The 140,465-nt window shown below is 50.2% G+C and overlaps 5 protein-coding genes across 17 annotated transcripts in view; 1 reads left to right on the plus strand and 4 right to left on the minus strand.

Annotated features, from left to right (window-relative positions):
• Positions 1-7,435: 7,435 nt before the first annotated feature.
• On the minus strand, positions 7,436-10,360 carry Acta1 (actin alpha 1, skeletal muscle). 2 transcript variants are annotated; one of them, XM_005320387.4, is made up of 7 exons: positions 10,217-10,360; positions 9,210-9,350; positions 8,784-9,108; positions 8,501-8,662; positions 8,209-8,400; positions 7,893-8,074; positions 7,436-7,817 (listed from the first exon to the last, which is right to left on the minus strand). In XM_005320387.4, the coding sequence occupies exons 2-7, from the start codon at positions 9,336-9,338 to the stop codon at positions 7,674-7,676; spliced, it is 1,134 nt and encodes a 377-aa protein (XP_005320444.1). In that variant the 5' UTR covers positions 9,339-9,350; positions 10,217-10,360; the 3' UTR covers positions 7,436-7,673. The 2 variants fall into 2 exon arrangements, with proteins under 2 accessions (XP_005320444.1, XP_005320443.1); XM_005320386.4 differs by having other exon boundaries at positions 10,199-10,322.
• A 5,198-nt stretch (positions 10,361-15,558) lies between these two features.
• On the minus strand, positions 15,559-61,247 carry Nup133 (nucleoporin 133). Of its 3 annotated transcripts, XM_005320389.5 has the most exons (26): positions 60,964-61,247; positions 56,280-56,398; positions 53,963-54,066; positions 52,175-52,282; positions 50,797-50,931; positions 49,777-49,947; positions 48,295-48,450; positions 47,961-48,031; positions 45,218-45,365; positions 43,353-43,500; positions 42,431-42,588; positions 40,830-40,921; positions 36,753-36,916; positions 35,880-35,974; positions 33,494-33,718; positions 30,324-30,446; positions 29,343-29,442; positions 28,484-28,735; positions 27,592-27,725; positions 26,202-26,360; positions 24,617-24,752; positions 21,794-21,912; positions 21,148-21,228; positions 20,129-20,193; positions 19,383-19,471; positions 15,559-16,344 (listed from the first exon to the last, which is right to left on the minus strand). In XM_005320389.5, the coding sequence occupies exons 1-26, from the start codon at positions 61,143-61,145 to the stop codon at positions 16,208-16,210; spliced, it is 3,471 nt and encodes a 1,156-aa protein (XP_005320446.1). In that variant the 5' UTR covers positions 61,146-61,247; the 3' UTR covers positions 15,559-16,207. The 3 variants fall into 3 exon arrangements, 2 of the variants coding, with proteins under 2 accessions (XP_005320446.1, XP_040132657.1); XM_040276723.2 differs by lacking the exons at positions 53,963-54,066; positions 56,280-56,398; positions 60,964-61,247 and adding an exon at positions 52,529-53,951; XR_005730304.2 differs by lacking the exons at positions 15,559-16,344; positions 19,383-19,471; positions 24,617-24,752 and having other exon boundaries at positions 20,134-20,193.
• Positions 61,248-67,217: 5,970 nt separating this feature from the next.
• Positions 67,218-91,412, minus strand: Abcb10 (ATP binding cassette subfamily B member 10). The gene is made up of 13 exons (XM_005320422.5): positions 90,831-91,412; positions 83,658-83,858; positions 82,499-82,701; positions 79,879-80,013; positions 79,077-79,223; positions 78,144-78,279; positions 76,260-76,355; positions 75,175-75,384; positions 73,069-73,148; positions 71,485-71,665; positions 70,005-70,048; positions 69,124-69,158; positions 67,218-68,755 (listed from the first exon to the last, which is right to left on the minus strand). The coding sequence occupies exons 1-13, from the start codon at positions 91,264-91,266 to the stop codon at positions 68,524-68,526; spliced, it is 2,136 nt and encodes a 711-aa protein (XP_005320479.2). The 5' UTR covers positions 91,267-91,412; the 3' UTR covers positions 67,218-68,523.
• A 13,043-nt stretch (positions 91,413-104,455) lies between these two features.
• Taf5l (TATA-box binding protein associated factor 5 like) lies at positions 104,456-125,842 on the minus strand. 6 transcript variants are annotated; one of them, XM_078023022.1, is made up of 5 exons: positions 125,732-125,842; positions 118,441-118,585; positions 116,829-116,933; positions 111,052-111,773; positions 104,456-106,383 (listed from the first exon to the last, which is right to left on the minus strand). In XM_078023022.1, the coding sequence occupies exons 2-5, from the start codon at positions 118,580-118,582 to the stop codon at positions 105,586-105,588; spliced, it is 1,767 nt and encodes a 588-aa protein (XP_077879148.1). In that variant the 5' UTR covers positions 118,583-118,585; positions 125,732-125,842; the 3' UTR covers positions 104,456-105,585. The 6 variants fall into 6 exon arrangements, with proteins under 6 accessions (XP_077879148.1, XP_077879149.1, XP_040132987.1 ...); XM_078023023.1 differs by lacking the exon at positions 125,732-125,842 and adding an exon at positions 125,522-125,643; XM_040277053.2 differs by lacking the exon at positions 125,732-125,842 and adding an exon at positions 125,182-125,513.
• A 17-nt stretch (positions 125,843-125,859) lies between these two features.
• Positions 125,860-140,465, plus strand: part of Urb2 (URB2 ribosome biogenesis homolog) — a 22,221-nt gene continuing 7,615 nt past the window's right edge. Inside the window, exons 1-6 of one of the 5 annotated variants that reach the window (XM_078023019.1) lie at positions 125,860-126,052; positions 127,527-127,665; positions 129,084-129,260; positions 131,197-134,506; positions 137,706-137,870; positions 139,341-139,451. In XM_078023019.1, the coding sequence (XP_077879145.1) occupies positions 127,540-127,665; positions 129,084-129,260; positions 131,197-134,506; positions 137,706-137,870; positions 139,341-139,451 (3,889 nt within the window). In that variant the 5' untranslated portion in view covers positions 125,860-126,052; positions 127,527-127,539. The remainder of the gene's footprint in view (positions 126,053-127,526; positions 127,666-129,083; positions 129,261-131,196; positions 134,507-137,705; positions 137,871-139,340; positions 139,452-140,465) is intronic. The other 4 variants (XR_013426605.1, XM_078023021.1, XM_078023018.1 and 1 more) reach the window with 4 other exon arrangements.

Below are 140,465 nucleotides of genomic sequence, written 5' to 3' on the forward strand. Positions count from 1 at the left end.
GGAGGTTTTCCAGGGTTCTGGACCTGTGGGCCATGGGGCTCTTCCTGCTCAGGACAGGGAGTGGGCACTGGCAAACCCACCAGGCACCAGTGGATTCAGAGCAAGGACATTGCACCAAGGCTTGGGAGGTGCTGGTGTGAGCCCTGCTGGGGGAGAAAGGGGAGGTGGCACCCAGAGACCAGAGAGGGCTCCCAGTGCCACAGGGTGCACAAACCTTCCTCTGGTGGCTCTGACTCTGGGGCTATGGGTGGTGCCTCCCCCCTGCTGGATGCTGTGTGTGAAGGGGGTTGGGTCCCCTTGCCTAGAGATGTGGTCACTTTTCATCACCCCCCCTGGTGTGGGGCAGGAGGTATTGACCCCCATAGCCCCACTACTCCAGGGCAGCCCCTCCCAGTCTCCAGAACGAACATTCCTTGTTGAGCTATGACGTGGCCCAGCTGTGACATGCCAGGTACAGGGGAGGTAAGTGGGCTCCGCCAGCCAGAGCTAGGCAAGTTCACAGGAAGAAGGAGCCCCGGGGTGCAGGTCCCTGTGAGTCAGTGACAGCAGGACATTGCCCAGCTCGCGAGGCATCTCCACATTTGGCCTGGAGGAAGCTGGGGCTGCAGGACCCCGACCAAGCCCAGGTCCAGGGACAGGGTCCCCTCATAGACAGTCGCCCCACCCTCCCTGAACTAATAATACACACGAATCAGAAGGCAGGCTGCAGGCCCTGGCCATGCAAGGAGAGAAGAGCGGAGCCTGCCCTGGCCTGTCCCCGCTGGCCTTGCCCGAGAGCAGCAGGGCTGCTGGGCGCCAGCAGGGCCTATATTGAGAGGATGAGCGGGCTGGGGGGAATGGCAGGCATGTGCCCAGCTGTCCCCACCCGCCCTGCCCTGGCTGCCTGCAGAGAGGGCTCTGCCGCAGCCTCTTCCTGCCCAGGCTCCCAGTCAGCCAAGGGCTGCAGAGAGACCCAGCCCTGTGCTCTGGCCCAGCCAGGACCACGTGGGGACTGCCCTCGAGGAAGGACAGGGATGCTCACAGGGACCAACAGCATGAAGGGGAACCCATGCAGGTCATGGAAGACAGAAGAGTCAGAAGCCTGCTCAAGGAAGGGGCAGCCCCCTCATCAGGGGACTGGCTGAGGTATCTAGAGGTGATACCTGCCTCTGTCCCTCCATCCCAGGAAGGAGCCTCCCAGGACACACCACTGGACAGCAGCAGGAGATGTCTGCTTGACAAGACACTTCCTAGTCCCACCAGCCTCGGTTTCCAGATCTAATAAATGGGAATACTTCGGGCTCCCAGAGGGAATTTTCCCCACCTGTCAGCTAGCAACCCTGGTGTAAGGAACTGTGTAGGTTCTGGGGCCACAGTACAAGAGAAGCGTGAGCCCTGCCCTCAGGGAGCACCGCAGACCAACAAGGCCCAGGTGAGAGACCTGGGCCTGATAGGGTGTGCAGCAGCTCAGGGCCCAGCCACCTTGCCCCCTGGGCAGGTGCACCATCACCTTCTGCACAGGGACCAGTCAGGAGCACACAGCTCTGTGCAGAAGTCCAGAAACCTGAGAGGGGTGGAGAGCTGTGAGCCTAGCCTTCTGCAACAGGTGTGGAGGCACAGGCGCAAGGGCTGAGCCTCCTGCCAAGCCCCCAGAGGAGGGACAAAAGAAGGACAGCCCGAGCCTGTACCATGGCCCCTGGACCACCCAGGTGGGGTTTGCAGGTTCCTTCTCCCCCAGCAGGAGACCCCGGAGGTGCCTCCAGGGCCTCCCTGGGCTCCAACATTTGTGTTTAAAACTGTGCTTTCTTACCCCAGGAGGTGAGCAAAAAGAGAATAGGACATTTGTCAGTGTCCCTCTGCTTCCTTCTAGAATCAGGCAGAGCATGTGAAAGAGGTCAACTGGGCCAGGAGTCTCAGAACAGAAGCCTGTGCCTGCATGGGCCTGATGCTGTCAGCTGGCCCTCAGGGTTCAGGGAGCTGTGCAGGGGCCCCAGGCTCTACCACCCTGTGCAGGCAGGTCCAGGCCAGGCCCCAGCTCCTTGTTTTGAAGGCAGGACTCTTCTGGAGGACAGACCAGACCCAGCAGGCCTCTTCCCCATAAGGCACATGGGCCAGGAGACAGCAGAGGGCCAGCGTCCAACCTGGGGACCCAAGCGCACACTTCAGCTCTGGCCTTCCGTCCCCCCAGGGTGTAGCAAGAAGATGACTCCTGGGCCCCTCCCAGAAGGAAGGAGACCAGGATCCTCCATCATTCAACACCCACAGGAGGACTCGGCATGGTCTCAGAGCCCAGGACTCCACATAGCTGGTTTAGATGCACCAAAGACCCACTGAATTACAGAGCCCTGGGGAGGAAGAACCTGATATTTCCAGTTTCCCTTTCCTGGAAGGGAGACTGGGCCCCTGTGGGGCTTGAGGTTTTGACCCCCTGGCCCTCTTCAATGACTTTGGAAAGGCTTCTGTACCTATCTTAGGCCAAAAAAGGGTACCACCTCACTCCCCAGGAGCCAGGGGCAAGCTGTGCTGGACACACTGAGGTAAAGCGCTGTCCGTGGGTCCCTCTCATCACAAACAGCAAGACCAGAGCTACTGGTCTGTTGCTGTGATCCCCAGCCAGCAAAGCTGGCACAGCACCCTCTTTACAGATGAGGATACTGAGGCTCAGATACACAGACAGATGGCGTGAGGGAGTGCCACCTGCAAGCTGGCAGTGCCAGCGTCCAGCTGCGTGTGTGCTAGCCCGTGCTCCCTTGGACTCCCTTCCTGCCACCGTGTGCTCAGGAGCCTGCTACCTGGGTGGGGCAGCTGTGGGGTCACCCCCAGGTGCCTGAGTACAGCTCCTCAGCCCTCCTGCAGCTGCCCATGCACCAGGCCAGTGGGTCCTAGTGGGTTCTCTGCTCCCTTCCCAGCTGGCCCTCTGTGAGGCTGGCAGCTCCCCAGCCCTGAAAGGCTGCAGCCTAAAGTGCCTGGTTATTAAAAAGGCAGAAGAGCTCCTGATAAGAGAGGGATGGCTTTACCATTCCTATTTAGACATCCGAAACACTCCCTCGTCCTCACCCTCTGCCACCAGATTCCCCTCCACCCGCGGGAAGGCTCATTTCACCACTCAGATGGAGCAGGCGCTGATGTAAAAATAGAGGCTGGCGGAGGGAGCTGGCACTGTGACTCACTGGGGTGGCAGGCTCCGCGACAGCTGTGCCTCCCCTCCCCCTCCTCTTCCACCTCCCAGTCCCCTGGCCCCTCCTCCCCTCCACCCTCCTCCCCTTCCTTTCCTCTCCCCTTCCCATCCTGCTCCTCCTCTCTTTTCTCTGTCCCTCCCTCTCCCCTTCCACTTCATTTTCTGCCCCCTCTCTCTTCCCTCTCCTATCCCTCTTTTCTATCCCTCCCTCTCCTCTCCCCCCTCTTCTCTTCTCTGCCCCATCCCTCTCTCCACTTTGTTCTAACCCTCCCCTCCCCTTCCCCTCCCTCTCTCCCTCTCCCTCCCTTTTCCCACACAAAGCAGGGACTCCAGGGCAGACAGGTGAAGCCAGCTGCCCAAGCAGGTCTCTTTCTTTTTCTTTCTTTCTTTTCTTTTTTTTTTTTTTTTTTTTTAATATTTTTAGTTGTAGTGGACACAGTACCTTTATTTATTTATTTATTTTTATGTGGTGCTGAGGATCAAACCCAGGGCCTCACACAGGCAAGACCTCCACCACTGAGCCATAACCCCAGCCCTCCTCAAGCAGGTTTCTTCAGACATTTACTAGTTAATGTTTCCCCAAGTTAGTGCATGATGAGGAAGAAGACCAAAATAGCACAGGCTTTCATCCTCCTGTGGTCTTTTAGGGTTTTCTATAGAGAATGTTCTGGCTCTAAGGACACTCCTGCCAGCCCCAGGGCATCAGTGGATTTAGAGGAAGTGAAAGGGCTGAGACCCAGGCTGCCCCCTCCCCACATTACTCCAGGGCCCCATTTCTCCCTGGCCAGCACCCAATGACTGAAATAGAGGCCCCAGAGTTTCATGCATCAACCAGCGCTCACCCATCCCCAGGTCAACAGCTCTCCATTGCTCTTCCCATAAAGGAGTATGCACTCAGCAAGGGGGCATACAAGCTGCCCCCATCCTGGGCACCATCCCACACCCCAGCCACAACCTCCCTCCAAAGCTTGAAAGGCCCACCTGAGCCTGCAGGAGGTGCCTGTGCTCCACCTGCCACCTCATTGGCACTCCTGAGAGGCTCAGTGGGACTCTCCTTTGTAGCAGGGGTCCAGTTTGCAGAGAGGATGATTTGAGTTGTTGTTTGATAAGTGTCTGTCTCCCATGTGGGACGGAAGCTCCCGAGGGCTGAAACCCCATTCTTCTGGCTAATCTTTGAACCTCGTAGGTGCTTAGTGACTGTTTGTTAAATAAATGCATGAATATCTGAGGCCTGGAGGGTGCCAATAAGCACGTCAATAGTGGGGTGACACAGTTCTGGAGCTGGCTGGAAATGAGCTGAATTCTGGATGCCTTGATGCCCCACCTCAGGCTGGTGAGAACCCCTGCCTGAGCACTCAGAGAACCAGAAAGCTGGGTGCAGGACACAGACATTCCCTGGCTGAGAAAAAATCCACCATCCCTTGGAAACAGGACCCCCCACCCCCATTCAGGACTGAGACTGATGCAGTGGGCCTCCCTCCTCAGCCCAGGTGCTGCAGGCCCCAGCTCTTTCCTGGCCTGCACAGACAGGTGCAGTCAGGGAAGAAACACAATCTCCCCCACCCACAGGGAGGGCCAGGTCTGGTAGGCTGGACCTGGCACCCCTGGAGTCTCAGCACAAGTGTCCTAGACCTCACTGGATCTAGTGTCCTGCTTTCCACCTGGCTGCCTGCATGGAGCACTAGAGGTTGAAAAAGGGGTGACCCAGAGGCAGAGGTGACATGCCCCAGCCACCTTAATGCATCACTGGAGAAGTTCAGGTACAGCCAACCTATGCTATGGAGTGATAGTGTGTCTCACACCACAGTCCCAGAGACAGCAGTGTGTGTTCAGGGAGGAGTGCTGGACTCCGGGCCCTGGAAGAGGCAGCTGTGACTTGAAGCATACCAGAGCTTCTCAGGGAAGACCTCAAGTTCCCCCCTTTGTGAAATCCTGTAGAGCAGCCTCCTGGCTCTCTCCTGTCATGAACTCTGCCCTCCAGACATGGAACTCAGCCTCCTAGGCAGCTTGGACTGAAGGCCTGAACTCGGCCTCTAATCTGAGTTCTCAGTGCACTATTGTCAGTCAAGTGTGCAGGGCTCTGTGGAGCCCAGGAAGAGAATGAGAGCCACAGGTGCCACCCTGCACACTGCCCAGCCTAAGCGCCTGCCACAGTTGACCAGCAGGTGTGATGAATCTGCCCACACTCCAAACACCGTCCACTAGAAATGGAATTTAGGGCTGCCGGGCTAGCCTGACCTTTTCTCTTCTGTTTATTAATTTTTGTTTTCCACTTTAATGCTTTTAATATTAATGGTACATGTTTGTTGGAAATGAAGTTAAAGAGACACAGAAGTATAAAAATGGCATAGTAATCACCTTGTCACCCCCACAGTGACTGATCACTTTGGCCTATTTCCTTTGTCTCTTTTGCCCTTCATTCCTGTTTTCCACAGTTCAGTGGATCCCTATGGGCCCTCAGCATGTTACCCTGAGGATCCAGGCCCCTGGACATCCAGCTGGTATCCTGGACACTTATCAAACTCAGTGCATGTTTGGGCCCAGGGAAACGATAGTCTTGTTAAGTTTTGAGATGGGGTCTTGCTAAATTGCCCAAGCTGGCAATCCTTATAATTGCTGAATTATAGGCATGGCCTCCACACCTGGTTAATTTTTTTCTTTCTTTCTTTCTTTTTTTTTTTTTTTTGTGGTGCTGGGGATTGAACCCAGGGCCTTGTGCATGTAAGACAAGCACTCTACCAACTGAGCTATATCCCCAGCCTTGGTTAATTTTCTTCTTTAAAGACCTATTCCTTTCTGTCCAACATTACCTCATAAATCCTTTCAGGCCTAGTTTGGGTAGCACAGTTGGCCCAGTGCCTGGGAGCATGAACTACTACCAAAAAAACACAAGATAAACAGCACTGATAAGATGCATCCTAGTTTAGATTTTTTTCTTTTTCTCTTAGAAATATCACGAGAGGTAATTCTTACATTTTCAAAGAGCCACACAATCCCCACTTTTGCTATCCTTTTCAATAGATGAGTGATGTCGAGCACTAGCCTCAAGCCTGCTGCCAGCCCTGAGACACCAGAGCCACCCTAGCAACACAGCGGGTCACAGAAGTGGGTCATTAACCCCACTCCACACAGGCTTGCAGCTTATTTAAGTGACTCAGGTCCTGGTTTGTGTCAGATGTGCCAATGTGTACTTCATACTATCAATGAAAGCTGGGTTCCTCAGAAACTCTAGAATTTAGCCCATCTTAAACTTTTATCCAAACTGGGTAGGGAAAAATATGTTTTTTAGTAAACATGTTATCATGCATGTGTTTTATTAAAATCTTTTTTTTTTATTTACCAACTGAGCTATTCCCCAACCCTTGTTTTACTAACATCTTAAACTTTACCAAGTAACTGGTTCTCCTGATATCTGGATTTGGCAGCATTAGTCTTGGAGGCCTCCAAGATTTCTGAAACCAGGCAGCAGGCCTGAAAGGACACGATACTGTTCAGCACGAAATACCACTACCATCTCACTCTGTCACAATTACACCTACAGAACTATTTCCTTATGGGTTTATTATCTTCATTGTGTCAGAATCTGTTTAATTTAGGGACCTCTGCTCTTAGGATTATTGACTAGTTACTTAAAAAAAATAGGTATTGCATTCTCCTATAGAAATTAAAACCTTTGTTGTGCCTTTAAAGCATGGGTGAGGGGTCCTCCTCCCTTACCCACCTCCCTTCTCCAGATGGGGCTCAGCCCAGCCCCAGGCTTCCTCACCCTCCTCCCACCTCGGGGGTGCTCCTCTTGGGTGCAAAGCAAAGTACTTCCCAGTTTGGAAGAGATGGTGACTATCTTAAAACTAGCTTTAGGCTGACTCTGAACTTCTGATCCTCCTGCCTCAGCCTCCTGAGACTCTGTCTCCGAATTTAAAGACAAATTAAAAAAAAAAAAAAAAAGACTGGGGATGTGGCTCAGTGATTGAAAGCCCCTGGGTTCAATCCTCGGTGCCAGGTGTGTGTGGGGGTGCTCACTAGACGCAGAGCACAGTTCCTTTAATTAGACCTGCAGATTCAACGGGGAGCCCCGTGAGTGCGGTGGAGATGCGCTCTGGGGACGCGGCCCTGGGCAGCACCATGGCCAGCGCCCGCCGCTTGTCCCGGCTCTGGGCGGAGGGAGGGAGGCAGCTCACCACCCCTGGGGGCCTGAGGCCACCCGGCACAGTGCCGGAAGGGGCGGGAGACGATTTCGTCTCCTTGGCTGCCCACCCGGGTAAACAGACGACAGACACGTTGTGCAGCAAAACAGGTTTTAATGCTTCGAGCTCCCACTTCCTTCCACAGGGCTTTGTTTTAAATATAACAAAATGAGGTAAATCACGTTGGGTATGTACACGTTATGGACAGGCGCCAGGCTGTGGGGGCGACGAGAGGGCTGTTGAAGGGGTCGCCGCCGCGGGCGGCCGAGGCCAGCCCCGCAACGCGAGCGCGTCCATCGACCTGAGGAGAGTGCGCACGCGGGCGCGGGCGCTTAGAAGCATTTGCGGTGCACGATGGAGGGGCCCGCCTCGTCGTACTCCTGTTTGGTGATCCACATCTGCTGGAAGGTGGACAGCGAGGCCAGGATGGAGCCGCCGATCCACACCGAGTACTTGCGCTCAGGAGGTGCGATGATCTGCAAGAGAGCGCGTCAGGAGGGCCGTCTACCTGCCCGCGCGCCCACCCACCCACCCGGCCGGCCGCTGCTCACCTTGATCTTCATGGTGCTGGGAGCCAGGGCCGTGATCTCCTTCTGCATGCGGTCAGCGATCCCGGGGTACATGGTGGTGCCCCCCGACATGACGTTGTTGGCGTACAGGTCCTTCCTGATGTCGATGTCGCACTTCATGATGCTGTTGTAGGTGGTCTCATGGATTCCCGCCGACTCCATGCCTGGGGTCGTGGGGGACAGCGTGAGCGGCAGGGCAGGGGGCGGCGGGACCTGGGAGTTGGGGGAGGGGAAGCGGCGGGACGGTTGGGGGGCGGTGAGAGGCGGGGGGACCTCGGGCGGCGAGGTCGGGGCTCACCGATGAAGGAGGGCTGGAAGAGCGTCTCCGGGCAGCGGAAGCGCTCATTGCCGATGGTGATGACCTGCCCGTCGGGCAGCTCGTAGCTCTTCTCCAGGGAGGAGGAGGAGGCGGCAGTGGCCATCTCGTTCTCGAAGTCCAGGGCCACGTAGCACAGCTTCTCCTTGATGTCACGCACAATCTCGCGCTCAGCTGCGGGAGACAGGGGCAGCGGCGGCGGCCTCAGCACCGAGCCCCGAGGCGCGCGCGCGCGCCCGCCCACCCTCCCGTCCGGGCCGCCCAGGCTGCGCACCTGTGGTCACGAAGGAGTAGCCACGTTCCGTGAGAATCTTCATCAGGTAGTCGGTGAGGTCGCGGCCGGCCAGGTCCAGGCGCATGATCGCGTGCGGCAGGGCGTAGCCCTCATAGATGGGCACGTTATGGGTGACGCCGTCGCCGGAGTCCAGCACGATGCCTACGCCGGGATCAGGCAGCGCCTGAGCCGCAGGTCCGCGAATGCGGGCTCCGGGCGCGGCAGGACCGGGGGGCGGGGGCAGGGGCGGGGGGCGCGGGGTTGGGCACTCGAAGGGACTCACCCGTGGTCCTGCCGGAGGCGTAGAGAGAAAGCACCGCCTGGATGGCCACGTACATGGCGGGCACGTTGAAGGTCTCAAACATGATCTGGGTCATCTTCTCGCGATTGGCCTTGGGGTTCAGGGGGGCCTCTGTGAGCAGCGTGGGATGCTCCTCGGGGGCCACGCGCAGCTCGTTGTAGAAGGTGTGGTGCCAGATCTTCTCCATGTCGTCCCAGTTGGTGATGATCCCGTGTTCGATGGGGTACTTCAGAGTCAGGATGCCTCTCTTGCTCTGGGCCTCGTCGCCCACGTAGGAGTCCTTCTGACCCATGCCCACCATGACGCCCTGCCAGAGGAGAAGACACCATGCACTGGTTACCGCGGCTGGCGTCTTTAGGACCCATAGCACGCGGACCATCCCAGCTCCCTCTGGAAGAGAAGCCTGACCTGGTGGCGAGGCCGGCCCACAATGGATGGGAACACAGCCCTAGGGGCGTCATCACCGGCGAAGCCAGCTTTCACCAGGCCAGAGCCATTGTCACACACGAGGGCGGTGGTCTCATCTTCGTCGCACATGGTGTCTGGTTTCTGCAAGGTGGTGACCAACAGCAGTCACTAAGAAGCTTCTGGGGAGAAAAGGCCCTCATGCCCCAGGACCTTCCACCCCAAGGACTCAGAGACACCCCAGTGCTGAGCCTCAGTGCAGCCAGAGGAGCCCGGGGCACATGGCAGGGGCTCAGGAACTGTCCCAGAGGAAGGGCACACTGAAAAATTCTCCATGGTGGGTCCAGAGGACACTGCCCACCAGGCGCCACTGCATTCCACCTGCTCCAGGAGCTGGGCTCTAGCTCAGAGGGGTTAAAGCTGGGCTGTCTGCTCCTGGCCAGCTAGAGGGTGTAAGGATTGGCCCACAGACCAGCTTTGGTGCCCCATCTAGGGAGAGGTGGTCTGTTCTGGACACCCTGAACATTTCTGACTTAGGAGGGACACTTGCATCTGTCTGCCATCCTGAGAAAAGTGGTCCTAGCTGCCACTGGTGCTAGGTTGGGGGAGCTGGCTTCAGAAAATAAAGCAGTGCTATGAATCTCCCTAAGCACATCCTAAAATTGATCTCCTCAGGTATGTCCTGAACACCAGGGAGAGCAGTCTGATTGGAGAAGTTTCCAGCTGATTGTCTTCTCCTTAAGGCCCTTGAAATGTGGAGTGCCATGGCACACGCCTGTAATCTCAACTCCCCTGGAGGCTGAGGCAGGATGGCAAGTTTGGGGCAAACTTGGGCAACATGGTAAGGCCCCATCTCAAAACATAGAGCACTTGGGACTTGAAGGAGGCACAGGGTGGCCCAGGCCTGGGGCTTGACAGCTGGCTCTGCCCTTGTCCTAGGAGTTCCCCCCAAGTTCCCACCTTGTCCTGTCCCCTTTCCCACTCCACCCTACCTGGGCGCGTGACTACACCTGCTGTTCTTCGGCTGAGGCCCTGGTTGCTCCAGGAGGGAAGCGGGCTTCACTGGGAGCTGTCCGCTGCAGTGACTGCTTGTCCCCTTGCTCAGGTTTTATATAGCCCGTGGGCGCTCCGTCCACGCCGCCCCGCAGGAATGTCGCTGCCCTTCTCAAGCCATATTTGGGTGTTGGACACTAGAGTCCCTTCCTTCAGCTGGTTCTCCGAATGGGCCCCGCCCGGATCCTCTGCACTGACCAAAGAAGGAGCAGGCTGGCCCTGGCCCAGGTAACTCGGACCAGGCCGTATATGGAGTGTCTCCCCAGCGGGCTGCCCCTCCCGACCCGCCCAGTTGCCTGCCAGAGTTGGGTGGGGCAAGGGCCCCTGCACACCCTCGGGGCTGGTTAGCACCCCTGCTCTGAAGCTGCACCTGTTTCAAGGCCTCCCTGCAGTCTACCTCACATCCACTGGGCACTCCAAAGGTGCTGACAGCTGACCTCCTGCTCCCCTCCCCTCTCAGCTCTCTCCCAGGCCCCACGCTGCTGCAGGCAGCTTCCTGAGGAGCTGGCAGCCAGGTGGGCTCAGAGGGGAGCCCTCCAGGCAGGGAAGGAAGGGAGCCCTCCAGGAAGGGAAGGAAAGGAGCCCTCCAGGCAGGGAAGGAAGGGAGCCCTGCCAGATAACCCCCTCCCTCCCCAATCCAGAGGCTCAACCGGGACAGCCCCTCCCCACCCTGGAGGCCACCGAGGGGAGGGAGTGGGGAGGGCATGCAGCTGTTGCAATTGGCGTGCTGGGCGGAGCAGTGGAAGGAGGTGGGGCTTGGCAACAGGCCTTGAGGGAGCCGGTGGGGTGCCACAGCCCCCAGGAGCTCCTGAGGGGTGAAGGGTGGGGTGTGCACCCCCTCCTCCAGGACCCCCAACCCTGTGTGGCTGGGCTGAGCTGGCATCCACCTCCTCAGTGGCGGCTGAGTGTGTGTCCCTTTCCTGGGGCTGAAAGAAGGGTCCTAACCTGCAACTAGCTAGGCCTGGAGGTGGAAGAAGGGTCTGTGTGGGGGGAGTGTCTTCACTGAGAGGACCCATGCTGGACTCCCCCTCTCCTACAAGGGCTGAACAAACCCTTTATATTTAGAGGATGATGTCCACTGGCCAGGCTGCTCCCAGTCCACCTTGGAGTCACCACCTGCCAGAGCTGTGCTGGGGCTATTTATACCACTGATATATAGGGATCTGCCTTTGCGTTTCTAGGACTTGGATCTGCTGTGACAAGGTGAAGCAGGGTCAGCAGAGGTCATCAGTGGGAGCTTGGCTTCATTTGGTGGGGGACAAGGACAGCCCAAAAGGAAGTGTTCTGTGAAGAGCTCAGTGATGGGTGCAAGCCAGAAGGGAGGCCTTGGCTTCTGTGCAACGCAGTTCAGGCTTGGTGTGGAAGGAACAGCGAGAGTAGGAGAGTGCCCTGGTTGGGGGAGCAACCTTCCCGGAGTTGGCACAGCCATTCAGCAGTGGGAAGGCGCCGTGGAAAGCTTTCCCAATTACTCTGGAGAATGGGTGACCACATTTCACTTTTAACGCCGCGTCTGCTGGCAAGAGTAGATGGTGGCCAGAGTGCACTGTATGTACCTCTTAGGAGGATGTGCTGTTTGGGCCCTCAGCAGGGCAAGGAGTCTGAAGGGGGAGTCCCTGAAAGGCAGACACTGACAGCCGTAAAGAGAGGCCCACCTGGGGCTCCACCCATGTGACTGCTGGTTTGACAGGCTCCTGACAGTCACCCAGGCACCCAGCCCACTCTGGTCTCTCAGTGGCCAACAGACCAGAGACTGGTGGAGGAGCACTCAGGCTCAGCCACACAGCGCAGCTCCCCTCTGCTGAGCAAGTTACTCCCACACAGGCCCCAGCTGTGGGGGAACCCAGGCCTTGCGTGTAAGGGAAGGGCTCCAACAATACCTATACTCTTGGCACTTTGAACACTTATACTTTGACAGGGGCTCACCAAGGTGCCCTGGTGGGGCTCTGGATCTTCTCCAAGGAGGAGGCAAAGGCTTCTTGAAATGAAAACCAAGGACTTCAGGAGCAGCTGTCCCCTAGAGAAGATACCTTCCCTCACAGGCTACCCATCCACAAGTGTGGGGGACCGAGGCTTCAGAAGAAAAGGCCTGGTCCTTCTGGCCTCTTCCTCTTCTATGATGGCTACCTCCAGACTGAGGATTCAAATGCAGTGGGGCCCCTCTGTGCCCCTTCCCCACACCCAGTGCACTCTGGGATCAAGCAGATCCTGATCTGCCTCCCCTGACTGCTAAGTGACCTTGGGTAAGTCATTTCTGGAAGATTCCAGCATCTGCAGCTGGATCAAAGTGTTCCTTGGGACTGAGCCAAGTTGTACTAGTGAGTGCCTGGGCCCTGGGTGTCCTTCCTCCTGTGACTGGGAGGGCTTGCGGGGGGGGGGGGGGGGGGAAGGGGCTGGAGAGGTCAGGGACAGCGGTAGTCACCCATGGTGGGAGGGCCAGTGCAACATTCACCGTATTTGGAGTTTGCGCAGATAATTCTAGCATTATTAAAAGTGACAAAACCCACAACCAATAAACGACCCATGTTTCAACTTTGGGAGTGCAAACTATGGCACATGCCTATGATGCCAGTGGCTCAGAAGGCTGAGGCAGGAGGATCACAAGTTCAAAGTCAGTCTCAACAATGGCAAGGTGCTAAGCAACTCAGTGAGACCCTGTCTTTATTAACTAAATAAAATACAAAATAAGGCTGGGGATGTGGCTCAGTGGTTGAGTGCTCCTGAGTTCAATACCCAGTACCACCCTCCCCCACCCCCCAAAAAAACACCCCTCTTGAGGACTAAGACATGCATTCCCAAGGGCCAAGTACACAGGAGAAAGTGGACCTGCAGGACTGAGTTCTCCCTGGGGTGGAGATAGCTGGAAGAACATCGAAACTGGCTCTGCAAGAGAGGTGGTATCAGGAGCAGCAGTAATGGGGACCAGGGCCACGAAGCAATGGCCAAGAGCAGAGGAGAGTTCACACCTGCTCCCACCAGAGGCCACAAAGCAGAGGGTACAGACAGTACCCAGTACCCGGCCTCCTTCCCCATGGAACCACATCCCCTTGAGGGGAGGTCTCCCAAGTGGCCCAGGTCAGCCTCAAGTCTGTGATCCTCACAACCTCCTGAGTCTCTGGGCTTCCTAGTGCTCCTGGCTCCATACACTCTAAGAAGTATTTCAGTTTCTTCTGGCTGGAGTATTACAGGGGTTTATGGGTTGGATGTGAGGTGTCCCCCAAAAGCTCCTGTTAATGCCAAAATGTTCAGAGGTGAAGTGATTAGATCCTGAGCTGTCACCTATCTGCCCTTGCCAGTCTGAATGGATGGACTAGGTGGTGACCACAGGCAAGCGGTCATGGCTGGAGATGGGCACTGGGGTTGCCATGAAGGATGCATCTTCCCTGGGCCCACCCCTGCCCACCTCTTCCCTCAGCCACACCACTCCTCTCCTCCCAGCGACCAAGGAATAAATCTCTGAAACCTTGAGCCAAAATACTCTTCTTCCCTTTGTTGTTCTTGGGTATTTGGTCACAGTGATGGAAAGGTGACGGACACAGAATCTGTCTCCTCCTTACTTTTAACTTTTTATTTGTGTGTGTGAGGAGGTACTGGGAATCAAACTTAGGAGTGTTCTACCTCTGAGCCACATCTCCAGTCCCTTTTTTCCCAAATGTGTTTTCTTTCTTTCTTCACATACCTTTCCTAAATATAGGCTTTCCCCTCCTCAAGTACTTACTGGGCACCTGGCATCTGGTGAGCGCGCTGTTCACACGCGGCAGGCACTCAGGGTCTCAATAGCATAGGAAGAGAGCTCCTCAGAAGGCCCCAGTGTGCTCAGAAGGTGCAGGAGGCCTGGGATCCAGACCCAGCTCCAGGCTTCAGGCAGCTCCTCCACTTAGGGCCCAGCTTGTCTGCCTGTCCTGGACCCCCTCACAGACCCCCAAGGCTAGCTGCTGGGGTCACTGCTGCCACCCGAGGCCCCCAGTAGGCCTTGATAGCGTGTATAAGGCGGGCTAACACCCTCTACAGGATATGGGTCGCACTCAAGAGTCATCGTCTGTTACTTGATTTACCCAAAATCATTAATGATAAAGAGTAATATGGAGCAATTCTAAAAGCAAGGCAGAAAAATGTATTTAAAACCATGTCTCAATTCCAACTTTACTGTTCTGGAGCTGTGAAGCCCAGACAGCCAGGAAGCAGCCTCCCTCCCTGCCAGGAAGGCCACACCTCACTACAGAACCCTGGGGCCTGGGCATCGGCCTGGCTTCAGGTGAAACCCTTGCCTCACACAGGGGATGACTGTGGTGGCAGATGGAGGTGGAAGGAGCCCATGTCCCCGGAGCACTGTGTCATCACAGTTAATGTCGTGTGAACTGAAGTTTGGTCTTCTAGCCACTGACCTGTGACGGTACCTCCAACAAGCTCCTGACCTGGCTCTGACACAGGGTCGCCAAGTTCCTTCCCAACAAGCAATGGGCGAGAGAGGGACCGCCAACTGGGCTCTGCACCACATTTGACTTCTGACCTTCTCAGCTGTCGGGCAAGCAGCTAGTGAGACTCGCCTGGCCAAGAGTGGTTGGCCAGCAATGCCTGCTATTCTGCTTTTATCTAAAGCCAGACAATGCCCAGTGACAACTGGTTATGTCAGAGAGCTTGGAGAAACAAACCCCAGGGGTCTCCAGCATGGTGAATGGTGGTGATGAGGGCAACCACGGTGAGGACTGAAGAAATGCCACTAGCACCAGACTACCACCCACAGCGACAGCGGGGGTGGGGTGTCAGAAGACAACACCAACTGAAACTCATTCATTTATGTGCAAGTTAAAAATGCTCCCAGTGACTTAATCAGTTATCAAACTTGTGGGAAGCCATTCTCGCACGTGATTGGGCACCTCCCAGATTGGGTGTGAGGTGTTCTGGCCAAACTGTGTCGGAGCTATCCCCACCCTCTCCAGGTGCAAAGCCTGTCCGTGTGGGGGGTGTGACTGACCACTGATCCTGAGGCCAATCACCGACCCTGACCTTGGAATGCTGCCCCCCTCGACCTTCATTGGATGGAATTTTCCCCTGAACTTCTTGTTCCCCAATAAAAGGCCACTCCCTGGCGTGCTCTCTCTCTCCTGCTAGTCCTGAGTAAGCCTTGCTGCCCCACCAGGTGGTTCGAGGGGAGAGCTGTCTCAGACCTGGTCATAGAAAAAGGTAATTGAGTCTGTGTGTGTTTATTTTGATCTCACTAGTTAATTTCTATGCCATGAACCTCTTTAATGAAACCAGCATGCTGGTTGCCTGATGGACAAACTCACATGACTTAGACCCATTGTTTTTTTGCTTTTAATTCTGTTAAGTCAGTAAAATATGACATTTATCTTGCTAGACAGGTATTTCCCACTAGTCCCAAACAAAATAGAAGTCAAACACCCCAGATCCTCTCCAGTGTCATAAACATCAGAGATACTCTAGGGCCCTCCTCACTTTTAAGGGTCATGGACCCCGAGGCCTAGAAGTGATGTGTGCACGTGCAGCCAGAACAAGGATGAGAGCCACAAAACTCACTGGACCACGTTACAGAGAACAGAGAGGGTCAGCTGGGCATGGTGGCCTATGATCCCAGCACCTCAGGGACTGAGGCAGGATGACAACAAACCCAGGCAACTTAGGGAAACCCCATCTCAAAATTTTAAATAATTAAGAAAATAAAAAAGGCTGGAGATGTAGCTTGGTGGTATAGCATCCCTGCATTCAACCTCCAGTACCACAAAATAATGAAGAGAAAGGGCAGTAAGTGCACAGACAACTGATAAAGCCAAAATCACAGTACAGCAAATTATATCAGCTTCCAAATACAGCACAGAGAAAGTTCTGCTGCACGTGCTACCATAGTGCACAAGCTCCCCAGTGTTTAAGGCCTCAAATTTTATAAGGACACATTTGTACAGATCTTAGAAAGTGACCAGTTGTAGAACACTTTACATTTGTCCCTGGACGTAATATTCATAATTTGCTTTCAAAACAAACTCAAAGTACGGGTTGGACTTGAGGCTTCCCAGCTGGTCTGCCTGCAGCAGGCCTTGCACCTCTGGCAGGTACTCACTGAGCCGGACGCCTGTGGACAAGCACAAAAGCACTTTTACTGTACAGAACTCTCCAGCACATTGGACCCATGCCTGTGCGAGCTGCCTCCCGCCCCCCACCTCCCAGCAAGTAGGCTGGCAGAGCTGCCCCCCTGAGGTCTCTTCTGCAGGTGGACAGCGCCTCCTTGCAAGCTTCAGCAGATGTGGAGTCCTACACTTTCCCACAGTGTAGGTCACACTTAACAATCACTTGAAAACAACATTGAGTAGTTTCTTCCCCAGCTGGGAAACCCTTTGGCAGAGAGGCTGTCAACAGCACTGGCATGGTGCCTCAGGGGTAACGACTGAGGTCTGACCAGCAGGCAGCACAGCCTGTCGGCCCACAGAGGCCACTCCAAGGAGCACCAGCCAGATAGGCCAGGCAAGGTGAGGTCTCCATGGGTACAAGAAAGCATGAGAAATTTCTTCATTTGACAAGTGAAGAAAATGAACCAAAATTTTAAATTAATAAGACTAAGATATAATTTGTTACATCACCATAAGTTCTGAAAACCAAGTTTTGGTTTTAAAAACAAAGTACTCCCAGTGTCTAGCACCATTTTTTTGTATTTCTCACAGAATGAAAATCTGGATTAATAAATGTTAGAGGCTAAATCTGAAATGTGTATATTACTTACTGCCATTAACACACTTTTAGCAAAAACCTTTTCCTCTGTAAAGTACTATTACTCTTGAGAAGATACCACCTGGGTGTCAGAAGGTCAGCCTCCAGAAAAGCCCACCTTGCATCTGGCTTTAGGGCACGAGGCCCATCCTCCTCCAGGGAAGGGTTCAGGAGGCTGCACACCTCCCTCCCCATGATTGTGACCAAGCCAACCCTTGGCCTGCGGAATACAGCCTTCAATCTTCAAGAGAAGTCAGGAAACAACACTGATAAGTACCCCCAATGAGCAGGTGTTGGCAGCTGCCTAAAAAAAAAAAACCCCAGTGCTCCCAGGGGACATGGCATCTCACTCCACAAGGCAAGGTGCTTTGTCACAGGGTCACTTTCTTGTCTGTAGAATGAACTCAGCCATAGGTTGCAGCCACCCTGGACCCCCAGAGCCCACATTACAGTGTCAGTTCACATTGGAACCTGTTCTTATATGACAGCCCTGTGTGGAAAGGGCCCCAAAGGTAGGATGGCTACATGCCCCTCTAAGTTATAGGAGCTTCTCCTGGTGTCCGTCTGTGTACAAAACTCAACAATTCTGTGTAGAATCAGGACTTTCTGTTCTTGCTCTCTCTCTGTTCCATCATTTACTGAGGGTGGGTGCTGAGCACCAAAAACTAAGCTCTACATATGTCCGTGAGCACCTGCTCACAAGGCTGGGCCCTCCCAACACTTATCTGCTCAGCTAGAGCCTCTGCAAGTGCAGATAGCCGTCATGTCCAGTGTCTTCCTAACTCCAAACACAGAGAGAAAAAAGGCTTACAGACACAGATTAGCTCTTATGAACTTCCAGCAAAAGGCTCTGCAGCTCAGAACACTGGATGTGGGGCCTGGTGCTTCTCTGGGGTCCCTTCTTTATGTGGCTAAGCCAGAGACCCTGGCCTGTGGAAATGCCACACAGGACAGAGGCATAGCAGGAGGACCTGGTCTAGAGGAGCTGGGCACACTGATGTGCTTGTGATTCTACATTTAACAACCAACATTCTCTGAGCGACTCCCACATGCCAGACAGCAGGCCAGGGGTGTTGTGTGAGAATGCACCATGTATTTTGCAGGTTTGTGCTCTTAAGTGTCCAGTGCATGGATGTGTTGACCTGACGAACAGTTCTTTCATTCAGGAGGGCCCTGGGCTTGCTATCATACACCCCTCCCAATGATGATGAAGGAGTGTCTCTGCCTGGAGCTCAGTCTGTTCTGCACACTGCCTGGATTCTGGCACCCCACACCCTGACTTCATGACTCCACAATAAACATGAGTCATATTTGTTGTCATGTATAAAATGTGCAGTCTCTCATCTTTTGTCCAATATTCTGAATATTTTCTGCTCCTGGAACATGAAAGGCAGTTTATAAAAGCTTGTTTTCTCAAATTCACCTTTCCCTCAAGAATGAACACTGTATCTGAAACAGCCTATTCACCTATTTATCACCAAATGAAATTTTGCTTACTGCCTTCGGCACAAAACACACACATAAAACACATTACTCTCTTGTTTGTAAGTGAATCCTAGTCTTAAATGGATTTGTACAAATATCTTCTAGTTTGTTCTTAAGTACAGTATGGTCAGTGACCCCTCATAGCTCATTTCACCCTATAGCTCATAATACACCCCAGAGCTCATAGCTAATTAGAAACCTTCAGCCTTCACAAAAGTTAAATGAAAAATCAAGGGAACTCTTACTGCCATCAGTTACAGGTTTGGGGAGTCACAACAGTGGTGGCCATGGTGTCCCTCCTACATCACTACTTTGCTTTTCTTGCTACACTCTCAGCCCCTTTCACTTTTTACTTGAGATAGGATCTCACTAAGTTGCCCAGGTTGGCCTCAAATTTGTGATCCTTCTGTCTGAGCCTACTGAGTTGCTGGGATTACAGTGCATGCCACTGCACTCGGCTGAAATTGCTTTATCTTAAATCCACTGTCATTTGACATCTTGACAAATACCCACTATCCAAAGACTTGTAAACTGAGAAGTGACTCTGTGATTTTTTTTTTTTGATACCAGGGATTGAACCCAGGGGTGCTTCACCTCTGAGCCACATTCCCAGCCCTTTTTATTTTGAGACAGGGTTGCTAAGTTACCTAGGGCCATGCTAAATTGCTGAGGCTGGCTTTTAATTTGTGGTTCTCCTGCCTCAGCCTCATGAGCCACTAGGATAACAGGCATGCGCTACCATGCCTGGCTGATACTATAATTTCTTTTCTCTTTAACACAATACCGTTGTTTTATGTATTTATTTTTACGTGGTGCTGAGGATTGAACCCAGTGCCTTACATGTGCCAGGCAAGTACTCCACCACTGAGCGAAAAACCCAGCTCCTGATACTGTGATTTCTAATAGTAACAAAATGCTTACCATCTTTTAAAAGTTTCTGCAGGATTTTCACAAAGACACTGTCTTTAGACACTTCGATTGGATCATCTTTACCATCTGAACTGGACCAGCTAGAAAACAAAAACACAGGAAGGAAATAGCACCATCACTCTTGTGGTCCCATCTGGATGCAATGGGGATGGATAGCGCTCTCTGTGATGGTGGTCAAAGCTGAACGACAGGCCTGCAGTGTGGACATGCTCCCAGCCACCACCGACCTGACTTCCAGACGCAGGAGGAACCTCAGACAGCATATACCAGTGCATGGGTACGGTTATGAATTCAAGCCTGTCTCACACTGCCTGGGTGGCAGAAGGGAGCTCCTCTTCTAGGGGCTCACATGGCCCTGCTCTGAAGTGCTCAACACGCAAGCCACCAAACACCAGCACCAACTAGAAGCAGGACAAGGCTCCTTTTGGTTGCCTGGGATAGGACAATAAACTGAGGGCCATACAGTGGGTGCTTGAGCATCCCAACAAAGCTCCTCAGGGACCCGGCTGCCACCTCCCAGGTCCACACCTGGGCCCAGCTCCCCTGGGGCTCATGTCTGACCAGGAATGCCAGGGGTGGAAATCCCCCTCTGCACAGACAAGAGGGCTGTGGCCTCCCAGACTGTCTCAAGCAAGCAGGTTACATTCTGTGACAGCAATGCAAGCAGCAAACTGCGTGAGCACTTCCTGCTGTTGAGCACCGGCACTCGGCGAGGAACAGCTGGACCGGGCACGTACTCGTCCCTCTGCAGGGCTCTGCAGAGGATTTCCAGCTTCAGGTCGTCAATGTTCACATCTTCATCCTTCACAGCAAAACAAAGCATCCTGGTTAAATTCTGGCTGTCACAAAGAAAAAGTCTTCAATTTTATTTATGTCAACTCCTAATCCTGCATAAATAGTGTCTTTGCTTTTAATATTGACACTATAGTTTATCATTTTTAAAAACTCCTTTTAAGACATTAGTACTGTTTAGAAAGGGAAGCCAACTGCCCTATGAAAGTTAGCTTTGGATCACTACACTCCAGGTCATCAAGAACTGCAAGAGATAGATTCTTTTTTTTTTTTTTCCTTTCTTTTCTTTTTTTTTTTTTTTTTTTTACAGTGCTAGGGATTGAACCCAGGGCTTTGTGCATGTGAGGAAAGCAATCCACCAACTGAGCTAAATCCCCAGCCTCAGGTTAAGGTTATTAAATGAGGTTGTACAAAAGCTAACCTTGGGGGATTGGGGCTATAGCTCAGTTGGTAGAGTGCTTGCCCAGCATATGTGAGACACTGAGTTTGATCCTCAGTACCATATAAAAATAAAATAAAGATATTGTGTCCATTTACTATAAAAAATATTTTTAAAAAGCTAACCTTGGGGGCTGGGGCTGTAGCTCAGTGGTAGAGCACTTGCCTAGCACCTGTGAGGCACTGGGTTTGATCCTCAGTACCACATATGAATGAGCAAAATAAAGGTGCACTGACAACTAAAAAAGTGTTTGGAGAAAAAAAAAAAAGCTAACCTTGGGTTTTTAAAATCCACCAAACAACTCCCATTCACCCTGCCCTAACAGAAGGCCTTCCTACAGAGCAGCACAATCTTTTGAAAGTGAGAACACTCCCCTTAAGGTGAGCGCTGTGAGGAAAATACCTCAGAATGCTGAAAAGCTGCCGTTATCTATCTGTGCACTAGAACATGAGAGTTACCAGGAACCAGAGTCCCATGGCAGCTCTGCTACAGGCTGCGGCCTGAGAGCCTGGGCAACTGCCTCACCTCTTCGATATACTCGAGCAAGTCCAGAGCCTTCTTGAAATCATACTCGTTGGCTCTTCTGTTTTCTTCACAGATGTACAGCTGCAACGAATTACACGAGGCAGGTCATTCTCAGCTATCAGCATAATGCCAGAGAACTTGGGAGAAGCCACTCTGTCCTAGAGTGAGCTAGAGGCTTTTAAGGCCAAGAACCATGACCCAGGTGGAGGCCAGGGAGCTACACCACAGCAGGCTGGCCTGGTGGGAGGTGTGTGTGGGGTGCTGGTCTTCTCAGGAGGAAAGAGCACTGGCCAGCTTGCCCATACAACCCCCTCCCAGCCATACCCTCGGGAACACTTGGTTCCCAGGAAAGAGGCATGGGCGGCACCCATGGACCATACAAATCCTTTTCTGAACCATTTTGCTACGGAAGACTGAAGAGTGACATTCTAGAGGAAATATCTGAAGACTGAAGAGTGACATTGTGGAGGAAATATCAGTTGCACAGTGCACTCTTCCTGTACCAGGAAAGTGAACTACAGGTGATTCCTCCTGGTCACGAGAGGTGGATCTGGAGGGCCAGGGGAGCAGCCCGGGGAGGTGGAGACTGGCCAGCCAGCACACACTGGGGTGTTGTGAGCACGGGAGCAGGAGGTGCAACACCTACACTGATGAGCTGTGGAGCTGTCAGCACGGGCATGGCACCGAGGCGCAGCTGTCTCTCTGCCAGAAGCTGCTCAGGCAGGGTCTCCTGGTGCAGCAGGAAGCGCTCCTGCTCAGCCATTGCTGGTGTTCAAGGACAGAGAGGGAGAAAGATGAGACTTTCAAATCTGCAGTCACAAAGCAAAACCGAGTTATGATGACAGAGAGCTCTAGTGCCACGGCATTGCTACATCACAGAACTGCTGCATAATGACCTCAGGATGCCACCAGCACTGCTTCCTCCTGGCTGCTTCAAGAGGGGCAGGGCCCAGACTCTAGCCCCAGTGTGGTCCAGCCTCATCCACACAGAGGAATGGGGCAAAGCCACCAGGGCACAAGAGAAGAGCAGTGCCTGCACAGACATGCGGCCAGTCTACTGGCCAGCACACAAAGCCTCTGCGTGCGCAGACTCTCTGGGCTGCTGGGCAGGTACTGCTGTGCAGTCAAAGTACCTGCAGCACCACACACACTCAGTTTTTTAAAAAGTCAGCATGTTTGTGCACTTCCATACCTAGAAAAGCAGATCCAGAGGGTAGCTCAGGGAACTTGGACCTATTTCAACACAACTTATTTGGTGTGTTTTTTCCTAAAATTTACAGATTTCTCATATGGTTATTTATTTTCCCATATAGTTATTCATATAACTTTAAAGTCATGACAACAGTCTGCAGGGAATCCATCCGAGAGACCTGAAAATAACCACTTGTGCAGACCTCAGTCTGTCCACACAGCAGAGCTCCTCCTCCAGGCCTATTTATTTCACTACTTGCATGTGTGTGACAGTGGTGCTGGGAACTTAGATTGGAACCTTGCACGTGCCAGGCAGGTCCTCTACTACTGAGCTACACACATTCCCAGCCCCCTTCAATTTTTATTTTGAGAAAATTACAAATCTGTAGCTTCTGCGGGACCTGGCATGTCTCTGGGCATTCTGCCTGGCCTGCTGCTGGACAGTCTGACTACACATGTCCCCCTCTCATGGAGGGTGCAGTTGTCATGGCACGCCACGTCCACAACTTCAGCAGGTACCACCCGATCACCATGGTTCAGAGTCAAGCTCACAGAGTGGACACAGCATGCTACAGTCACCTAGTATTAAACACATCCAGGCTCTCTCAGTGGTTCCCAAATCAGAGGTGTGACCTAAGAGCCAATTACAATTCTGGGTGATGGCTTTTGGGTTCCTATAATCTAGGGCTGCCTGTCTTTTGCATTGCTGAAATGTTAAATGTCCAGCTGAGTACGCTGTAAAATGTTCTGCCCTTGAGGCATACTTGCTGCCCCCTTGTGACCAGATTCAGGATGAACACTTCAGGCAGGTGACAGCAGGCACCACCTGTCACACCACCCCAGGAAGCGTGGGATGTGGGCTGTGTCTGATCTGTGTACCAACACTCTGACATGGGATGTGGGCTGTGTCTGATCTGTGTACCAACACTCTGAAAACCTGGGAACACCTTTTACCAGACCCTGAACTGAATGGGCCTGCCACCTTTTTGAGATGGGGGCCTTGCTAAGTTGCCCAGGATGGTCTTGAATTTGCTCCTGCCTTCGCCTCCAGAGCTGGTGGGACTGTAGACATGTGCAACAGCACCCGACTAATTCTAGTATCTTTTGGTGACCCGTCATTCACTATAATTGCAAAGTGGTGACATCAACCACCCTGTCCATATTAGCTGTCAATCATTTCTAAAGAAGCATTTTACTGACCCTCCCCTTTTCGGGAATACTGTGTATTCATGGACTTTTACCTTCTTTTTACACACACACACTCTTTTAATTAGAGACAGTGCCCTAAGTTGCTAAAGCTGGCCTCAAACTTGTGGTCCTCCTGCCTCATCCTCCTAAATTTCTGGGATTATGGGCATGTGCCACCATGTCCAGCCCTGGCTTTTCTTTCATAAACTGTGACATGCAATCCTTCACCATCACTCTTGACACTCAGAAGGACCTACTCAAGGCTCTTGTACTTTCTGACTCAGCAGAACCCTCCTAGGTCACCTGGTCAACAGCCCCGTTTCTTCTCACTGGAAACTGGAAGAGACACCAGACTGCACAGGGCTCATGGCATGGGATGGTGTGGGGCCCTCAGATAAGACCCCACCTGAGATCTGCAATTTGAATATGTAACAGTTCTCTTTCATTTCACACTTGTGACTCCCTTCTTGGTTCTCAAAAACAAAACAGTATTTCCTCACTTCATCTACAAAACAGCTTCAGAACTGCACCAACAGCATGGCCTACGAGAAGCCCCATGTGAAGCCTGGGCTCTCTCTGCAGTCCTATCTTAGAGTACTTTTGCCAAGCGTGCATAACTAGCCCTCCAGTCATGCTCACTTGAACTTACATGCATGCGTGTGTGTGTGTGTGTGTGTGTGTGTGTATACTTTTTTTGTATCAGGAATTGAATCCAGGAATTAAAGGGTGCTTAACCACTAAGCCTTATCCCCATCCTTTTTTTAATATTTTTATTTAGAGACAGGGTTTCACTGAACCATCTAGGGCCTTGCTAAATTACTGAGGCTGGCTTTGAACTTGGGATCATCCTGCTTCAACCTCCCAAACTGCTGGGATTACAGGCGTGTGCCATTCTTCCCGACTTTTTATTCTTTAGGAATTCTGGCTTAAAATATAAATTCTTTCCAAAGAATAAGGATTTCAAGCACATAACCAAGTAACTGCAGGAATGTGGAGTACACAGAGCCTTGTATGAGAGAGGGCTACGCGAACTCCAGGCTCTAAGCAACAGTGTGACCTTTACATGGCTCTCCTCCTGTTTCTTTTTTACCTTCAATTTTTTCTTGCAGTACATCCTCTGAAAGGTCTGAAGCTAATGCAGCCAATTTACTCAAGCCAAGAAGTGTTTTTTTCTTGGCAAAATAACGAGTCTCCATATTTGCCAAACCCAGAAGCGTTGCATGAGCCTACAATAAACCATAAGAAGCACGGTAAGGTCCTGGTGCCGACCCAACTGGGAAGCAGGGCTCAGCACATCCCGAATGCAGCCTCCCCTGAGCGAGCCCACGATGGCACACCAGCAACCGGCACAGCCAGCCTGCTTGGAGCCGCAGTCTCAACTAGGCAGGCCGCCAGGTACCTGCTGGGGGAGTGCTTTACTCAACCAACTGGAATGAGCTAGCTCTGAGAACATGCTCATTACAATAAAGGGCAACGACCGCTCCAGACATTACTCTATTGTACCAGTAGCCAAAGCACAACAGCTCACTTTTTTTTTGAGGTATTAGAAGTAATGACAGAGTCATCGTAAATCGAGAATGCCAGATTTATCAAATTATTCCAGAGTGAGAGGATTTAATAACCTGTAAGTACTACCTTCTAAATTTGTAAACATTGTTTATTATAAGTTGACAAAAACAAGCACATACATTTATGGAGTGCAAAATGAGGTTATAACACACCCATAAAATGTGGAACTCTTAAATCAGGCCAATGAATAGCTCTCTTACTCAAGGACTTATTTTCCATGGTAAGAATACTTGAAGTCTACTCCCTGAGTGCATGCACCGCCATCAACTGGCAGCATGCAAGCAGCACCTTTCCTTCCTGGGCTGCAGCTGGCATGGTGGCAGCGGCCCTCTGTCCCTCACCTCAGCCTCTGATGCTGTCTGCTCTCTGCTTGAGTGGCTCCGTGCCAGACCCTTTGGATGGGAGACTACGGTACTCATCACTCTAGTCCCAGCTTATTCCACTGAGCAACAGGTCCTCTAGGGTCACCCATGCTGTAGCCAATGGTAGATTTCTTTCTAAAGCTGAGTGCCGCGCCACCATGCAGGTGCCTGTCATTCACCCACGTGGATGCAGCTGATCCTTCAACTTGGCCGCTCTACAGTCAGTGTTGCTATAACCACACAGTGCACAGGTGTGGGTGGCACACTGATGTCACACTGTCTGGGGACACCCAGAAGTCAGCAGCAGGATGTGTGGCCGCTGCTGATCTCTGAGCAGCCCTAGCACGACCCCCACTGGCTGCACTGGGGGACGCTCCCATTGAGACCAGGCAGAGGTTCCCTCTGTTGCCTCTTTCCCAGCACCGCTCTCCTGTTGTGCTGAGGATGCTGCTCTGTAAGGCATGCACTGGCCTGCGGGACTGTCCTGTACTTGCTGTGGTGACACCCAGCGTGCCCCTCTGTGGCATCCATACCACTTCTCTCCAGAAATGTCTACTTAGGTCTTCTGCCCATTTTTAAGTTGAGTTCCTTGTTCTCTTGCCTTTGGGTTCCTTGTATATGTCTTAGACACTAACCCCTTCTCAGGCACACGCCATAAATAGTGGTTGAATTACTAAAACCAAATGAATTCAAAACACACCAACAGCTACATGTACCCATTTTACACAACTGGGTCCTTCTTACCTTTTCCAGCTCTTGGCTATTAACCTCGTGTAGCCAGCTGAGATGTTCATGAGCTTGCAAAAAACTTGCCAACTGTCCATGTTGAGAAACAGGCTGAGACAACAACTTGCCCCGCTTTCCTTTCTCCAGATACCAACGGAAGAGAAAGTCTGAAAAATTCTACAAGATCACAGAGGCGAGAACCCATTACTGCTTGTCAGTGCAGCTTTAAGACACTCTATCATGACAACAAAATGCTAAGCAGCTTTCAAAGTCCCAAGTAGGTTCTCCTTTTAAGCAATAATTTCCTATGCTGTTACTACGTTGATACGTATTCCTACGATGACAGTGACTTTCCTGTTTGCCTAATTCAATCATCTCACTGGACAAGCCTGTAGGTTCAGGTTCAGAAGGAACCTCATTTCATGATCACTGGCTTTGCTACTGGCAGAATCTGAATGTGCACAAGTTGGTGAGGGAGCTGCCAGCCATGGGTAGTATTTAAATTTAATTAATGTTAAACTTCAGTTCCTCAGGCATCGGTCAAGAGCCTTAGCAGTCAACAGCCACGTGTGTCCAGCTGCTCTCTCTTGGACAACGGATATAAACATGATCTCCACCATCACAGAGCATTCTCCTGGAAAGCATGGGACTGTGCCATCCACAGCAAGGCCTCGCAGGCAGTACCACATGGACAGCCACGGGGGCTGGCATGGTGAGTGGGAATCCAGGCAGGCCCCCAGGAACCTTGTGCTGGGCTCTCGAATGCAGTGCACACGGACTGGAAGACCAGGGAGAATTGGTGAGAGAGCCCTGGCCATCTCCCTGCCGGTTCTGCCACACTCAGCCTCGAACTGCAATTGTAGAAGGAAAGGGCTGTCCCAGGAGAAGACACTCATCCCACCACACTGCTCTCTCACCAAAGTCCACGCCACAACTAGAAACCACAAGACCAAAGAGGAAGAAGAGCCTGACTAAGCAGCAACACAGAAAGCAGGCAGCTGAGGCTGACCCAAGAGTGAGCAGGCTGTGAAGTCAGCACGGCTTGAAGATAATCACGGAACACATTAAAGGAAATGTATACGCAGAGGGAAAACGCCCATAGATGACTGGAATCCATAATAAGAATTTAAAAGTCACAATGGGTGGAAAGCACACAGTTCAGCACTACTGTGAAATTCTGTACACATCATACCCCACAGCTGGGCCCTGACCACACAAGGAGCCAGTGAGGTCCCACAACACCCCTATAGATGCTGCTATGGGCACAGGACGCACAGCACTTGTTTGGGTTGCACTAGCACAGGTGCTGCTGTGGAAAATGATGGCACCCACCAAGGCCCCAGGGACAGATGGAAGAGAGCAGCCTGACCATAAGGTGGCCCACCACCCACCATGTCCAGCACCTTACCTGATCGGCAAACTGAGTCATGTAGCGCTGGAGCCTGCTCTGGTTGTCAGTCTGCTCACACAACTGTACTAAGATGTCAAAGTCACAGTACTTCTCTGCTAGAGAAGCAGCCCATGAGTACTGGCCCAGCGTGACTGAAAATGAGAACAGAAGAAAGAAATCCTGTTAGTAAACATTAAAGACATAGTGAAAACAGTACTTGAAACTTCTCTGTGTTCATACTGCACACTAAGAATAACCAAGGGGACGAGGACCTTTTTGGCTGCTGACACTGGTTTCCCAATCCACATGCACTGCCAAAGTGAAGACACAGTCCACTGCCTCCCTCCAGCCTCCAGACACGATGCTGTCACCCACATCCGGGCCAGAACGCCTGGCCCTCAGCTCCACAGCATGCCTGCCTGGCCCTCCCCAACCATGCCACACTCTGCTGTGAGGCTGCTCCTGCAATGCTCGAGAACTGGGCTCTTGAGGTCACTGTTTAATCAATTGCCCTCTTGGTCTGTCCCTTGGGTCTTGGGGTGGATGCCATCTTTTTGTGTCCATAGCAGCATCTATATGTACTTGGTGTAGCCCAAGCAGGTGCTGTGCCTGAAGAAGGCTGACTAAACACACAGGGACAGCCGTAGTGTCTGCTACACTCCAAATTCTTGGTTAGGGCGGGGAAGACACCACCACGCTGGCCAGGCTGCACATCCACTGCTGGACACCTATAAAAGCTTAAATTGGGCAGCAAAGAAAAGGAAAGACCCTCGGTACTTTTGGTTTTAGTTGCTCAATTTAGGTTTTCACAGGTGTCCCATATGGAGGCACAGGGACATATGGGTGTCTGACCCCTCCTTTGGTCCTGCACACTCAGACCCAGAGCCTCCACAAAGCACCCTGCACTCACGTAGAGGAGACAAGAGGTCTGAGCGTCTCTGTAGGTACTCCATTTCCAGGCTGTTATATCTCTCCTGGTCACTGGACCTATCCAGAGACTTCAGCTGTGAAACATAGCCATCTAGGAAGCAATCAATCAGTGCAACCAGTTGCTCCATTAGGATGTTGCGGAGGTTGCTGTCCGCCTGCGGGTAGACAATCTTCAGGATGATCCCGTGCTGGCGCACGATAGTGGTTCGAATGCCAGCGGGCCCACTTGTTGCTGTGAAGTCACAAAGAGTTGTTGGCTGTCAGGGTTTCCCAGTGGCTGAGGGAAAATCAGCTGTCTAAAGCCCACGTGACATCACCGCTACAGGGAAGCATGTTTGTGTGCAGGTGACACTGGCCTGTACCCTGCATGAGCCACATTCCCTGTGGAGCTCCCCTCAGCAGTCAGGCAAATTGCACCTTCTTCTTTCTAAACTCTGACAAAGCTTCGGCACCTCCTTTGTGGTGCTAGGTCAACGTAACATACAGCCCATTGCGAGGCCTGCTTTTGGGAGCAGCTACTTGTACTGAGATACCAGTGGTATCTACTACTTGCAGTAGATGCACAATGAGTACCAGTTAAAGCAAATGCTGGGGGAGTCTACAAGTGCATGAGAAGGAATGAGTAGCAGACCAGCACTGCTCATGCTGGAGGTGGCACTGGGGTTTATTCATGCCACTCACAAAACTGTGCTCAGACATAGCTGCCAGCAGGTCGGGCTGTCAGGAGCACACTGAGCAGGCGCACCACCTGCTGTAGGGCACATGTGGCTTCTGCTCCTACAGACCTGCTCTGGGGACAACGGGCTGTAAGGAACACCCTGTGAACAACAGTGTTCTACCTGTCCAAGGGACATATTCCGGTTCTTTTCCTCCTGCGTCTTCTCTCTTGTAAAAGGAGCTTCGATTTTGGCGATAATGACTAGCAGCCTGCAGCATGTCCTGGAAAAACGAGACATATTATCACAGTCAGAAGTGACATATCTGTTTTCCTTTTCTTTTTTTGTGGTGCTGGGGCTTGAACCAGGGCCTCACACATGGCGAGCAAGTGCTCTACCACTAAGACACAGTGCAGTCCAGATTGATGAGCTTCAGAAGGTGATCTGAAACACCAAAGTCTATTCTCAGGCCAGATGCGGTGGCCACAACTGCAATCCCAGTGACTCAGAAAGTAGAGGCAGGAGGATCACAAGTTCAAGGTTAGCTTTGGTAACTCAGCAAGACTCTCAGTCTCGAAAATATATAAATTTAGGGCTGGGTTGTGGCTCAGTGGTACAAGCGCTAGCCTCGCATGTGCGAGGTCCTGGGTTCGAACCTCAGCACCACATAGAAATAAATAAAATAAAGGTATTGTGTCCAGCTACCACTAAAAAATAAATATAAACAAATACATAAATTAATTTTAAAAACCCTGTCTAACATAAAAAAGGGCTGGGGATGTTCAGAGGTAAACCACAGAATTCCATCCCTAGTACTGCAAAAACAATACATACTCAGCACTTATGAGTTCTTTCTGCGTTTTTTTTTTTTTTTTTTTTTTTGTACCAGGGAACCTGAATTTGTGATCCTCTTGCCTCAGCCTCCTGAGCCGCTGGTGTGTGCCACCATGCCCGGCCTCTGCCCTTTTATTGTGGTACAAGAGACTGAACTCAGGGTATCATGCATGCTAGGCAAGTGCTCTACCACTGAGCCACACTCCTAGCCTTTTTTTCTCTTTGAGATGATCTTGCTAAGTCAATTACAACAGAGCAGGGACAAGGAAACCACCTTCTTGTCTTTCCCTCTCAGCTCTGGGCCACTGATGCTGGTGTAGCTGGGCCTACCTTGAGAACAGTGTTGACGTCAATGGCCACCTCTGCCCACTCGAGAGAGTCCAGCGCCATGTCCCTCAGGACCTGTTCCTCGTGCTCCAGCAGACATTCGCAGATGGTATCCACCTGGGACACCTGAGGGTAGAGTCACTGCTTAGTACAAAGTCATGGAGGCATGGGGACAGCTGTGCCATAGCCTCAGTCTCCAAGGCACATCCTCAGATCATTAGACAGGAGAAAACTTACGATCCAATAATATGGGACACAAAGTTGAGAAACAAGGAAATTAGAATCTCCCAAATTTTAAGAGTGTCCAAGCTTGTGCTGTGGCACGTGCCTGTAATCCCGGCGGCTGGGGAGGCTGAGGCCCCAAAGCAACTTGGTGAGACCCTGTCTCAAAGGACTGGGGATGCAGATCAGTGGTAAATGCCCCAGGTTAAATCCTCATTACCAACAAGAAGAGCCATGGAATCACCAAGTCTTATAAACAGTGAAACCTGGATTGCTACCAAGTAGATTTTTAAATTCACACTCCAAGTAGCTGAAGTACTTGCCACCTGCTGCTGTGCCTCAGGGTTGGGATGTGACCTTCACACAGCCCTAGCTACCAATGCTGTTCCTCTGCAATGGCAGTAATGTGCTCTTTCAGGCCCAACTGTGTTGGGCGAAGAGCTGGGAAACCAGCTCCTGGCTCCTTGCCTTCTGGTCCACACAGGTGCTGCAGCAGAGCACTGGACAGTTCAGTCCTGCTGCCCCAGGGAGCCCCCACCCCCACTTGGCCCAAGCAGAGCCACTCTTGCAAACCCAAGCCTCCACCTGACCAGCCACAGGTGCTAGAGTAGAGAGTTATTTTGTGAGTAGAAAGGTAAGAATGTCTATGCTGTTGAGATGGAAATAATGGAGCCATTCACTGTTGGCTGCCCACAGCACAGATTCCACCTTTGTGCACTCAAACCTCAGACTAAAAATGATGGGAGAAAAAAGTTACAATGTTGCTCAAGGTAGTATGCAACAGGCCTACAGGGTTGGGACTGTACCCAATATGTAGACTTTAAAAAAAAATTATTCCTTAGGGGCTAAGGTTATCCTCAGCACCACATAAAAATAAATTTTTAAAAATTATTTCTAAAATAACACACTACTTAATAGTAAGTAACTGCACTGGGTATTATAAGTAACCAGAGAAAATTTAAAGTGAGTGGGGAGGATATATATAGATAGGTTCTATGTAAATTTTACCCTGTATTATACCAGGGACTTGTGGATTTTGGCATTCACAGGGTCCTAGAACTGCTCCCCTGTGACCACTAAGAGATGATCAAGGTAAGAAAGCAAGCACACTCACTGTACACACATAACAAGTATCCACCTTGGTGCTCTCGAGCATACCCTGGCCTCAAACTGCTCCCAGCCCAAGGTGGTGCCACTTCCCCAGCTGAAGAGGGGCCAGGCGGGAAGACAGCCAATAGTGCAGGCTGTCAGTGCACTTTCCATCAGGCTGCCAAAGAGGACACGCTCCTCGCGTGGCCCTCCACCAGAGGCCATCAGGGCTACATGCCTACTCAGTATGTAAACTCATCACCCCACATGGACAGACTACACATGTGAGGTGTTCACATATCCCTCTTCCAGCAATCCCTGGCAGTGTGGCCGTGAACAGGGAAGGCGAAGGGGGCTAGAGAGCAGCATACCAGGGTGATGGGGACGTGCTGAAGACACCTTCATGTGGCACAGTATTGTTTTCAGTTTGGCTGCATGGTGCTCCTAAAGAGCTACTCGTGAATTATGTACCCAGTAAATGACCTCCACTCAGTTGGCGGGAAAGCTATACATGCCCTAAATTCCCTACTGTGCTCTGCCCTCCAAGCCAAATGCAGGAAAGGAGCTAGCCTCTTGCTCAGGTCTTTATGATAGTTTTAAAATCTACCATTAATGACATTTTAAAAATCTTTGCTTACCACATAAAACTGTCTGAATAAAGACCAAAGAAAATACCAAGGTTACAATTTGACTTGTTAATTAGGAAACTTGAAGTGGACTGTCTTTCAATTTTCTGCCAAATTTCTTACATCAAAAATTAAAACAGAGCCAAAAAGTGCTACTGAGGCACAGCTCAGAGGTGGAACGCTTGCCTGGCACACACGAAGCCCTGGGCTCCATGCCCAGTACTGTAAAACAAAGTGCTACTCCTCATACTCCCCAGGAACTAACCAACCCAGGGTTTAAGAAAAGGAAATTCGAGGCTGGGGATGTGGCTCAAGTGGTAGCACGCTCGCTTGGCATGCGTGCAGCTGGGTTCGATCCTCAGCACCATGTACAAACAAAGATGTTGTGTCTGCCGAAAACTAAAAAATAAATATTAAAATTCTCTCTCTCCCTCTTTAAAAAAAAAAAAAGAAAGAAAGAAAGAAAAGAAAAAGAAATTCAAGCTCAACACATTCCCGAGACTGAACAGAAAATCTGAGCTTAGGTGAAAGTGCAGCAAGCACTAGAGAAGAAAAACCCAGCCCAGTCTGATGGACCCTAGGATATGGCCTGGCTGCAGGAGTGGAGAGCCAGAATCAAGGTGTCAGCAGAGCCTGATGTTCCAGATATCACAGGGGTGATATCACAGACAGCGCTACAAAAAGAGGTGGCATGAAGTGGGCATCAGCAGGAACCCAGGAGGGAGCTGACGGGGTTCAGTACAGTGACCACTACACAGTGGAAGACGAGATCCAGGGTGCAGCCTAGGATGGGGCAGTGCTCCCGGTGATCATGGTCCACCTAAGTGGAGGGGGACAGCCACTGGGAGGCAGAGGCTTGTGCAGATGTGGCAGGTGAGAAAGCCGAGAGAACAGCCACTCCACATCTACAGTGGCCCACATTCACAAGGGGCCAAGGCTGGAGTCCCTGGGGAAGGCTAGCTTTCCAAGGAAGCCAGGAGGGGCTGTGAAGGCAGGAACCCTTGGGCACCCAAAGCAAGCAGGAAGCCCATTTAGGTCAGCTGGGTAAGCTCTATTGCAGAGCAGGTAACAATGAGTTGACACCTGAGGGGCAGTGTCCATAAAACTGGGAGTTCAATTTAAAATCTACATGGGGTCTTCTAAGATTCAGTTTATCCTCAGTCTGCCCTGTCTGAGAATGGTCAGCAAATGGTGCCCTCTGCAGAGCCAAGAAAGCCAGACAAGGACGCCTCTGACCTCACGGAAGAAGACATCTGCAGGTGTCAGGCTGGGTGGGATTTCCCGCTCCCTCTTGCTCAGTGCTGCCTGGATGGCAGTGTTCACGAGGTCTGGCCGCCGTGAGTGGTGGTTCTTGAGAGCAATTGCTGCAGACAGCTTTTCCGCGTGTTCACAGAGCAGCTGGCGGGTTGCCATTGGTGTCCCTCTGACTGGAGATGTGCGAAGACGCCCAAATAGGCCAACCTTGCAAGAAGACAAGCACAGTCCCTGAGACAACACTCACTGCAACCTGCAGTCAGGGCAGTTTGTTCCCTGCACCTGCAGCCGCCTGGTCAAGCTTCCCCAGACAAGACTGCCAGGAAGCCTAGACATGCCTGTTAGAGCCAACTGAGTCCACCCCAGATATCCTGAGTTCCTGGTCGTAGTTTTCAAGATGGTCAAACTATTCTTTCCCACCTATACCAATCACCTCTCCTTCACCTTCAGGGCTGGCTCCAGCCCATGACCTGGCAGGCTGCTGCCCTGCACACCTGCTGGCACCGCCTGCCGAGGTGGCTTCTGGTGGGCTCCCGGAATCCAGCTTTCCTGAGCACTAGAGGAACCACCACAGAAGAACCAGCAAGCAACCAGGACACAAGTGTGGCCAGTTTTCCATGTCATCAATTAGCACCTGCTCCTCACTCTCACTTCCTCATCTGCTAGCAGATTCCCTTTTCTAAAACACAAGAGGTTTCACTCCACACTGCTGTTCTAAGAATTTTATTTTTTCATAACATTTAATGACGACAATGATGGTAAAGATTTTTTGGGTACAAGAGGTTAAACCCAGGGTTCCTACTGAACAGAATCCCACTAAGTCAAACCCCAGCCCCTTTTATTTTTTATCTTGAGACAGGGTCTGGCTAAGTTGCTGAGGCTGGCCTTGAACTTGGGATCCTCCTTGCCTCAGTCTCCTGAACAGCTGGGAGTACAGGTGTGCACTGTGCCTAGCTAGATATCTTGTGTGTGTGTGTGTGTGTATCGAGGATGGAACTCAGAGGCACTTGACCATTGAGCCACACCCTCAGCTCTATTTTGCATTTTAGAGACAGGGTCTCACCGAGTTGCTCAGCACCTCGTTTTGCTGAGTCTGGCTTTGAACTCACAATCCTCTTGCCTCAGCCTCCCAAGTTTGCTGGGATTATACACATGCACCACCAGCCCAGCTAGATATCCATTTTGTTTTTAAATATTTATTCTTAAGTTTTAGGTGGACATAATATCTTTATTTTACATTTATGTGGTGCTGAGGATCGAACCCAGTGCCCCCCTGCACGCTAGGCGAGTACTCCACCACTGAGCCCCAGCCCCCTATCCATTGTTTTTAACGAATGGAATGTTTTTGCTGAATCTAACTGTTATATTTCATTCAACCTGTTCACCTGGTTACCTTAAAAGTTATTTTAAGAGTCACTCAGTCATTTATGATTTGAATTCACCCCTCAACACTCTCTCAGGTGTAGTTCTTCCATAAGGCTCCTGATGCCTGCATTTGATGGCCACTGCATATAGCAACGAGTGAAGCAGGTGGGGCTGGGCCCAGTTCTGCTCCTCAAGGCAGACACAGGACCCTCCTCACCAGAGTGGGTAGCAGGTGTCCTGAGTTGCTGACCTCACTCCCACCTTCAAAATAAGGACACAGCCTCACTGGCCATGTACTGTCTCAAGGAAGGCAAAAGCTCTGTGCCAGAAGTGTTTCCTTAAAGGTCCTGGTCCCACATATTTCCTGCCTGTTACCACAGTAGTTCCTCATCAGAGACAAGATGTAAAGATGGAAGATAATGAAAACATAAAGGCAGAGCCAGAGAGGGGCTTCCAGACCCTATCAGGTGCTGCCAGTGACTGAGCCTCCATTTGGGTCTCTGGGCCAGCAAAGCCACAAGGCTCATGGTGGTGGCCTCTGATAAGCAGCCTGTCCAAGTGTGGCGCCCCACCCAGCATTCACACCCTCAACAAGGTGACGCCGCCCTGCAGAAGATGCTCTGACCTCCCATGGGTCTGCCTGTGCCTTGCTGTGACCAATGTCACCTATCAGCACAACATGCACAGACCAAAGTTCTTCCATGAAGGCACGCAGCAAGCCTGCAAGAAACCCTGTTTTGAAAGAAGCTGGTCTGATGAACACAACAGCGTCAAAGCTAAATTGACAAAAAAGCTGATGTGGCATTTCTTTGGAAAAGTGCTCCTTTCTTCTCTTAACCTAATTTTCAAGGCTGGAGTAGCAGCCTTCACACGCCCTGACTTGCTCATTTCTACGTCTGCACAAGGAGTGGGAACTCGAATCAGGCCACTGGGAAGTGCCAGGACAGAGTGGGCACCCTAGGTGTGGGGCACCAGAGCAGCCCAAACATTCAGGGACTCTCACCTGGTGTAAGAAGTCCACCAGGAGGCCATGGGCTTTCATCTTGTCTTCCAGCTGGTGGAGGATGATCAGGGAGGTGTTGCTGAGCCCAGGTGCCTCTGTGAGAACACAGAAATGAGAAAGAACCCAAAAGAGCTTTCAGAATCACCACAGCTAGTCAAGTAGGGTCTGAAAACACCTGAGAGGACAGGGCCAGTCCTTCGAAATAATTATTTACATTATTCCATTGTTTTAAAATTTAGAAAGAAATCTGAAGGGTTTGACAAAATTCATTTGTACTTACTCAAAACAAGAAGCATGCTCTGTTTAGTTTAAACACTGTAGTTATATTTTTGACAGCTCCAAAGAAACAGCTATGGAAAGGAGCTGGGCAGCAGGGCTTTCGTCCCATGTCTGACTAAAGCAGGACCATTAAGGATAGCACCCTGCTTCCCACAAACCACAGAGGGTCTCCCTGCTGCAGAAGAGCCATTTGTTAGAGAGGTCACCCAGGGCAGGCTGGAGGACATGATATGCCCACCTCTGGTACCAGACTCGCTGGCACCTAGGAGAGCCTGCCATTTCTGTTAACCAAATACACAGTCTGCCAAGACCATCTTCTGATCTGGGGGCCTACACGCCATTGAGTTCCTACAGAAATAAAATGCAAGACAGAAAAGCAGCCTGCCTCTGAAGGAGCAGTCAGTGCTTGCTCCCATGTTCCCCCAGATGCTCTTCTGCTGTCTAGATTACTACCTTGAGTCCTGTTCAAGATCTACTAATGAGGACAGTTACAATTTTTAAAATAATATCAGGCAAAAATTCCCAATTGTTTGAGAAACTAAAACATAGTTTCCTCCTCAAATGGGTCATTCCTCAAAGTCAAACTCTTCTTACCTTCAGGAACAGACTCAGCCCACCGAGGGTCAGAGGCTGGGTAGTCATCCACCACATCTACACTGATTTGGGTAACAGCCCTGTCCAGCTCAGAGTCAGAATCCAAGTCGGAGTGGGAGGAAAACAGCTCGTCAACCGTCATTTGAGCATGACCCAAGTCTTTCCTGAAACAAATTGGAAAACAAAAGTATGAAGGGAGGTAAAACATTTCCAAAAACTTACCATGGAAAATTACTCAGGAGATTCAAGTCCCATGTATGGGTTTCAGCCTTTGAAGTACTGTCGATTATGACTAATTACAATGGGAAACCTCAGCTGCAGCCATGAATCCAACAAACACACTGAAGGCTTGCAACACGCAGGCACCAGACACAGGAGTCTGAGCAAGAACCGGGGCCTCAGAACGCACAGTGTCAGGGGAATTGGGCAATAGCCAGCGACAGCCACATGTGCGCAGCACCAGGATAGGGAAGGACACAGGCCACTAAGCCTGCAGAGGGGCAGAAAAGCTGCCACCCAAGGCCTAGCAGGGGCCAGGAGGAATGCAGCAGGGTGTATGCTCCTCACAGCACACATCCCCAGGGCAGTAAGGAGGCAAACCGTGGCACGAAGTGTACACCCAGTACCAGGACCATGGAAGGCAGTGGGTGGAGCTGCCACGGCCCATCCTTGTTTTCCAGGACATTCTGACTCTCACCCTGACAGGTGGATAGCAAATGAGACAGAGGTCACTGCAGGAATCCAGGCTGATCCTGCTTTGCAGCCCAGATCTGCTCATGGTGAAGAGGCTGATTCCCCAGGACTCCTGACTGCCTGAGCGCCCATCCAGGACTACCAGTGGAGTCAGGAGCTAGGGGTCAGACCAGCAGGAGACCCAGGTGCTGCTCCTGAGGCCCTCCCAACTCAGGCTCACATCTAGCCATCATCTTACGCAGTGTCCACTGAGGGGGCTGAATAGTGCCCCCATTCTTATCCAGAAAAAACTCAGAACAAAACCTTGTCTATAAATAAAGCATCTGCAGAAACAACCAGTAGGGTAGGGATTAATGTGGCCCAAATCCTACAGTCAGTGCCCTTACAAGACCCTGAGAGGATGGTCACGCTGGGAGGATGGGCTGACGCACCAACAAGCCCAGCAGCATGACACTGCCAGCAGCAGCCTTGGCAGCCAGAAGCAGGCAAGGAGGGGCTCCTGTAGAGTCTCAGAGGGAGCCTGCCCCACAGTGCCTCAATTCTGGGCCCTGGCCTCCAGAACTGAGACAACACACTTCCGCTGTTCTAAGTCACTGAGTTTAGAATATTTAGTTTAGTTCTAAGCGTCACATGTGGACAGGCTGCTTATCAGAGGCCACCACCAGCAGCCACAGCAACTAAAGCAATCACGACAGTGGCTTGCTGCCTTGTTTATATCTGATGGAACAGTAATAAGTGCAAAAACTGGTAAGATCAGGTACTCTGCAAGCTGGGCTGCAGGGTACTGGTCTGAGATCTGTAGGCAGCAGACGCAGTGAACTCTGGGGACTTCAAAACAGACGAATCAGCTAAACCAAGCCCTGCCAACAATATACCCGCACTCGGCCAACTCCACCCAGGGGTATTCCCAATCTGTCCCAAGGCTCAGCAGCTCACTGGGGGCAAAGCAGGGCTGGACTGTAATCCTCAGGAGTGTCTGTTCAAATGTGAATTCACTGAGCCTTTTAAGGAAGGTACCAGAACACAGAAGTGTACAGGAAAACGCTAAGATGAACTGAGATTTGAGCTCGCCCCATGGGGCTCAGCCTGCCACTCACTGTCCCCACGAAGCACCACCAAACCTTACTGCACAGTGCAGACACAGGCAGGCATGGCAGTGGGCAGCAGGTCCAGTATGTCCTCCCTACTGGCACCTGCAACCCGTAAATGAGGTCATGCAGCCAGAGCTGAATGAGAGAGAGAAAGAAATGGAGCGGAAAGACCAGAAAAGGGCTAAAATGCTCTCCTGGTAGAAAAGCAGATAGAGCTGATGAGGGAAACACAGAAAACCACCTAAAAGCACAACTGGCAGGTGGAACCTGGAGACCCAGGTGCTCATTGGTACAGACTGCAGATTTTGGGGAACACAGAAGCAAGGAGAGCAAGATCCAACTAAAAAGCCACACTGCAATGGGGTGGGGGCAGAGATGCTGTCCTCTGTGTTCCCATGGTGCTTTCAGGCAGCTTGGCAGGCTCGTGGTGCCCAGGAGCCCTAGGATGGTGCATGGCTCACTTTCCCGCCTAGTGTGGTCTGGTCCCTTGCTGAGGCCTATGCTTCCAACAGACCTGCCTGCCCTCATGATTTAGGAGTTCAAGCCTGGGACAATGGTGTGTGTTCCTTGTATCGTCACTCCAATTCTGCTCTCGATCTACAAAAAATTCCTGGAGCCATACATACATCCTGATTTCCCTTTTTGCTAGTTGTATATAGCCTAGAAAACCCGTACAAGAATCCAATGATACAAATGACAGCAGACTATAAGGTTACAGGCAGAAATGGATTACCAACAAAGACTCACAGGAATCTAGATAAAGACAAAGACAGGGCAATTTCCCCAAAGGATCTCAAGTGTTTTAAAAATGGATCTGATACCATGAAGTACTTTTTTTTTTGTGATCGTCTCTCACCTTTTTCTCTGAAACTAGAATTTAAGATAGACAGTTTATTTACTGGATACTTTTAAAACGCACTCAGTTATGTTTAATGACCTTATTCCCTAGTTCCACTTTCATCACACACGTTTCCATTTCTAGTGCTGCTAGGTTAATAATATGTATGAACAGGCTGTACCAATGAGCACTCAGAACTTCAAGTCCTTGGGCCTCTAGCACTCAAATTCTGCTGTCTGCTCTAACTCCAGAGATCCTTTTATTTCACAGCACAGATGATAGCAACGTGGAACAACAGGAAAAAACTACTGCCCAACACAATGAAGCAGTTTATCCATGACAGTCAGTAACTACTGCACATTATTCTGACCAAGATGGAAAAGATGGAAACAGGAAACTTCTTTGAAAAATGAAACATCTTTTACATAATGTCTGATGCATTTTATAAAGCTGTTACATTTCTTCCATTCCTACAAATGCACTGTTTGGTTTTTAAAAAAATTACAGAGCAAATTTCCCCAAACTCTCATAAACAAGAGTTTATTTTTGGGGCTGGAGATGTGGTTCAAGCGGTAGCACGTTGCCTGGCATACGCAGGGCCCTGGGTTCGATCCTCAGCACGACATAAAAATAAAATAAAGATGTTGTGTCCACCGAAAATTAAAAAATAAATATTAAAAAATTCTCTCTCTTTAAAAAAAAAAAAGAGTTTATAACTTCTGAGCTAAATAAAACAAAAATCCAGATAACATGAAAAGCAATTTTAAAGAAAATGTGCACAAAAACAGTAGTGTTACCTTAGCAAAAAAAAGAAACTGCCAAGTGTCGCTACCCTCTGTGCCAGGGCACCTGGCAACATTTGCAGGCAATTTGGGTGGTCTCTCTTGGGGGAAGAGGGATGGGTGCTACTGGACGACTTGTAATTCATAGGCAGCTCCACAGTATGCACTTGCTCCCTTGAGGTGCTGAGGAGCTATGGGAAGCAGAGCTGGCACTGGGTCCTAGTAAGGTGAGTGGGCCAGTAAACAGCCGAGGCCCCACACACAGGCCCAGTGGGGACAGTCAAGCAGCCCACCTACAGGACCCCAGCTATGCTCCAGCAGCCTCAGCGCTGAGGCAAGTTTGTAGGCAGCAAAGCCCAACCAAAGACCAGTCTCATCACCGCCAACAACTCCTCTGCTTGCCTGCTACTCAAGGAGCCCCAGCAAGCTGTCTTAGTACAACTGCTCTCCAGGAGGTTGGGGGCATGTTCCACAGGAAGCCCTGTCCAGTGAGCCCTCTGTGTCCACCAGGTTCAGTAACCCCAAGTTGAGAGCCACTGCTGGCAAAAGCACTAATGCTCAAGAAAACCGACCCTCCTGATGACCCCACCCTCCATGTTGCTCCCATCCCAAACCAAAGGTCAACAGCCAGTGCCGGCAGCAGGATGGCCCTGGTCTTGAAGACACACCGTACCTGCAGTACTGCAGAAAAGCAGCTTTCAGCAGCTTGGTCCTGTCTTCCTGGGCTACTGTCCCATTCTTCATGGTAGTCTCAAAGACCATGCTCTGCAAGGACACAAGCCAGAGTTCAGAGGTGAAGGTCCAGAATATTCATGATGGCTGACGGAAGAACCAGAATACCTGAAGCCCCAACACTGCTGCCTGTGCTCCAAGCTTGAGGCACCCTATACCTGACAAACATACCACACCCCCACCCCATACCTGACATACATGCTCACTCTTCCATGCCTGACATCTCCACACCTGACACACCCTACACCCCTCTAGAGATTGTAGATGTACTCAGCATTCAAACACATGGCCAGTGCTGACCAACCCCCCAGGTCCTGCAGGAAGGTGGACAGCTCAGTGATCACAACCTCAGCAAAACTCCCTGGGGAGCTCAGCAAGACCAACACCATCTACAGGTCTGCTCTCACACAGCTCCACTTAACGCACACCACTGAGCATGTGGGTAGTTAGTTATAAAATTAAATAACCACAGGACCACAAAACAAAGCTTAAGAATGTTGCTTGCTGGGACTGGGCTGCGGCCCAGTGGTACAGCACTTGCCTAGCACATGTGAGGCACTGGGGTCAATCCTCAGTACCACATAAAACAAAATAAAGGTATTGTGTCCACCTACAGCTAAATATTATATATATAACATTTTAAAAAGAGAGCATGTTGCTTTCTCTAAAGACTGTATCAAATCACTTTAAATTACAAAAATAGCTTATGTTTCATATATAATTCAAATGGAAAATATCCAAAACAATACCAAATATTTTTAGTCTCCTATAAAAGATTAAAAAAAAAAAAACTTCACAGAAAAGGATAGGTATCTCAGGTTTCAAGATGACAGGGGAAAAGTGAGTTTTTCACCCCACTCTCTCTCCTAAAACTCATCCCAGCAAAAAAGAAACAAGCACAATCTGAACTCAAACTCTGAGTCTAACTACCCAGGAAGAAGAAACCAGAGGGCATTGGCAGTGCTGGGACAAGCCACACTGTGTGGAGTGGGGACAGGTGTGAACGACTGAGGAATAGTGCAGGGGAGCCCAGGGTGGTGGCTGTGCAGATTCAGCTTCCTGAGATTTGATCATGGAAAGAAGTACCCTGAGAAGCGTTTTTCAGAGCTGCTGGAAGATGTAGGGTGACAAATGCAGACATTTAAGTAAGCAAATATGAGCTGACCCTTTTCCATCCTCCAAGACCAACAGAGAGTCCTATGATGCAGGAGATGCAGTCAGCAAGTTACCAGGCTTAGGAAACCAAAAGCCACGTTCACTGTGTCACTATGATGAGAGGTCCTATGCTGAGACGGCACAGGAGGAAAAACAAGTTACCTGAACCCTCACCCCTAAGGTGGCAAAGCGGGAGACAGCAGACACACATACTGCTTGAAAGTGCAGAGGAAAGTGTCAGAAGGAACAGCGCAGAGACTTAAAAGCAGGTGCTCTGGGAAGGAGGACCAGGGCATGATGCAGATCAAAGAATGAATGTTCTTATCTAGGCTTCTTAACACACATCTGGCTTCCTGATGGACAACATGGGATGGGTAACCACATTACATCACTGCTTGGTCCAGCAACTGAAGACGCCAACGACTCCTCCAGCTCTTCTGCCAGCAGGGACACACTCTCCCTGCAAGTGATGGACACCAGCCCGCTGTTTCTAGAGAACAGGAGGGGAATGCCGCCACAGGAGCCCGCGCCCAGGATGCCATCTCCTGAGGGAAAAGCACACACAGACAGGATGCTTTGTAACGGCCACCTCACACTTCCTCCCTACTGTGCACTTGGCTTCTCAGCTCCAGAATCAAAGGCCAAGAACCAGCCACTGCTCTAAGAAGCAGACCCTGTGCCCTCACTTCAGGATGACAAAGCCAGCCCTGCAAGACAGCAGGGGCTCAAAAGAGCACTTCCTCTGGGAGGCTGAGACAGCAGCCCCTTTCACTGTGGCGTCCTCCAGCCTGATTCTGCCTGGTGTAGCCACTGGACGGGGCTAGGCCTGCTGGCCTCAGCACGTCTGCCTGCTGCTGGTGCCCTGGGACTAAGCCACAGGCTCCATCCTCTACATGGCCCTCTGGATCACCTGGTGGAGTCGCTGTGGCCTGCCTGCACTGTGGGTGCATCCACGCAGGAGTCCAGCATCTGGACTCTTGTCAGGGCTCTAGGCAGACTGGTTTAAAGAACATCAACTCATACAAGCCACCCTCACTGGCACAAGCGTTGGCTTCCCTAAAGAGCCATCTCTTTCCTTCTTGGTCTCTTCCCTTGGGGAAAACACAACTATTTTTCTCCATAAGTTAACAGGCTGGGGATTCTACTGTTCTCGTGGTTTCTCAGGAAGATCATTCCAGCTGCTCCAAATGTGGTATGAAGTCTCAGTGACTCCTGGAGGTACTGTGCCCAAGCAACGTGTGGGGAGAGAGGGAGAACCACAAGGCTGACCAAGAGCTGCCAGCTGCACCTTCTCTAACCTCTACTGTACCTTGTGAATTGAAGCTGATTCTCTCTCGAGGGAGAGAAAACTTCCCAGTCCCAGTGGTGCACACGTGGACAGCATTCTCAGTGTACAGGTAGGCGGTCTGGCTTGAAGAGTCTGGGACCATCAACCCGCATATGACCAAGTCTTCAGACTGAAAGGAGAATTTAGAAACAAAAGTACATGTTTGTATGATTTCATAATCGCATTCCTATGAAAGCAGCCCATGAAATGACAGGCTAGTTCACCAGGCTCCTTGTGAAAGCCCAAACACTGGCTATCAGATGACCTGCAGAGCATAGCAGGACAGTTCTGTTCATCAATGGTCCCAACCCTGGGACCCTTCAAGTTCCTGTTAAAACCTGCCCTCGCAGTGAGGGGTCAGGAGGGGCCTTGGGCTACTCAGAAGTGAGATCAGGGCCCTGGTGAACCCGCCTGCCCTCTTACCACAAGATGATGCAGTAAGGGCAGCCCAGAAACCCTGGGTATGGACCACTTCCAGCACTGTGTGTATAATTCTCTCACGCAACCTTGGGTGCTTGCTACATACAGCAGCCCAAAACTTGGACAAATATCAGTCAGAGCAGTCACTGGCTGAGATGCAAATAATCGGCAAATTCAGAAAATGTTTTTAAGTATTCCAATTACAAGGTGATGCCCACAACAAATATGAGAGATAAAACAAAGCTTATTAACCCACCACACTATTTATTGTAGGATTCGGAAATCCTTACAAATAATCCCTGGTTAACATTTAGGTTCTGACTCTTCTTTCACTGTCAAGACATCACATAGAAGCTCAACCTCATTTGGCATGTGAAGGCTTCAAGGCCAGCATCAAAATAAAATAAAATAAAACAAAAAGCACGTCAAGCACAAGAAAACTGAGCCAATTGTTCATGTACAGAACTAGAGCCAGAAATGGAAATAAAGACCAAATTAAGTGATAAAATTAGAAAATGTTAAAAACAATAAACTGCCATTAAAGAAGTTATGTTACAAATGTTACATTAAAGTGGGATCCTAGGATTTATTTTATTCTAAAATTGTTTTCTTTATATCCCTTTGCACTAGCAGAAATATTTTTTCTAACAATGAATATGCCTTTCTTGTAAAAACAGAAACACTTGGTAACGTTCATTTCCATTTGAAATAATAGAACAAAGGATCCAGGCTTGGTGGTGCACCCTTGTAATCCCAGCAGCTCAGGAGGCTGAGGCAGGAGGATGGTGAATCCAAAGCCAGCCTCATCAATGGCAAGGCACAAAATAAGGCCAGGGATGTGGCTCAGAGACTGCATGCCCCTGAGTTCCATCCCGGGTACCAAAAAGAAAAAAAAAGAGAGAAGATTTTCTTGTGGGATTCGGTTAATGTCATACAGAGAAAAAGACTTAACAGAATTAGAAGAATGCAGCGGGTGAACGCAGGGCATGCAGCTGTGAAGGCTTCTCTGAGAACACGCAGCTGAGGGCAAGGGGAACTCAGCGGCATTTGTGAGCTCTGAGGAGCGCACCTGCTGCTGCCTGAAGTACAAGCCCTCTGTGGACCCCCAGGGCTCCCTGGAGCTCTGAATGGAGCCCCACTACCTTCGGCCTCCTCCTGCCTTGCACTAGTGTTTCCTGCCCACTCAGCAACACAGAAATGATGACATGGGGCTGCAGCAGGGGTCACAGACTACCTGCAGTACCTCCAATCTCAGCCCTCAGCCACAGTTGGGAAAAAGGACGCTGAGACGGAAAAGCCAATGCGATAGTGATATTGGAGAGCATTTCCAAGACCTACAGATATAACTCAGAGAACAAGATCCCAAAAAGTGTTCAATGGTTAGAAAAACACTCAAATGTGTTGAGCCACTTTGTAACTTGACTTACCTGAAAAGGTGGATTGTACTGAGTGACTTCTACTGTAATTGCATCTGACATTTGGCAGCCGTTATCTTCCACTGTCACAAGGGAGTAATAGACCAGGCAGGGGTTGTCTGCAGGATGCCACGCAGCTGCCAAAATCAGGAGCCCATCACTAGCCAGGGAAAAAGAGAGTCTGCAGCCTCTGGGGAAACAGCCTGGAAGGTTCTTACTAACTCAGACATGCTCATCATGCACCCTGGCATCTCTGCTCCCAGATCCTGACCCAAGAGAAAAAGCAAACACGCTCACACCATAAACTGTGTGCAAATGGAACATGACTGAGCAATGCAAGAAATCAATCCCAAATGCATTATGTTAAGTGAAAGCAGCCAAACTCAAAAAGACTGTGTAGCATATGATCCAATCATGTGGAATTCTAAAGAGGCAAAGCTATGGAGAAAACAGATTGATGACCACCAGGGCAGAAGGGAATTTTTGAGGGTGATGGAAGTGTTCCTCTCCCTCTCCCTCTCCCTCCCTCCCTTCCACCCCCCTCTTTTGTAGTGCTGGGGATCAAATTCAGGTCTCCACAAGGCTCAGCAAGCACTCCACCACTGCCCAGAGCCCCAGTCCTGTTTTATATCTTGACTGAGATTGTGGTTGACTGCCACATTTGCCAACTCAGAATCATACTTTAAAAATGATAAAATGAAGAAAATGATAAATATTACCAAATGTAAATGAGGACTCAATAAACTTGCCTCAATAAATCAAGGATCAACACGTCACCTAATTCAGGAATGGCACAGAATAGTCCTCAGGCCCAAATGAGCTCAGGCCCAGAATGTAACAGAAGTTGTTCTGGGAAGCAGATTTAAGCACCACAAGGAGATAGTATGCCACAAACTCAAGGCAGAGATGTTACAGTAAGGACTCAAGGGCCCAAACCCAATCAGCTGCGCTCTAGCCCGTCACAGGACAAGCCTGCCAACTGGAAATCTAATCAGTTCTTCACAACTTAGCCTTTGTCCAGAGGAATAACATTGCTTTTAATTTTAGGCACAAGTTATTGAAACACCAGGCTGCTATAATGTGAAAAATCCTTGTTCTCATTAAAGTTGTGTGCTGTTCTTACTACTCCAAAGCTGTTGCACCAACAGACAACACAATGCTCTCTTATCCCAGCCTTTCCCAAAAACCAAGTGGCAGTGGCAGTGCCAGCAACCTTCCCTGGAGCCTCAGAAATACCAACAGGGAGGCCAGCTCCCTCCACGAACAGTCACACCCAAGAACAGGGGAAAGTACCCAGACGATGTGGCACTTCACATCGTGCAACTGTCCTCAGTTCTCCCTTGCGCTCCACATCCACTGGAACTTTTCAAAGAATTAAAGAATTCTAGTTTAAAATTGTGATATACTGGGGCCCAAAGAACTTTCCACATGAGAGGGGTTGGAGTGAAGTCTCACAGAACAGAGCCTCAGGAGTCTCTCTGGTAGTTAGTCCACTTAGCAGGGGGGGCCAGGACCAATTTTCTTTGACACAGTTGTAAAACAAGCTTCTTATATGCCAGTAAAAAAAACTTCTCATCTGCCAGGCTTGGTGGCTGACGCCTATAATCCCAGTAGCTCGGGAGGCTGAGGCAGGAGGACCCTGAGTTCAAAGCCAGCCTCAGCAAAAGCGAGACACTAAGCAACTCAGTGAGACCCTGTCTCTAAATAAAATACAAATAGGGCTGGGGATGTGGCTCAGTGGTGGAGTGCCCCTGAGTTCGATTTCCCGTACCAAAATAAATACATCAAAATAAAAAGAGAGAAAAAAAGCTTCATATCTGAAAAACCTTGAAGCTACTTCAGGTAGCAAAGACAGGAAGATAATTGCAATTTTGTACATCAGTAAAAATTGACAAGTTATGTGGGAATATGTAAGGTAATAAATTTAAGATTAAAAAAAAATCCAAACTTCATATCTGAAATGAAGATATACAGGCTTTGTTATTGCAATAGCCTCACAAAAGAACTCATAAGCCTGCTCACTGCAAACACAAACCAGGCTACAGCACTAAATCAAAAGTGTCAAGAGCACTGAGGAAGAAAAACACTCTGGAACAGAAGTAGCCCACATGTGGCTGGAATTTCCTGTGCATACTGGTCACCACCCCCAAGGGCCTGAGTGAGATCTGCATTGTGTGGAGCTCAGGAGAGCAGGAAGATCAAGGGGTGAGCCAGTCTCCAAAGCCTCACAAGGATGTGTCAGAGGACCACACTGGGAGCAGGAGCCCCCAGGATGGCAATTCCTGAGCATGCTCCCTTCCTCATTCCCAGCCTCTGCCTCCAAATCTGAGAACAGTGAAACCCATGGTGATCTTGGATATCCAAGTAGCAGTGCTAAATTTCCAAGTCTGATAATGGAAACAGATAAACCATATTTAATTAAAATGCCTGCAGAGATAAAATAAGCAATACCATCTTTACCTCCCAGGTGGCTTTTCCAAGGTTTTCAGAGACTGCAAGGAGGAGCACAGCAAGTCTAAGTGCCCAGCTCACACAGCAGGACAACAACCACAGGACAGGCAGAAGCTGTGGCACCACTCAAAAAAGCAGGAGCAGGATGGATTGCTGGACGTGGACAGGTTGTGCTGGAGGACTACTGTCCTGTGGACCCCCAGAGAAGGAAGGCTCCACAGACTGTAGGAGGCTGGCTTTAGAAGAGCTACCAGCTTATCTCCCAAACTGTTTCTATCTTTCTTAGGACAATTTAATTGCTTACCAGTTTTGCTTCAAGTCCAAATACCGAATGTTGACCCCTTCTTTAATAGCTTCATAGTTACTTTCAGATCCCTAAGGGGAAATATCAAAAACATAAGCTTCCCAAGCACCAGAAGCACTCCTTTTCCCTCTATGCCCCCAACACCTAATAAAGCAGCTCATAGCTGCTGCCTGAGTGGTGCATACACCTGGAAACTGATGCATCAAGCGGCTGATGAGCACCCACCATGGAGATACAAATACCCCATTCTGCACTCTACACTTGTAACGTCCAACTGTGTTCAAATAGCGAAGGGAGGAACTGGTATAGCCATGGGCGTGAAGTGCCATCCTACCCAGATAGCATCGGTGACGTTCTCCTTCAGGGCTCGGTGCACATCCCAGCTGTATGCCTGCTTTTCTGATGATTCATCCAACTCCCATTTACTGATATTTGAGCTGGTGAGGCTGTAGAAGCTGGAGCTTTCTCTGTCCCAGAAAACACCTGCAAGCTGCACAGAGGGAAAGAAGTCATGCTTCCTAAGGGCCCAATGAGACCTCAGACCCCATGTGCAGGATGGCTGAGCAATCAGTGCTCATGATGGACTGAGGAGCAAGAGCAAGGTGGGGGCACAGGCCTGGAGAGCAGAGTAGGGTGTGGAAGTACAGGGTCCTTCAGAAGATGTCCTCTTCAATTGTAAAATAAACCTGAAAAATAGCAAGATACAGCCAAGTCCTGGAGGTGGGTCAGCAGCTCTGGTAAGCAGAGCAGATGTAATGGCTTCTGAACCCAGAGCCCTGAGGGGACCAATAGCAGGGAGGAAGGCAAGACTACACATGGCCATGCAGCTGCAAAAGCACAGACATGCTCATCAAGCCTTGTGTGAGGTTTACCTGGGTGTCCAGGGTGGTTCTAAATGGGGCAGGCAGGACCTTCAGAAGTACACTGGACTGGCCCAGCAGCTTGGGTAAAGCTTGCCAAGTGCAGGGGCTTAAAGTCAGCACCAAGAAGAAAGGAATGGAAAGGGACCCAGAGGGGAGCGCTTAATTTGCCCCAACGCAGACAGAGTCTAGGAAAGCACCAGGGTTCTGGGTGGTCACTGAAGAAGTGATGATGCCTTTAGCAGAACAGTCGAGAAACGAGCTCTGTACACTTGGTCCAGGGCAGAGAAGGAACCTGGTAAATTTGTTTTCAGACATGTTCTGTTTTAAAGAAGAACACTCAAAGAACTAAGCATGGTGGTGCCTGAGGAAGGAGATTTCTCTAGTTCAAGGTCAGCCTGGGAAATTTAGCAAGACTCTGTCTCAAAATTTAAAAAAAAATAGAAAGGGCTGGAGAGGTACCTCCACGGTAGAGCACCAGGTTTCATCCCCAGTGTTGGGAGGAAAGAGAAAACTCATGGAAGCAGGAGAGGAAAGCAACCGGCAAGAAGATAACTTCAGGGGGTAGGGGGCAGATGCCGGCAGGGGAGCCACCGCAGACTCTGCAGCCTGGGCACAGCCCCCAGCCCTGCCGCTCAGTGGCACACTGAGGAGGCCCTCTACTTCACAGGCTGTCATAATGATGGCACGACATGACTGAGCCTTGGCAGAGAGCAGACACTGCACAGTGTCAGCTCCCATCTCCCCTTCCCCAGCTGTGCACAGGTAAGGACAGGGTCAGAACATCAGTTATGAGAGAGAGGATACTTTCGGTAATTTTAAAACGTCAACTCAATCCTTATGAAACACATTTTAAATTTACAAACTAGTTTAAAATCATATGGAGGCAAAACCAACTTCGTAGGAAACTTTCAGCTAAGAAATGAGCTTCCAAAACAGACATTTTATAAACTTACCATGAGATCACTACTAGGAGACAAAATTCCAAAAAGGGAGGAAACCCTCCGACCAATCCCTGAAAGCACGCCTTGCCCCTGTGGCAAGACATGCTGATGGATCTTCCCCGAGCTTTCAGGTATCAACCGAATTAGCTGGCTCCCTGCAGAGGACAAGACGAAGCTTCCTCCCTGTGAGCAAACAGGGAGATTAGGTAAGTGTCACCACCAAAAGGAAGAGAACTAATAAAAAATACTTAGAACCAAGTAAGGTGGCAAAGGCTGTAAACCCAGCTACTTGAGAGGCTGAGGAAGGAGGATGGCAAGCTCCAGGGCAGCCTTAGCAATTAGTGAGACCTTGTTTCAAAATGAAAACTAAAAAGAGCTGGAGATGTCACTCAGTGGTAGAGCACTTGTCTACCATGAATGAGGCCCTGGGTTCAATCCCCTGAACCACTAAAATAAACAAACAACAAAAAAAAACCTCTTTGATGCAGAGAAAAATCATCCTCACCTTAAACAAATTTAAAAGAACGAATAAAAGCACAACATTATTTTATTGACATAATTAAGAATCTGTTCAATACAATGACATGATTATCTTGGTGATACCAGGGACTGAATCCATGCTAGGCGAGCATTCTACCAATAGTTATACCTCCAGCCCTTCTGACCAACAATACAAATTCTACATAGAAAAACTTCTGCAGCAGAAAAACAGTTAATTCTTTTTAAATTTGATTTTTAAATAATAGGTTCACCATAATGCAAGTTAAACAAGTCAAGCTTTGGGCATCAGCAGTCATTCTTTACAGCGTTCAGATCATAAAACACTTCTAAAAGATGTGAACACTACTCACCACCACCCAATACCAGCCCTCAGAGCCCCCGGAGGGGTCTCGCTCCACCAAGTGAGCAGTGGCAGACTCCTATTCTTACTTCCTCGTCCCCTGTGGGTCCCGTCCCTGCTGTGCGTCTGCTTAGGAGCCATAGTCCCAGCTCACAGCTCTCCCCAGACATAAAGCAACACTCATTTCACACCTTGACTGCCGTGAGGAACCTGCAGATCTTGTCCCCTCCCAAGTCCACGCATGTTTCTGTGTAGGTGTCCTCCCCAGCGAGACTTGGCCAGTAGCGGATGGACCCTTCTCTAGTGGCAACCATGACAGCAACGGCCTGGAAACAAAGCCACAACAGTCAGCAAGGAGGCCTCACAGGCAGAGTCTGATAATGCTGAAGAAGTCAGAGCAAGGACTCTTTATTTTCAAACAGCTTTTAAAGTGAGCTAGCAGTAAAACTGCCTTTCCTTTGTTACGTGGAACAATTCTAACACTTATGTGGGTTCGCATAGCTAGCCACAGTAAGGACCCAGAAAGTCCCACCCGCCTCCCCAAAGTGGCAGCACCTTCCCACCCTAACCCCTGGCAACCCATTTTTGCTGAAATCACAGAGTAGGACGCTGACTGCTCCTCAGTCTCCCACCTCAGACACATTGGGTCACTATAGGCATTGCCGGCTCAATTTGCTGAGATGAGAAGCACTCCACCATGGAGGTACCCCTTCAGCTGCTCTGCCACCTGCTAATGGACATCACAAAGGAAGCAGCTGTGCCACCTGTGTGGTATTCCTCCTTGACCTCAGTTTTCACTTCTCCAGGGTGAAGAGCCAGGAATGGAACTGCTGGGCCCATAGTACGAGCCTTGACCCGTGAGAAAGGGAAGCCGAGAGGCTGTCCCACCCCACATCTTGCCTGGAAAGTTTCATTCTAGACCTGTGCTGCCTGTTTGGTTTTCTCCCCAGTGACTCTTGTTAAACTGCGCTGTTTTCTTATCCAGCTTTAAGACCTCTTTTTATATTCTGACATAATTTCTTTCTTGGATGTATGATCTACGAATATTGTCTGTCTGTAGCTTGTCTCTTCATTTTCTTAAGCAAAATTTTAACTTTAATCTTATTTTAATATTAATTTTCCCAATTTTTTACTTTAAAGGATCATGATTTGAAATTTCTAAAAACTGTGCCCAATCTCAGATCATGACAATTTATCTCCTTTCTTTTTCTAAAAATATTTTCTACTTTACATTTAGATCTATGATCCATTTCAAGTTAATCTTCATGCAACTTCTTTTTTAAAATTAACAGATTACCAATTGTTCCAACACTATTTACTGAGTGACCTTCACTGAAGTGCTTCTGCATTTGTCAGAGACTAGTGCAGTCCTCGAGTGGATCTGGAAGGTGCCCTCTCTCCTGCTCCACACTGTGGGTCTAAAATGCACTCTCCACCCTGCTCTACACACCACCATCTACCTCTTTGTCAGTGCCACAGTCTTATTTCTGTACATTACAGTAATGTCTTAAATTTGGGTTTGATGTCCCTCATTCAGAATGCCCTCATTTAAGCATTTAAGTCACCTACCTGAATGGAATGCGCTTCACCTGAGGGAGCGGAGAAGGACAGGGCCACCAGGTCAGCACTCCAGTGGAAATCGCTAGGTGGCAGCTGGAGTTCTTTGCAAACAGATAACTGGAGACCACACACAAACAGAAAGCCTTTTGCATGAAACCCAAGTCTTTGTGCAAATGATTTTTCTATTTCCTTTCTCTGCATATTGCAGATTCTGATTTGTTGCTAGAAAACAACATTCTACAAGTATTCTGTCCTTTTGCAGCTCTTTTTGACCAGGCTACAGGAATTTAACAACATTCACAGAATTGAGACAACTTAAGATCTAGGCTGAATCTTGAATACCAATGCAGCTCTAGATCAGACCTGTGGATAGAGTCCTCGGGTGAAGAGAAGCTTCCTATGAACCTTTCCCAAGCTGCGATTTGCTGGACATTGAAAATTAGCTTGACCAGAACTGGGGTGTGGCTCAGCGGTAGAGCGCTTGCCTAGCGCATGCGAGGCCTTGGGTTCGATCCTCAGCACCACATAAAAATGAATAAATAAATAAAATAAAGGTTAAAAAAATAAATAAAATTTGCTTGACCAAAAAGTAACTAAACCAAGTTGCCTTGACAATGCCTCTTTGACTCTGAGCCAAGTATCAAAGCCCCTGCTGCCTCAGAACCGTCCCTGGGACCTCTCCATCATGTACACTCATCACAAGCACCATCTTCTAGGCAGCAGCTCGGAGGCCAGTACACATGCGGTAAGGAGGGGTAGCAGAGACACTGTGCAGGAAGAGGCTGCTAAAGGTGAGCCGCCGCCACACCAGACACTGACCACACTGTGGAGCACACTCTGAAAGCCACCTAGCAAGGGTCTCACTTTTCCTATTGTATTAAGCACCTTGCAGTAGATTGAACAAAATATTGTTGTATCTTCTTGAAAATAAGCACCCTCAGCTCATTAGCTGATGTGGGCAGAGTAATCTCAGACTTCACTAACCAGATGGACTGACATCATGTTTTGTTTAATATATATTTTTTTAGTTTTAGTTGGACACAATACCTTTGTTTTATTTATTTTTATGTGGTGCTGAGGATGGAACCCAGGGCTTCGCACGTGCTGGGGAGTGCTCTACCACTGAGTCACACCCCAGCCCTGGCATCAACTTCAATGTCTCTGATTTTATGAAAGTAAATAATGTGACTCTCCTTAAAATTAGTGCACAGGTGTGCTGTGTTGACAATGCTTCTGTGGACACAGGAACCGTTCCACAGACCACTGACTTTCCCAAGAAATGTGGTAAGCATCTACCCCACAGAGCAACATGCACAAGAAGTGCAAGGAATCGTGCACTCAGGGAAGGCATGAAAGATGGGAAGCCTAGCAGCTAAGGGGTCACACTAAACAGCTGGAGCCCCTCTCCTAAAAAAAAGGCTAAAAGCCCACAAGACAGTGCTGAGGCCGAAGCACCTTGAGCCAGCTGCAGAGCAGAGAGAACACTGGGAATTGGAGGAACAAGGTGGAGGAAGGCCCAGAGACCTGTGCGGAGTTTACTCTTTACTAGAAGGACAGTAACAACTTGAGGCCATGTTCACTTTATTTGGTTAGGGTGGGTCTTTGGGGAGGGAATAAAATTACAGACTTCAATTTTAAAATTACTGAAAGAACACTTTTTTCCCAGGACACCAATGTGATGTGCACTCAGCATTTCATACACAAATCCCTGAAACCCACATAGGCACAGACAACCATCCTCCACCAACTCTGAAGACCTAGGATAGAAACAAAGAACCCACCAGTACTCCCCTTTACCTTGGTGACAGGTGACAGAGTAATCTTCCAAACAAGCAGTTTCTCTTTGCTGACTAGGCAAGCCCAGCCACCTTCATCTATGTGAACAGACAGCTGGTCATCAACTGGGGAAACAAGGATGCAATCAATCTTAAATCCCAAATGAGGAAAGCTGATCAACATTTCCTGTGCCACAACGGCCACTGCCTCATTTCACAAGATCAACCGACAACAGGAACACACAGGAGATAACCAACAACAGGAGATCAGACAACAGGAGATCAACCGACAACCAGGAATGCTCCTGAATATTCAAGAATCACTGACTTCTAAGCAAAAGATCTTTTAACTTTGATATTCACCTTTAGAATATACATAAAGGCAATAACTGAATTTTGGGCCTAGGTTTATGATTTTTGTTATAAGTAAATATCCCTACTTTCTATTAGAAATATTTAGCTGAATTCATAATTTAACTGAAAAGCAATACATTTATTATTTAATAACCCCCTCATTAACTATGAAAAGCATTTCAAGGAAAAAAAAGTATCACATTCCTTCAAAAGAACATGCTTTTCAAATCAGAGCCCCTGGAAGTAGGATGCAGGTCCCACCACATGGAGCCAAGGGCATTCCCTACAGACAGGACAAACCTGCGGCACCTTCCGCACAGATGCCAGGCCTCCACAAAGGGACTGATGGCCCTGGAAACGGCACTAGTTTGAATTCTGCTCTTTGAGTTAAGGTGGGGGAACCTGAGGCATCCACAACTTATAAGCTAAAATGTCAGAGCATACCCAGGCTGTGCTGGGACTCTGCTGAACTGGAGCTTCTGCCTGCTCAGGAAGCCCTTTTCATTAACGCACTCAAAGCTCCAGGCTCGTGGTGGCAAGCCTCCATGGCCTGATTCAACACTGGCCCTGGGCATCATCCACAGGAGGAACCTGGAGTTTATACCTCTCAGTGTACACATGCTCATTTCCAGGACTGGCTCCTCTGAATGCCTAGATTTGAGGCCAGTGTTGTTTGTTATCAACAAGTTGGTAGCATGGATAAGCAGTGTGTTCAAAGATTTAATGCAATGCAAGCTGAAGATTTCCAGGGGAAAAGAAAAGTATATTTAAAGCAGAGCACCATATAATAGAGGTTAGTAGTTTAGTTGTCTAAAAACTATCCCCAGGATTGGAAGCCAGATATGCAAGTTCAAATCCATGAGAAACATCCCTTCCTTTAGAATGGAGTAATACATATAATAATATATATTACATATTTCAGTACCAGGGCTTGAAACCAGCGGTGCTTAAAAACTGAGTCACATCTCCAGTCCTTTTTATTTTAAGACAGGGTCTCACGAAGTTGTTGAGAGTTTCACTAAGTTGCTGAGCCTGGCCTCAAATGTGTGGTCCTACTGCCTCAGCCTCCCAAGTCACTGGGATGACAGATGTGTGCCATCATGCTTAGCAAGAATGGAGTATACTGAAAACTCTAATGTTATTCACAGTAAGTGATACACAAAATTACTTACACTGTAATGTACTCTGATACCGTGATTCTCTTCTATTTTTTTTTTGTTGTTGTTGTTTTTAATGCTAGCTGTGAACTACTAAACTGATTTCAGTAACAAGCTGCAATATGAAAAACACTTTCAGAAAAGCCAGAGTCAAGGGGTCCAACTTAGGTATGTACAGAGAGAAGTATAAACTGCAAGTCCCACTCTGCTAGAGACTGAATCCCGGAACACTCTACCATTGAGCTACATCCCCAGCCCTGTTATTTTTCACTTTGAGACAGAGTTCCATTAAGGTGCCCAGGCTGGCCTCAACCTTGCCATCCTCCTGCCTCAATCTGCCAAATTGCTAGGTTTATGGGCATGCACGACCATGCCTAGCCCAATTCCTCACTCTTTAATGTTGCTCTTCCAATTTTGTGTTGACCACACCTTCTGAACTTCTACAATGAATCTCAGCCAACAGAACGTTCTGAGATCACTCTACACTGGTAATTCCATGCCACTGTACACACAGCCTCTGGGACACCACAAAGGACCCAGAAATGGAGTGTGACCTGAACTTACTGCACTAGTTTTGGGAGTTGCTTTTAAAGCTAAATTCCATATATCTGATCAGTTTTTGAAATGGGACTGAATTCTGCACAGTACTTAAAACCACTGGACTTAAATGTGATAGTGTCAGAATGATGCCCTCTGTTTCTCGAATACATCATGTGTCTGGACTGAAGCAAAGAACCAGTCAGACGCTCTACCCTCCCGCAGGTCCACCCACCCAAGAGGCCTGCTTCGCTCACAGATGTTGACAGGTGAGTGGAGGGAAACACCTACCCTCTGCCAGGGTCAGGGCCTCCATGACCTTAACAGGGAGAGATGATCCGAACGTCTTCACATCGTAGTTCACAGACTCGGTTACGGAGTGGTGCGGGAATGTCCGTGTAGGTGTTCCTCTAAAGAAAAGAGACCACATTACTTCACTTGTCACTTAGAACTTTTCGCTACCCTAGTGTTTACATATGTATTTACGTGATGAAAGGATCTTGATAAATAAGGAAGTGAGCTTAAACACTGGCACGTGCATACTGTGTGAGTAAATGTACTTTTAATTCAAAAAAGGGCTGACAGGATTTAGGGAACCCTAGCTCAACCAGTAATGCTCAGTAATTACTGTGAGAGCCACATGCCCCCAACGAGGGTCCAGAGAAGTCACTGTAAGAGCAACACAACCCCATCCCTGTGATGTTCTCTCTTGGCTTCTACTCACTGAATACCTAGAACTTTTCAAATAAGATGAAATACTAAAACATAAATTGCTGAACATTTATATTTATCAGTTTAGGCTTCTTATTACAAAGAAATTAAAAATTGAGTCTGTTAGTAATGTGTCCTATCGCAATGAAAAACCGTTCTGTACACCTGTGTATGTAGAAGCTATAAAATGTATGCTCATAAAATGCTGGTGTATGATGAACTTATTCCTGGGCTCTCACTAGCAATTAAAGTTACTAAGCATTAAAAATTCTACTTTCTATATAATACTTAAAATAATAAAAGGAACAACTCTACGCGCAAGGGAAGCACATGTTTGTAATTAAGTGAAGCTCTGAAGTATGACTTGAGGTGTATCCTTTCTGTTTTGACGGGGAGTGGCTGATTGTTGAAGAAGAGAGGGGTACGCAGGACAGAAATGGGTAGGTGAGAAGAGCCCAGGAAGCCGTGGACCTCCTCCCTGATGTGTGGTCATTGTTGGCTGAGACAAGATGATTGCTCTCTCAGATTTGATGAGTGTGAATACTAGCAGTGCACGTAGGCAAAAGCAGAATTTGGTCTCCTCTATTAAACCAATGAAATTTTCTTACACTATTAATCTGAGAATGGGAAAGGTTTAGAAAACATATTTAGTTTCATGCAAGACAATTTGTATTTGATGTTGTCTTCTATTTGGTCTTTGTTTATTAACAAAGGGGAGTCTTCTTAATATTTTAAATGAACTAAGTTTTTGCTCACAATTATGTAACCTTTTGTACTTGCCTTTAAAATAATTTTTTGTCACTGACTAAACAGATGACTAAGATATTTAAGCCTTTCAACATTTTTGACAAACTTCCCAAAATCAAACTCTAAATTAGATCTTTTTGACCTTGAATTAACTTTGGGATTTTCCAGTTGTGTCTCAAGAAAGCCATAAAAAACATGTGTTTCTCATCCTGTAAGACAGATGGTGCTGGCATAGTGGCACACCTTTCTAATCCCAGCAATTTGGAAGGCTGAAGCAGGAGGATCATAAGTTTGAGATCAGACTGAACAATTTAAAATTTTTTAAAGGGTTGTAGATGTAGTTCAGTGGCAGAACACCTATAGGGTTTATCCCAAGTACTGTGAAGAAAAAAAGATTATTTAGGCTTTTTTTTTGGGCAGCGGGGTGGGGGCAGGGGTACCAGGGATTGAACCCAGGGGCACCTAGCCACATCCCCAGCCCCCTATTTTTAAAATAAAAAATTTTAAGAGACAGAGTCTTGCTGAGCTGCTGAGACTGGCTTTGAACTTGTGATCCTCCTGCCTCAGCCTCCAGAGCTGCTGGGATTATAGTGTGCACCACTGCGCCCAGCTAATTAGGCTTAGGTAATGTTAAGTTATATGAGAATCACTGTCAAATAATAAATGATGCTCAATCTTCAAGATATACTTAAGAGATATTGGATACTGACAATGGTGGGGGAAAGGAGCTTTCCCAGATTGGACAGAGAAGAGTCTTGGGAAGGAAGGGGGGATGGAAATGGAAAAGAATAGATGACTTCGGACATAATTTTCCTGTGTTCATACATGAATACACAACCAATATAACTCCACATCATGTACAACCACAAAAATGCAAAGTTATATTCCATGTATGTATGTCAAAATACACTCTACTGTCATTCAGGTATAACTAAAAAGAACAAAAATTAAAAATTTATACTTAAGGATAGTTACTGATATGACTGTTGCAAAAACTATATGAGTCCTTGAAATCCAGCATGCCATCAATCACAACTGTGGTCATGTTAAAGTATTCCAGGCCATGGAAGTACATTTCCTGGCTGGCTGCTGGCTATGGTGATTCTCATCAGATTTTAGCCACATCTATTCTAAGTCTCTGCTACCCAAGGCAGAGATATCGATTCTGCTGCAAAGCACTGGGCATCAGCCACAGTCAAAAACTGCTTCTTCTTCAAGCAGAGTCATAAAAAGGACTCTGACAGCATTTACGTCATATCATAGAACTGGGTAAGAACTTCCAAAATCCTAGTGAAGAAAGAGATGATCCCAAGTTCAAGTAGAACAAGAATTACTTTTTCTGCCTACTTTCCTGCTATTTCTGCCAACTTGATCCCTTAAAATTTCGGAAAACTATTCAAGAATTTTCTTGTTTTTATGGCAATATAATTATTTATATAAGTTCAGTAAAAATCTACTCTTTATGGGAGGGTATATTGGAAATACTGGCTCTATCACTAAGTCCGTGGGATATCCCATTTGAGGGTGTACATAGAAGTGTACCTTGGTGTGGTACACCTAACCCCGAGGTTTGCCAAGTCCAATCAGACTCCTTACCAAAAGTTCCAGCAGAGCAAACTTAAAAAGTGTCTATGTGGTCAATCACAAAAATCCTTAGAGACCTGATCTAAACAGTCTGGCCAAGTCTGATGAGATTGACTGGCCCCACACCTGCAGTGGGAATGGGGTGACTGTAGAGAGAAAAATCATTTTTTGGAGAAAAACTCCAATACACTTGTTACTAGATCAGTCCTGTTCACTGTTTTCGAGTTTTTATTACCTGTCTGTAGACTGAACAAGATCCTGAATTTTCTAGATTCCTCCAATCCATGAAATCATGGAATCACTAAGAACAAAATTCCTCTGTTCTTGAAGCCTTGTAAACTAAAGCTAGAAAGCTTCAAGGGATAAATTTCATGCTTGACATGAGTTCATCAAGCCACAAAACCATAACCAGAGACATTCAAAGGCAAACCAGATAAGAAGTTGATGACTTCATGCTGTGGACAGCTTTTCCCAAGACATGGGAACAAGACTTCCCACAATAATGAGGTGCTGATCTCTTCCGACTTTTCCTTGCTTATGCCTACCTCATTCACTTGGCAGGATAATTCTGTAACTAGAATTTCATTCAGTGGCTACTGTGGTAAAGTGACAGCAGGTCAAGTTCACCCCAAATCTATACATGCCTTAAGAGACTTTAGTCCACCTAGCAGGTAACTTTAGCAGCACTTTTAAGTATCTCTGAAAATTGTACTAGTGGTTCCTTTATAGTTAGACTTATAGACCCACTTGTTCTCACTCTCTGCTTTAATTTAAGTTGGTCATGGAATGCTAGATAAAAGAATCTTTGCTGGGGCTGGGGATGTGGCTCAAGCGGTAGCGTGCTCGCCTGGCGTGCGTGCGGCCCGGGTTCGATCCTCAGCACCACATACCAACAAAGATGTTGTGTCCGCCGAAAATTAAAAAATAAAAAATATTTAAAAAAAAAAAAAAAAGAATCTTTGCTATCTACTTGCTAATCAAGGAGGAATCTGTGCAGTCACAAACACTTCTTGTTGCACATGGATAAATACATCAGATATAGTAGATTCAGTTACAAAGAAAGAAGGAAGGAAGGAATTGAACAGGCTACTTGGTTAAAATGACTCATTTGGCTCATTCTGTGATCTAGTTGACTTTAGTTGGTTTGGTTCATGTGGACCCTAGTAAAAAGCATATTTCACATTTTTTGGTATTATCTTCCAGTCCTAACAGCAGTCTTCCTGGTACACTACCTTCTCTCCATCTGCATGCAGCCATCCATCAAATGTCAAATGGTTTCTCTTCAGCTAGAATGACAAAAAACCTGAAGGAACTGGTGATCACAGGGACATGGTAACCTATGAATGATGTGTCGAAAACTGGACACCAAAATAACGTAACAAAGTAGCGCCACACCCTTTGTGTTGTTCCCACTTTCACCTGAGTTCCTGACCAAATGGTGGGAATTGTTCAACAAAAATGATGGAAAGCCGCCGTTTTGTACTGAGCTCCTGCACCAGGCCCCAAAGAGTAGACCACACCAAAATGGAGTCTCACAAGCTGAAGCTTTAAGGGCGGGCAGATCCCCAACCCATGAGTTTTTCCTGAGAATGAGAGATCCGAGTCTGAGTATTATAAAGAAATCCTCTTTTCTTTAACGCGCAAAAGAGTAACCTGATGATACCCGTCAACCTTTCCCATTGCGCTGCTTCCGTCTTTCCGCCTTAAGAGACCCACTACTATGCTACTGTAGGCTCCCTTCCTATGTTGCAGAATGGAGGCTGCGCGGAATCACGAATCGCAAATAAAAGTCAATCAGAACTGCAACTAAATTTGTTGCACTTTTGTCTTCTGACACACGAAAAGTGCAAACTTAGGACTCAAGCGACAACCAAAGCGGAGCTGAAACAACGGCAAGAGCAAGGCGGGCCACCTCCCAGGCGCCGCCACTCACCGTGAGCTGAGCGAGCTCCGCCGGCCTGCGGGCGAGAAGAGCCCGGGGCTGCCGACCCCAGAGCCCATGGACAGGCCCCTCCTGCTCGTCGAACGGGGTGTGGAGCCCGACCCGACACCGGCCAGCGGGCCCCTTCGGGACCCTGGACCCGGGGTCCGCAGTGAAGGGACGGCCGGGAACATAGCCACAGAGAACAGCGACGACCGAGACACAACTAGAGTCAAGCACGGTTCTCCCGCGTCCACAACTTGAAAGCCCTAGCGCCGGAAGGCGCGGGGAGATGACGTCAAAACGCCACGGGCGTGGTCGGAGGGGCCGGAAGGCGCGTGAAAATTACACCATCACTAAGCCGCGGGGTGTGATCGGAGCGGGGGCGAAAGGCGCGTAGAAAGTACGTCAAACGTTGCGCCGAGGCGCAGGGCGTGGTCGGAGCGGGTTGGGTGAGTGGTGATTACCGCTAGTGCTGCAGCGCGAATCGTGGGCAGGGGCTCTGGCCTGGTCTCGCTCCCTCCGGCCCTCCACACGCTAGCAGGTGCACTGGGGCAGGCCTACGCTACTCTGGGACGGACTCTGGTGGCTGACCACGCCCGCAGGTTGTTGAGCTGCTTTGATCTGACTGGCCGGCTTTGCCACGCCTGCCCATCCACCACTCCTCCCTTACCTTCCTAGAAATTGAAACTCTCTGCCCTTCACATTTCTGTTCCGGGGTTGCCTGCCCTCCTACTTGGCCCAGCAGCCCCTTCCTTCAGTGCTGCGTCCCAGGGAAACCTGGATGTCCCTTTATGCTCCTGTACACAGTCTGGTATTTTTTATTCTGCATAATAGTTTTGTGTTCATAGCTAACTCTCAAGTAGCTACATTCAAGTGTTTTGACAGAATGTTACCGCTGTTGACCGGTGACGAGTTCTTGCTCCCCGATGTTGAAGAATAACACCAAAGAAGCACGCCGAGGCAAGGTCAGAGTAGAAATTAGAAGTTTATTAAAGGACAGCAGAAAAGACTTCTCCCGGAGGAAGAAGGGGACCCAAGAGGTGGAATCCGTAGAAGTGCGATTGTTTCCCCTTTTTATAGTTTTGGTGATGGAATGTAGGTTGGAAGGCCCGAGGGGTGGGACACAGGTGGGCCAAAGAAGTAGTCTGAGCAGGAAGGACTTCATTATCACTTCTTTGTGATGGGCTATCTTCAAATCTGCTGGGGGCTATTCATTAATACTTCTTCCAGGTGGACTTTGGCCTAGGGTCTCTTTGGGACTTCATTAACATTCCATGTGTTGTCCTGTGTTTTCCCTGAGTCATTCCCAGCATGGCCTCCATTTTAGATTTCACTCGGTATTAGACCCGATTTACCTAACTACACTAACTACCTAACTTTAAATCTGGCTTCAAGAAGACATTTGACTTTGATACATTCGTGCACACCCAACAGATATTTAGTAGATGTTCATCTTGAAATAAGGGAATGGCTTAATGTTGTCTGAGGGGGCAAAATTGCGACGTATGCAGTTAAGGGGAGAAATAAAGAATGTCCACGGGCTTCTTCCCCTTTCAATGCTTTATTCATTCAAATTACTCAATATAATTTCACTCTATAGGTTCTTAATCAAGAAAACAATAATCCTTAATGCTAAGCACTGCAATAGACATAATCAATTCACAGCAAACAATTATAGATTAGTTCTAAGCACTGTAAAACACACTTAATCATGATAGGCTAATGACAGACATTTTCTCTGCATGCTAAGTTAAAAAGTCTTAAGGCTTAGACTTTATGTATAGCAGATGCACACTCGCTCAGATCGCAGTAATCAGGTCCAGAACCAAGGCAGACTTTTCCTGGCGTGTAGTGGACGGCCATTCAGGAAAGAGGATGGTTGGGAGAAGTTGCAGCTCTCACCATTGTCCAGACTAGGCGGTAGAGTTTGAGAGAGGTGAGGATCACGGAAAGGCTCAGGAAATGATTGTGGGAAGCCTTTCTCCCACATGATCAAGCTACCTCCCTGGCTAGGTGTGAGGCGCTCAGACAAGCTGTGTCAGAGCTTTTCCCCACCCTTCCCAGGTGCGAGGGCTTGTCATGTGGGGGTGTGACTGACCATTGACCTGAAAACCAATCACTGACCCTGACCTTGGAATGCTATCCCCCTTGACCTTCATTGGATAGAATTTTCCCCTGAATTTTTTGTTCCCCAATAAAAGCTCACTCTCTGGCATGCCTCTTTCTCTCTTGCTGGTCTCTTATGTAAACCTCACCATCGCATCAGGTGGCTAGAGGCAAGAGCTGGGGGAAGCCGCCTCTGAGCCAGGCAAGAAAAAGGTAAATTGAGAGTTATGTGTCTTTAATTTGATCTCACTAGTTAATTTCTATATTTCGAACCTCTAGTATGAAGCTAGTGTGCTGGTCGCGTGGCTGAAGAATGATGACAAGTGATGGGATGTCAGGTCCTCATCAGGCTTTCCAGCTCAAATGCTTGTTTGGGCTGGCTGAATCCCTGTTAATTTGCTCTATAATTATTTATACTAAATTTGGGGGGGGTTGACCCTCCTTTCAAAACTTATCAGCTACCACTGATATCTCAGTCACATCATTTAACCTGGGGTCAGAAACATTTGGTCTGGTGGTCTCCACCTTGATCTTCTTGGTTTCCTCTTATCAGATGAGGACAGCCTGCCATGGGCTTCACTCTGTTTATCAGGGTGAAGGGAAGTAACTTCTTTGTGTCCATACTGGAGGATTCTGTGGGTGTGCCTGGTGAAACTGCACGTTTCAAACTGGAGTTTTTAAAATGGAGTTGCTTAGGCTCAGGTCTAAAGCCATCCTAACACTTAAGTAAATTGGTATTTGGGAGATAAGAGCCCCAAAACCATCTGTGCACGTGTGGCACCTGACCTCACCTTGCTCTACTTTCTCCGGCCTGAGTTTCCCCCCTGAATTTGCAGCTTGCTTTCAAGTATTTCCTCTTTCTCTGGGTATTACAAAGAAACATTGAAAATATGCTAAGAGTTTTTAGGTGCTCTTGTGCCATACCTATGGAAGGTGACAATGATTTGCTTGACCCTATTTCACCCATCATTTCACCACATGTATGTGTGTCAAAACATGCTGCACACCTTAAATATACACAATAAAGAACAGTTCGTGCAGTGATGGGGTTCAGGACACACTACCCAAAATATGTCACCTTGGCACTTAAGAAGACAGCAGGCGCTGGGCACAGTGGCCAGGCCTGCAATTCCTGCTCGGGATGCTGTGGCAGGAGGATTGCAAGTTCAGGGCCAGCCTCAGCAACTAAGCAAGGCCCCAATCAACTTAGCAAGACTATCTCATAACAAAAAATAAAAAGGACTGAGGATATGGCTCAGTGATTAAGCACCTCTGAGTTCAGTTCCCAGTACCAAAAAAAAAAAAGAGAAGACATCAAGCAAGAGAAGGACAGTCACTCTGACCTGCCCTTATCCCTGAGGCAAGTCATAGGACCCTCTTGTAAGAGGTGCCCTCCTGTACTTGGAGGAAAGGATCATCCATATCCCTGAAGACAGGGACACAAGGAAGACTCTGAACCAAGAGGTCTTGTCGAGAATCCCTGTAGTCCCCACTGTATTACATGCCTTTGCCCAACATGCTCATCAAACCCAAGCCTCAGAATGCATGATGGGGCTGGGATTGTGGCTCAGTGGTAGAGAGCTTGCCTGGCAGCTGTGAGGCACTAGGTTTGATTCTCAGCACCACATATAAATAAAACAAAGGTCCATTGACAACTTAAAAAAAAAAAAAAACCTGAACACATGAATTCCCGTGTCTTTGGGTCATTTCCTGAGGCTCCCAGGTCACAGAAACTTTGCATTAAATAAAAGTGTATGCTTTTTCTCTGTCTTTCGTTATAGGGGCCTCAGCCATGAATGGGAAGAAAACATGCATCTTTTCCTCCACATGTAGTCTACACCACTTTTGTTAAGAGAAATATGCCTTGCTGGTTCAGACAGCTCTGTGTGAGGGCCCAGCCTCAGGTCCCATGCAGATGTGCCTCGGCTCTGTGCCCTTGCAGTGAAGATCAAACATTGATTTATGTGGTACTGATCACTGCAGTCAGCAGCCAGAACTGTTGCCTGCAGGTTGGGTAGAACCATCAGGTCCAATTCTCAGCAGGCTGGTAACAGATGCTGAAATGGAAAGGCAGGAAATCATCCACACCCAGACACTTCCAGGCATTCACCTGACCCTCACCAGATTGCAATGACACCAAATAGCTGAATTTCAGCACAGAAGTCCTTCCAGAAGTGCAGAACGCAGTATGGGGTCAGCAGACTTCTCATCTAGCATCTCAGCCTGCAGGCCTAGGGGTCTCACAGCCACTCCCCTCTGCATTGTAGGGCAAAGCAGCCATGGATTTTCCTACATGGAAAAGTACAGCTGTGTTCCAACAAGACTCTACTTACTGCCACTGAAATTTGAATTTCTTATATGTTTAATGTATTTTGAAATATTATTCTTTTGATTTTTTTCAACCATTCAAAACTAAGAACCATCCTTAGTTTGCAGGTCATAAACACATAGGTAAGCGAGCAGCTTGCTGAACGCTGCACTAGCTTTGTGAGGTAGGTGCAGGCAGAGGATCTATTCAAGTGGATGCTCAGGGTTTGTTGAGCAAACTCCACAATGCCTCAGGTTCAGAAGAACACCCCAAAGGAATACTGATAGTGTAGTTTTCATACATCTTTTATTTATGTACTTAACTGTTTTATAACATTTATATTGGTTTTTATTTGTTTTTTTAATCAGCTTGGCATTTTTATGGAACAAAAAGATTTCCCCAAATGGAGCCCTGCTTTATAAGGAATGTACTTCCAGGGGTTTGGCCTATTTTATGATGGTCTAACTTGTGATTATTTCCTGGGAACCTGCAGGGTCCAAGGTCAGAGGATGAGCCCACAGATATGAGCCCCAGAGGTCATACAATAATATGCAAACTCATCAGGATGAGATTCTAACCACACCTGTCAAATCCTAGTGACATTCCTTTTCTTTTCTGCTTATTTTCTAAACTGGTTCCATGTCCTCCAGGGGTTCTGCAAGAAGGTGAGAGGCAAGGTGTCTAACAGCTTCCATGCACACACCACCAGCTCCTGCTGCTTCCTGCCATTGCCCTTCCCCACTCTGCCCGAGGCTACACACAGTGGTGATGCTGCTGCATTAATTTACAGCCTGCCATACTCATTTCCTGACCTGGGAAGTGGGACAATAGGTATTGGTGTCACCTGCAGGATAGCCAGAGCATCAACTCTGGTGCTATGCAGAAAGTTTGCATTAAATAAAAGTGAATGGGTGAGGGATGACGTGGTACCAAGGCAAGGGCTGGTCACATCTCTGTGTGACAGGTGGCTGTTCTTGTATTAGATTTGCCTGCCATGCCCTGCTAGGCTGGAGGCCCCTGAGGGCAGAGCTGCTGACCCTGTCTTCCCTGTGTCCACAGGTCCTGGTGGGGCACAGGACATTCCCTGATCTGAAGCAACTAGACAAATATAAGTACCACAGAAGTGATGACAGTCTTCAGTAAGGAAGGAAGGAATGGAATTATATGTGCTTTCAATTCTTATTATGATTGCTTTTCTGTATTTGTTATATTTTTTATTTATTCCTGAATCTCTATAGAAAATTCTAGTAAGAAACCTAATATAGTGGGGCTGAGGTTGTGGCTCAGTGGTAGAGTACTTGCCTAGCATGCGTGAGGCACTGGGTTTGACTCTCAGCACCACATACAAATAAATAAAATAAAGGTCCATGAACAACTAAAAAATATTTTAAAAAAGAAACCTAATATGGTATAAAGTTGTGCAAGTGATAGACACAGATAAAGTTCACTACACATTTTAATATATGATATAAAATATTAAAGACATGAACAAGATGGGTACAGCAGCACACACTTGTGTTCACAGTGACTTGGGAGACTGAGGCAGGAGGATGGCAAGTTTGAAGCCAGCCTCAGAGGCTTAGTGAGACCCTGTCTCAAAATAAAAAAATTAAAAAGGCTGAGGATGTGGCTCAGTGGTAGTACACCCCTGGGTTCAATCCCCAGTACAAAAAAAAAAAAAAAAGTAAAGAAATCAAACATTTTATATTAGCAAGCAAAAATAATCATCAAACTCAATCTTGTAAATCCCTGTGAGGAACAAAAGAGACTCCCCCACACTTGACTTGTGTTTTGTCTGCCTTCTGAGAACAACATTGAAATAGCAAACTGTAGAGAACACACACAAAGCTTGTTAAAATGATCACCACAGATGTATTGTTTATCAATTCAAAGAACACTACATTCACTGAATCATTTTATTCATTATTAAATTCCCTTTTGTCAAAACAAAACAAAAACACAACACTCTATGCCTCTACTGAAACAGGATGCTTCTTCCAGGAGGTTCTGGAGGGAGGCCAGTCCACGCCAGCATAGCAACTCAGGCTCTGGCATCATCAATGTAGAAAAAGCAGTTTTTCCTGAGGCAACAGCAAGTTACCAGCATGAATCAGAACATGGCAAACATGTCTGTGCAGTTACTTTGTTTTAGTGACTGAGACATTCAGGTGAACAAGACTATGCTCATAAATACAAGAAGGGGGGCCACTGGTATCCTCCTCAGGACAGTGCCACAACAGAAGGTTCCGGGCTCTGTGGAGCAGGACGGCTTTCAAACTTCAAATATCTTATGGCTGAAAATGATAGCCATGTTATTCAGATTTTAGCTATATTAATGAAAGTTCAACAGTATTATAAAAACTATAAATTTTAGTTTCTCTGGGAATTATAAGCTTTTGACAGATAATTTTCAAATGCATACCTCACACAACTGACATGTAAAGTTCATGTTCATTCCTCTTTCTTGTGATACCCGGCAATTTGTGCCTTGCTCCAAGAGTACTCACAGAAACAGACACGGGAAGAGAGAACACAAAGCTTTCCAATTGGAGGAACCGCTTCCTTCCCGTGTTCAAACCAGTCAGGATTCCAGGTGCCAGGATGTTGGAGACCATGCATGTCGCACCCCAGGATCACATTGCAGGAACTCCAGTGCACAGGTAGCGTGAACGTCCCCTTCCTCTACCTAATGCTCTGCCTGGCAGCTTCGCTTCCCTGTTCCAGGCACAGTAAAGGCTAAGTTGCACTTCTACTACCCAGAGAAAGAACACTGGGTGACAATGTGTGCTAAGCTGGTCCACAGTCCTTGCTCCTTGTTTATAATTCCATTTCAAGAGCTCTCTCCACAATGGTTTGAATCTTTGAGGTCAGGCAAAGAGCACAAGGTGCTGGGCAACACTGTGCTCCCCTCCACCATGAAGGGGAGCACAGAACCAGGAGAGGGCCCTGGTGTGGGGACACTTAGAAAGTCACACTGCTAAAAGGTCTTGATAACAGAGATAGTTCAAAACAATATTTTTACATACTTTGGAAAAATAGACTTATTTCAAGTATCTTGAAGTGTGACTTGGGGATTTCATCAGTCTCTTGTGTTTTTCCTGCAGTGCCACCTTGCTTTAAAGCCTCCCAGGCTCAGTGCATGGGGAGCTGCTTCTTCACGCTGAGGGAAAGCTCTGTTTGCTCATTAGTCTTCTGTACATCCCATCTGGTCTTGAAAGCAGTTCTTCATGCTTTCCGTGTTCGGTGATTTTTCCACGGTCAAGAACAGCGACAACATCTGCATTCTTGATGGTGGACAGGCGGTGGGCAATGACTAACACTGTCCTTCCCTCCATCAGTCGATCCAGAGCCTCTTGCACAAGGTGCTCATTTTCGGCATCCAGCGCACTGGTCAGGGCCACAGGAGCAGACTTTAGTGCCAGAGCAGTACACAGCCCCAGGGCCACACTCCTTATGGTGAACTTCTGTTCTGACCCAAATTTCCCTGCTGGGAGCAGGGACAGCAAGGAGGCAGGCAGGACCCCCCACCTCTAGAACCACGCTGGCATCCAAGCAGAAGGCCCTGTTCAGGTGCCAACTGCAGGGATCAGGGCCCCTCCCGAGCTGGATGCCCACTGGTGCCCCTCTGTCCCCTGCCTCTTGACTGCCATTACTGGCCCAGACTGCCTCACTTCACTGTGCAGGGTCCCTCCTACAGTGGGACACTCCTGAGTGCCTTGTGCAGAACACAGCCCCACATGTGCACACACCCTCACCTGGTCGCTTCATCCAGGAGAAGAATTCTAGGGTTCTGAAGGGAAAATATTTAAAAGAAAAGAAAAAAAATGATTTTAGTGGAAAATACAAGTTTTCAGTAATAAGACAGAACCACATTTGACATGTGCCACAGTGTGGGTGGGCCTTGGAGCATCACGCTCAGGGAGGGACCACACTGGCGTGGTTCCACCTGGGCAACTTTACCAGGACAGAAGCATGGAGGACAGGGCAAAATCAGTGGCCAGCTGGGTCAGTAGAGGGAAAGAGGAGGGGCATGCACAGTGGAGGTCGGGCAGACACCATCAGGGCAATGAAGAGTTCTACAGTTGATTGTGGGTTCTGTGTTCAACCAACTCTAAATTTACTAACAGTCACTGAGAAGTACAGCCAAGATAGGTGAAGTTTATGCTATGGAGATTGTGCTTAAGTGAAGCTGCCTTTAACTCGCCGTATCCCTGAGGGGAACTTGTGGCAGAGGCTGTCCTCTGGGGCAGCTCTCTGACCTGTAGCCAGTGAGGCCCTTCCCTGGCCTGAGGTTGCCTGGACCTCAGCTCTGCACTGCTCAATCAGCAGTGGGTACCCAGGCCCAGCATGTGCTGGGTCCGCTGAGTTGGGATCACTGTGTGCAGATGGTTCTTGAGGACATGACTTGCTTGCTTGCTCTTCCTCATAGCCCAAAGCCACAACAGCTCCCGGCCTGAGAAGCCTTTGTTGAACTTGGATATGGCCGCTGGGCTCTGCTTACCTTCCACAAGAATGGTCGATCACCTACCCCCCTTCGCCCCCCAATGCAAAAATAAGGAAGAAAGACGGAAATTACAAACTGTGAGATATCCAAGTGAAAACGGTACCAAACCCAATCGAGAGGCTTCACACTTACCTTAAGCAGGGCTCGGGCAATTGCAATCCGCTGTTTCTGTCCACCTGACAAAAATAAACAAAAAGCCTTAACAAAAACTCTAGGAATACGCTTTCCTGATGAGGCATGTAGCCATGTGGAGGTACCTTCTCCAGCTGCCTACAGCTGGGATAGAGGGGAGAACAGAGACCTGTTTTTACAATACCTTGTCTTCCCATCAATCTCAGAATTAACAGCAACAACTTAGCTTCACTAAGGATGCCCTACCCAGGAGGTGTTATCTAAGTGTGTTACCCTACTAGGTGCACCCCAACTGACTCCCATTTTTTTTTAAAGAGAGAGTGAGAGAGGAGAGAGAGAGATAGAGAGAGAATTTTTAATATTTATTTTTTTTAGTTCTCGGCGGACACAACATCTTTGTTGGTATGTGGTGCTGAGGATCGAACCCGGGCGGCACGCATGCCAGGCGAGCGCGCTACCGCTTGAGCCACATCCCCAGCCCCCCAACTGACTCCCACTTTACAGAGGAAAGACTGAGGCACAGGCAGGACTGGGTCTCAGGATCAGCAGATGCAAGCCTAGTCTTGACCAACACAGTGTGGAGGGCTCTGCCTCCACCCATGCACTCCCCCTCAGGGGGTTAGGAGTTCAGATATGGGAGGCTTCTGGACAGCACTAGAAGCATCCAGAATAAAGGGCACCTGCACCTGCTTCCCCAGTAGACACTGGTCCTCACTCCTCCCATGTGTATGGTCTCCACTTAACCTGGAGGCCTGTAGTGACCCCCTGCCCTTTCACCTCCTGCCCCTCCATCTCCTGCCCCTCCCTTCCTCCAGGACTCCTCTCCAGCCTCAGGACACTCACCTCCCCACTAGCTTTGTGGTAAGGGCACTCCTTTCTGGCTAACTCACCCAGAAGTTTATTCCCTGTAGCCGGCACCATGGTGCCCTAGACCCGGCCCCTCACAGAAGCTAGCACAGGAGGACGCCAGGATGACCCTCCCTTGTCCAGGGCCAGTCCCTGGAGTAGCCGGCCATGGGCTACTTGTGCTTTGAGGCATTCTGGGTGCGGCCAGTGCACAGGGACCAAGTGCTGGGTCCTCTCAGAACACAGGTAGGCTAGAGCCAGTGCTGGAGAGCATCTCTGCCTCCGCAGGTGGGCATAGATCACTTGCTCTTCACAGCTGCCTTGCTCTACAGGTCTCTGAGTTTCCAGTCACAAAACATCTTTTCTCAGATGAGAAGAAACCTTGAGGAACTGAGTACTGCCCAGAAGCTGTTGGGACAGCTCTGGGCATTAGGAGAGGGAGACTTCGAAGCCATTCACAGAGGTCAGAGGCCACGAGGCTCTGCCCGTGGCTTTGAGGACAGGACCTGGCCATGGCAATGGTGCAGTCTGAGGCCAGGGAGCAGGGCACTCCTGTGAGTCCAGCATACAGGTGTGGGGGTGGGGTGGGGGAGTGGGGGGACACTACACGGCAAAGAGGAGACAACAGGCCCACCTGACAGCAGCACGCCCTTCTCCCCCACCACCGTGTGGAAGCCTCGGGGGAACTTCCGGATGAAAGCCGCAGCATTGGCGGCCTCTGCAGCCCTCTCCACCTGCTCTGCTGTCACCGAGGAAGGGCAGTCCGCACCATAAGCGATGTTCTCAGCAATAGAGCAAGAAAATAAAACTGGCTCCTACAAATTGGAACAAAGCATGTGTGTCACAAATTCCAAGGCAGAATTCAATAGCACCTCAGTGCCTTGGACTCTGCACAGCACTAGACCCAGATGGGCCCTCGGCACAAAGGACAGGCTCTGCTCTGGCTCTACATCATCGTCCTCCTGCTCCGGCCCCCCAGCACTCGGTGGGCCTCTGTCTTACCCTGAAGGTGAAGCCAGATTTAAAGATAGGTAGTTAGTGTAGTTAGGTAAATCGGGTCTAATATTGAATAAGATAAATAAAATGGAGGCCATTATAGAGAATGGAGTCCAGGAAACCAGAGCAGCACTTGGGGAAATTGAAATGTGAATGTCCCCAAGGCCTGGAGCCCATCCTAAGGAAATGTTAATGAAGCAGCTCCCAGCAAACAGGGAGGTGCTAATCAAAAGCTGCCCCAGGCCCTTCCAACCCAGATTACTCCTTCAGCCCACCTATCTCCCACCTTTTTGGGCCTTCCCACCTGCATTTTTTCCCTGCAAGATAAAGGGAAACAAAAGACATGAGTGTGGGAAAGTTGAAAGAAGACGTTAGCTATAAAAAGGGAAGACCTTCCCCTTCCACAGATTCTGCCTTTTGGGTACCCTTCTTCCTCTGGGAGAAGTCTTCTCTGCCTTCCTTTACAGTGTGCTTCTCTGGTGTTATACTTCAGCATTGGGGAAGCAAGATCTTGTCACCAGTAAACAGCGATAACAAAGGGGCCTGATCTGAGCACCTGCTATCCTCACCATGCTGCAGATGACACCCTGCAGAGTGTCAGCCCACATATACCTGAGTATATATACAAGAGCCCGCAGGGGTCAGCCCACATATACCTGAGCCCCTCCCTCAGGACTGGAGGACCCCTGTCCATCCCCTCCCAGATGACTCCTACTGAGGGTAGAGGGGCTCCTCCTCCTCCTGGGTGGGAGCATATCCTGGCAGCATGTGAAGGGTTCCTAAAGAAAGGCTGCCTGCAGCTTCTCTCCAGTGCTCAGCGTACACCCTGCCTAGCACCCATCACTGTGCCACTGGCCGCAGCCCAGAACTCTGAAACCTGAACTTCTCATGAGGGGCCTTTGCTTGTTTATTCCGAAAACCTGTCACACAAAGCAAGAGAATGGTTGGTGGTGACACGGGGCTTGGGACAAGCCCCTGAAAGCATCTGCAGTCTCCCTGCAGCCTCTAGACTACATGTATTCAGAGAAGCACAAGCCCCAGACCTGGATGAAGCCACTGCTTCAATTAGTTGACGCTTGGGATGTGGCAAAAACCTGCCACAGGATGAGCCTGACACTCCTGGAAATTTGTGTCCTTCTCTCTTGAGAGGTGCAAGTTCCAGAAAAAGCAAGGGGCAGAAGCAGCTTCAAAGAGTGAATGATGGACAGAGGCCTTGTCTCACCTGACTGACGGTCCCAATCTTGGATCTCAGCCAGGCTGGGTTCAGCTGGCGGATGTCATTGCCATCCAGAAGAACAGCTCCTTGTAGGGGGAGAACAAAGTCGCTGAGCGCCAGGCAGCCAACGGCTAACAGGAACACAGACTGTGCACGGTAGGAGAGTTCCAGTTGCAGGTTTGTGAAGTTTAATGACACTCCCTAAGTGGAGCCCAAGCCAGCATGTGAATTTCAGAGCTAAGAGGGGCCTTCTGGGCGCCAAGTCTAGGGCTCCCTCAGTCGTGGGCTAAGAGCCAGGCCCTATCACCTTCCTCGGCCTGTCCAAGCTCCTCCTCCTGGTGACTTGAGGCCCCACCTTCAGATGCCCCAGGAGGGGCTTTGAGTCAAAAGAGAGCTACCAGGGAGAGGCGAGCTGGTCCACTACTGGTCCTCCCAGGGGTGCAGTGCTGAGGTAGTGCCAGATCCCACAGCCACCTGATGGGCCAGCACTAGCAGTGGCCTTGAGTTCCACCTATTCTCAGGCAAAGATCTCAGAGTGCCCTGGAACACAACCTGGAATCTGCTTTATCAGCCCGCCCAGTGATTTTTGAGCTTTTATTACTCCTTAAAATATTCCCTGTGCATGAATCTAATCAAGGGGAATCTATTATCAGCCACCTGAGAATCTGACCCATGCCATGGCAGAGATCTTAAGTGATCAGAGGCCAACTTCACAGTCCTCACTAGCAGAATTACTTCTGCGTGCTGAGGGTACTCAGAGCTGAATGCTAATAACACCAGGAGTGCAGCTCCTCTCCAGCAGAGCTGAGATGCTGAGGGCCAGCTGGAAACCCAGGGGTGCTGTGCCCATGGAAGAGGCTCAAGGACAGCTCTCTCGACCTTGATTCTATTTGTTCTGCAAGAAACCAGACTTAATTTATTTTGATTTGATTTGTATCTACCTGGCTACGGTTATTTAAACTCAGCACTTCATAGCATGTCAAGAGTGAATCCCAACAGCAACTCTGGAGGCAACAGAATGGTCCCCCATCCAGAGCAGGTGGGGCTTCCTGGCTTAGGATCTGCAAGCCAAGTGTGCACAACACCTCACCAGCAGCATGTGGCTTAAACAAGAGTGCTAGAAGAGAAACTCTTCATGAAGTCACAACTCTAGTCACTAATAGTCGTTTGCTTGCTGACAACCGTTTTTTTCAATCCAAATCCAAAGAGATACACACTGATTATCTACTATGGGAAGGATGTAAAAAAGTGAAATCATGTGCTTTTGCTCTTTAGGACGTTGTAATTTGGGGCCAGGATTGTGGCTCAGTGGTAGAGAGCTCGCCTAGCATGTGTGAGGCCCTGGGTTTGATCCTCAGAACCACATAACAATAAATAAATAAAACAAAGGTATTGTGTGCAACTACAACTAAAAAATAAATATTTTTTTTAAAAAAAGACGTTGTAATTCAGTTAAAAATAAAATTAAAACTAGAATGACGGCTGGGTACGGTGGTGTACACCTGTAATCCCTGCAGCTCAGGAGGCCGACACAGGAGGATCACAAGTTCAAAGCCAATCTCAGCAACATAGTGAAGCCCTAAGAAACTCAGTGAGACCCTGTCTCTAAATAAAAAAACAGAAAAGGGCTGGGGATGTGGCTCAGTGGTTAAGTGCCCCTGGTATCAAAAACTAAACAAACAAACAAACAAACCCAAAAATCCATTAAGAAAATCCCTCCTAGTTCAAAACATTTCAACAGGGCTGTCACATGAGCATGAATCACTGATGGATGGTCAGATGGCCAGACTAAGTGTTTTCTCATGACCAATGAACACCCCCAGGCAGGAGCATCTCTGGAGCTCCTAGGGCTCCTATGCGCAGCACCTCATGCTATGAGGGGTGCCCAGCAGCCCAAGAGCCCCTTGTCTGCAAGCACTGCCTCACCTGCCTCACTCTTGTCCTCTCAGGGAGAGCTGGAATTCTGAGCTTGAAGAGGCAGAACACAAAATCTGGAAAACTGAGGATGCCTCCCACTTGGGGGAGTTCTTGCCTGGAAGGAGTGGCTGGTGTAGAGCACCCAAAGCTCTGCAGTCAGGAGGGTGCCCTTGCCCACAGCGTGGCATCACTTACCAGAAAGGGGGTCATACAGTCGCAGTAGGAGCGAGACCACAGTTGATTTGCCGGAGCCACTTGGGCCAACCAGAGCTGTGACAGATCCTGCCGGGATGGAAAGACTGAAATCCTGAAATATGGGCACCTCTGGACGAGCCGGGTAGGCAAAGTGCACGTTCTTAAACTGCAAGGCCCCCTGGAAGCTCTTCTCACGTAAAGTGACCCCTTCTGAAACACAGGAGGAACCCAGGTACTTAAGGCAAAAACCAAACTTGTCTGAAGATGGACAGGGGATAGGGAGACCCCTGCAGCCACTTAGAGGGCACTCCTGGGGAATGAAGGTGCAGACCTGTCTCTAAGGCTGGCCATGCAGCTTTTCTGTGGACTTTTCTGTGGTCAGCCTGCCTGGCCTAGCAGTGAAGGGAGATCCAGCCTCTGAGCAGTCTGATGTAAACCCACTGGCCTCTCCCAGCCTACTCTCCTGGTGCAGGGCGTCATATCACCCTGAATAAACACTTGATGACGGGAGTGTTGCGCAATAGTGGAGTCAGAGGTCTGCTCTGCCAGCGCCATTTGCCCTGGTGTGGGAGACAGGGCTCAGCCTCTCGTAGGGTGTGTGTCCAGGGCCATCACACTGGATAGCACCATCTTGCTGGACCTGCCCACCCCACAGTGTCTAGGAGCCCATGAGGGTGAAGAGTGGTCACAGCCTCTGCCAAGTCTGCTGAGTCTGTGAGCTGGCCCAGGCCCAGGGCTGCAGGAAGCTGCCCACAAGCAAGGAGGAGGCTCCAGCCACTCAGTACCAGGTCCTTCACCCCACCCCAAGTGCCAAGAAATGCAGTCTTTTAAATGTTAGGTCTGGCGCCTTCCTCCCATCCCAACCCCTCACAGGTCTGCTTGGTAAACTAGCTGTGGCCCTTCTTGGAGGTCAGTGTCCACACATCTAAGGATGGTGGCCTGTAGCAGCCGTCCTTCCTCGTCCCCTCTCATAGGAAGCCTGACCCTTTCCCTGCTGTGCATGGGGACCGTGTCCTTGTAATGTGCTGGACTTAAGAAGCCAGAATGCCTCACCCCCAGCAGACAGCAGCCTATTTCACACCCACCATCAATAGGCATCTGGGGCTGCCTCTCCAAGAGCTCCCAGAGCCGGCCGCCGGCACCCAGGCCTTTCATCAGCTCCGAGTAGAAAGAGCTCAGACCTGCAGGAGAGAAGCATCCATCAGCATGGCTCCGCAGCTCCATCCCATGGGAGCCCTGCAGAGGTGCACTTTAAGGTGAGATCTGTCACTTCTGAGTCAGGAGGTGAAACTGTCTTCACCATTCCCTGAATTCCTTGCTTCTGGGCAGTGAGCTAAGGCTGGTGTGCTGAAGGCACTTCCACCTTAGGTGTTTTCCAGTTTGGGTTGGTTATATGGACACAGCCCATCCCTCAGTCAGGGAGCCTCTGTACACAAAGCACTCTGAAAACTGAACCACAGGTGGGTGCGGTGCCCACGTCTGTCAGCTCAGCTGCTCAGGAAGCTAAAGCAGGAGGATCACAAGTTCAAGGCTAGCCTGCACAACTTAGCAAGACCCTCAAAATAAACTAAAAAAGGATTGGTGTGCAGCTCAGTGGTGGAGCAAGACAGAGGAAAAGCCTTTGCTTTCAGCTGTTACAACAAAACCTTTAAGTCAGACACCAGGTGCACTGACATCACAGGACCAGCATCCTTTAACCAGACCTCAGTCACTTGTCTGGCCTTTCCACCACAGGCTGGGAGGAAAACAAGGCCCATAGCCATCTGCCAGGCTGGCCGGGGTCTTGTGCGAGGTGCAGAAAAAATACTCCAGACTTCACAAAGGCTTTTCCCCTTCCAGGAACGGACAACAAAAGCTAAACCCTGAAAGACCCTCTCTCCCTTTTCTTCCTTTTTTGTTTTCAAGACAGTATCTCCCTATGCTGCCCAGGTTGGCCTTGAGTGATTAGGCTCCAGTGATCCCCCTGCTTCAGCATCTAAGCAGCTGGGAAAGCAGGCATCCAGCTCTGAGAGAGTCTTGGCAAAAGCAAGCAAGTCTGTTTCATGAACTCGATAATATGTCAAGCAAATGTGTCGATATATATATAAACATATATAGGGGCTGGGGATGTGGCTCAAGCAGTAGCGCGCTCGCCTGGCATGCATGAGGCCCGGGTTTGATCCTCAGCACCACATACAAACAAAGATGTTGTGTCTGCCGAGAACTAAAAAATAAATATTAAAAAATTCTCTCTCTCTCTCTCTCTCTCTCTCTCTCTCTCTCTCTCTCTCTCTCACACACACACACACACACACACACACACACACACACTCTCTCTTTAAAAAAAATAAAATAAACATATATATATATATATACACACACACACACACACACACACATATTACATCTGAGATTGAACCCAGGGGCTCTTAACCACTGAGCCAACCACTAAGTCACATCCCCATCCCTTTTTACTTATTTATTTTGTTTAGAGACAGAATTTTGCTAAGTTGATGATGCTGGCTTTGAACTTGCAATCCACCTGCTTCAGTCTCCTGAGCCTTACAGGCGTTACAGGCATGCATCACTGTGCCCGGCATGTGTTGATATTTTTAATTGTTCATTTTGAATATGGTTAGCTTTGTACAAAAGGAGCTTTATTCCTCAGTGATTTGCCAGAAGTAAAACTATCACCACCACAGGACTGTGTTTTCTGTGTCCACAGATGTTCAGCATCACCCTGGCCTCTGCGAGTAGCATCTGCATCTGTGAGCAGCGGCAGCTGTTTTAACAGCAGGGATAGATGGCTCCCAGCAATGCTGAGCTGCAGGAGGTCCACAAAGACCCTGAATGTCCCAGAGGGCCCACTGGCTACTCTCATAACTGCATTTTCTTTTAAAACCCAGTTGGAATAACATCATAGGGAATGTTTGTTCAGATGAAAGCCTGATTTTTAATTCATAAGTCCCCAGATCACGTAAATTATGTACCTCCAATGCTCAGTCCAACCCAGAAGGCATACATGAGGAAGGAAGAGAGTTCGCCCACCGTCATGTGGGCAGCGCCCATAAGCAGTCCTCCCTTGTACAGGACAGATAGCACGATCAGGTTCCCAGACAGTCCTGTCTGTAGGAGGAGAAAATACAGAGTCAGGGAAAACCAAGGGCCTCTTTGGACGCCAAAAGCAGGGACCAGGCCTTTAATTTCCTTCTTAAGACTTAAAATTTCATCTGGATTTCAAACAAAACAATGTTTCAAAATACTGAAATAGTATTAGTATTGCCATAATCTCATCACCATGAAAACCTAGGTGCTGAGACACCCACCAGGCTCCCATTCCACTCACTCTGTTCCGCTTGCAAAGGAAGACCGAGGACCCGTCCCCCTCACCTACACATCTGATGCTGTGACTCCGTACTGAGCTGGCCCTGGTGCCCTGCTAGACCATCAGATGGTGAGGGGCCTTGGTAAGGGCAGCCTTCTCTGGGTCACTGTTTCCATGTTAATTGTGGCAATCACCAAATCACCTCTAAAGTCCTTTCCAGTTTGGACATATCACTGAAATGTGTCCTATTTAGGTTTATGGCAACCGAGTTCTTACACTTCCTGCTTGAAAGGCTCTGAGGTTATCCAGGTACCTTAGTAGGTATCAAATTCATCTGTATCACAATGACACAGAGGCCTGTTCAAACACAGACTTGCTGCCCAGCCCTGGTCGAGGTCGGGAAAGTGGGAACTAAGAGGCCCAGGTGAGACTCACCCTGAGAACCAGCCCAACCTGCCTAGACCACCTTCTCCTCATGGTATTTACCTGTTTTCCTGATAGTGACTAAGTATTTTCTATTGTGTCAAGAGCCACAGAATAAACACCTCTCACAATACTAGCACCTGCTTTTCCATTCCTTCCAGAATGACCCACTTACTGCTCCAAAGAAGCCAGCCCGAGCAAAGGCCTCCTTCCTTGCCAATTGCATGACGTGGTCCACTCTGTGGGAGTATTTCTCCACCTCAGCCACCTCTTTGCCAAAGGCTCGCACGGTTCTGATATTTCCGATGCACTCCTCTGCTAGCTGCAGGGAACAGGTGCATTACAGGGAGAAGGGGCATACTTGAGTCTAGAAGCAGAAGCAAAGTGTGATTCTTAATTAAAACACTATCAATGGAAAGACACTCGTGAAACGCAGCTGGGTCAGGAAAGGATATAGGGCCAAGTACACAAACCACCCCACTGTTGAAAAGCACATCAGACAGACAGAGCCAGATGATTGACAGAGAACAGGCAGATGACACACAGGCTTATGCAGGTAAAAAGAAAGACTTTACAACATTGATGGTATTAATTCTGAATCAGGATTATCCATGTTTTTGTGTTTTCTCATATTTTCACATTTTTCCAATGATAAGCAAGCATGGCTTTATAACATGAAAATATCAAGTTATTTTCATTTTTTGCAAACCTGGTTTTGCAAGGCACTCTAGAGCTTGCTTATTGACTTAATGGAGGGCACAGTATCATCTAGAAACTATTACCAGAACATGACTAGCTTTTGGCCCTCCCAGAGACAGCAATAGCAAGACATGAGAGAGTGGGACAGTGTCAGGTCAGGTTGGACGTGCTCTGTGACGCGGTGCAATGACTGCAGAGTGAGGAAAGGGAGAGCTGTGCTCTGTGGCCCTTGCTCTGAGCCTATTCCCCTGGACACCACAGCACGGGGAGGCTGTTACCTGAGTGGCTTGTGCCAGAGAGTCCTGTGTGGCTTTGGACAGGTTCCTCAGGTATCGCCCATAAGCCACTGCAAGGATGGACATCGGAGGCACCACACTCAGGACAAAAGTGGCCAGGGCAGGCGAGACAAAAAACTGTGGGAAAAGTGGGGGTGCTCGTTAGGTGAAGCTGTAGTCCTCTCTGCTCTGTGCCAGGGAAGCGGCTTGACAGCACTGTCCCCAGGCCAGGCCGCCTGTCTCAAGAGAGCTTTTCAGACCTCTTTAATCTTCATAAAACCCCATGAGTGCTACACAGAAGTAAAGTGGCACACAGCCAATGGAGAAAGACGGGATGCTTGTGCTCAGGCCAATCCGTACACATCGGGGCAGCAGGTCCAAAAGTGGGGGCAGATGGGCGTCCAGCAGGGAGAACACCACCTGCTGTGCATGGCAGAGGTGTCCTGTCAACTCTGCAATCCAGTGACCTGTGAAGAGGCACTAGTGTCTGCTCAGCACATGACAGAACCCGCTAGGTCCCATTTGCACAGAAAGCAGGTCTCCTAACTGTCCCCAGGGAACACCAGGGACTGAAGGAAAAGTAACGGGCAGATCCGCCAATCAGGTCTTTTCTCTCAGGGGAAACTCCTGCCAAGCTCTCACACAGCGAGCAGTACCCAGGCGCTGGACAGAGGCCTGGCCCACAGGTGGGAGTTAGATGATAAGGAGGAAGAGGGGCACATTTCTGGGGCCACCGGTCTTGGGAGGCCTCTCCTCCACAGGGCCAAGTAAGACATGGGACTTGAGGAGGAGCGAGTATGCTCACAGGTCCACGAGGTACTCACAGGCTCAGGGAGCAGCTCACATCCGATGGTGTCCTCCAGGTAGAGAGGCACAGGCCCCCGGGATTCTCTAGGACTGGGGTGAGCCCAGACCACCCTCCCACCTTGTTCTGCATCCAGGCTTAATAAATGTCCTTCTGTTGCCTAACCAGGGTCCCAGCACCAGAAAGGGGCATTTGCGCCAGCACATGTTTTCACACAGGGAGAAAATGGCAGGGTGACGTGGGCAATATCCATTCTCAGGGGGTGGACCCCAGCCCTGTGCAGGAGGAACAAAGCCCATCACTCCTCCAGAGCTGAGGACCGATTTCAACGATGCTCCATAAGAGGACCACTGTGGCTGGAAGGTTGTTTTTACCCCCAGACTCCTGTGTAGGAACCCTAAACCCCAGGGTTGGAGATGAGGCCTGAGGAAGTAACTAAGGCCCAAAGAGGTCAGGGGCTAGGGGAGCATGCTTGCCAGGAGGGGCAGCTCTCTTCTGTGAGTGCATGGCAAGATGCTGGTCACTGACAGGTCAAGGGAAGAAGCCTCAGAATGACCCTGGAATCGCAGCTTCCAGACCACAAGAAACACACGACTGCTCTCTAAGCTTGTGGACCTCAGCTATGGCATCCAGTGAAGGGGGCAGGCCCTTCACACAGGACTCCTCCTACACTGGACTCTCACTCACAGTACAGAGCTTCCCCAACTGCCCTCTCTTGAGCCCCAGGACCATGAAGGCACTTGAGTGTGGGAAGGTATATGTTCCCGGGGTCTGTTTCTCCTGCAGCTATAAAACCATGACACTTCAAAGCTCTTTTCTGCCCTGTACAACAGATCTAGCAGGTAGATGCTAGCAACAGGTCCTTCCGATCCCTGCCGATGCTAAGAGGGATACAGAACAAGACAAAAACTCTTCTTCTTGTAAGAAAGCGTTACAGGGTATGGCCCTCAGCCCCCCATTCAGATACCGCCCATTCAGAAACCGCTGTCAAACAAGAGCCTCAGGTGGCCCTGGGCACATGAACTATGGCAGGTGTGGCAGGAAAACTGAATTGCTGATTTCACTTAGGGTTAATTAAGATCAATATTCCATGATTGGCAAGCTTTCAAGTATGCCTGCAAACCCTCCTCATGTCAAACTACTGTTTCACTTGCAAATTTTAGGAAATCTAAAGTTGGATCAGGCCTTGCCAGGGAAAATTCTGCACCCATATCGAGATGTTCCTTACACTTGGAGCTTGGAGTCATAATATGTAAAAAGTAAAATACAGTTCCTCACTAGTGATTGTGACAGGAATTACACGTCAAGATGATAACAGTCATTCACACTGTTAAACAAACACCACCATCATCAGCCCTATGTCCTTTCGCTTTTCTGAGCATGGTCAGAACACTAAGGTCAGGACAAGGCTTTGCCACGGCCATCAGGCCAGCTGTGCTCGTCTGAGAACAAACACTGCCTGAAAGTGAGGCGAGCCAACTATACAGGCCGAGCCAGCCACCAAGGACAGCACAGCCAGGGGTGCAGAGCCCCTTGCAGGAGCACAGCTGCCACCATGCAGAAGCGTGGTCTACTCCCGCAGGCCCAGCTCCCCTGCCTCCCACTGCTGGGTTTCCAGGGCTCCCGCATGCTCAGAAAACCTAGCAACATCGAGAGGGGCTATTCTGTGGAGCTTCTGGAGAGATGCAGGGAGCCCAGTGGGAGAGGAGACCCCGTCACTGCAGCCTCCAGGACAGCTGGCCTCCACCTGTCAGGCTGCAGAGGCCTGGCCCAGCCGAGCCCACCCAGCCAGCAGGTCCCCAGGAGAAGCCCACCTACCATCATGCCAATCCCAACTGAGGCCTGGGCTCCAGCCCTGAGCCCGTCCGAGAGGTTTTCAGTCACTGAGCGCCCCAGGAGCGCAGTGTCCGAGGACAGGCGGTTGATCAATTCTCCTGTGCGAGTCTTGTCAAAGAAAGCAACATCCTGCCTCAAAACAGAGGAGAACAGCGAGGTTCGCAGCCTGTTCACAATGCGCTGACCTGTGGAGCAAGCAGAGGGCTCTCAGAGTGCTGCCCGTCACCAGGAGGGCTCTCAGCGTGCTGCCTGACATCAGCAGGGCTGGAGTAGGGCTGCCTGTGAGGGTTCTCAGTGTGCTGCCCATCACCAGGAGAGCACTACGGCTGCACACAGCCTGTCACTGACTTCCTCCTAGGATGGACAGTGCTGCTGATGAGAAGACAGGAGGTGCACAGAGAGTATCATGAAGAAGCTCGAATACATTAAATCTTTCCCATTTTCTTATTTATTTTTTGGCACTGAAGGTTGAACCCAGGGGCACTTTACCACTGAACTCATCCCCGTCGTTGGTAGTTTTTCACTTTGAGTCAGGGTCTCATACGTTGCTGAGGCTGGCCTTGAACTTGTGAGTCTCCTGCCTCAGCCTCCCCAGGTGCTGGGTTTACAGGTGTGCGCCACCACACCTGGAGATTACACTGATCTTTAAAAGGTAATTTTTCTCCTTCCTGGCACCTCTTTTGCAATGAGCTCTGGTGTGAGAACTAGTGAATTGTGCACGCAGTGTTTTATTAATGGAGCGGCACAACAGCCCTAGAGGCAGTGCCCTGGCGTCGGTGTTGAGTGTTTTCCTGCCTGCTAACAAGTAGACTTCTCAGAAGAAATACAGCAAAGTTGCCACCTCCGCCGCTACACAGCACAGGGCAGAAAGCAGGGTGCCATCCTTAAAGCCTCGGGTGCCAACCTGCAGCCAAGGGCCTTGTTCTCAAACCTCCTTTAAGACCCACGTGGCATTTCTCCCACTGCTGAGCCCAAGTAGGCAAAACAGAGGCAAGAAGAGAGGGCTGGAGCAACAGCAACTCCAATGTTATTTCTGGCTGACTGGGATCTGCTGCCCTGAATGTGATGCTGGCAGAGAAGAAGAGCTGGGCTGGCTCAGTGGGCCCCTGGCCTCTCTGGAGACTCGCTGCCCGAGACCCACCTGAAGACTGCATGAGGTAGACACGGACGGCATTGGCAGCTGCACCACACAGGAACACGCAGGACAGCCCCAGGCAGAGGTCAGTCAAACTGGCACTACTGTCCGTGGAGGGGCTGGCATAGATGACATCGATGACCTTCCCCAGGAAGAAAGGGGCAGACATGGTAACAACACTGGACACGGCCAGAAACCCAACAGCGGCTGGAAGACAGAAGGCGGCTTAGTGGGGCAGCTGCTTGGGCTCCTTCTCAACTTCCAGACTGCAGGTCGACCCCAGGGGCATGCCACACACCCTGAGAGTCAGCAGGGCATCCCGGATACCATCCTGGCCTCTCCCCACCCTGGCACTCTGTTGCAGCTGTGGACACCTGCTTCTCCCTTGGCATCCTCTCTCCCTTAGCTACAGGACAGACTCCAGGTCAGGCTGGACTCTGTCTAGTATTGCAGACCTCTGAATGACCTTTGGGAAGCAGTCTCTGGACCTGTTACACATCACTGCTGCTGGGGAATCAAGCACTGGGGCCTCAGCACGTGTGGAAATGAATTAGGACACGCGGGTTCGTGTCCCTGAAGACAGACTAGGGGAGAGTCCTGTGGGAAGAGGAGGTACTACAGAATCGAATCAGGAGCACACAACACAGGCATCTGCACCTGTGGGAGGGCAGCAGTGAAGTCTGAACCAGAGCTTGCCACTGTGGCTGTGGCATTGGCAAAGGGCACGTGGCGTGCCAGCCGAGCCATGAGCCAAGCCGTGGAGCTAGCCCCTCCCACTGCTGAGAATGCAACTGGCACGATCTTGATGGAGAGCAGCCTGGCCCGGAGTCCCTCAGACTGAGAACGAACAATGCCTTTGATCCAACAAGGCCAGCTCTGAAAAATTCCTGCAGACACACTTCCACAGGCAGTCAAAACAGACTCAGCTGGGTGCCGTGTACCCACTGAAATCACAGACACTCAGGAGGCTGAGGCAGGAGGATCAAAAACTTGAGGCCAGCCTCAGTAACTGAGTGAGGCCCTAGACTGTGTCTCAAAACAAAAAATAAAAAGGGCTGTGATGAGGCTCAAAGTTTAAGCGCCCCGGGTTCAATCCCCAGCACCAAAAAAAAAAAAAAAAAAAAGAAGATGATGATTCAAGAGTGTTCACTAAGGCACTGCTCATACCAACAAAAAAACATTCTACTCTTCTGTTGGTGGGGAACAAATGAGATCTACTTTGCAGCATTGATTTTACAAATGCTGTGTAGTCGTTAAGAGGACAAGGTAACCTCACAGGCATGGAAATGGAACCTCCACCAGGATCACTATTGGTTAAAACAAATTCAGGACACAAATGCCCACGCGTGTGCCGTCCTTCTCCCCACACTTCTTATTGGTGCCTTACAGTTGCACATTTGTGTGGTCTTTCACTTTTTGGTTTTCCAAGTTTACATGTGTGCAGGGCACCTGCGCAAGAGTGATATCTAACAGCCCCCCAGGTTCCGTCCAGGAGCAGCTCTAGGCAGGTAGGTGCAGCATGGCTTCCCATTTGCTGAGTGCCTCTGGTTTGGCGCTCAGTGCACACGTCACACTTAAGGAACCCACTAAGAACCACTGGTCCCCGCTAGGCTCAAGGTGGACAGAGCCCTGTGAAGAGGAGCCCCAGCACTAGGCGGACAGACGGTGCTGGCTGGTGGCTGGCACACACAGTCACAGGCTTAAGGAGAGCAAAGTGTAGGCCTCACAGCAGCTGGTGTGCCCAAGAGCTCTGGGAGCGCAAGCCTGGGAGTGCAAGCCTGGGAGTGCAAGCCCGAGAGCTCCGGGAGTGGAAGCCCAAGAGCTCCAGGAGTGCAAGCCTCCCCTCCCCAGGCTCTGCCGCCCCACTACTGCTTCCTCCTCTCCTCTTGGGTCTCCGTCTGCCACTGGCTGGCCATCTAAGTGTGCCTGACTTGCTCTGCGTCCACCAGGACAGGAGTGATTTTGGCCTGCCCTGCACCCTGCTCTTCCCCACCTCTGCAGGGGTGGGCACAGAGTGAAAGTTCTACACCTGTCGAATGAATGAGCGAACTGACCTTTGGCAAAGGTGGCAGCAAAGGCTCATCAGCCCAAAGTCCTCCTGCACCCCACCAAGAACGTGAGGCCTGGTTTAAAAACCAGTGTGTCTCTCTGGCTAACATGACACTGGCCAAGGCCGGCTCACCTTGATGTAAGGCCAGGTCTCGTTTCAAAGCACGCTGCGCCTGGCCACAGTGCCCCAAGGGACTGCAAGTACTGAGAGCTCCCCGCTGGGAAGAGCCGTCCCAGGGCCCAGGACCAGCATAGAACCCCCCCCCAGAAGTACAGCACATGTGTAGTACCACGAAGGTCCGTCTCCCCCACTGCACTGGTTTCTCACTCCAGTGAATGGAGCGCCCTGGTGTCTGACTCTGAGGTCTCACACCATCAAGGGACTCAACACAGAGGAAGGAAAGGCTAGATTCAAGCCCCCTGCAGGGTCACACACCCTCAGGTTTGCTTTTCATTCATCTGAACAGATATCTTAAGGGTGAGTGTGTGTTCGGTTGGCGATCGGGTCTCACTATGCTGCCCAGGCTGGTCTTGAACTCCTGGGCTCACATGATCCTCCCACCTCAGCCTCCCAAGTGGCCAGGATCACAGGAGCATGCCACACACCCTGCTTAAAATACACAGCAGCATGTGTTACTGCCATGTGCCTCTTTCTATCACAAGTCAAATGTAGGTAAAGTGAAGATTTCTCCAGCTTTGGGTTGACCGTATCCCTGTGGTCATGGCCTCGCTGTGTGTCACTGTCTCTGACATTGACAGTCAATCTAACTTGCATCTCAGACCCTTGTGAAACTTGTCCCCACCCTTCCTCCAGGACTAAGCCTCTCCCTCGGCCCATCCATCTCTGCCTGACAGGGCTCCAGCCTCTTCGGCTGCATCTCCTGGTACCTTCAGCGCTGCTCTCTCCCCTCCTTCCCTGGCATGGCATTCAGAAACAAGGGAAATACCCTTCGGAAGAGAGGGGAGCAAGTGCAGACTCAGGCTGCTGGGGCAGACACTGGGCTCTCAGAAGAACAAGGCTTGGGGCCAAGCAGCCAGAGGGTGGAATGAGGCAGGGCTGGCAGGATCCCACGTCTGGCTGAGCCGCCTGACCCTGCACAGGCCGCTCAACTCCCCTGTGCCTCAGTTTCTATTTTGCGAATGGCAGTACAAATTACACCTCCCCAAGGAGCTGCTGTGAGGAACAGACTGGATGTGTCTGGAGAGCCTGTGGTCCAGGGCCAGTCCCAGCAAACAAAACCGGCTGTCACCTTTGGTACCATCAGTGCAGGAATGGTCCCACCTGGCCTGAGCCACAGGGGAAGGCAGCTGGGGAGGGAGCAGCTTTGGTTTTCAGGCTGTTGGGAGACATGCTGAGGAGGGGGTGGTATGGAGGAGCACAGGAGGGGAGGCCAGGGGCCCTGCATGCAGGGAGGGAGGGGAAGGCACAAGGGGCCAGCAGAAGGGCAGAGGGCTCAGCAGACTCCACAGGTTCCTGGAGGGAGTTGCAGATGAGTCCCCGAGCCCCAGGTGCGCCTGCTGCCTCTGCCCACACTGGCTCCTGCTCATAGAGGCCAGACCTGCCCCACCAAGAGCGAGGGGGCCACCCAGCAGACCATGGGAGCCACCCATGTAATGCAATTTTCTAGTTGCCACATTAAGGAAAGGAACAGGGCACCAGACGCGGTGATGCACACCTGTGATCCCAGTGGCTCAGGAGGCTGAGGCAGGAGGACTGTAAGTTCAAAGCCAGCCTCAGTGACTTAATGAGGCCCTAAGCAACTTATTGAAACGCTGTCTCAAAATAAAAAGGACTAGGGACATGGCTCAGTGGTAGGCACCCCTTGATTCAATTCCCAGTACCCCCCACATCAAAAAAGAAAAGAAATAAAGCTAGGGCCAAGGCTCTGGGTTCTAACCCCAGTACCATAAAAATAATAATGCTGGGCACAGTGGCGCACGCCTGGGATCCCAGCAGCTCAAGAGGCTGAGGCAGGAGGATCGCAAGTTCAAAGCGAGCCTTAGCAACGACGAGGTGCTAAGCAACTCAGTGAGACCCTGTCTCTAAATAAAATTTTAAAAAGGGGGCTAGGGATGTGGCTCAGTGGTTGACCGCCCCTGAGTTCAATTCCCAGTACCAAAATAATAATAACAATAACAATAATAATAATAATGTTTAAAAATAGATAATATTAAATAACATTTTATTTGACCCAATGTATCTAAACCATTATTTGCATGTAACTGACGTTTTACGATTCTCTATCCTTTCAGACCTGACGGTATTGACATCATGCTCAACGCCAGCCACATACCACACAGCTCTGTTGTGGAAGGCCAGCATTATCTCTGAAACAGGTTTCTGTGGCACTGGAGGGTGTCCCATGTGGAGGGTTCACCCTCCCTGTCCTTGAGCCCCATCTGGTGTGGATCCTGCCCTGTCGAGCTCTAGGAAGCAGCACCCTGAGCACTCCCTGGCCTCCCCTCCATAGTGGCATGGCCACTGTGTTCCCTGTGCTTGCTGTAGGGGCAGCTCAGCCAGTGGCCCCCTCTCACATCACCCAGCCCCTTGGTAATTCAGGGAGCAGTACCCCTGAGCTCTCCACCCAGGTACCAGCTGAACATGAAGGGTAGGTAGTGTCCACAATCTAACCACAGAGCCACCAGGACTGTGTCCCCACACACCCCCAGGGAGATGGGCTGCCTCCCAGGGCTGAGGCCACACAAGAAGACTCTGGGCTGGAAGCACCTCCTGGCAGCACAGCATCCTGAGGCCCAGGCTCACTGGAGGCTGAGCCCGGCCTGCCTATCTGTGGGTCATGCAGGAGGCCTGAAGAAACACCTCCTATCTGGAAGCACACATCTGCTCCTCCTGGGCTCCACGCCCCCTGGGGCTCCTTGTAAATGATAAGAAGAAGAGTTATCAGTGCAAAAGGCTCTGGCACTTCTCTGCCCAGGGAAAGAGACAGCAGCATATAGAGCAAGTCAGAGGACAGTAGTTCCCCTGAGGAGGAGTGGAGACAGCTAATCGTGCCTAGCAGGCATCTGCAAGCATGTCTGAAGGCAGGCTCTGGTGTTCCAGCTCCTGGCACAAACCGATGACATCAAACAGAACCACACAGTTCAGGAGCACACTGAGCAAACTGCTAAGACATGGAGAAGGGTTTTTACTCAAATATAAACCTACTTTTGGGGGGTGTGTTTGGTGCTGGGATGGAGCCCAGGGCCTTGAAGGAGCTAGGCAAGTAAGTACTCTGCTACTGAGCTTCAGCCCTAGCTAAACCTACATTTTTGGATAGGGATTTTCCCACTAAAATTAACAAATTAACACTGGAATTCCTTCTTGTCACCTCAGCTGTTGTGGCATCTCAACTTGAAGACATACAACTGCTCCATACCCGTAGCACTCGGAGACAGCCAACACCTGGATGTTCTTAGGATAATCAGCTACCAATTAATAGTGATCCCCACTAACCCAAACACCAATCCCAGATGGCCCTGATAAGCTATCTATGACAACTTCTGAGGAGACCCTATGGCCTAAGGAGGGCTTTTCATCAATTTCCTCAGGACATAAAATATGCCCTATCTGTTAAAAAAAAATTGGTGTACTGACCACAGGTTTATTCCTGAAATCACACATTTAACATTCCAACAAGGCAGACCACAACAGCTCCCACCAGGAGGGACAGTCCTTGGTTGTCTAAGGCACTCTTTACAATATGCTAGCATAGGACAGGTGGGGACTGTGGGAGTGACAGGAGCGGTCACAGGACAGGCAGGGCTGGCCCCGGTGATCCCAGCACACTTGGAAACCCTGACATCTGATGATTCAGAAATAGAGCAAAACTGGATGTCTCCACCAAGCCCCAAGCCACTTATCGGAGCACCGGGCACACTGTGGGACCCTTGTGTCTCTGATACCCCATGGGGGCCTGGGTCATTTGGTCCTTTATGTAAGGTACTTCCCCTCAGCCTCACACATTAAGAGCTGGACACTGGAAGATGGACCAGCCCCAGTCTGTGAGACGGCTCAGCCCAGGGAGACCTCTTTTCTCAATACTCTTCTAAAAGAGGAAAAGGACCTTTTCCATCAAAATCTACAACAATCAACTGAACTGTGAAATGACTCTCTTTATACCTAAGCACCCCAAGAATCTCCTAGACTCCCAAGTGGGTGGCAGATGAGAGGTGGCACCTGCCTGCTGCCCTCTGGTGCAAATCTGACCTGAACCCAAACTCTGCCCTCAGGAGGGCACTTTCCATGGCAAGGAACTGCCAGCAAGGAATTCTGTGGCAGGAACAACCTCACAGGCCCTTCTCTCCAACCATAAAGATGTCCTCCTTTGTCTCTTTCCACTGAGTTAGAAGCCCAGCAGGGGAAGGGCCCTCCATCTCTGCCTGCTAGCTATGTAGACATCCCTCCAATGGTTAAGACAAGCAGTGGCCTAGCAGTAACCCCAGCCATTCCAGAGGCTGAGGAAGGAGGGAAGCTGAGGAAGGAGGACAGAAGTTTAATGCCAGCCTGAGCAACGTGGTGACACCCTATCTCAAAGTAAAAATAAAAAGGGCTGGGATGTATTTTAGCAGCAGAGCGCCTCTGGGTTCAATCCTCACTACCATAAATAATAAATTAAATGTTCTCTATTTGTATGTTGTTTCTAAAATCATTCATTTTGATTTCTTTTTAAAAAAAACCACTCGATTACAATTCTATGGAATAAGGTCCAGTTTCTTTGCCAGGGCAACCTGGGAGTCCTGGCCAGGTGGTCACCGATCACCACTCAGGGTAATCAGGAGGTGCGTCGTCGAGGTTCGCACAACTTTGTATCACCTGATGAAAGACTGCTGAGTGCTTGATTAAAGAGCCCAGTCCCGGTCACCTTTTTAAAAATGGTTCAAATGCTGGTGCAAAGTAGGTATATTTTTGGCAGAAATAATTTTTTAAAAAGAGGGAAACTCCAATTCATTCAGAGAATGTCCCAAAGGAGATGCTCCCACGAAGCCGGTGGCTGGAAGCGCCAGCCCATGGAGAGCCCAGGGCAAGCCCTACAAGAGGCGCGGCCACCTGCAGGTCTCCACCGCCCCGACGGCGTCCAGGCGAGCCAGGCCACTCCGCGCGCAGCGGCCCCTCGCGGCACCGCTCCCTACCTGCCAGCCTCCCGCGCTCGGGGCGCACCAGCCCCAGCAGCTTCCGGGCTTCCGAGCGCCCGGCCACAGCGGGGCGCAGCCGCCAGTCTTCCCCGGGGCTCGCTGGTGGCCCGTGCCGCCCAGCCTCTGTCCCGGCCCAGCGCCCCGGGGCCCGCGCAAGACCCGCGCCGCCCGGCAATCCCGGCCGCGCTGACAGGAGAGTAGGGGCTCTGGCGGCCCGGGTCCACTCGTGGGCCGACGATGTCCACGCGCAGGCAGCAGGGGTCCACGCGCGGGCGGCCCGGGTCCACTCATGGGCCGACGCTGTCCAGGTGCCGGTTGCCGGGGTCCATGCACGGACGGCCCGAGTCCACTTGTGGGCCGAAGATGTCCCCGCGCGGGCGGGTGGGGCCCGCCGCGTGAGCAGCAGCAGCGGCCAGGCTAGGGGGCCACGCATGGCGCCGCGTCCAACCGGAGCTTCTCACCCGCCAGTCCCGCCACGCGCCCGAGGACCCCTCCGGCTCGAGCGCAGGGCGTGGACGCCGCGCCGCCCGCCCCTCCCCGGCCGCTGTCACCCGCCCCATCAGGCCAGCGCCCCCAGGCCGCGCCCGCCTCCGCCTCCGCCGCGGCAAGGCCCACCCCGGGGCGGCCCCAACCCGCGCCACCCCGAGCGCCCCCGCCGGGCAGCCAGTGCCGCGCACGGGCCTCGGAACTGGGCGCCCGCGCCTGCGCACTGCAAGGTTCCCGGTCGCTCCCCCGCGACCTCCGCGTGTGGCACTGGGGCGAGCGGCCACGTTCTCAGGCCGGAGACCGGCGGAGCGCACTGAAGTGGCGTACGCGGCCCTGGGGGTCTGGAGGCGCGAGGGAGGGGCGTTGCGGGGAACCGATGCGGGGACGCGGTGGAGCGGGACAGAGGCGAAGGGGAGGGGCAGGCGGAGGGCGGGTCACTCTGGTGCAGAGTCCTGGCGGAGGCGCGGAAGCCACCGGGAGGACGCGGCTAGGGGAGGCGTGGAGGAGAGGGCTGGCAGAGAGAAACTGGGATGACCTGGCGTGGGGTCACCGGGCCGCCAGAAGACCACTGGAAGGATCCACGCGCTCAGGGAGAGGATGCGCCCTGAGTCTTCGTGGGCATCTGCGCTGCAACCGCGGGAAACCATCCGGCCCTCTCGTGAGCGCGGGCAGTGCAGAGTTCTGTGGACTCCTAGGTATTTTCACCGGACTCACCTCAGTTGTCTCACAAAACGAAAGCAAGCAAAAACTTCAACAATCAAGATAAATATTTCAGTGTAATTTTAAGAATTTTAAGAAATCAAGAGAAATGCAAAAAAAAAGTGTTCATAATGAACAAAAGTTTAAAATTCCAAATGCGGGATCCAGCCCCATTCACGTTATCATCTCTTGCCACTCAAATCCAGTCCTGGAAGCTTCACTTACAAAAACCTGTAATCTGTCATCTGATATATTTTTTAAATGTTTATTTTTTAGTTGTATTAATAAATATTTTTATTTCATTTGTTTATTTTTATGTGGTGCTGAGGATCCAACCCAGGGCCTCGAACAGCTTGCTAGGCAAGCGCCCTACCGCTGAGCCACAGCCTCTGTTATCTGATATTTTAAAAATTTGCATTAAAATAATTTTTTCATTGCTTGACTATTGAGATACAAGGGGTGGAAGTGGAAGGGCCAATAATAGGAAGGCAGTGTAGGATTAGGGATTATGTCATGGCTTGATCCTCCTGTGAAGGAGGAAGTAAAGTCCTCTGAAATCCAGTCCTTAAGACCTAGGGCAGAGTCCTCCCCTGCAGGGTGAAGTTGACCTTTGAGTAGGCAATGCCTTCTGAAGTAGACCTTATAAGGTGACCTTATGATGCATCCTGCCACCTTCAACCCTCCCAGATGGAGAGGAAGTGGCCATCTCAGCCCAAACCTAAGTTTCCTCTCTTTCCCACTTTCCAGAAAACACTTGCTGTGGAGGGCCAGGGAATGAGGCACTGGCCACAGACTCTTGCCTTCATCAACCTGGAGTCTGCCCTGAATTCTCAGCCAGTATGCACTAGGCCTGGAGTGCATGGGAGAACAGCTCCAGAATAGGTGATTCATAAAACAGGCTCTCCATGTTGTTACACTTCTAGAACTTAGTTGGGGAATTAATCTGAAAACAGTTATCCCCTAACAAAAATGTCAGGCTTTAAAAAAAAAAGTCACCCAGACAACCATAGTAATATACATAGCCAGCATTCTTCAGTAGCATAAGAATACACAGAAAATGTCCAGGATTTTTAGAAAGTATTGGAAGTGAAGGAAGTTTCTCTGAAAAGGCAAGGATGCCCCAGGTGCATGGGGAGGACCACATTGCTTAGGGGTGGGTGCACCCAGCACAGCAGCTGGAATAAAAGCCCATCCTGCCCTCAGGACAAGGGCATTTGGTGAAGGTGTGGCTGACCTCAGACAAAATCTGACCCTCAGGGAGTAGGGTCAGTAGGCTTAGCAGCTGACAGGTATGAATTCAGAAGGGAGCTCTTCTGAGGAAACCCAGACAGGATTACCTCAAGGGCAGACTTCTTAGGTGTCTGCCACCTCAGCAAAGTGGAAGCCCAAAAGGACACAGGAATGCTGGAAGCCAAAAGCTGCTCCCTGACTTGCAGCCTGACCCTGGGTCATCTGATCCTTCCCAATGCATTTCTTTCCCCATAACTCAAGCTCACTGTGTGACAGAACAATGCCTGGCAGAGGGATCAGTGAGGCATGCACCAGCAACTTAGTGAGACCCTGTCTCAAAATAAAAAGTCCTTGGGATGGGCTCAGAGGTTAAGCACCGCTGGGTTCAATCTTTAGTACCAAAAACCAAACAAACAAACAAACAAAAAAAAAAACAAACCAAACAAACAAACAAAAAAGACAATTCTTACATTTTCCAATGGTATATAGTTGTATTCTATTTATTCTATTTTATTCAATAAAAAAATGTTGAATCTTTGGTAAGTAACTTAGCATCACAGTTTTGTTTTTTTTTTTTTGGGGGGGGGATGCCTAGGGCCTTGTGCATGCAAGGCAAGTACTCTACCAACTGAGCTCTATCCCCAGCCCAGCATCATAAAATATTAAAACTTTATTTCCAAGGTACCCTTTCTCCCTCTAATCCAATTGCCTTGCTGTCACAACTTTATTTTCTTGACATCTTGAAAACCATAAAGCTACATTTTAAAATATGATAATCCTAAAATGAGGAGAAATCAATGTAGTATTAATTCTAGAATCATATACCTAATTTATTGGATAGTCCCATTGCAAATGTAATGTCAAACCATGGGTTTTAAATTGTTTTTGATTTTCTTTTTAATTGATTCATTTAGAATCTCTCATTCTGTCAGATTGCTCCAAATACCTACAGATTGCACACACGCACATAAACACACACACACACACACACACACACACACACACACACAAGGCAATGCACCTCAGACTGGTTAGTGAAAACCTTCCTCCCCTTGGCCTCCCCTTGGACATGTGTGGAGGGAGAAGTAAGCCCAGCTCACATATGCACTGTCTAAGGCAAGAGTGTGAATGTGGCACTAACTACTGTGAATCCATCTCAGAATCATCAAGATAAGTGTTAAATTACACATGCACCTTGATATTTATGATGACATTTTTTAAATGTGCAAAGTTACGGTTTTTACATAGAATTAAGCAAAATACCAAACACCATTGAATTTGTTACTGCCCATGTTTAGGTATTAGGAAATAAATGAACATTATGATTCATAAATGAATGTACAGTTATTCCTAAAAAATTGATTACTGGTGTTGTTATGACCAATATAATAATGATCATAGAATTGGCCTCTTATTGACAGTGACAGTCTAAAGGGTTCAGCAATTATAATTGTACTCAGATCACCCAAATTTGGATATAATCTCAATTAACATGAGTTAACATTAATGTAAATGGTTGTTTGTTTGTTTTTTTTTTTTTTTGTACTGGGGATTGAAGCCAGGGGTACTTTGACACTGAGTCACATCCCCAGCCTATTTTTTTATTTTGAGACAGGGTCTCACATAAGTTGCTTGGGGGTCTCACTAAGTTGCTAAGGCTGGATTTGAACTCATGATTCTCCGGCCTCAGCCTCCCTAGCCACTGGGATTATAGGCATGTACCACCATACCCCGCTAACGTTGATGTAAATGTAAAAATGATATTTTTATGTATTTAAAAGTTATATTCTCAAATTTTAAATTTGTCTATAAATGTTAAATGAAAATACAAATTATGAATTCATACTGAGATTTTAAATCAAAATAAAATGTTTAATGAATTCTTAAAAATAAAAACACATTACCTATTTTACACATGCTCATCTGTGTGTCCAGCCCAATATTCAGACACCTGATTGCATATCTGAAGTCAGGATGTATGCTGCTGGTCCTGAACAGCAGCACTCTGGCTATCCTGGGGTGGCTAGCAGGCCTTGGAAGGACCATGTGAACAAGACACTGTCTTTCTAGTCTGTTTTAGAAAGCCTGAAATCTTCCTCTGGCTTCTCTGTAGTCACCATGCCACCTGCCAGCCAGCCACTCCCACCCCCAAATCGAGTTCCTTGAAGGGCAGTTCCCAGGGCTGTGGGCTGGCCTAAAGGAGCAGAGCAGTGTGTCCCCCTCCACCAGGTAAGCGCTGGGAACACCCAGCAGGTAGTCAGAGTTAAGAGGTGTCCAGGATTTTGGGGAAAAGGCAGGAGGTGACTGCTCAAGGGGCAGGGGGGATGTGGAATAAGACTGGCACTGCAGACTCAAAGCTGGCTGATCCCCCTTGACCAGATGGGATAACCTTTGAGGTCACCTTAGGATGGGTGCCACTTCTCTCTCCTTCAACCCCTCTTCCTCAAGCTGTGAACACCAGATTAGCAGCACTAGCTGGTAGGCAGAAGATGGAGCCCCCAGACAACTCCCAGCAGCCCCTCTGCCAGTCTCCAGGCTTCAGGCACTTCTTAGTAAGTGGTCAGAGCAGGTCAGACAGGTTTCCTTCTGTCCCAGGAGAGTAGGTGGCTGTGCCAGCCTCTAGTGTGCTGAATGGTGCCTCGGGCACATGCGCCCTCTAAGGTTGGCTGAGCGAGTCGCCTCTTCCCTCTCCTGGGAGGGATACCAGGCAGGCACAGGCTTTTGTTAGGTTGGGGTTCTACATTGGCAACAAACCTCTGCCCCTGTCTTTGCCATTGCTTTTCTCCTTTCTCCACCCCCCCCCCACCCAGTTTCCCAGAGCTGGAGAGCAGGGGTAGGAGGGTGGCAGCAGCAGGGCTCCTGCCTAAGCTAGTGCTCTGCTGCACTCTGGCTGGGCTGTCTTCTGGGGAACCCCGGCATCCCACTCAGGGTGCCTCCCATGCCTTTCTCAGCCACCAGGAAGCCTGTTTTGACCTTCAGCATCTGGTATGCTCCCACCCTCCTGGTGTCTGTGCCACCCACCACAGCCCCGCCCACTGCAGCACCCTACTCCTTGTCCTGACCCTCTGCGAGGTCAGGCTGAGCCCAGCACAGCCGCCTCCACCTCTGCACACAGCCTTTGGCCACCTCAGAGAAGGGGTGCCCGGCTGCTGTACCCACACCCCATGCAGAGCAGGCTTCCTGAGGTCAGCTGCTACAGATGGACTGCAGTCCCCAGTGTGTGGCCTGTTGCCTCCAGAGGCTCCTGAGCCTCTTTGTGGCAAGGGATTTGCCTTCTATTTGGCAGGAGGTCCCCTGCAGCTTCCGTGGCACCTCAACACTGTCTTAGTGGGGCAAGCTCCTCTCTCCACCTCCAGGGCTGCAGCCTGCTGGTCACTTCATGCTCATCCTGCTGGGTCAGTGGATGCCTTCATCCTAACAGTCCCTTGTTTGGAGGAGGGTGAGGACTCTGAAACTAGGGGACACTTGTGAGAGGATGAGTTATACCCCCTTGAAGGTCTTCTGTTGAAGACACTGGACACTGGGAGAAGAGTATCTGCAAGCCGAAGGGGAGGCCTCTGCAGAAGCAGCCCTGCCCCACCTGGGCCCTGGCCTCAGCCTCAGGCTGGGACTAAACAGGTGTCTCCATGACACTTGTTGCCATCACCAGGCACCCAGGAAAACACCACCTTCACTGGACCGTTCCTAGAGAGCACCAAGAGTTGGCCAAATCAAGGACTATGGCCGCGTGCAGAGGAGAGGTGCCTGTCAGCGCCCTGCTGCACAGGGGTCACAATCACAGGCTTCTGTCATAGCTACCAGTGGCTTCTGGGATGATTGCCTAGACTTTCTGATTCACATGAGAGGAAACGGAAGCTGGAGGTGGCACTTAGGGAGCACTGCCCCGCCTGGCACCCCAGATGCCAGTCGCAGCAGACCCACAGCACAGCTCACTGCCTGAGTTTTCCTGATGAGGAAACAGACACAGAAATTTTTCATGTCTCTGACCACCAGGTGGTGGCTGTGGACTGCAGGTGGTCTGGCTCCAAACATGCATGGTCAGCCCCAGTGCTGCCCTAGCTGCCCAGCTGCAGGCCCCACTCTTCCTGCCACCCCTGTCCCTTCAGAAGCTGCAGCTTGAGCTTGGGAGTTTGTCTGTTATTTAGTAAATGATCTCTTGAGGCCCGAGAACATTCGAATACTTGTAAGGGTTGGCCACCTCCTACTTCCTACTGGTGAAGCCCCAGGTTTTAGCCCCAGCACCACAAAGATAGACAAATGAAACTTAAAAAAAAAAAAATACACCATACAGAAGCTCTCTTAGTGTTAATCTCCTCAGATGTGATTTTGCTGGGTATGGTGGTGTTCGCCTGAAATCCCAATGTTTGAGAAGCTGAGTCAGGTGGATTGCAGGTTTGAAGCCAGCCTCAGTAACTTAGCCAGGCTGTAAGCAACCTAATGAGACCCTGTCTCAAAATAAAATATAAAAAGGGCTGGGGATGTGGCTCAGGTTAAACAGCCTTAGTTTCAATCCCTGGGATTTTTTTTTTTTCAGTTTTGGGCAAATGCCAGAGAGGACAGGGCTTACAGCTGGCCAGCGTCTTGCCAGGGGTGGCTGTGGTTTCTAGTGAGGTGGCAGCCAGAATAACTGTGACCTCTCCAGCCCAGGCAGCAGAACACCTGGGTGCAGTCTGAGGAAGGAATGAGGCCTGCATGGCACCTGCTGTGGGGACCCAGAAGGGCCACCACTGTGCAGAGTCTGGCCAGCCCTTGGGTGGGTGCTCTGAGACCACGTGGTGCAGGGAGCTGTGGGACCCATTGCGGGAATCTCATTCATTATAAAATCCCCGTGAGTCTAAGTGAGCTTCCACCAGAAAGCACAGCTAAATAAGCATGGCTCACCTTTGGAGCCTGTTTTGAGAAGGTGGCACATAAGATAATGGTGTGTCTCCTGATCAAAGGCAGCTGTCTGCAAGACTTGCATGAGCCTTGGCACTGGAGACAGGCCCCACTCCAGGCCGAGGCCTGTGAGTTCCGAAGGCCCTGGTCAGACGTGCCCCTGGAGCCGCAGGCGTGGGCCCTGCTTTCCTTCCCTCCTGTGGGCGGGGAGGGCCCAGTCTGCTCATGCTTTGCATCCCCACCTGCCTGACAGGACCCTTCCCTCTGGTCTTGTCTTTCTTTTTAAAATTTTGGGTGTGGTATTGGGGATGAATCCAGAAACATTCCACCACTGAGCTATACCCAGCCCTTCTCACACTCACATTATTGGCTCATTATATAATGCAGAGACTCCCACCATGACATATTCCATACGTGCACATAAAACTGTTCCTCCTCTCCCCCTGCACTCCTCCCATCTGCAGCCTCCTCCTCTGTTCTGTTGTATCTCTTTATTTTCATAAGATCATTTTTATCCTTGTTTTCTCTGCAGTTTCCACATGACAGAAAACATATGACCCTTCACCTTCTGAGTCTGCCTTATTTCTCTTACATGATGGTCTTCAATTCCATCTATTTTCCTGCAATTGACAGGATTTCATTTTTCTTCATGACCAAGTAAAACTCCATTGTATGTATATACCATATTTCCTTTATGCATTCATTCATTGATGGACACCTGGGCTGGTTCCAGTTTGGCTATTGTGAATTGTGCTGCTGTAAACACAGGTATGCGTGTGTCACTGGAGTAAGAGGGCTTTACTTCTTCAGGATGAATACCCAGGAGTGGCACAGCTGGATCACTTGGTGGTCCCATGCCTAGTCTATTGAGGAGATTCCATACTGATTTCCATAGTGGCTGTACTAATTTGCAGTCTCACCAAGTGTAAAGTGGTCCTTTATCTCCACATCCTCTCCAGCATTGATTATTGCATGTATTCTTGATGACTGCCATTCTGATTGGTGTGGGATGAAATCTCAGTGTAGTTTTGATTTGTATTGTCCTAATTGCTAAAGATGTTGAACAGTACTTCATTTATTTGGGGGCCAATTGTATTTCTCTTCTTTTTTTGGGGGAAGGGTGGAATTGAACCCAGGATGCTTTACCGCTGAGCAACATCCCCAGTCCTTTTTTATTTTGAAACAGGGTCTCACTAAGTTGCTGAGGCTGGTCTCTCACTTGCAATCCTCCTGCCTCAGCCTCCCAAGTTGCTGGGATTACAGGTATGTGCTGCCATGCCCAGCCATCTGTATTTTTCCTTTTGAGAAATGTCTGTTTAGTTCACTTGATCATTTATTGATTGGGTTGTTTTTTCTGATCCTAAGTTTTTTGAGTTTTTTATATATTCCAGGTATTAATCCCCTGTCGGAAAAGTAGCTAGCAAAGATTTTCTGACAGTTGATTTTGTAGTGTATAATGAGGTGGGTTCAGGCTCATTGTTTTCCTTATAGATAACCAGTTATCTTAGTAACTGTCATTAACAAATCTTTCCTTTCTCCTTTCTGAAGGGGTCTTGTTGGACTGGCAAGGCTGGTCTTGAACTCCTGAGCTCCCAGGCTGCTCTGCCTCTGCCTCCAGGGGCTGGGAACAGAGCTGCCTCCTGAGCTTCTGTGTCACCTGTTACAAATGACATGTCTGAGTGGGGGTTCCACTGCCTTCCCACTTGCCCACCCAGCCCAGGACTTGTTACCCACTGCAGTACAAATGGTCAGCCCCCAGATCCAAGGGATACTCCTGACACTCACAGGTGTGTTCTGAGCAGAGCAGCCCAGGGACTCCCCCTACCTTCTTTGTGGCTTGCTCCTTCTCACCCCTGCACCTTGGAGAGTTTCCAGGCACAGCCAGGCTCACCTCACCTCTGCACCCTGGAGAGCTTCCAGGCACAGCCAGGCTCACCTCACCCCTACCCCTTGGAGAGTTTCCAGGCACAGCCAGGCTCACCTCACCTCTGCACCCTGGAGAGCTTCCAGGCACAGCCAGGCTCACCTCACCCCTGCACCTTGGAGAGTTTCCAGACACAGCCAGGCTCACCTTCTCACCCCTGTACCTTGGAGAGTTTCCAGGCACAGCCAGGCTCACCTCATTCCTGCACCCTGGAGAGCTTCCAGGCACAGCCAGGCTCACCTTCTCACCCCTGCATCCTGGAGAGTTTCCAGGCACAGCCAGGCTCACCTCATTCCTACACTCTGGAGAGCTTCCAAACACAGCCAGGCTCACCTCACCCTGCACCCTGGAGAGTTTCCACGCACAGCCAGGCTCACCTCACCCATGCTTTTATCTTCAGCCACATAAAGTTTCCAAGTCCAAGGGCCTTCCAACCACTCCTGCAGCAACCTGATGTTCACCTTCCCAACTGGCAGCAGGGATGTTACTGGGGTGGGCCTCTGATGGGCAGACCTAAGTCAAGGGAAGTCAAAGGGTTTCTGGGAGCTTCATATGGGATCCTAGAGTGAGGATGGTGATAGTGGTGCCCAGTGCCACTAGCCATGGAGCAGGGTGTCTCCCCTAGGTGGTCCCAGGAGCCCCCTTGCAACCATGGGCAAAGCCAGCCACAGAGCACAGAGCCACTACAGAACAGGTGGGCCTCCAGACTTGCCAGTATGTGAACCAGTAAAATCCTCCACCTAGAAACCACTTGGAGTCCATCCAGTCCTCCCCCGGGCTCCAGGCACCTCCGTCCAACCACCCACAGGACATTGGCTGGGTTCTCTCATAAGCACCTCAAATTGAGGAAGCCAACACTAACCCAAGGGGGGTGCAGTGGTGTACACCTGTAGACCCAGCTACTTGGGAGGCTGAGGAGGAGGGTCTCTCAAACTCTGGGGTACAATACACTCCTGGGTAACGTTAAGACCCTGTCTCAAAAAAACAAAACAAGCCGGGCATGGTGCTGCATGTCTGTGATCATAGGGACTCAGGAGCCTAAGGCAGGAGGATCACAAGTTCAAGGCCAAACTCAGCAACTTAGTGAGACCCTGACTCAAGTAAGTAAAATGGGCTGGAGTGTGACTCAGTGGTAAAGCACCCTGGATTCAATCTCCAGGACCAAACAAACACAAAAATCTCATACAAAAAAACCACCAAGAACTCCCCACAAAACACAACACCAGACCCTGGATCCTTTCTCACATCACATCCTCTTCCTCTGCCACTAGTGTTGGTTGGGGTAAGTGGTGCAGGTGCAGCTCAGTGGTGGAGTGCTCAGCATGTGCAGGCCCTAGGCACCACCCAGCATCAAAACCAAAAACAGATGATGCTTATGCCAGAAATCCCAGGCCATCATTTGTCCTCCTCTTCTCCTGCTGTCCAGTGCACAGGAAGTCTAGCAAGCCTGTCCCTGGAGGGCTGGCATGATCGCAGGTCTACCGTGGCCAGTAGCCCATCACCACCTCCTTGCCTCACTCTTACACCCTCCAACCTGGGCCCCTTACAGCAAGCCCCTTAAAACAATCAGCAATCCTTTCATTGTCTGGAAGAGTAGCTGTGAGGCAGGGTAGGTGGGGCGCTTACCCACTGCGGGACGAGTTACCTGGAACTTCCCTGGCTTAAGGAACTTCCCTGGCTTAAGGAAGTCCTCATGTCACAGTCCTCTCTGGGCAGGAATCGTCGGGCTTCTGCTGGGCTTTCCTGCCTCAAGGCCCCTCTGGGGCTGCAGTCAGCCAGGACCTCAGGCTTGCTGGAGGCTCTGGGGGCAACATTGACACCCAAGATCCCTGCTGACTGGCAGCAGGATCCACATCTTTGCAGGCTGTTGGAGTCCCCATCATCTGTGCTAAGGGCTTGGCTCCGACAGGCTCAGGGAACACTACAGAATCATCCCCATGCTGGAGCAGAATCCCTGGCCACACCAAGGTGGACACTGGACAGCACCAGGCCCTGTCCTGTAGCATCTCGGTGGCCTCATCCCAAGGACAAAAGCTAGACTCCTCTTCCTGGCCTGTGTTCAGCTTGCTCCCCGGCTGCTTTTGGCCTCCTGCCGAGTTGTACTTCCCCAGAAGCCTTTCCAGATCCACGGTGGGCCGGTCTTCCAGTCAGCTTGTACTTGTGGAATCAGGTTCCTGCAGGCACTGTAAGCACAAGGCAGAGGCCACCTGGGCTTTGCTGACCTCTGCATCGCCATCAGCTAACACATCCGGTGCTAGCAGAAACACACGTAACTACGTGAAGACACTTCTCTTAGGAAATGTTTACCCACAGGTAAGTTGTCCTTCAGTGAGTCACCCTGACAAGAACATGTGCATTGGACATTCTGGGATGGAAACCTGATTCCCACAAGTAGTTTGAGTTGCCTGGGCAACATGGGTGTTGAAGAGGCTGCCTGGCGTGGCCGGCACAGGGGAGGCCTCTGGGGCACTGGTTGGTGTGGCCAGCACAGGTGTGCATCTTCTATCGAATACCAACCTGGGTAGTGCAATATTACATCTGCATATCCCATCGTTTTTAATGTAACCAGGGCATTTTAACAAATGAATCAAGACATGAAAGGAGGAATCCTGGTGTTTGCACACGTGGGGCTCTGAGCACATGATGGCTGCTCCTGTGCTGCTCTCAGGCTCCCTTGATTTCCCCTTTTCCTTTCAGGAGGTCTTCTGCTAAATTAAAACAGCACTCTGAGGCTCTTGTCCTGACACTCCCTGGCACACATTGCAGAGATGCATCATATTTACAGATTCCCTTTTTGGAAGGCTTTTAATTTCATTTGTTTGATTCTAGGGATTAACCCAAGAGCCCTCAACCACTGAGCTGCACCCTCAGTCCTTTTCACTTTTTGAAACAGGAACTTAGCAAGTTGCTGAGAACTTGCAATCCTCCTGCCTCAGCCTCCTGAGTCTCTGGGATCACAGGCTTGGCCACCACACCCAGCTTAAAGGACTTTTATTTCTATGTCCAGGACTATCCTCCTAAGATCACCAGGACACCTGGGAGGGAAGCACACCTTGCCAGGCTCCCATTTTAGTTCATAACAGGATATAACATAACAGCTCCTGAACACTTCCTCCCCACCATTCCCTGGGTGCTGCTGAGGGAGAAGGCACACTCTGGAGGGTGACCTTGTATAGGCACCAAGGTAGACACACACACACACTTTTTTCAATATTTTATTTTTTAGTTTTAGATGGACACAATATCTTTATTTTTTATTTTAATGTGGTCCCGAGAATCGAATCCAGGGCCTCACGCATGCCAGGCGAGAGCGCTACCACTTGAGCCACATCCCCAGCCCCTCACAGCCCCCTTTTAATACTTGCACAAGTTTGGGGAAGTTATGAAGGGCAATCTGTAAAGTCAATCACCCAATGTTAATGCGAGTTCACTAGAGAAGGGAGCCAGGCTCATTCTGCAGGTCCTGAAAGCCCAAACCCATCACAGGACTAGTTGTGCTGGTGATGAGAAGCCTGACCAGCCCTAGTGGCTTGTGTGCTTGACCAGGAGATTCTGCATTGGTAAAATTATACAAAATCTTCCTACAGAGTGATACTTCACCTCTGAGAATAATTCAGCCACAGATACCCCCAAGATCTCTGTCACTCAGAATCTGCTGGAGCCTCCAGCTCTCCCCACAGAGCACATGAGGGCAGCCTGAGGGCTGCGCTGCGCAGAATGCTCCTGATGTCTCAGACAGGCTTCAGGAATCACAGCACTAGGTATTAGCAGTGCAGGTCAAGCTAAAAAACAGGAATAACATTCCTGTCTTCCTACAAAATTTTTGGCAATTCTTGGTGTCATTTCAAAGTACACTACTTTTTTAAAGCTGAAACTAGCCTTATGATTTCACTTACCTGTACTACTTTATGAAAGTCTCAACATAGGAATCATGTCTCAAGGCATAGAGAAGGAACTACATTATTCTCTACCAAATGAGGCTGATTTGAGACAACTCTAGGCAACAGGGCCTCCAGCCTCTGACCACAGGGCATCTACTCCATCAGGGCTTACTAGCATCGGTTTCAATTTTGGCATCGTTTAGAAACCTCTTAAAAAAAAAGTCTTTATCCAGAATTGTCTATAAGTTCAAGTTTATGAAATGACCTGGTTCTTATGCTCCTTACAGATCTTCAGAGGGTCTTTCAAGGAGCTGGAAGGAGGGCTTTCCCAATGACTCCACAGGTGGTAGAATATGTGCCTCGCAGGATGCGGACAGTGCGGAATGCCACCAGCAATCCAGGCAAAGGCCGAGAGCAACTGCACCTGATGTGAACCCCAAAGAACCCAAGAACAGATACGATGCCGTGCCTGGGACTGTCCTGGCTGCCACCTGCCTTGCCGAGGCCAAAAAGAGGAGACACTGTTTGTTGAAACTAAATACATTTTAATAGAAAACAAAATACAAAATAACTCTTTTCAGAAAACAGAAATATTTAACCCTTTTCCCACACGTCGGAACTTGCTTTACCCTCAGCATAGCTGGGCTTGGCATGCCCTCAGGGCGGGCGCGACAAAACAAGGCAGGTCAGCGCAACGTGGCCACCGTGGGAGGAAGACGCTGAGGGCTACCTTGACAAACAGTCCTTTGGAGACTTCATGTCTTGTGACTTATTCCAAATTGTTTTTTATCATAATCTTTTTTATCTGGTGCTGGGGACTAAACCTGGGGCCTCACGCCTGCTAGGCAAGCGGTCTGCTGCCAAGTCACACCAGCCCACCATCATCTTTCTTTTTAGGGGAGAATTTCTGACAAAAGTGCAGCTGAGAAAAGGACTTTCCCTTCCCAGGGCCACTACAGAGCCAGCGCTCAGCGCCCTCACCTGCTTCCAGAAATGGGTCCCTGGCACCACCAGGCCACACAGAGACTTCCCTTCTCCCAACACACTGTGCTGCCAGCTTCTCTGAGTTCCCTGAACCTTAAAATTCCCAGGATCACAGCCAGTGCGAGGAGTCAAACCTGAAAGATAAAAGCAGAGAAGGGCCCCTCTGCCAGTGCTAGTTTCCTCTTCTCAATAATAATAATAATAATAATAATAATAATTATAATAACAATAATAAAAAAAATCCTGGTTCTCTGTCATGAAGGAAAAGGAAAGACTCTGCCAGGATGAGCCCTCCCCAGGCCCCACCCCAGTCTCCAAAAGGAGCCCCCCAGAAGCGAAGGGTAGCCCAAGTGACACTGTGCCGCTGCTGTGGGCACTCTGCAGCCTGAGGGCAGGAGAAGGCAGGTCAGTCGGGGAGGAGAGGGAGGTGCAGGAGGTCCTGGGGGTCCTCAAGGCCAGCAGCCGCCCTGGGAGCGGGCCAGTCCTCAGCCCATACTCGGGCACCAATGCTCTGCCCCCCCCAAGAGCCCCATGGGCCTGCAGCGTGGTCGGGGCCCAGCAGGAAGGGAGGGGCTCTGTCACAGTCCATCAGTGATTCGGTCTCCACATGTCCACTGCTGCAGCCAGAGGCCTCTGCCACGGCTCAGTCCACCCTAACCAAGGTAAAAGGCTAATGCTCCTGATTTTCCTGTGTGATCCCCGTCACCAGGAGGAGGTTGCAGGCCATGAACTGCACACCCAGGACACTGCTCATGGGCCCCGTGTACACACCCACCAGCTCACTGGAGGAGCCGTCGGCAGGCGCACTGCCGCAGGCGCTCCTGATGTCCCAGACGCGCACAGAGTTGTCCATGGAGGCAGAGGCCACCAGGCCGCTGTCTGGGCTGAAGGCGAGGCTGGTGATGCTGTCCGTGTGGCCTCTCAGCTCCTTGAAGAGGGTCCCAGACGCCAAGTCCCACAGCTTCAACCGCTGGTCCTCGCCTGCGGAGGCCAAGTACTTCCCATTGGGAGAGAAGGCAACAGCCAGCACGGGCCCGCGGTGGCCTGTGAAGAGCCGCACAGAGTTCCCCTGCTGGGCGCTCCATAGCCGGACAGTTTTGTCGGTCGAGCCTGTGGCCAGGTAGTTGGAGTTTGGGTGGAACTTGACACAGTCCACATCTGCCAGGTGACCTGCGTATATCCTCAGGGGGTACGTCCGATCCAGTGACCACAGCCTGGCGGTGCGGTCGTGGGACCCACTGGCAAAGTACAGGCTATAGGGGCTGACGTCTAAGTCCCACACTGGGTAGGCATGCCCTTGGTACAGCACAGTGTTGCTGAAGCTGCCCAGGTCCCAGTATCGGATGGACATATCTTCAGAGCAAGAGAGCAGCCCTGAGCCATCTGCGAGGAAGCGCGTGCTGTATACAGGTCCGCAGTGGCCCCGCAGCGTCTTCATCTCTGTGCCCATGCCCTCGTCCTCAGTGTCCTGGGCATGGGGGTGGCAGGAAAGGAAACACATACGAGAGGGCGGTTAGTGGTCTCGTAGGATCAGGAGAGGAAAAGGCAGCGCGCAGGGCTCCTGGGAGACGAAGCTGTGACCCTGAAGGGCAGCCAGGGATGGGATGATGAGTGGCTCTCACCACTTATCAACTAACCAAGTAACTGGTCTTGCAGCCAGGGGCGGGGGAGGGAGGGGGGGATGGGGGGGGAAGCAGGGTCCCTGCTAAGAGCACTGAGCCCAGCTCACTCCTGGGTAAGAGCAGCTGCGCATCTCAAAGTCTGATCCAGAGGCAGCCCTTAGGGCCCTCTCCACACACTGTCTCCTCATCAGCCCTGGCTGCTTTATGCTCCCTATGCTCTGCCGCCTCTGGGAGTCAGTGATGAGGAAGCACCCGGAGCACATAAGCCTTGCCTCAGGGCTCAGGCACAACTCAGGAGGCTTTAGCCAAAACAAAGCCTGGCTGTGTGAGGCAAGGAGGGCAGCTGTCAGCATCAGGATCCCCTGCCACATCCCGGTCCAAGGATGGAGAGGAGATGGCCGCCCCGATGCTCGGAGAACAGCCTGCTTCAAGGCTTTACATGGTACTGGGAATTGAACCCAGCGCCTCACACATGCTAGGCAAGTGCTCTCACTGAGCCACAACCCTGAGAAGCGTTTTTTAGGATGCTCTTTTTCCTACTTGAAAGTGGAAATGAACATCTCCACTAAAGAATAAACACTGGTGTCCAAGAATGCTCCAATGGCAACTGCAGACACTCCAGTTTAAAAACACATCAGCTCTTGGGAGCTCAGTGTTTTACCAAGGGCTGCCCAGAATATCAGTAATTTCCTCTCTCAAGGGGTTACAGCAACACTTAGAAATTCCAAGCATGACTCATTGCCCTGCTAAGGAAGTCGCTGAGGACTGTAGAACCAAAGGAGACCCTGGGCATATGAGCAAAGACCCTTGGGAATGGACTGTAGGCTAAGGCATGAGGGTCTCCACCTCATTGGGCACTGAGCATATGCCTAAGAGACAATGCGCAGGCACTGGGCAGCCTGCCCCAGGCCTGGATACACGTCTGCCTGACTGCAGAGGCCAGGAACTAGGCACCAGAACATGCCTGCCAGCCATCACTGTCAGCCCTCTGCCAGGACCACGGCCCCAAGTGGTGGGGCTCTGGCTCCCAAAAGTGTTGACACAGCACCCCACAGTAAACAGGCATGCACCCCAAGCACAAGTGTCAGCTTGTAGTTTTTCATATAATAATCAGCTACACTATGCACACTGGGAACTTCACAACAGATGGAGATCTAAAGGTTAAGGGACCAAGCATGGTGGGCCCTCACATCGTCTCAGGCACTGGGGGCTGTGGATTGCTGGCCCCTCCTAGGCCATAGCTGCCCAGGCTGCCTAATCCTGCACTGGCAATGGGGCCATGACTCACACTTATGTCTCCTGGGGCAGACGCATTCCTGGGGTCTGCACTGCAGCCGGCAGCATCATCTGTGGTGGGGCCTGTGAGGAGTGAGATGGGGCAAGCCCACCAAACAAGAGTCCATGGCTGCCTGACCTGCGGCAGCAATGATGCCTACATGTGCCCGTGGCTCGTGGCTCCGGAGACTAGAATGGGAAGAGACCACTGTTTCACTGATGGCTTCATGATGCCAACACAATTGGACTATGACATTCTGTTCATGCTGGATCAAATAAAATACTGTTAAAATGGATTCTGACACTTTTTCCTTTTTTAAAGCAGCTATTTAGACCACTCAATGTATAGGGCTCATATCATGTGCCCACTGCAGACCTAAGGGACAGTTTCAGGTATAAATTACAGGGCTGACTGCAACTCTGACCTCTTTACTTTTCAAATTCAAGGACGGTGGGGCAGAGCAGGAGTCCCCAGGCCTGAAGGACTGTGCAGAAGTGCTATGCTGGCAACCCCAGCCTGGAGTCTGCAGCCTTGCCCTGTGGCCAGCAAGGGCTAGAGGCAGGCGTGGTTCTGCCTGGTGTCGCATGGAACACAGGCAGAGAATGGAGGTCTCAGAGAGCAGAGGTCTTACCCTGGGCACATGGCCCTGGGGAGCAGACCCTGCCTGGCCAATCGTACAGTTTCACAGTCACGCGGGCACTGCCAAGTGGGGAACCGAGGAATGGGCCAGTGCTGCAGATTGTCATGAGACCCTTTTTGCCTAGAGACGATTGACACACACATGAGAGTTTTGGTTATTGTCTTATTATGATGATCGTTATTTAGAATTTTCTTGTGGTACGAGGGGTTGAAGCCAGGGCCTTGTGCTTGCTGGGAAGCACCTGGAACCAGGCTGCACACTAGTCCTGCTGTCAACCTCTAAGCTGAGAACCTAGACCGTCAGATCCACATTTCTGAAAAATAGAGCACCAGGGCTCTGTGCACATGTGGCCATCACCACTACCTGCCAAGACTGTCAAGGCCTCATCTAGAAACCCTGCCTTGCATGGTCAACTGGTCCTGTGTGCCAGCAACCCTGCACAACATCTCCCATGTGACTGCCAAGCTCCAAGCTCCTATCACGGGGAGATGGGAACATGCTTCTCCCCACTGGCCATTTCTTTCACACGAGACGAGCCTTTCAGGCTCATCTTGCAGGTTTGTGGTGCCCTGGCTTTCCTAGTGGGGTAGCCATGCCCTGTGTCTCTTTCTTTGGCTGCCGTGAACAAAGCTATGAAGGTTCTTACATCAGTTCTCGGAGGATTTACGTTTTTACCTCCCCTGGTATACACACAGAAACGGGACTGCTAGGTCGGGACACTTTCAGGCCTGTCGTCAGAACCTCAAGTCCACTAATTCATGCAACAATGACTGCGTCAGAAAGAGCAAAGCAGAGGCTGCGTGCTGGCTTTGTAACCTGGTTTCCATGGTTTTCTCTTGCTTCTTATTACCTATCTACAGCTTCAGGGCTTCACCTTGACTTTTACTTGTTGGCTTCCAAGGGCATGTGAGCTGGAGACCCCTATAGTACAAGCCTTACTTTTAATTATAAATTCTAAAAGGAGAAAGCCAAGTCCAAGTTCTCACTGGAGAAATATTAAAAAACAACTACCAGAACAAAATCATTCTTGGCTTCTCCCAAGATGCTCCTGGTTAGAAACCAGACACTTCCCCAAACTACCGTGACAAATAGGTGGAGTGCAAAAACTCAAGCAGGAAGCCCTCAGCATCAGCTCCTTGGCTAGAGGCACTTGAGCCCAGTGAAGCAGAGGCAGCGTCTGCAGCACCTTCGGTAAAGGTGGGCACGTGGACAACACACCCCACTGTGTCCCAGAGTGCCCTCCTGCTCTCCCACTTGCCTATCACCTGACAACTAGGCTCTGCCCTACACCACTTCCTTCCCACTGCTGCAGCCCAGCCCCAGCTCAGGTACGGGCTTCCTGCCCCACCCCAGCTGCAATCACCCATCATTCCTGCCTATTCCTGGAGTCTCTCGCACTAATCTTTAAACCTGGACCTCAAACACACATCCTCTGACTCCTAAAAACCCACAAGTCATTGTCCTTTATGTTAATTTCGAATACCAGATTTGTGACAAAGCCTGCATCACCAAGCTCCACAGGAATGTTTTTCTTTTTCCTTTACAGAAAACTTAAGTCACGGGCTGGGGTTGTAGCTCAGTGGTGGAGTGCTTATTTAGCATGTGTGAGGCAGAGGGTTCAATCCTCTGCACCACATAAAAACAAATAAATAAATAAAATAAAGGCTAAATTCTCTTAAAAAAAAAAAAAACAAAACCCTCAAGTGGTGGAGGGCAGTGGTTCTCAGCTCTAGGTGAACAGCAGCTGGAACTGCTCCAATGGAGGAAGTCTGAAAACTCAAATTCTAAGGGCACTGCAGACCAGGGAGCAGCGTGGGGTCCAGTCCCTTCTTGGCGGGAGACTGCTGCACTGCCTCAGAACCTCATGGCCGGGAGCGGGCTCCCGAGGTGCCCAGGAGGTCTTGACGTCTTTGATAGCACTCTACGTGCCCAGACTGACTTCTCTGCTAAGTCTCTCCACGTTGTGCAAAACTCCCACCCAGGCACTTTGAGGCCATGCCACCTGGGTCAGTGATGACTGGACAACACCACCCTGTCCCATGCTCTCCTAAGGCAGTGATGATGGTGATCAGGACCTTGGCCCTGGGCCTTTCACCACCAACTCAAAGCAGTAACAGCTTGGCCACAGCTGCCATATTGCCTGAGGGGCAGGTAGGCTCTGCCTGGGTCAGAGGGTGGACCCCTCCATGCCATGTTCTACTGTGCTGTGGTGTCTACAGCAGTACTGCCTTGTGAGAGAGATGCTACCCAGCACAAGTACAGACCTGGCCCCGCAGCCCACATGCACTGCCACACACGCTCAGGGTCACCCAGACGCAGCCTCATCCAGTTTCGGCAATAGGTATTCAATGACGCTCACGGGTGGCATCGACCTTTCAGAAGGGGTAGGTACTGACCTCTGATTAACAGTGCTACATAATACTATGAGAAATGGCATCTAATCTTGGGCTGGGAATGGGCAGGACTTGGTGGCTAAGGCACGTGGCATGAGACTGGCTCTGTGCATGACGGGAGCAGGGGTGTCTGCTCTCTGGGAGCTCTGCCAGGTGTGGCAGATACTAGCAGTCAGGAAGGACATGCGGGGAGTGGTGCTCCTACCTCCTCCTCCAGAGTGTCACAAGCCAGGCGGATACGAGATGTGTCCACCTGGTGGGGCTCCGCCTTCAACTTCTTGGACCGCAGACTCCAGAGCTTGATGCAGGAGTTGTCAAACCCGGCAGCTAGCAGCCTGCTGTCGGGGGAGACCTCAGCGGTGTTGAGCAGTTGCTCCGTGTTGTAGAAGGCATAGAAGCAGATGGTGGTGAGGGAGGGAGGCCCGTCCTTCACACGCTTGATGCTGTCCTGCAGGACCTCCAGGGCGGCCTCATTCTGTAAGAGAGGGCTGGGCACATCTGGGGGCTCCAGGCTACCGCTCTCACCACGGGGGCCGCCACTGGCGTAGAGCTGGTAGTCTGTCCTCTTGGCAGGTTGCACATCCAGGTGGATGTGGACGGCCAGCACCCTGCACAGTGCGGTGTTGTTGTCACTCTGGAGGTAGCGCACCAGGTAGTTGTAGCTGTCTTCCGGCAGGCGGACCACGTACTTGTTGTCTAGGAATGCGCGGAGCCTGGAGTCGGACAGGACGTCCTGGACCGTCCGTGTGGTCTGCAGCTGCTCAATAACCTCTTTCTGGCCTGCGTTCTGCAGGAACATCCCATGAAAGCGGCTGTAGAAACTCTCCACTGTGCTCTTAGGGCTGTTCTGGACCAGGTTGAGATGGAGGTAGACGAAGAGGGGGTAGAGGAGGGGCATCACTTCATGGCTGTGCTGGGAATCAGAATCTGCAATGAGAAAGAGAGAGGGCTTTCAAGATGCAGCACGCGTAGACAAGGTGACCCAGCTGGGGAGCCCTGCCACACTGCTTCTCCACCAACTGCGCCTTGATGCGGCAGCCCAGTGGAACTCTGGACTTCAAAGTTTTTCTGGTGGAGGAAGGAAAAGCAAGGGCCCTAGGGCCCAGCCTGGCCCAGAGTGTGAGGACATGCCCGGGCTTAGGGCAAAGTATCCCCCAGAGGCCCACGTCTCACAGAGGGCTCTAAATGTATTTTTGGGAGAATGAATTCTAAATGGATGGCAATCACCTTAAAAACAATGAACACAAGTTCATTCAACACTTACATGGCCACGTGGCAAGAAGTTCTGGGGAGCAAATGGGTCTCCAGCTCCTCTTCCCCAAGCACTCTAGCTGCACACAGCTGGACTGAGGTCAGAGCACTACTCAGTGGGCATCCAACATGTGAATCAACCTATACCCAAAACCACCCATCTGCATCTGTTGAGGGCCACAGCCCAGTCGGGATGAAGCATGGCATTCTGCTAGAAGGGAGTGGTTGAGAGGTGACTCTAGCGAGCCATTGAGATGTTGATGGTTAAGTTAAGCTATGTATTTAGTTGTATATAGACCCCTGCTGTCCGTCTCTAATACAGGGCACGCTAATCTTTGAGGTCCTGCTCGGGATCCCATCTATCAACTAGGGGGTGGTGGTGTGTGTGTGTTGAGGGCCACTCAGCATATGTTGTCTCCATAGGTGGAGCTGTTGGTTGGACACTTACGCCCTCTGGTGATAGAAAGGTTTTAGTAGCCCTCTGGTGATAGAAAGGTGTTAGTAGCAACTTCCCATTGTAACTTCTCTCCAGATAGCCCCTCCTTCTCTAAACTTTTTTCCCCTGTCTAACTCGAGAGACTTCCTCTTTTACTTGATTTAAAGTGTCTTCTCCTAGACTAAGCAAACAAGGTTGTACCAATGTTCATAATGGTAATGTGCCAACTGGCAGAGTTCCTGGGCTTTCCTTTTGTATCTTTTTAAAATCTTCACCATGATGGTTCCACTGTGATATATTTAACAACCCCTCTTTAATGAACCATGGGCTACAGCTTTGTGTCGTCTTGACGTATGCCCTAACTGTTCTTGATTTTACTGAGATGCCTCCTTCCTCTAGCACTTTACTTAACGCCCTTTCGGTTTTGTTCTTATTAATTTTTAATTCCATATTTCCATGACGAAGATACCCCTCATTAAGATAATGCAAAACAAAACTGAGACAAAATGAAACAAAAATTCATTATATCGCCTTTCTATCCTCCTGAAATGTCCATCCGTCCTTTCTGCCTATCTGTTTGTTCCTCAGAGGCAAATAGTTTTTCCTCAGAAAAACTATTTGCCTCTGAGTTTTTCCGTCCCACCCATCTCCAGGGACTGGCAACTTAAAACCAAAGTGAAACAAAACAAAAGAAGAATCTTTAAATGGTTACCATTCTCTCGCCTTCCCTCAGGGGCGAGCAATTTCTTTTCTTTTCTTTTTTTTTTTTAAAGAGAGAGTGAGAGAGGAGAGGAGAGAATATTTTAACATTTATTTATTTTTAGTTGGCGGACACAACATCTTTGTTGGTATGTGGTGCTGAGGATCGAACCTGGGCCGCACGCATGCCAGGCGAGCGCGCTACCGCTTGAGCCACATCCCCAGCCCCAAGGGGCAAACAATTTCACTTACCTCCAAGCTTCAGGTGTTCCTGTACGGGCCACCAAATGCCACAGTCTGGCTGGGCACAAATCACGAGAGCCACTCAAGCAGGAACAAACTTTATTTCCGAACTCCCCCCACCCCCCAAGCGGGCCTTCCCAAACTCCCCAGGAATCCCTGTGAGAACTCCAAAGTAGCCTGCACCTGAGGTGGGCCTGAGGCGGGTCTATATACAACTGAATACACAGCTTAACATAACCATCAACATCTCAATGGCTCACTGGCTTCACCTCTCAACCACTCCCTTCTGGCAGAATGCCACGCTGTGGCCCTCAACATGCATCCTCATATAGACATTGCTTGTTAAAATATAATTCTTTTCTTTTCAGCACTAGGAATTGAACCCTTTTTGTTTTGAGACAGGGTTTTACAGAGATGCTGAGGCTGGCTTTGAACTTCAATCCTCCTGCCCAACCTCCCGGGTCACTGGGATGTGTGCCATAAAATCTAATACTTTTTCAATGGTAATTTACAAATGAAGACACTCTGATGCCATTAGGACCACACCACTCACTTTACTACTGAGACACTGAGACTTACTACTGGGACACTACATGACTAAGAAGGTTAAATAAAACTTTCACAGGATAACGAGACCAGAGTTGTGAGATACTAAGTGCTCATGCTGTCAGGCTGGGCAGCAAAGCGAGAAAGTAGGGCAGCAGTATGGCTGCACGGCCACCAGGACCACATGGACACAGGCACAACGGCAGTAAAATCCAGCTGCTTGCTGTACTTTGAGCTCTGCTGACTACTTTATTTGTCCTCATCTGCAGTGAGTCTGGGTTTGTACAGACACGGCAGGTGTTAGGGTCACATGCAGCATAACGTCTGTCCCTGTGAAGACAGATCACACAGCACTCCAACTCAGCACCGTGCCCTGCAGGCCTTTCCTTGGCACAAGCAGGCATGCTGAGTGGGAGAATCCACCTGCCTCACCTGGCAACAGCAATCTCCACAGTTCCCTCCGAATGTCCACCTCCCAAGAGACAGGGAACAGTGCCAGATGTGGTGTAGGCAGCCGTCCCCTCCTTCACAGAGAGACCACTATCTACAATGACAACAAATGCCCCCATTGCCCGGGGCGAGATGCCTGACCACTGTGCTGCTGGCCCACAGGTGAAGCTCAGAGCCTCTGGCTGGTCAGGACACAGCACCACTGCCCAGGGGAGCTGGATAGCTGCCCCACGTAGGGCAAGGAAGACCATGTGGCTGAAGTCATCCTGTGTCTCTCTGTGAGGTTGTCCCATCAGCCTGTGAAAACCACAGCCCAGTGCAGGTGGAGCTTGCTTAGCATAGCCCCTCCTGGCAACAGGCCTGGCTCAGCCCACAGGCTGTGGCCAGCTGCAGGCATGTGACTGTCCCCACCTCCTGTTTCTCCTGCTTAGCTCTTGAAAGGCTGCTTCTCTAGAGAGGGAGCATGCTGGAGGCCACACACACCACACAGGTGCGAGGTGGAGTGAATCTGTGTGTCCAGCTGGCTGAGCCACGGCACCGAACGTTTGGTCAGACATTATTCTAGACTGCTGCTGTGGAGGCATTTTTCACAAGCAAGTAGCTTCTAAGTCAGCCGACTTAACGGCTAAACAGACTTCAAGCAACAGCCCTCCACAACGTGAGTGAAGGCCTCAATAGAAAAGAACCCAGGTGCTCCAGGAAGGAATTCTGATCACACTCCAGCTGTCGCTGGACCCCTAGCACTGCCTGAGACGCATCCTCTCTGCATGTCCTGTTAGTTCTGCTTTTTTGGGAATCCAGCTGATGCAGATTCTGATGCTTCTTTAACTACTGCAATTTGCAATGAGCTTTATGTACCAACTACAGGAACAGAAGCCCCAATCCTGCCTGACCTCCAGCAAGTCCTGCAGAGATGCAGGACCTGGGGAGGGTGAGGCACTCCCACCATAGACCCTATTCCTGAGTGACGTTTTCACTCTGATGAGCTCCTCTCCATAGGGGGCACCTGGCCTCCGACCAGCGTGTGCCTTCTTCCACCCCTATCTCCCTGCGGAAGAGCAATAGTGCCAGCTCATGCCAAGCCAGGATGACTATACTGAGGCGTGGGCCCACAGCAGAACGTGCTTATTGGGGTCATCAGAGGAGGCTGCCTAGGGCAGGTGTCATTCATGCCAGCACCCACAGAAGATGTGGAGGAGTGGGAGGCTTGGGAAGTGACAGCCATGGGCACAGTGACAGAGGTAGTGGCCAGATTTGTTGGTCCTAGGGCTTTTAGGGTGTACGTAAATTATGCAAAGAAAACTAGGATAATCTACGCATATATACATCCAGGGGCATCATTTTATTTGTGGGTCTCCTCAAACACATCGTTACCATTAAAAATTATTATTATTATTTTTTTTATTAGTTGCGCATTAAAAATTATTAACACGTGGATCGTTCAAATAAAAATAGAACAAGTGCCAGGCGCGGTGGCACAAGCCAGTAATGCTCAGGAGGCCGAGGCAGGAGGATCACGAGTTCAAAGACAGACTCAGCAAAATCGAGGCACTAAGCAACTCAGTGAAATCTGTCTCTCAATAAAATACAAAATAGAGCTGGGGATGTGGCTCAGTGGGCCAGTGCCCCTGAGTTCAATCCCTAGCACTTAAAAAAAAAAAAAAAAAAAAAAAAAACACTCCAAGTTTTAAACCAAAGGTGGTTCAAGGGTGGAGCAGGCTCCTACTTTCTACAAGGGGCTCTGCACAGAAGTTACATGACAGATGACACCAGCTGCTCACCGCTTTCTCTGCTGCCACCTCCTAGCACCTCAAGGGCACCAGGCACCTAAGGTTGTAGGGACGCGTAGGTTCAGCCTTCAACTGCCTCTGTCCCAGACAGGTTAAGTGACTGGTTTTTCAACAGTGGCTACATTGAGTTGACCTCATGGTGATAAAGGAGCAGATGGAATACCGGTCTATCGACTTGCATTACAGAGGTCACTTGTCCCAGGGAGCATCCAGCCCCTGCTGATTCAGGAGGACTACAGTCTCCCACTTTTGGAAACACAGGACAGAGACCACCTCAAGACGTGCTGTGACTGGCACAATACCTAGGGGCGTTCCCCATGCTGGACTTCTGCTTCAAGCTACTCAGCACACATCACATCCCTGTGCTGAGGGCTGTGGCAAGACAGAACAAGCACCTGAGCTCTCTTCTGGCCTCTGTGAACTTTAGCCTCAAGAACTTCAACTCCCTTGTCAATTCCACGAGGCTTGTCTGCACACAGTCCCAACACTGTGCCCACTATATGACAAGCTCCGAGAAAAATTTGTACTGCTCTATCTTAGGAAAGGTTCCCACAACTGAGCACTCACCAGTGAGAAAATTCCTCAGCCGTCCGAACTGTACTTCATACTGCTGGGGCTCTGCCTGGCAAGGGGCTGCAGACACTATGTTGGCACAACCAGATTCAGACTGGACTGAGGAGGAAAAGAGAAAGGCAGGAAGGAGATTAATAGCAGGACAGGTGGAGGGCCAGGGAAGGTGCTGGGCTGTCCCAGTGGCACAGGCAGTCCATAGGTGGCCACCACTGTGCTGCTGACCTATCTGCCCCCTCCCTCCTGATACTCTACTTTAAGGGCAGAGGAATAAAAAGGCAGAGAGCACAGGACCCATGAGAGGGAAGAGGACAGCCTGTCACGTTGCTAAGGCACATCTAGAAATGCCGGGTCTATGAGTTTCCCATGCTACAGCATGTAGTGGTGCAGGCAGTGGGGGGTCTTTTCACTTCCTTGGAGGCCTCCTTGATTTTCAGTCCTCTGCCAAGTTCTCCTTTCCACTACTACATGTTTAGTTCTCCTTTCCCAAACAGCACTCTCCTCTTATCTCAGGCTAGAATCAGGCTGCACTGTCTGCTCTCCATCACCTGTACCACAGCCACAGGAGAGGGCAACTCGGGCTGCTCCAGGAGACCAGGCCCCTTAACCTGCACCACACCAGCACCTGGCTCCATCTTGTCCAGGATGACAGTCTAAAGATCCCTGAGCCCGAGAGAGCCTCAGAGGGAGCGAGAAACCTGCCTGAGGATGTCCTTGGGTTTCACCATCCCATCTCCTTCCTGTAGCAAAGTCAACCCACCCTCGAAGCAGGGAGGCCAGGCGCTGACAGCAGAGTGAGGGGAGCAGGGATGGAAGGTGGGGATGGGGTCTGTAAGAGTAAAAGTCCAGGAAGAGAGAGAGAAGGTGCTGCTCCTGCTCCACCTCCACATAGCCACCAGGCCCTTGGCCCACACCCCCAGCCCCAGCACTGTGCAGGGACTCAGCCGAGAAAGTCGCATCACAGAGAAGCCTAAACTCAAATTGACTGAGCAATCACCACTTGCTATTCCAGGTGGAGGACAGGTTTTTCTACAGAACCTGATTTCAGAACAATAAGACTTTTTTATGCATGCTACATAAGTGTTCTACCACTGAGCTACACCCCAGCCCTAAACATTACAGAACAGCACTTGGTCCCCCATTAATACGCACAACTTTTATGGTTTTGTATATTAGTTAAGTTTGTTTGTTTTTCTGTACTGGGGATTTGGTATAGGGGCACTTAACCACTGAGCCACATCCCCTATTTAGAGACAAGGTCTCACTAAGTTGCTTAGGGTCTCACTAAGTTGTTGAGGTTGATTTTTTCCTCCATTTTTTGAAATTTGTTCTACTTAATTATACATGACAACAGATGCATTTCAATTCATTGTACACAAATAGAGCACAACATTCCAAGTCTCTGGTTGTACACAGAAAGATCTTTTAAAAACCACTGTCCTCAAAAGTGCTCATTCACCCTACAAAACACTTCTCGCCAGTGGAGGGGACCTGGCCCTCAGGGTCTTGGAGTGGGGGGCAAAGAGGCTGTACAGACCAGCAGGTACAGGTAAAGCATTTACAAGCAGAGGAGCCCGGCTCTAGGCCAGCTGCAGGGGCCCAGCATCACCTGAGAGGTTGGCCGCCATCTCCTCTGCACTCTGTGACAGTCGCAGGCTTTGCTTCAGGGGGCCATCGGAGTCCACGTACTGCCGGCGTTTGAGGTAGCAGGACACTGCCGTCTGGAGCTGCTCCGTGCGCACACGTTTCATGACCTTCATGGGGGAAGCACAGGTGGGACTGTAAGGGCGACGGGCCACAGCACCAGAGATCAGCTGGGGCCAGGAAGACTGGCCATGTGGCCACAAGCATAGCCTAAGCCAGCTGCCTACTGCATGCTCCTCCCCTTCATAGGTTTCCCATGATCATATCGCCAACATCAGTCGTGGAAGTGGGAACAGCAGCACAACAGACCCATAGGCCACCCCAACACCATGATTTCAGTCAGACCCAGGACCCCACATCAGAGCAGTTGACAGGCAACGGGCCAGGCCTGTCTCCTCCCCGCCTGCCCTGAGAGGTGTGAACAAGCAGCAAGATCACTAAACATGGGCAGAGGCAGCGCAGAACCCAAGACACAAAACCCAGAACTGGTCAGGAAGCCCTGCTAGCACCACAGCAAGGGTCAAGACAGTGTGCTTTCATGCGAAACAAATCACTTCTGTACAAACTGAACCACAGGCACTGAAAAGTACCACAGCTGCTAGAGAGCAAGTAAGTGTGTGGAACGCCTCAGGTCTTGTCAGGCCGGAAGAAAAGTGGCAAGAAATGAGCTGTATGGGGCAAACTATGTTTTAATAATCTGTAATAGTCTGAACTCATTCCAGGGTTCTCCCCCCCTTTCTCTCTCTCACACACACACAAAGAGAACAAGCAGAGGAATTATTTTCCTTCATTATTAAATTTACTTTCAAGAACTAAAGGAACCTCTAGCATTGCCATGGCCACAAATGCTCCTGTGCAGGAAACTTATTCACTATCATGTAATGACCCCAGACAGTGGGACGAACAGCACTTGGTCCCCCATTAATATGCACAGGGAGTAGCCTGCTTCTAGCATCGGGGCATGGGCCACCACTACAGTGCCTCATAGGTACCTCGCCCCCAGCAGGCTCCTGAGAACCAGGGCTGCAGGATGTGGAGCCTGCTTCTGACCCACACCACTGGGTCCGCCTTCCAGATGGACCGTGGCAGCCTTCTCCTGAGTGCTCTCATTATTTAAGATTGAAAATTCTACCTTTTCCAGAAATTTGTCATCCATCTACAATTTCTTAGTGCATGGCCTGTGGTGAGGAGCTCCCTGGGACCCCTGCGGCCGGCACAACCTTCCTCCATGCTGACTGGTGTTGCTCTGCAGGCACCTGGCTCAATTCTCAGGGCCTCCTGGCAGAGAGGTGGGAGGCTGGACAGACATGCCCACACCCACATCCATGCAGCAGAGGCCAGCACTGCTACACCACAGGCACTGAGACAGTGCCACCTAGTATTTCACTCCAGGGGACTGCAAGGAACACAAAGCACATCTGGAAAGGAACAGCACTGGGGGTGCTGGGTCGTGGCTTGATGGCACAGGGAGAAGCCCAGATGACCCACAGAGGCTGTCTTACTGTAAAGCCCCCCTTTCTTCCCCAGTTGACATTCCTAATTGCTGACATGGTTCTGCTGCTTTGGGAGTGACCTCCCACTCTCAGCATCACCCATCCACCTTGAGGACAGACCATTAGTCACCACATTAGGATGCAAGAGGTCAGCAACTGTGCCTGTGGTTCTCTATGGCCCCTAACTTGTTGTATGAGTCTTCTGGGGTGTGTGCACCAGTGATGTCAGCCTTGGACTAGATTCTGACTCGGAATCACACAGCAGCTGTGGGGGGGGGGGTGCTTTCTCGTCATCCACACCAGCCCACTGCCCTCCTGAACACAGACAGCTTACCGGGTGGCCTACTGCCACCTCCTACTGATGGGGGAGCGTGTCCCCAAGCAGTCTAATCAGACCCCTCTGCAAGGACAACCTGCTCATGAGAGATGCAGGAACAACCAACCAGTGGGAGGCCAGACCCTGCAAAGATGCAGGTAGTCCAACACAGGGTATCTGTAGAGGAGGGGAAAGGCCAGATATTCTGAAAGGACAAACATAAGACTGCCATCGGTGCAGCATGGCTGCATTTGGGCAAGAAGCCAGTGTGCCAACACCTGCCCCAAGGGCACCCTGTCTGATCCATGTCAGGACTTGGGGCGAGGACCCCTCTGCAGGTGGTGTGGACCAACTGTGAGGTCGCAGACCTCAGGGTAGGCATTTGGTGTGACTCCTTTGGCCATGCAGACTAAAGCCCAGGGCCAAGGTGCAACTGCCCCTGCTGGTGTGATCCTCAGGCCATACTTGGAGAGGAATAAATGAGAAGGTACCTCAGAGAAATCAGCCCCAGGCTGCGTTCCACAGGTCCATGCCTGCAGATAAGATAAGAACCTCCTTATGACACCCTCCACTCCAGGCTCAGAACTCGCCCAGCACTGCACTTTCCACTGCCCACTTCATGTTTCCTGGAGCCACAAAACCCCTTCAGAGGACACCAGGTCTGGACATAACTATACATACCTTGCTGAAATTTCGAATTTCCTGTACTTTCAACTATAATCCTTAAAGGCAAAATATATGTCAAACACCTTTCTCTTTATGTGGTTTGTATTTCTAGAAATCAGAAAGAAGGTTCAGACAGTGTGTTTTTCTCCTATTGCTCCACCTACATTCCATGTTGCCCCAAGACTCCCAGCATGATGACCTCAACTGAAGCAACGGGTGGCTCTGGGCGACCACTTTGGAGATGTGGGCTAGAATCCTGGAGCCCTGGCTCCTGCCCATGATGGGCCTCAGGCTTGGCCACACACTGCATGCCAACCCCTCCCACCTGGTCCACATGTGAGTGGCTGACAGAGGGGGTCTAGGAGGCACCCCCAGGCCACCATGTCCCAGCTGAACATCATGTAGTCCCTGAAACACACAAAGCTGTCACATGGAGGCCCATCCTCCACAAGGCAGTAGTCTGAGCAAGGTGGTTCAGAATAAAACCTTGGCTCAGCTCCCAGGAGTCTCTGACCAATGGTTAGTGGGTGTAATTTCTGTTGTTGCCGAGTAAATATATTTTTCCCACTGTAAATTTATGCTTAAAACAGATGAGAAATCGCTTTGTACTTTGGCTGAATGAGAGATCAAGGGCCCATGAGGTGCTTAACACTTGTTTTCCACTAAGTGGTCAAAAGGTCATTCTAGGTAGGACCTCAAAACTGAGTGCTGCACTGATGGTTAGATAAGTGTGTTCACCTGGCTGAGAAACACCACTAGAACTGAGAGTAAGGAGCCGGCCCTGCTCGCTGAGCAAGGCTAATCCCACAACCACGCTGGCTTCCCCAGACCCTTTTGCCCAGCTGACAGCCACACCTGAGCTATATAAGCTGTGCTCCTGCCCAAGGTGTCCACAGGCAAAGGCAGAGAACCACAGCAGATGCCACCAGAAATCGCGGGTAGTTGGGATCACCACAATGCTCTGCACCCCACCCGGGTTGTTTTCAATAGTCGCCAGTCTCCTCGCCTGGCCTGATGGTCCCACCTGACCATGACCTTGACTCTCTGACTCTTGGTCAACCCAAGTTGCCTCTCAGCATTGTGTTGTCCCTGGTGAGCTTGTGGCTGACAGGACTGTGCTGGGCGCATTTCCTCCCTCAGACTCTCTTCATGTTCCCAGCATCACACCACCCTCATGAGACTCAGTCTTCAGACAGGCCACCCTCCTGAGCAAGAGACTAGCAAGACACTTCCATGTGGATGATGCAAATGCAAGACTGAGTCTTACCTTCAGATCCTCCTTACCCAGCACTCCTGGAGAGCAAGAGGCCTGGCCTTCAGGATCCCTTCCCCCTCCCTCACTTCCTGCCCTGCTCCCTGCCCACAGCCCAGATCCTTCTCCACTGGGAGGGGCACTCCCACCAAGATCACTCCTGGACACTGCCAGAGTAAACAACAGCTCCACCTTCATCTCACCCCAGGGGTTCCTACCCTCCCTCTCTCCAAGCAGGTGGTGCACCCTGAGGAGAGTTCTTCTCACCTTTGGAGAAGAATTAATGGAGCACTGTCCAGCTTTTGCCGGATATTCCTGATGGTTCCCTTTAGCTTGTGGTCTTTTGTGATTTCTATAAAATGAAAAGGCCACATATATTTTATTCCTCCTCAAGTACTGACTCTACAACACAGAAAAGCTGACACATACACAGCCTCGTTACCATGGCATACGGTGATGTCCACACAGGGCATTTATACACCTCTGGCTACGTCTGCCACAGATGAAATGCTGGTGTGTGCTGTTACCACTGCAGGCAGGACACATGGTGCTCAGTGTACGGTGAGTGCTTTCTGTGCTCACCACTGCTCCCAAGGTTGAATTAAATGCGGCACATGAGGTTTCAGATGCCTTAGTGACATTAGGACATCCACGTGAGTGAGCCTGGAACAGAACAGTCCCCAGGTGTCCATCCTTGGTCCACACAGGTTGTCACGGGAGACACCAGCCGTGCGGGTTCTGAGCATGTGTGGCCACTGCACCTGAGGAGCTGTGTCCGAACTCTAGCGGCCACACGTGCAGACCAAGGAGTTCCAGGTGCACGCACTCAGTGAAATAGAAGCATTGCACCTGAGCTGAAAATGCTGGCTCATGACACTTCTAATCACAAACTGTCCCTAAGCTGGCATTTTGATTGTAAAGACAGAGCTATCTTTACCACTGCAAACATCACAGGATCAGTAAGACACTTCAACCCGTCTAAACAGGAAGGAAGGAAGGAAGGATGCCCAACCAAAAGGTAGGCTCAGTCTGCCTCACTCTTACAAATGGGAAGTGGAAAGAAATCTTTTTAGTCATCTTAAAATATGGAAATTAACAGCTGTAAGAGCTGTATGAATTATAGATGAAGGATAAATGCTTAATTTTAATCTCTAATTTATTAGTTTACAAGTATTTAAAAATACTTATAACAACATGCTAATTAATGAAAAACTTTTACTCTACGCATTTGCATACATTTCAAATACCAGTAACCATGACCAGTTAAACCACTCTGAACGTCAAATTCCACTTTTCAGAGCACCTCACCTTCACAAGCACCAACTCATTTACTATAGAAACTTCCTGAATCCACATGATGCTCTTACTGGAAATCTTGCCCCAAGCCATCAACCAATGCAGGTGGATGGCACTTTTTCCACTAATCACTTATGGTACTGCTCCCTGCCCCCTACCTGCACAGGCTTTTCCCAGTGGTACCTGACACTTGCACTATGAGGCACTGAGCAATAGTTGCTAAACCCTTCCTGGTTTCTCCTTCACACAACCGATTTGGTAAGACAGAAGAACTATCTGACCTTGATCATCTTTCTTATACAGTGCCCTGTCTTTCAGGATGGTGACCTAGGTACCGTGCAGGACAGCCCTCAAGCTGGGGTGGCATCCTCTTGGGAGGGAGACTTCTATGGGCAGTCATCAGACATGCCAGACAGAATGCACGATTCAGGGAGAAGCTGCCTGGATAGCCCAGCAGCTGCTCTGTGCCTTCTGTCAGTGCTCTTTACACTTCCAGATGGTTTTGGAAGCCCATCTATGGAAGCCATCATTTCCTTTCAGACTCTAGATAGATGCAAAGTTACCAGAACAAGTAATCATGGTCTTTCCCACTTCCAAACCAAGGCCAAGAAGTAGCTAGGTACCACCTTCCTGAAAGGTTAATGTGAGGCTTAAAAACCTCTACTGCTTCCACTGCTGCGGAGAATAAGAAATCCTGTTCTGACGTGCAGACCAAGGAGGATCTACCCACATGGACAGATCCTTAATATCTAGGAGGAGCCCACACACCTCCCCATTCCAGAGGTTCTAGGCACCCTCACACTGGCACTCTAATCAAGTTTAGTTAAGTCCTACTGAGGTGTACAACTGAACCTAGCCACCTCTTCTCTCTACCCACAGAACCCAGGAACACCATACCACTGAGTGTCTCCTACACCACCATTAGGAGCTCACACCTACTGATAACAAAGCACTGGTGCTTCAGTGTCTCCTCTAAGCTTGCAACAAGTCTAAGAGGCAGGCAATCTTTTTCAGATGGAAAGCTGAGGCCCCCCAGAAGTCATAAAATTTGCCCAAGGTCACACAGTTTCTACCTGGGAACTGGGGCTACCTGGCTGCAGGATCTGGGCCCCAGCTCTCTGCAGGACCCTGCAGCTCCACAGATCTCACATGGGGCCATGGGCTTCCTGGGGGAGCAAGAACGAAAACTGCACACCAGACGCTTGCTGAGAGAGAGAGCAGCACAATCCCACAGGGGATGCTGATGGCTAGAGGAAGGGGCTGGAATGTGACAGCCAGTACTGTGCACTGAACAGTACTAGCTTAACAACTGACTCCTAGGCCCCTCTCAGCTAACACCAATCAAGAAAAAATGACTTTCTTCTGAGATGTCTTTCATACATAGAAATACACTGACTACAGAAACAAAAATGAGATCAGCTACCAAGTAGTCAGATGAGGCCTCTACCTAACTTCATAGTGACAGACCACACCCAAACCTCACAGTTAGAAGCAGGGACAGGGCAGGAACAAGGCCTTCCTGAGGTACCCTAACCCAATCTTTGATGGCAAGGAAGAACGCTCAAGCAAGCCCACATTTGGTGTCCTGGATAAACACTGACGTTTAAGGCAGAAAGGCTTTATAATAAACAGAAAAAAGAAAGTCAACATGCATAACATTTAACACAAGAAAATTAGGCCTACCGGGAACCTAGAAGGTACTTAGCCCAAAAGAAAGTCACAGCAGCTCCTAAGAGTGCTTTCTGCACGCCAGGCTGCACCCTGGTGTGGACACCTTCGAAAAGGTCCAGGCGAGTTACCGTCCTGGCTTACAGAGAAGGAAACCAGGACTGGGAAAGGCTACACCACAGGTAGCCGGCTACAAGGTTGCAATCTGGGTCCTGGGTCCCCGGGCTCCGTCCGCTGCCAGGGCTTCCCGGCGTTGAGAGTGGCCGCAGCTGGCCCACGGGTCCGCGCCCCTGCCCCGCGCACGTGTCGCCAGCCAAGCGCGGCGGCCACGGCCCTCGCCCGCCCCGGGACTCACCTCCCGCCGCCGGAACCTCCGCGCCCGCGAGGTCCGCGCCGCCGCCCACTTCCGCCGGCCGAGCGCGGCCCAGCGCGCAGCCGCCTCCCGCCGAGCCCCGGTGCCCGCCGCCCTCGCCGCGCAGGCGCCCCGCCGCCACGTGCGGCCCCCGCCGCGGGGACCCGGCCGCGCAGGTGCCGCCCCGGGAGCCCGCCCCCCGCCCGCGCTCACTGAGCATGCCAGGCGGCCGCGGCTGCCCCGCCGCCCGCGACCGGCCGCCTCCGCCGCAGCGCCTCGCTCCGCCGCCGCTAGCCCGGGCCCCGCGCCCCGCGCCCCGCCGCGCCCGCGGCTCTGCGCGGCCGCCCCATGACCGCCAGACGGAGCGGGAGCGCCGGGCTGGGCCGCCGACGCCGACGCCGCGGCCAGGGCGCACTCGGCGCTCGGCTGGCGATGTCTGCGCGCCAGCTCGCCCCGCCCCGCGCCGTCGCCGTAGCGTCAGCGTCAGCCGGAAGCGCCCTCAGTGCATGGGGCGCCGAGTGGCGGAGTGGCCAGGTGAGTGCTTCGCGGCCGGCGTGCTTGGCCTGGACTGGCCCTGGGGTGGGGACGGCTGGGCTGAGGGAGCCCCACCCGCGGTAATACCCCCAAAGGATGGACCGCCCCGGGACGAGGCCCCCACGGGATGAGCCCCCGCCCACGGGGCGAGCCCTGCCTGTGATGACAGGCCAAGAGATGAACCTCCCCAGGGATGAGTCCCCCAAACAACGAATCGCCCCAGGGATGAGCTACCCCCATAATGCCTCCAAGGGATGAGTTATCCACCCATGAACCCCCCCAGGGATTGAGCCCCCGCCCACGGGGCGAGCCCTGCCTGTGACGACACTCCCAAGGGATGGACCCTCCCAAGAATGGGCCCCCCAAGGGATAACAACCCCCCTCCATACCTCCCCAAGGAATGAACCACCCCCAAGAAATGAATCTCCTTCCTGGAATGAGCCCCCCACCCCCAGGGATCCCCACAGCGAAGCGATAAGCCTTGCTTATCCCTCCCGCCCTGTTGAATTCCCCCCAAGGGGTGAGCCCCTTTCCCCCATTTGAGTCTTCGCTCAGGGCTGGGCCCCACCAGAGGGAGAACCCACCTGAGCTGAGCCTCACCTGCTCTCCTCCCCGGTGGTTCTGGGCCAGCTTGGGCGCTTGGAGGTGGCCACGCCCCCTGGGAGGGATGCCCCTGCAGTTGCTTACAGGATAAATTGCAGCAGTCCTCAAGGTAGAGGTTCCTTTGGTTTGACCAAAAGATAAAAAAAAAATCACTGTGATGTTTTTTCAGTTCTTGAGTTAGTCTATTTTGTTTTTATTTTCGATAACTACTTCTATGTGGTGTATCAGAAAAGTTTTTCTCTTGAGCTAAATTGCTCATTTTTTGAGATGAAAATAACTTAACATTTTACTTATGACTTAAGAAATCCAAAGCTGCTTGCCTCAGTTTTGTATTATTTGTGGGTGTATCTGTTGTAGTCTTCTCTGCAGGTGTGTATGTGGGGGGTGTGTGGGGTGTGTAAATTTCTTTGTAATACTGACTTTACAGTGGGGAGTTACTGTTGCATTAGAGATAACAGTGTTTCTCTTGGGATGAGTTAATGCTCTCTCTTTTCCTTGGAGAAATATCTTTTTCTAATACTATATTTCATATTTATTTCTTTGCACTGCTTAACAGAATTTATCCTAACAGGTGATACATAGTACACTTTAGAGGTTATGTGAAGAGTTGATGATTCTTTCCATTCCAGTCATTTGGTTTTGCCTTGTTGAGTGCTTGCACACTTACCTCTGGGCGTGTGTTCACAGCAGAAATATTTGTAACATGTCTTCTGCACACTTTTGACTGAATTTCCCCTAGGAGATTTGTTATTGATGTGTTTTAATTTGTTAAAATGTTTAATAGTACGTAATAAGACTCCTGCTGTTCCTTTTCTGGTGCCTGTTAAGTTTGATCTTGTTGTAATACAACTTTCTGTTGTTTTTATTATAGATAACGTGTGGCAATGGCTGCTGTATATTCTGGCATTTCCCTGAAGCTTAAGAGCAAGACAACTTCCTGGGAAGATAAACTAAAGCTTGCTCACTTTGCTTGGGTTTCCCACCAGTGCTTCCTTCCAAATAAAGAACAAGTAAGTTTAATGTGACACTTATATTTTTATGATTTAAAATAATCACTGTACAAATTGCATATAGGTATTTATTTAAAAGAAAAAAAGATTAGAAAAGTTGGGAAGGAAACTTTGTTGGAGATTGATTAAAGGTAATGTCAGTGAAAAAAGTAGTCAGATCTTCCTGACTTCTTTCAAGTTGAAGGTTGGGAAATGGAAAAGTGTTAGTATTAATCTGTGCAGAGAAGGGGTTGAGATTAGGGGTAGATTAGTGGTAGACCACTTGCCTAGCATTGGGTCTAATCCCCAGTATTGTAGTGTGTGTGGAGAAAGCCATGCTAGAAATAGGCTGGTCCCACGGACATTGCTCTTTGCTCAATCTTATTTGGCTAAAAATGGGATAACAGTAGGATGGCAGACTAAAGACTCATGAGATTGGACTGACACACATCCTGATACTGGTATTAAAGGAGGCAGCATAAGACATCGGACATGGATCATGTTGTGGAAGTGCTCAGGGGAAGTCTGTAGAAACCTGTCCTGTCCTCACCTGGTTGCACATAGAGTCATCCTCACAGTTTGGTGGTTGCCTGGCTGGTGCTGCTCAGGGTCAGAAATGGGTAGCCTGACAGGTTGTGTGATCAGAATCTTCACTGTCCTTACCTTGAGAGTTTTCCCCTTTTGGCTTGTGCCCCTCTTCCTACTATTCCTGGCAGCTCTGGGATTTCTGGCACTCCGAACAGAGGCCTCACCACTTCTCACAACTCTCACATGGACAGTCATAGAGGGCACATGTGTGCATCCCCTCTTGTCCAGCCCTGTGCATCAGTCCACACCCACTGTCTCCTGGCTGTGCTGAAGGTGGGCTGGGGAAGCACCACACAGACCCCAGGGTTCTGACTCTTTTCGCCTTTGCTTTGTGTATGTGATTCACTTGTGGCCACCTTCCGAGCAGTTGAGCTTCTACCTCTTAAAACTCAGCACAGCGTGGGAAAGAGGATAAGATGTTAGCATTTCTCCTGGAATTTTTAATTGGCCCCAGATGAAGACAAAGTTGGCTGTTTTTCCCCTTTCTTTTCCTTTTTGGGGTATTGAACCCAAGTGCACTTTAACACTGAGCTATATCTTCAAATCCTTTTTTTTTTTTTTTTTTGGTATTGTTTTGAAACTATCTTCAAATTTGGGATCTTCTTGCCTTAGCACCCTAAATGATGGGATGACAGGCATGAGCCACCAGGCCTGGCCCTTTTTATTTTTCTAAAAGCAAATTTTTTTAAGATGCCCTGGTGTTGACATGATGTGATTTTACCACAGGTGAACCTTCCAGGAGAGTGTTCTTCTTGCAATTGGATTTGGTTGGGTGTTCCCAGAGTGTTCAACATCTTTCTCTCTTGTAGAAGAAATTCATTTACATAAGAGTATGTTTCCTTCAAACTCAGGTTTTACTTGATTGGGCAAGACAGTCATTGGTTGCATTTTATAAGAAAAAACTTGAACTGACAGAAGATGTTGTTGAAAGGCTTTGGGCCTATATAGATAACATTCTACATAGCAGAAAATTGCAGAATCTTTTCAAGAATGGAAAGACAATCAATCTTCAGATCTCCCTCGTCAAGGTAACTTGTGAACATTTAGGAAATTTCAAGTGACTTATTGATTTATGTCAAGTGGTCTGCACTATGCTAATAAGCTTTTTATAATATGTAATGTTAAAGAAGAGCTTAGACTGGCACAGTTGTGCACACCTGGAATCCTAGTGGCTTCGGAGGTTGAGGCAGGAGGATCATGAATTCAAAGCTGGCCTTAGCAACTCACCGAGATCCTATCTTTAAATAAAAATATTAAAAAGGACTGGGGATGTGGCTCAGTGGTTAAGTGCCCCTGGGTTCAATCCCCAGTATCAGTCAATAAATAAGAGCTTAGAACTATTTCAGAACAGATTTTGATTACCTTTTTAATTGGAAAAAGTAGCCAGCAAATTATGCTAGTCTTAATTTTTACCCTCAAAACAGAGGATTAAACTCAGGGGCACTCTACCACTTAGCTACATTTCAGCCCTTTTAATTTCTTAGCCTCACTAAATTTTCCAGGCTGGCCTGGAACTTGTGATCTTCCTGCCTTGGCTCCTGACTAGCTAAGATTACAGGTGTTTGCTACCACCCCTGGACCTCACAGTTTTTTGACTGAAAGTAATTTTGAAAGCTGAAATCAGAGATGTGAATTTCATTGTCAGAATAGTACTTTGAAATGTCATGAGTATAGCTAATTACACAAGGACTACTACTAAGGAGTATTTTGTATGGGACAGGCTCAAAGAGATTACATAACTTTCTTCCCATCACTTAGGTGGTGGGTGTGAGGTAGAGTTGAGAGTTGAACCAGCTGGAGCTGATCACAAAGCCTGCCGTCAGATCTAAGCCTCACCCTCATGGGTGCACGGGCAGAGGGGAAGTCAGTGGAGGAGAATGCCATGAGCTGCAAGTAGTTCTTGGGATGAGGCCCTCCACTGTGTGCTTTGAAGTAGCAGTCAGTGGGTCATTTTGAACCGTCCTTTGGAGTATGGAAGGAATATTTAGAACATCTCAATGTTCAAGAAACCACACTTACTACACTTAAATTTTTAAAGTGGGAAAGATTTTTACTGATGAGCCCATGGTGGCACATTGACTCCTAAGGATTCAGCATGTCCGCTGCAGCTTACCAGAGCAGCCCTGAAGTTCGGAGTCAGCCCTTGCTAGGTGGAAGTGACGGTGCTCCTCGTGCTTCTCGTAGGTAGCATAGCATCCTGGGCAGGTTGGATTCTTACCTCCAATAAGGAGCGAGTCACTCTGCCTGTCAGTGAATTTGGGAATCTGGTTGGCTCTCATCTCTGTTGTCTTTGAATTTTGGAATTTTGAGAGCAGCAGATAGTGGGTCTGCTATGTAATGATGAGCAGTGACTGGCAATTTGCTTTCCTTTATAGAGTACCTTTTTTTAAAAAAAAAAAATTTATTTATTTTAGTTTTCAGCGGACATAATAGCTTTGTTTATATGTGATGCTGAGAATTGAACCCAGGTCGCACACATGCCAGGCGAGTGCGCTACCACTTGAGCCACATACCCAGCCCTAGAGTACCTTTTTTTTTAAAGAAGGAAAAATATAATTGACTATAAAAACATGTTAGATCACACGGTCATGATCCAAGTGCCACTGTCCACCTACCTGGTAATATCAGAGCTGAGTTAACAGATTCAGGGGCTGAGAAGAAGTGACGGCTGATATTTAAATCTTTTAAAGCCCAGCTTTTAAAAAATGGTGAGCAAACCTACAAAGGATTAGTGCCTGCTTGGAGTTGATACTGGCAAAAGGTGGGTGTGTGAATGAATCAAAGCAAGTGCTTGGCTGTCTTTCAGTTGCTCTAAGCAAATGTCAAGTTCAGGTAGATATGATAGTCTGGACATCTCTTTCGTATCAAGTGTGGGAGAAGAATGAGCTGATTGGTTCTGTGGTACTATTTTGTGTATGTGTGAGTTCAGGGAAGTAACGAGCTTTCTTTCTCTCTTAATCTCAGATCATCAATGAGAGAATAGCTGAGTTCTCTCTTTCAGGATCCCAAAGAAACATCTCTGCTGTCCTAAGCAGCTGCCAGGGCATCCTCTCTACGCCTGCCCTGGCTGTCATCTACACGGCCAAACAAGAACTGCTGGTGGCCTTGCTGAGCCAGCTGTGCTGGTCAGCCTGTAGGCAGCCAGAGGGAGCTGTGGCAGTCCCACTACTTGAGGTCATTCACCTAGCCTTGGGCCAGTACCTCTTGATTCAGCAGCAGCAGGCCAACCCAAGACGTGTCTTTGGGGAGGTGACTGGGCACTTGCTCCAGCCCTGCCTGATCCTGAGGCACCTTCTCTCTGGGGGTACTTGGACACAGTCTGGCCAGGGCCAGGTGCCCCAGGTGCTCAGCCGGGAAGTCAGAAGTAAGCTTGAGGCTGTGCTTCGAGGGGGAATTTTTCAGCTTGATATGCTCTCTTCCTACACAGAGGAGCTTCTGGGCCAGCAGCAAAGAGACACAAAGATCGGGACCCCAAAGAGTCTTCTCACTCCCCTGGACACAGTGGTGACCAGACTGCTAGATGCTGGTCACTGTGAACTGCACCTTCATGCCACCGTTGTGGCCACCTCAGTTGCTGTGTTGTACAGGCTGTTTCTGGATTCTTACCTCAAGGAGGGAAACCAGTTTCTCTGCTTCCAGGCTCTCCCCAGGCTGTTTGGCTGCCTGCGAATTTCACACCTGCAAGAGGAGCCAGGGAAAACCATGTCTACACCAGATTGGACCACAGAGCTTCTGGTAGTGGAGCAGCTGCTAAGCTCAGTGGCTAGCAGCAACATCTACAATGTGGCCACTGACAGGATCCGACATGGGGAGGTGCAGTTCCACTTCTACCGTGGGGTGGCTGAGCTGCTGATAAACCACCCACAAGCACCCGTGCCAGCCTGGTTCCGCTGCCTCAAGATTTTGATATCTCTCAATCATTTGATTCTGGAGCCAGATCTAGATGACCTGTTGTCTTCAGCTTGGATTGATGTGGAAGTAACAGAGTTTCGAACCAAAAAAGCCCAGGAGGTGCTTATTCACACCCTCTTCCAGACATATGCCAAACTCCGACAGTTGCCACAGTTGTTTGAAGAACTTTTGGGAGTGATCTGCCGCCCAGCTGCGGAGGCACTGAGGCAGCCTGTGCTGGCTGCAGGCCCCTCTGCTGCTCTCTGCACATGCCTCCTGGAACTGCCACCAAGTCAGGTCCTGGACATGTGGTCCCTCGTGCTGGACAAGTTCCAGTCTTTAATCCTGCCCTGTTTGCAGAGTGATGTCGACATGGCCCTGAAGTCTTTGTCCCTCAGCTCACTGCTACACTGTGTCATGTTCAACATGCCCAGCCTGGATAGTAGCACACCCCTGCCTGTCATCCGACGGGCACAGTGTATGATGGAGAGGGTGCTGGGAGAGCTTGTGAAGCCCCTTCTGGCCCTCCTCCTGGACACCCCAGGCCCAGAGTCTAAGCTATGGCTACAGAAGGTGAGTGACTCTGCACTCCTGCTCTCTTATACCTGGGCCCAGGTGGATGCCATGCTCAGTTTGAACTGTGGCCAGTATTGCTCTGTGGCTGGGACCCAGCTGGAGATCTCCAGCTGCCCTTCGTTGCTCCCAGGTGTGGAAACACGGCTTTGGAAGAAGGTCGAGAAGTTTACAGCCCAGTCCAGATCTCTTGGTAGGTATTGCTTAGAACAGCTCTACCTGCAGAGAATGAGAAGGACACTGATGCAGACTAGCTCCCAGTCCGAGCAAGTCCTCCAGACTTTGAGGTGTGATGCTGCCTACATTCTTGGTTCTGGCAGGGGCAGCTTGAGTTTAAGGATGACAGCTTCCTGGGATGGGCAAGTGGGAACAGTGAGTGCACCTACGTATCCTGCAGCACACTGGCACTTGTTAGTGTCAAACCTCCCAATATTAATACCCTACTTATGTCTGGATGATGTCAGCTACCTGGCCAGAGTCCTGTTAAGAACTTTGCCAACCAGCCAAGCCCAGGGAGCCTCTGCAGATGAAGAGCCATCCATCACACTCGAGCGAGTGTCCACATCCCTCCTTCACAGCCCTCTCTTTCCAGAGATGCAGTCCCTCCATTCTGCCTTCCTGATGTGCGTAGCTACAAGGTGTTCTAGTATTCTATGCTCCGGTTCCCAGAGTGGCCCAGGTCCTCTCAGCCAGCAGTTACCCTGGCTTTTTGAAAAGGACCACACAGTTATGGCTAACTGGGAATCCAGATTTGCAAAAGTTGGATCTGAAGGTGTAGAACCAAGAGGAGAAATTGCCCAGAACTTTCTGTCCCTGCTCAAGAGTGATTTTCCCATCCGGCTGGAGGATGAACAGTTAGGAGACCTCCTGGGGCTTCTGAACATTATTTCTGCTCTGCACCTGGACAGCCTTTTGCCATCCCATCATTTGCATTACTTTCTTTTGCTACTGACCATGGCTGTCAGCACACAGGGGCTTTCTTGTTCCTCCCTGGCCCTCCAGTTCCTGACGACCTGCTACCAGCTTCTTGGTTGCTTGCAGAGGGGAAGGAATGCCCGCTGTGTATTTAGAGTCATGTATGTCAGTGATATTTTTGAGATTGTGCTAACCTCGTTGTTACCAGCCAGTGGTGGACTCTGTCTTGAGGTGGATGACCCCTCTTGGCTGCAGTTCCTTCAGATGGTGGGGTCATTCTTGGAGCAGCTAATGCAGTTGCTCATCCAGAGCAGACTGAGCTTGGTGCTCAATTTTGGGAAAATCACCACATTCCTCTCAAGGTGTAAATTGCACACTGAGGCAGCTTTCAGTGAGCAATTGGGAAACCAGAGCCCTCTGGGCAGCCAGCTGCTTCTGGTGTGTCTAACCAAGTTGTGCCAAGTCCTGGGGCCTCTTGTCAAGGACCGGAGGCAGCCGCAGGAGGCACCAGCATCACTGCCCGAGTTGCTGCAGCAGGCTATGCTGCAGATGGCCACTGAACTGCAGCCATGCTTGGTGCCAGGAACCAGGGGCCACTGCCTGCCCTCAGCACTTCTCTCAGCTGTTGCCACGCTCTTGGAAGTGGACCTAAGCCATCACCCAGATTGGGTTGGGATTGCACAAGGGACGCACAGAGTAGTGCCCACCAACGCTGCCCTCTACCAGAGTGTTTACTCCCGACTGCTGTTGGAGTTGCCAGCCCTGGCAAGGGACACTCCGTCTTTCCAGGCAGCTTTGCAGTTTCTAACTCTGTTCTTTTCCGCCCCAGTGCTCCATCCCTCAGAAGGAACTGTTTTTGCCTCTATGCTTCAAGCCGTGAGGACAGTTCTTGCAGGTAAGATGCCTTCTCCTGAGCAGGGGCTTGGGCAACTGGAGCCCTGTCACCAGCATGCCTCTCCTTTTGATCAAGGAGTAAGTGATACCTGCTGTCTTTGCAAGGTCTTCCCACAAGGACAGTGGGAAGGGTGCCCTCCCAGTGTTGGCCCCAGGGTTTTCTTTTCTGTTTACACCACAGGGAGGTATGAGCAGTAGGTCTATGGCTCTCCCACAGCACAGCATGGCCTGCAGGTGTGCCCCTCAGCACCTTGTTCCTCACTGACTCTGGAGAAGGTCCTGTGTGGGGAGTATTTTTTTTTTTCCTTAGCACTGGGACTGAACCCAGGGCCTCACACCTGCTGGGCAATGGTTCACTGCTGCTCTGCTCTGCTGACCCTTGTGTGTGTGTTGAAATCTAGCCCCCCTCTCTTTTTTGGCCTTTAACCTGCTCTGGTTGTGGATGCCTGGCATTAGTTAATTTCACCCTTCTTAGACTCTCAGGGCTATACTTTGATTTTGTTTTTTGATTTTTTTGTGTGTGTGGTGCTGGGGATTTAACTCAAGACCTTGTGTATGTGAGGCAAGCACTCTACTAACTGAGCTATATCCCCAGTCCTTGATTTTTAAAAGATGTAAAATCTGCCAACTCAAAAAAAATTGCAAATGGCTCAGTTTGTAGGGGCCTTCTATAGCTCCTTAAGGGCAGTGCCACCTTCCAAGCCCCACTCCTCATGCTGCCTGTGGTTCATTGCATGGTGTTAGTGGAGGTTGCCCTCTGGACCAGCTAGCCAGCACCTCAAACGGCTCAGAGAGAGAGAGCTGGTGTCTCCCTCCATCTCAGGGTAGAGGTTAATAGGTCACTGAAACCCTACGATGATAACTACGGAGGCGCTTCAGAACTAGTGGGCAAGCATCAGTGTCAAGCCAGAACCCCACAACATAAAGTGCTAAATGTGCTATCGTTACAACTATAGAAAGTAAACGTGTGTGTACAAGAGCTAGAAGTACACACAGAACTTAGAACAGCCATGCGTTCAAGTGTTGTGGCAGTGTCATGCTCTCTTCGTATACCATTTTCACACAGATGTAGTAATGGATAAACACTTTTCTTCTATGACTTAATTTACCATAAGATTAGTGGTTTTGAGTGCCTCTTTCAAGCCTATATAAAAACAAGTAGATAATGCAATAAAAAAATCATGAAAATCTATTATGCTCACTAGTATATGAAAATAATATAGACCTTAATTTCTCTCTAAAGGCTAACAAAGGTTAGTGGGTCCAGAGTCTGTCCTGTTTTAAGATAGCCTACCATAGGGCTTTGCTAAAGGACTGGGCTAGGACTTAGGATAGTCTTATCTTTATGGTACTAGGGACTCAGCCCAGGGTGCTCTACCATTGAGCTACACCTACAGAACCTTTTGTTTTGTTTTGAGACAGAGCCTTGCTAAGTTGCTGAGACACACCTCAAGCCTGTGATCCTCCTGCCTCAGCCTTCTGAATGGCTAGAATTGCAGTCATGGCCACCACACCTACCTAAGACAAGTCTTTTGAGGTGAAGCTGAGGATTTGGGCCCAGCCTGACCCTCAGTACGTGCTGAGCTCCCTTTCCCACAGAAAAATTATGAGGGTCAGTGGGACCTTGTAGGAAGTAAAGCCACCTGGTCTGCCTGAGTCTGTGCCAAGCCTGAAGTTGGCCTGAACAAGGCTGCCGTTGTCAGTGCCCTTCTTCTCCAGCTGGACTGTGGGTCAGCTGAAGGAGCTCGGCATGATGCTGTATCTTCCTGTCAGCTAATTTTTCAAGGAGTGGTGTTCCCCTTCCTACAGGGGCTAATACTGAGCCTTTTACTCAGATCGGCAATATCCTCCTATGTGGGCTTCCCAGGCAATAGCAGCTGGGGTCTGGAGTTCTGGCTGCTTGGTCTTTTTGATAACAGAATGCCTTGTCCCCCATCCCCTGCAATCCATGGCAAGTTGAGGCAGTCTTTAAGCCTTGACTCTTGTGTCCCTGTGCAGGTAGTACCTCTTACCCCAGGGACAGAGCCTCAGCTATGGTGAGACCAGTGTGCTGCCTGTCCCTAGTCCAGCCCTCATACCTGAGCCATGTGACTGTCCAGGGAAGTGCCAGAGTAGAGAGCCATCTGGAGAGATGCCATGCAAGGAGTGGCTCAAGGCACTAGCAAGGGACAGGGAATGCAAAGGTGGTCTAAGAGAACTGAAGAGTGGCCACACAGGTTACCCCGTGGAGGTCCCAGTCTCCTTAGTGGCTCAGATGTGGCTTTTGGCTTGGACACATGAGCCTTTATGAAGAATCCTTCCTGGCAATGAACGATTTCCTCCCTGGGGTCACAGAAGCCAGCTTTACCGTTGGTCCTCCTGGGTGTAGAACTGTTTCCTGCTCTGAAGCAGTGAGCCGCTGGCTTTGGTCTAAGAAGTAACAGCGTCTTCATGGATCCCAGGAGAGAGGCCATGAGATTCTACACACCCACCCAGGACTCGGGGACACCAAGCGGCCAAGCCTAGCTGTGTGAAGGGTGGTGGGCGGGTGGAGGGGAGCATGCATGAGAGGTCTCACCGTGGCATCCTGCTCTTTGCCAGCTGCAGGAGTAGGTGCTGTAGTGCCTATTTCACTGATGAGGGGACTGAGGCTGAGTGGCCAGGAGTTAGGGTCTCATAGCTTGTAGGAGACTCAGACCTACCTCTGTCTCATAGAACTTCTGGTCCCCTGCCCCCAGCTCTGAGAGTAGTGGGCACAGACTGGCAAATGGAAGGCATTCTGGCAAGATAGGGTGGTCAGTCAGCTGGAGGATCAAGCTGGGGCCAGAGAAGGAAGGCTGGAGGACTCAGGTGACATTCCTGGGGGTTAAGGTTCTCTTGCTCTTTCCAGCACTCCTGTCTAGTGAAAAGTACATTCCCACTCCTGCCCCTAACTGAATTTATATGACTCACCAAGGAAGTAGGCACCAGTTGCCAGGCTGCCAAGGGCAGAATGCACTGTTGCTGAGCCTGCTGATGGTGGCCGGCATGTGTGTGTACTGTGTGTGCACACTTTGCTTGGCGTAGCTCTATGTCAGTGGCACTGCCAGGGCTGTGTTCACCAACACTTGAGTGTCCCAGGCCCCTCAAGCTGGGATCGCTAGTCTGCATGGCTGCTCACCGCCTCCTACAGCCACTCTGGCTTGTGTCACTTCTTTACACCTTGGATTCTTTTCCCACAGATCCTGCCATCCCTGCTCTGGCTGCCCAGGACATTGAGCCTCACTTGGGAGCCCTATTCACCCAGATGTTGGAGGCTGGGACGATGGAGGACTTTGGGCTGGTGGTCCGGTCTGTTCTCCAGGGGCTGGACATCCGTCACGTGTGGACGGCAGACCTGCAGGCAGGTACCCTCCCTCTGTTCGCATGGCAGGCTCACATAGTGTCGGCCAGTGGGCTTGTTTAGGATTCCACTCATCCTTGAAGTAAGCAAGCACATCCCCACTGAGAACAGAAGCCCAGCCTTGGGAGGAGCCCTTGATTTCAAAGGGGACTGTCCTAGGTTACAAACTGCCTTCTTACTCTATAGAAGCTAGGTGTGACATATACACAGTACTGACCCACGGAATGCTTAAATTCCACCTGTTCATCACACGTTCGTGAAGACAGCCTGACGTGAGCACAGCCCACAGACCAGCACTGGAGAAGCATGTGGTCCTGCAGCCCAGTGCAGGTCCTAAGAAAGCCCTAGTGGTGCGGCCCACTGGGAATGACTCATACACAGCACTGAGGTGTTGGAATCAGCTCCTCTGGGTGGTCCCAGGCATTGACTTCTCAGAAACCTTGTCACATGGAGCTGACAGTTGGTGATCAGTACTGTAGCCATGGCCTCTGGTCCAGCTGCCTTCACTCCTGGTCCTATTGATGCCTTGTGATCAGTTTTGATTGGGTGGGAAGGGAGCTAGGGATGGTGATTTGGGAATTCTGGGGAAGAATGGGGGTCCAGGGATAGCACAGTCTTTTGGTGGGCACAGGGGCTCTACCTAGCCACTCCCCTGCCTGCACACTGACCCATCTCTGGAATTTGGACTGTGTTTCTGCAGCATACTTCGGCCTCTGGACTTTGGGGCTTCCTCCAGCATATTGAGGCAGTTTAGCCCCAGGTTTCCATGTAGACAAGCCAGTCAGAAGTCTTCAGGAAGAGGGGGCTTTAACTGAGGGTTGAAGAATGGCAGGATTTGGGGAGTAGGAGGAGGGGCACAGTGCAGGCAGTGTGCTGGTCTGCCAGAGCAGAGGGTGGGTGGGGAGGAAGTGGCTGGGCATGAGGCCTTCAGGGGCAGGAGTGTGGGAGCACATGGGCTTGTGAGTGCACAGCCAGAGAGGTGAGCATGGCCAGTGGCCAAGGGCAGCAGCAGGATGTGGGCTGTACAGTATTGGGGAAGAAGAGGCTGGCCTGAGGCCAAAACCCAAGATGTTACGTGCTCGGTGGGCAGTAGGTGCCCGTTCACCCATGCTGTGGCTTGAGGCCAGCGCCTGGGCCCATGGCACCTCACCCAGTGTCTTCTTCCAGCCCCTCCTATCTGAAAACTGGTACACCTGCTCTGAGGGACAGCCTGCGTCCTCCATGGAGTCTTGGTGAATGGCTGAGTTCATTATCCTGGTCCTTTTGTGAGCCTGGCTGAGAGGCTCCTGAAAGGCCCCACTTTGCCAGAGCTGTGCTCACCTCCCTGCCTCTGGATGCTGATGAGAACTTGCCCTCAGGCCTCGTCACTGCCCTCAGCATGGCTCTCAGGGCTCTTGGGTCAAGGTATCAGCGGCAGTGAGGGTTTCTCCTCCAGATTGGGAGCTTCCTGCGCTGAGTGCCCTCCTTGTTTCAGGCTGTTTTGTCTGCTGTCGGATTGCTCAAGCTGCTACTAAGCTGCCCACTCAGTGGAGAGAAAGCGAGCCTGTTGTGGCGTGCATGTCCCCAGATAGTCTCAGCTCTGACGGTGAGTGGCCTCTGGGGATGTGCTCTCCTACTCTTCCCCTCTTCCCTGAAGACAGCCAGCGTTGGGCTCTGGCTTGGGGCAGTGTTTCTGGGCTGCTTCCGCAGGTGGCTGTGAGCAGCAGCCCAGTTTGTGTGTTCCATCTGCAGCCCTGGCATGGGGGTAGGGAAGAAGGCATGAGAAACACTGGGTGACATGACTCAGGGAGGAGAGGCTAGGGCTTGCTTCATCCCCACAGATGTTGTGCTCAATGCAGAATGTGTGTACATTGGAGAGGGTGTAGGCCTGCGGGACAGTGAGGGAGGGAGATGCCTGTGGAGTGGCTACTAGTGTCAGGGACAGGAGGGTCCTGTGTTGTTGTCTTCCCCGGGACCTATGTCCAGCGGTCACTCGACTTTGTTTCACTTTAACAAAACCCTAGTTCAGTTTGGCCCAGGCTTGGCACTTCCTCCCTAGGATGAACCTGACCAGAGCCTCCTGGCCATGGTGCCCAGGGCAGTGTCTGTTTCACCATTGTCCCCAGTGGCTCCTGGCCCTGCCATCTAAGGGATGTGCTCTGGGTCTGAGTACGCTCAGAGAGAGGATATGGAGAGTGGCCCTCACCCTCCCTGTGTTTCCCAAGTCTGCACCATGATTGAAGCAGGTGGTTCCTACGTGTGTGCTGCGCATCCCTATTGGAGGGCCAGTGGGGGGGTCGGGTGGTGATGGCATGTGGTCATCTGCATGCCGCGCAGGTTGGAAACACTTCATTTTTTTCATGTGTGGCAAGCCCTCTGCATGGCCAGCACAGCAGGGGCCCTTAGTGTCAGAGAGAGGGCACAGAGTGTTCCAGGTGAACTTGGGGAGAGTTCGAACTGTCCCTCTTCTCCAGTCTGTTCTCTTTGTTTTCTGGAACAATGATTAGACATCTTTGATGGGATTTATAAGAAGTTTAACAAGTCACATTTGGTCCCAGATGTGGAACTGATGGCCTGTTTTGGGAAAATGTCATCATGTGTGTCTGACTTCTAGTTTTCT

Source organism: Ictidomys tridecemlineatus, chromosome 10 (genome assembly GCF_052094955.1).
Source record: "Ictidomys tridecemlineatus isolate mIctTri1 chromosome 10, mIctTri1.hap1, whole genome shotgun sequence".
NCBI classification, from domain to species: domain Eukaryota; kingdom Metazoa; phylum Chordata; class Mammalia; order Rodentia; family Sciuridae; genus Ictidomys; species Ictidomys tridecemlineatus.

Bases quoted from the DNA above. Each gene is read 5' to 3' on its own strand.
- Acta1 (XM_005320387.4), bottom strand. From the start codon at position 9,338: ATGTGCGACGAAGATGAGACCACCGCCCTCGTGTGTGACAATGGCTCT. The intron at 8,401-8,500 runs GTGCGCAGCCTG...TGTCTCCCGCAG, and splicing joins CTACTCCTTCGTGACCACAG to CTGAGCGCGAGATTGTGCGT. The intron at 7,818-7,892 runs GTGAGCAGCGGC...GCTCTCTTGCAG, and splicing joins CCAGCACCATGAAGATCAAG to ATCATCGCACCTCCTGAGCG.
- Nup133 (XM_005320389.5), bottom strand. From the start codon at position 61,145: ATGTTCCCGGCCGTCCCTTCACTGCGGACCCCGGGTCCAGGGTCCCGA. The intron at 27,726-28,483 runs GTGAGTGCAGGG...TCTCATTTTCAG, and splicing joins AGACCTCTTGTCTCCTCTAC to TCACGCTGGGCCAGTACTCA. The intron at 24,753-26,201 runs GTAAGAAGGACC...GGTTTATTGTAG, and splicing joins ATAGCCAAGAGCTGGAAAAG to GCTCATGCAACGCTTCTGGG.
- Abcb10 (XM_005320422.5), bottom strand. From the start codon at position 91,266: ATGCGTGGCCCCCTAGCCTGGCCGCTGCTGCTGCTCACGCGGCGGGCC. The intron at 73,149-75,174 runs GTAAGTGATGCC...TCCCCCTACAAG, and splicing joins ACTGTATGACCCCCTTTCTG to GAGCTGTTCTTCTGGATGGC. The intron at 70,049-71,484 runs GTGGGCCTGTTG...TATTTTTGTCAG, and splicing joins GAAGGGCGTGCTGCTGTCAG to GTGGACAGAAACAGCGGATT.
- Taf5l (XM_013356349.4), bottom strand. From the start codon at position 118,591: ATGAAGGTCATGAAACGTGTGCGCACGGAGCAGCTCCAGACGGCAGTG. The intron at 111,774-116,828 runs GTGAGTGCTCAG...TTCTCATTGCAG, and splicing joins GCTGAGGAATTTTCTCACTG to ATTCTGATTCCCAGCACAGC. The intron at 106,384-111,051 runs GTAGGAGCACCA...CCCCATGCCCAG, and splicing joins GTGACACTCTGGAGGAGGAG to GACACTGAGGACGAGGGCAT.